Source organism: Lissotriton helveticus, chromosome 2_1, assembly GCF_964261635.1.
Source record: "Lissotriton helveticus chromosome 2_1, aLisHel1.1, whole genome shotgun sequence".
NCBI classification, from domain to species: domain Eukaryota; kingdom Metazoa; phylum Chordata; class Amphibia; order Caudata; family Salamandridae; genus Lissotriton; species Lissotriton helveticus.
The window spans coordinates 369,346,448-369,490,626 of record NC_136059.1 but is presented as its reverse complement, the minus strand read 5'-3'; the positions used below and the strand labels follow the sequence as shown (position 1 = coordinate 369,490,626).

General features: G+C 46.5%; 1 long non-coding RNA gene and 1 pseudogene across 1 annotated transcript; one reads left to right on the top strand and one right to left on the bottom strand.

The window, feature by feature from the left end:
• Nucleotides 1–50,552: 50,552 nt before the first annotated feature.
• Nucleotides 50,553–92,994, bottom strand: LOC144819356 (uncharacterized). Its single transcript, XR_013607310.1, has 4 exons — nucleotides 92,889–92,994; nucleotides 76,994–77,043; nucleotides 72,924–72,973; nucleotides 50,553–50,715 (listed from the first exon to the last, which is right to left on the bottom strand). It is a non-coding gene; the product is annotated as an uncharacterized LOC144819356 (long non-coding RNA).
• A 32,927-nt stretch (nucleotides 92,995–125,921) lies between these two features.
• On the top strand, nucleotides 125,922–126,588 carry LOC144820117 (endogenous retrovirus group PABLB member 1 Env polyprotein-like; annotated as a pseudogene).
• Nucleotides 126,589–144,179: the final 17,591 nt, after the last annotated feature.

Sequence of the window (144,179 nt, the reverse complement as noted above, 5' to 3'; positions counted from 1 at the left end):
TAAAACTTCCCAGTAGTCTGTGGTTATTTGATGAAGTAAGAGAAATAAAGTCGGTATTTGTATTTTGCCTGCTTTTCTTTTACAGCTAGCTCCCTGATCCATTGTGGATCATAGGTACCCGTAACGGTGGATTGGTAAGTCGGGTACAATAGAAATAAATAGGAAGGAACCAGGGTTGCTGGTAGAAGAATTGTTAGGTCACCCAATTAATGTATATGATAAATTGGAAAAATATGGGCCTGGTATGTGTATGGTGAAAATGATTGGCCGGGTGACCTGCGATCTCTATCAAACATACAAAAAAAGGCTTTCAAACAGCCCTCTTCACCCATAGGCTTGTTTGCCTCCACCACCTTCAGGGAATGGTTTGGTAGGTTGTATTTCAAGTTTGGGACGATTCCACAGTAGCTTGCGGATGTTTACATTTTTGGTGTCGATTTTTAATTATAACTGGCCACGTTAAGTAGTATATGGACGGTCACTGTGAGGCTACTCACAAACTGCATTTTGTAGTAGGTTTAGTGGTAATACAATAGTACTACTAAGGTACTACAAAATGCTATTCATATACATGCAGAGTTCTTCACCTCTGCCATTCCTCTCTTTTCTGTGCAGAGATCTTCTCCCTGACTGTGGAGAACTCCACACAGGTAAATATTACTTTTAATAGTAAATGTGGGATAGACCTAGGGGAGGGGCAGGATGTGAACTACTATCGACTAAAGGAGGAGTAAAGGGAGGAGTAGGTGGGGTTTAAGGAGTAAGTGGTTTAGAGAGGAGCAAACACCTACCTACAAAAGAGTAAGCCCATTCCTATACACAGACTGCCCTTCTATAGCTACTACAGCTAAAACAAACCCAAATCAACCATAAATGTACTCCAGCTCAGATTTGTTGTAAATCCAGAACAACACATGGCAAACCACTGGTACTGTAACACCCTCCTTCAGAAAACAATGAAGCTAGTGAGTAAAAAGAAAACTCCATAAGAACTATTGTTAAAATAAATGTAATTAATTACATGATTTAATAAATTAATGCATTTTATTTAATGTTTAAAAAATTACATATACATGAAACACAATCATTATTTTATTTTCATAAATACAAAATAATAATGTAACATTAATTCCTATTAATTAATTATTTACATATAGTTTATTACATAGTACTAAATATAGGTATTTTATTTTAGGTGGGAATTTTTTTAAATGTGTATTTCTTAAATTATTTAAATTTAATATAGACAACATATTTAAATGTTTAATTTAAAATGAAGGTATTAATGCAGTAACATTTTTTGTAAAAGTGTTCTGTATTCAAAAAATATATATAAAATGAATTACCATTAATATTTACAATTAAAATAGTTGTTTTATTTTTTGTATCATTTAATAACCTTTTCAAGTTTCCCTATAGGTTAACAGATGCACTAGGAATGATTAAATATTGTTAGGTTTCAGGGTATGACTTTCAAGGAAGTACAGGTTGTGATGTTTGAATTTAGTTTTGGGCAAGTTGCAAATTACATTAATAAAGATTAAACCAAACATGCATGTGACTCAGAGAAGATTATGCTTGGAGAGATGCATGGGAAGGATGGAAGGAAAGAAGAGGGCCATTTGAAAGATAAACAAGGAAAGGCAGCTATCACAAGTTTTTAGAAACAGTCAGTTTCATGCTGAATTTTAGAAATATAGAGTATGCATTTTGAGATGGCATTCCTTTTGAAGGTGCCAGATTGTAGAAAAACTCACCATTAATTGCATGTTAAGATAGTGATATACTATGTATGTTTTATAGTCACTTGAGTCCTAGTGTGCACTTAAATGTCTTGCTATACAACATCCCTTGAAACCTAACTTAATGCTGTCTTTATTCATATATATTTTAGTAGCATAACGCTTCAGAAAGTAGTTTTCAACAATGTATTGTATCTCACGGATTACAGCCTGCCCCTTGCATGGCGGCAGGGGTGGGAAGTATAAGGTAAATTCTTGATGGATATATCGGGAACTCTTGGGAGCTTCAGGTTGTGCTCAACTAAATAATATAAATAATAATAAATAAAGAAGGCACATTAATGTCACGATCACAGCAATGTGACAAAAAGGAATTTGTGACATGCTAAAATCAAGAAGTAGGCATTGCAAGTACTTGAGTGCAAGTCTTCTAGGGCCCGATGTAGGTCGGTCGGTAACGGCCGAAAATCGGTATTTTCGGCCGTTTCCGACCAGTATTCAGTAATCGGTATGTAGGGACACATTATTTTACAGATTCGGTAAATTTACCGATCGGTAACTTTACCGAATCTGTAAAATACCGATTCGGTATTTATACCTATTCGGTATTATTGATATGTAGGTGGGACTCTTCTGAGTCCCACAAGCCTTACAGAATCGGTATTTTACCATGAAATCCAACTTCATGGTAAAAAACCGATTCCGGTGTGCATGCACATGTGTGCATGCACACCTGTGCCATATGACAGGCAGACCTGCCCTTAGGGCAGGTATGCCTGCCACATGGCCCCCGAATCTTTTTTGGGGGTGCTAGAGGGTGTCAAAGTGACACCCCCTGCACCCTTGTCAAAATCTGTATTTACCGATTCGGTAAATACCGACCGGTATGCCCCATTCATTCCTATGGGCTTCAAAGCCCATAGGAATGAATGGGCCATTACCGGTCGGTATTTACCGAATCGGTAAATACAGATTTTTACCGATTCGGTAGCAGGAACATCTGGATGTTCCTACATCTCAACCCCTTAGATTTACCGATTTTTAATTACCGAATCGGTATGATTCGGTAATTTAAAATCGGTAAATCTATTTTACCTACATCTGGGCCCTAATGTTCATCAATGAGTTTGATTCACAGTATTAATCACAAGGTAAATGTGGATTCATTTTGTATGCGTCTGGTTTGACACTGCACAAGACAACGGGCAAAGAGAGCCTCCCCATAAGGCAGAAGTGTGTGGTGGAGGGTAGATATCCAGATGCTGAGGTGAGAAAAATAGTAATTGGGTTCCCTTTAGAAATTCACTGAAGACTTTGTTAGTAAGGGGCTGCTGATAAGAATTCCTAAAGCATGGGCCTTTCTGGATGGCAGGGGTGAAGTGTGGGCTTGATGTGTCTGTTGTGCAAAATGCAGGGAACCCTTTAGGAGAGGTTTAACCTTTTGTCATCAATGATCGCTCTTTCAATAGGCCTGATCACAGACCAGGTGCAGAACGTTCAAGCCTCTTTGTAACTCTGTTGTGGGTGCTTCAGGTCCGAGATGCTCATGATGTCAGTAGTTCTCTACAGAAAAGCTGTGTTTGGAGAGCAGCCTGGAATTATTTATTCCACAAGCATCCCTACTGGGAAGAAACACCAGCACATGTAGACAGGAAACCCCACTGGAATGAAAAGCACAATAAAATACTACAGAGCAAACCGCTAGACCGCTGAGATCATGGATGAAGAACCAGGCAAGAATCCAGGGCACTGTGGTTCTACAGGAAGGACTGAAGGGAAACGCAGTGCATGAAAAGAGAGTGAATTTTTGATGCATATTTTAAGGGAACATACAGTAAAAAAGAGAACTTCAAATATTTACAACTAAAATAAACCAGAAGGTTCGCTTTGAGATGGAAAGATGTTGCTTGCATGCCCCTGAATAAGGTATTATCATTCTTACAGATCCCTATAAGCCATGTACACATGAATAGAAAACATGAATCGAAAACTGTGAGCTAAACTTTAAGTGTACATCCATTACAGTATTTGCAGAATCTCCTTTACGATGTTTGCAGTATTTACCCCATTTAGCCTCCCTCATAGCTATGTTCATGAAGTTGCTGCTGCCTCTGAGTGCAACCTTAACTCCTCAATATTTCCCTATATATCATTCCAGTTATTACGTTACACTTTCAGTGGTCTAGTAGTAGCCTTTCAAGGTATAGACTGTTGGCCTGATTGTAGTTCTTACCAAAAGTACCTTACAGAACGCACATCTCACATGTAAATAATGTTGTTTTGCAACATTAAAGTCCATGCAATCTCAAAGCAGCCTCCTCTGCATTCCCATGAAAATTGACCTTACTCAAAACTTCCAAGTGTTGCCTCTTCTTTTTTTCCAAATGAACCGCCTCTTAGATTCCAACCTGTGCATGATACCTCTATGAGCACAGCTTACTCTGAGTCACATTCATGTTTGCCGTAATCACTATTATTGTATTTCTGTAAATTGCCCACAATTTATTTGAAAGAGCACAACTACTCTGTTAAAAAGCATACCCTAGAACCTAACAATGTGTACTCTCCTGTAGCTTATCTATTAATACAGCCAACAATTTGCATGAATTCAAGTACCCACTCACTAAAGATCACATCTAACGCTGATTAATTTAATCTACCACATAGAATCTGAAGTAAATGCCAGGAATGGTTTCCTTAGGAGCACAAGACGAATCCCAATAACCAACAATAACCACCAAGAAAACATTAACATTGGATTCTGGAGCAGCGTTCTACCCAGTGTAACCCTCTTTAATGCTTCATCATGGATAGTAAGTACTATATGTGAGAAATTGTGTTGTTGGTTGACTGGGGTGTGAGCCCTGGTCAAGCAACAGCCACAATCCCTTGCAGGATGAACCACAAAAGTCACTAAATTAACCGGTGCTTAACCCTGGGATGGTTGGCGCAAAAAACAGTCAGGCTTCACTCAAAGACAACGTGTAAAGAATGTATGCAGCACACAAACAGCACCAGACTGACACATAAAACAGAAAAACTCCCACACAATTTAGAAACATAGACACATTTTAATAATTTATTTGACACCAAAATGAGAAAAATACAATCAGGAGAACGGGAGTCTTGAATTTTTTAAGTTTTTAGTGAAAACTAGCACCTAAAAGATCAAAGTGTCAACTGCTGACATCTAGTCGCGCAAGATCGGGTCAAAGTTGGAAAATATGGGCGACTGTGATGGAGCGCGGTTCAGATACAAGAAGTGGATTGGGCCCGGTCAGCACTTACCTTTAGACTTAGAAGATTTTCTGTAAAAACACATTTGGAGAAGGTGAAGCTCAGTGAGGCAAGGCTGCAGGCGATGTCTGAGGAGGAAGGTTCATCGTCATAGAGTCTTGGGTTGAAGCCTCTGTAAAGATGTTCAGGCTTAGTCTCTTTCATGGAAGTTGAAAATCTCCAGCTGGACAAGGCAGGTGGCTGTAGTTGAAGACAGTCCCACAAGACCGGATACCCCTTTGGCAAGGGACAGCTGAACAGGATTTGCTGCAGTGGAGAAGAACATAGCAGGAGAAGTCGCTAAAGTCAATCTGACTGGCGATGCACCTCAGCCGGTTAGGCGAGCAGTTTGGCCTGAGTATCCTCCTGGTTCTCAGGGCAGTTATTGGGCAAAACACTTTTAAAGTCCTCAGTTTTGAGGTTTGTCCCTCTGGGTACCTTTAGCACCACAACCAAGGTTCCACGACTGGTGGGGCACCACTTGGAGGTTCAGGGCTCACTCAGGCTGGGTCTTGGTGCAGGTTTAAGCTGGTGGGAGGCTTTTGTGTACCTGTGGCTCTGAACAGGAGGCCAGTAAACTAACATTTGGAGTCAATCTGGTGGTCCTCGGTTCAGGTGAAGATGGGGGGCTCAACATCAGAGCTGGCCTCTGAGGCTTCAGGGGAGGCTCCAGGCAGCAAAGCAGTCCTTCAAGGTAAAGCAGAACAGTCTTGAGCAGAATGCACAGTAGGTCACAGCAGCAGGCAGTCCTCTGAGAGTTGTTACGCTGGTCCAGGATTGAACAGAAGAGTTGGTGTCTAAGGTCCTATTGCTATACCCTGGTACTCTCCTTCTGGAAAGTGCGAGAAGCTTCAAGACAGTGGCTTTGAAGTGCATGGAATTTCCTAAATCCCCTACCCCGGCTTCCAGCTGGTTGCATTGACAACGTAGTAGTGACAGGTCCTTTGAGTGAAGGCAGAGTTCTCCCTATTCAGTTGTAAGTGAGGCTGTGCTCAGCTCTGCCCCCCATCCTGCTAGCACATGGCTCCTTCAGGCATACATAATCCCTTTATTGTGTGACTGTCTGGGAGGAATTCACAAAGTCTAACTGCCAGTTATACCTAGTCATGTGACACAAGCCAGGCTGCAGGCACAATGGGGCTAAGGGCAGAAGAATGCCTACTTTCCGAAAGTCCGAAAATGTGCGGTTGCACTCCTTCCCTTAAATATGTATTGACTTCAGAATATGAAACTCAAATAATTGCGTGCGAACAGATACTGTGCACTGTCCCCAGAAACACAGTTCAATTTGAAATAAACAAAAAAGGCAAGGAGCTTGCGCGCCCAGCTATCGCACTGCGAAGTGCAGGAAATGCTTCCTCACAATAGGCCACTATTTGCTGAATAATCCATTATTTTACCAGTGAAACCATGATTAAATAAATCCTCATTTCGCTTGTAATTCGTTCATTTTTCTGAAAATCACTGCGGAGATAGCGTGATATTGCCAGGATTCTTTTATTAAACACTTTCAAATGCCTCCTGCTTGCCCATCCAGGTTTTTAACAGCGACACGCAAGAAGAATCATTCATACGAGTGGGCTCAGGTTGTTTAATTTCACCCAATGCACTTCGAGCCAAGTGGCTCTTTGTCAGGGGTTGCTGAACAAATAAAAGAAATAGCTTCACCAACTGCTCTGTTCAAAAGCATGGTTTCAGCAAACAGTGGCCTATTGTGAGGAAAAGTTTCCTGCACTTCGCAGTGCGGCAGAGGGGCTCGCAAGCTCCATGCCTTTTTCGTTTACTTTCGAAAAGTGGCATTTCCATAATTGTAAACCCAACTTTACCATTAAATAAGGTTTTTCATTACAATCCTAAAGACACCAAACATTGGATAACTCCCTACTCTCAATTGGAAATGGCAGCTTATTAAATGTAATAAGGAATCTCCCATGTTATCCTATGGGTTGTAGGCCTCGCAGTAGTGAAAAATTATCTTAGGACATATAAAACTAAGAGGTTCATGTCCAATTGTCCAATTACAAGGCACCCTGCCCTAGGGGCTATCTAGGACTTACCTTAGGGGGTGACTTATATGTAATAAAAGGGGAGTTTTGGGTTTGGCTAGTGGATTTTATTGCGAAGTTGACATGGCAGTTTAAAAGTGCTTTCAGGCTGCAGTGGCAGGCCTGGGACATGTAGTAGGGTGCCATTTAAGTGGGTGGAACAATACATGCTGCAGGCATTTAATTTACAGATCATGAGTATATGGTATATCACTCTACAAGGAACTTATAAGGAAATTAAATAAGCCAGTTGGATATAGGCTAGGTTTTAGGGGAGTGAGCACAGGCACCTTAGCACTGGTTGGCAGTGTTCAAGTGCATAGAGTCCTAAGGCCAACAGAAATAAGTTTAGCAAAATGGAGGCGGAGAGACAAAAAGTTTAGGGGAGTACCACCCTAAGGCTGACAGATCTAATATTATATAAATGCAATTACATACAATATAATATATAACCTTCCTAGCAAGTGCTAATACAACACATAACACTCAGCATTAAAATAATTGTTCATAGTTCACACAAGCTGCATAATAGTTTCCTAATACTGCTTGAGACCCTTACCTCTACATAAACAAAATAAAAATACCTGGTAATTTTTTTTTTTTTTTTTTAATTTATAAAGTTTTATATAGCTCGAACTTGATCCCGAAGGATATCTGAGCGCTTTACAATTTGAGGCAAAGGTAACAAATCAGAACATTAGTCTAACATGGGGTATTTAATGGGCATTGAATCAACTAGTACAAACATAACAATTCAATATAACCTGAGTGCACGAGTAGGAATGGGCTATGCGATGGAGCATAGAGATATAAGGGGAGTACATACAATAATCATTTACAAGAATAATAACCAGCACCCAAAACAATAATCGAAACAAGAGTCAAATGGGGAGTCCAAAAGGCATTGAATCAAATGTTGAACATCCAACAGATTATGTATACACCTGGGTGAACGAAGAATGTGCTAGACGATGGAGCATGATGACTTAAGGGGAGCAAAATTCAATATGAATGTGAGGAGCATGGGAAGAGAGCTGTCACACCCTTGTGGTCTGTATTTTTTTTATTTTTTATTTATTTATAAAGTTTTATATAGCGCAGACTTGATCCCGAAGGATATCAGAGCGCTTTACAATTTGAGGCAAAGGTAACAAATCAGAACATTAGTCTAACATGGAGAATGTAATTGGCATTGAATCAACTAGTACAAACATAACAGCTCAATATAGTGCACGTATAGGAATGGGCCATGCTATGGAGCATAGAGAGATAAGGGGAGTACATACAATAATCATATACAGGAATAATAACCAGTACCCAAAACAATAATCGAAACAAGAGTCAAATATGAATGTGAGCAGCATGGGAAGAGAGTTGTCACAGCCTTGTGGTCTGTATCATCGGTATAATACCATGTATTTGATATGATCACTTTAGCCTTAAATTGCAATGCAATAATAACAAACACCAAATACATTACCAAACATCAACATAAAGAAACAGTGCTCTCTTAGAATCATAACAAATTACCAACACATCCATGCCTGTGTCATACATCGCTAAAAAGACAAATTGCTTGTGAGCACATTTTCTCTTTCTCACACACACACACACACACACACACACACTTACTTCATGTAGGCAGACTGATTTGCATCTGGCCATGTCACAATGATAATTTTGGGATGGTATTAACAAAGTCAACCCAGCAGATCTCTCCACCCATTTCTCCCTCCAACCTATGCCTACTCTAACTATAAACTGGTTCCTCAGACCATAAACTTTAAACAAAATATGTTAGAATGGACAACCCAGTGCATTGACAGGCTAAGTGGACGATGGTCATAAGAAATACCATAAAGGGACCTGCTGAGCTGCTCTGAGCTGCAGGCTTACTAAAAACCATAAACTGCACAGCTGCACAGCTGTGGCTCACACTTCTTCATACCTCAGAAAGTTAAGCACTTCACTCCTTATTTCTATTTTTCTATTTAAAATTATTTATACAGCGCACGTACACCAGCGGTTTCATGGCGCTAAACTGACAAGGAGCTAAACATGAGGGGAAAGCTCAGATTATTAGTTAAAAAGATTTAGCAAAGAGATGGGCCTTAAGCTGTTTCCGGAACAGTAGGTACGAAGTAGAAGCTCTGAGCTGCAAAGGCAGTGAGTTCCAAAAAATCGGAGCAAGAGTCGCAAATTTAGAGCCTCCCCATTTCTTTCTCCGGAACCGTGGGACCGTAAGGAGGGATTGGGTAGAAGACCGCAGTTCCCTGGCGGGGACATAGGGAACAATCTCAGATGAGATGAAAGCCGGAGCCGTGCCCAGTCGCGCTTGGAAGGTGATAGAGGCAAGCTTGAACTGGACACGGGCACAGACAGGAAGCCAGTGTAGGGACTTTAGGAGGGGAGTGACATGGTGGGATTTAGGGAGTTTAAACACCAGGCGCGCCGCCTGGTTTTGGATCTGCTGCAACCGCCGAAGACTATATGCAGGAATACCTGCATATAGGGCGTTGCCGTAATCCAGGCGGGACACGACCATGGCAAGAGTAATCAGTTTAAGTGCATCAAATGAGAAAAAACGGGACACCTTGCGTATGGTACGCAGTGCCAGAAAGGAAGAAGAGACCACGGAGCTGACCTGGGAGTGAAGGGTGAGTTGGGGATTAAGCTTGATGCCGAGAGTTTTAACTGAGGTTGCGGGGGCAGGAGGGGGGCCAAGGGAAGGGGGCCAGAAGATAGGGGACCAGGGGCTGGATGAACCACCCGTCAACACCAGCTCTGTTTTGTCTGGGTTGAGTTTAAGATGATTGTGGTTCATCCAGTCACGGATGTGAATCATGATGGTTTGAAAATTAAGAGCAGAGTCGGGGGAGGAAGAAAGGTTAAAGACAAGCTGGAGGTCGTCCGCATAATTAAACACGGCGACCTCCATTTGTTGCAGTGAAAAAATAAGAGGGGAGATGTATAGGTTAAATAAAAGGGGGGAGAGGGAGGAGCCTTGGGGGACCCCGCACTGAACATTACAGAAGTCCGCAGTGAAGTCACCCAGGCGGACAGCCTGGGTGCGGTCCCTCAGGAAGGAGGATAACCAGACCAGCGCCGTACCCTCGATCCCCGCCGCCTTGACACGGGAAAGCAAGATGGAATGATCCACCGTGTCAAAAGCGGCTGAGAGATCGAGGAGGACCAGGGCCTGAGGTTGATTGGTATCCATACCCTCCCTGAGGTTGTCAAGGACCGACAGCACTACGGACTCCGTAGAGTGTGCGGGGCGAAACCCGGCCTGGCGGGGGGCGAGGACCCCATTCTTCTCCACGAAAGAACTCAAGGCAGAAGTAACATGGTGCTCGAGAACTTTCGCCAGAAACGGCAGGAGGGAAATGGGGCGAAAGTTGGCTGGAACTGAGGGATCAGCACCCGGTTTTTTCAATATGGGGACAATGACGGCGGATTTAAGTGAGTTAGGTACCACGCCCTGAGAGAGAGAACTGTTAAGAGCGTGGAGAGGAAGGTCAGGACAGCTGAGGAAGATGTGACGGAGAATATGGGCCGGGCAGGGATCTAGTGGAGAACCAGATTTGACGAGTGGGATTATAGCAGTCAAAGATTCTTGAGTTAGAGGTGGGAGGGCAGTGAGGTATTCCTTAGGGGAAGGGCACTGAGGGTCCACAAAAGAGGGGGAAGGAGGGGGGATGTTGGTTTTAATAATGGCAATTTTTTGAATAAAGAAATGATTGAGAGAGTGACAAAGATCCTGGGAGGGAGTGGGTTTGAGGGAGGTTCTGTCCGAAAACGCCAGATTATGGATAATCGAAAAGATTTCCTTCGATTTGTTTTCGGCTGCGAGTATTTTGGAGGAAAAATAGATGGTTTTTGCCTCCAAGATGTTTTTTTTGTAGAGAGTCAAGATGTTAATAAACTCTAGTCGCAAAAAGGGGCAATAGTTTTTCCTCCAAGCTCGCTCCGCCCGGCGAACCGCTAGTTTAGTGGCTTTTAGATCTTGATTGAACCACTGATTGGCATCCTTCTCTCGTTTGGTTGAGACTCGCTTCAAGGGGGCAACCGAGTCACAGCCTGCAGAGAGCCATAGATCAATGGCCTTGACCTGGGAATGAATAGGCAGATTTTTCAGGGAGGGAAGGGAAGTGGTGAGTAGGGAAGCTAGACTGTCCGGGTCCACTCGGCCCCATGCACGCACCCAGATGTTTTTCGGGAGTGAGGGCTTGACCTGAGGGTGGATAAGGAGCGAAAAAGAGATAAGATGATGGTCAGACCAAGTGCAGGGCGAGACAGAGGGGGACTCTACTGGGCAATTTAGGGACCAAATCTGGTCAAGAGTATGACCCTTGATGTGGGTGGGAGAGTGAATATGAGAAATGAAATTAAGAGAGTGGAGAGTGTCTGAGAATTCTTTAGAAGATGAACATTCCGCTGGATCAGAGGGCCAAAAATTAAAATCACCCAAAAGCAAAATGGAAGAATTATTGACTGTAGTAGTAGCCAAGACTTCCAGGAAGTCCGGGAGAAATGATAACGCGGATTGAGGGGGACGATAGATAAGTATACAAGTAAGAGGGGGCATGACGGAGGTAGTGCGGATGGCAAGATACTCCGTAGTAGCAATATCTGGTAAGGATAAGGTTGTAAAGGGAAGGTCGGTTCGAGCAATGACCGCCACCCCGCCCCCGGCTCTGCCATTTAAGCGATCAGCGCGGATAGCGTAATATGGCGTTGGAAGAGTAGCCAAGAGGACGGGGAGGGAGTCATCGCAGAACCAAGTTTCCGTTAAGAAAAGCAAGTCAGGGACATGAAGATCCAGTAGAACCGAAAGCTCATGGGCGTGAGCTACTGCAGACCTAGTGTTTAAATAAAGAGCCGTAAGGGCTCTAGGGGTAGCAGGAGTAGCGCTACCTCTGGGAGGAGGAGAGGGGGCAGGTTGGGGGAGAGGAATGGCAGGAGGGGCGGGTGGAGATAGGCCGAGAGCCATAATGCGTGACCGAGTGGGGGCAGGTAGTGACCAAGGGCCCTGGAGACAACGTAGTTGGGAAGAGGAATAGCTGGTAGGGCGAGCAGAGTGACATGCCCCTTGCCCCGGACGGTCGCGGACGAGCGCAGACGAGCTTGCCTTAAGCGCGCCTTCGGCGCGCAATCGTCGCGCCCGCTGCGCTCGTCCGCTACGCTTCCTGAGGAGGCACATACTTATGGAATGGTAGGTAGGGGGCGGTGGGCGTGGCCTCCGAGGGGGGCGTGGCCTGTCGATCTATCGAGGCGCTGGCGTTTTACACGCCGGTTTCACCGAGGGGTCCGCTTGTCAAGGTCAGCGGCTTGGGGTGAGTGCAATTAGTTAAAAAAACACACAATCTTTCACAAGATACAATTTTAAAACATGGAGCTCTCTCCTGGCTTTTCGCCTCAGGAGCAGCGTGTTGTCAGGTAGGAGCGCTTGTGATCAGCGTCCCTTAAGTACTGCAGGCGGTGGGCGTGGCCTCCGAGGGGGGCGTGGCCTGTCGATCTATCGAGGCGCTGGCGTTTTACACGCCGGTTTCACCGAGGGGTCCGCTTGTCAAGGTCAGCGGCTTGGGGTGAGTGCAATTAGTTAAAAAAACACACAATCTTTCACAAGATACAATTTTAAAACATGGAGCTCTCTCCCGGCTTTTCGCCTCAGGAGCAGCGTGTTGTCAGGTAGGAGCGCTTGTGATCAGCGTCCCTTAAGTACTGCAGGCGGTGGGCGTGGCCTCCGAGGGGGGCGTGGCCTGTCGATCTATCGAGGCGCTGGCGTTTTACACGCCGGTTTCACCGAGGGGTCCGCTTGTCAAGGTCAGCGGCTTGGGGTGAGTGCAATTAGTTAAAAAAGCACACAATCTTTCACAAGATACAATTTTAAAACATGGAGCTCTCTCCCGGCTTTTCGCCTCAGGAGCAGCGTGTTGTCAGGTAGGAGCGCTTGTGATCAGCGTCCCTTAAGTACTGCAGGCGGTGGGCGTGGCCTCCGAGGGGGGCATGGCCTGTCGATCTATCGAGGCGCTGGCGTTTTACACGCCGGTTTCACCGAGGGGTCCGCTTGTCAAGGTCAGCGGCTTGGGGTGAGTGCAATTAGTTAAAAAAACACACAATCCTTAACATGGTAACTGCTCTTTAGTATTCCTAACGCATGCCGCTTCCCACATAGAGTTAAAACAAAAACATCTTCCCAACCATACACCCTACATGGTGTAGCATGCTGCCCATGATGTAGATTTGAACAGGGGTGGTCCCGGGGGAGGAGTCCATGCCTGAAGGAAATGGCCGTGTGAGCTCTCGGCTCTGCTGAGACCGCCCACCGGCCCGACTATCCTGATCTCTATCCGGGATTCTGCTCGCCCCGGAGCCGGAGATAGGTCCGCTCCTATTCTGGGCCTACACTGGGGCTGAAGCCGGGAGCTTGAGTGCGCAGGCCACCCGCTCCCGGAGCGAATAACAGTGGGCACCCTGGCCGGAAGTTGCCAGGTGGGTCCCCGCGAGTGGGGGTTTGTGAGCGGCGCTGGCCGCAGATTGCACCGGCAGCATTGCGGGACTCCTGCCCCCCCCCCCGGACATTGCGTTGGGGCTCTGAGGGGGCCCGGGAGACATCGAGGCTCCTGATTTCGGCGGTAGAGACTGTGGAGTGCAGAGCGTCTTGACCTGAATGAGGGGAGAGTGTGGGCTGGGGTCACGCTGCGGGCCCCCCCTCCCCTTGCGGATAACGCCAGTGGAGCTGCTGGACCCTTGTTCCCCCCCTCCGGGCTACAGATTGTGGTGCCTGGAGTGCCCTGAAGATCGGTGAGGCACCGGATGTCGGCGAGGCGTGGTCAGGAGCATCCTGACATTGGTGGGGGTAGATGTGCATGGGGGTCGTGCTTTGGGGACCCCCCCTCTTGGACTCTTCCTTTATGAGCGGTCATCGGCCAATTTTGAAATGAAACCCGACGAAACTGCGAGTCTGCCTCGGTGAGGTTTGAGACACCTGCTTACCTGTTCGAAAGTGGAGACAGAGTTGACAACGGTCACGAAATGGAGGAGAAGCAACTCCCCCCGGGGAGATGAAAAAGGACTACGTTGCACCCAGAGTTGAATGTTGTGGTGCACCCAGGGAGGAGTGGTGGCAGGTGGAGTGTCACGGAGCCAGTGACTGCCAACTGAACTGAACAGTGATTGTCGCTGTATTCTCCTGCTGGTGCAAGGCGCGCTTGGAGACTCTGGAGGTGAGGTGGAGCGCTTGTGGCACTGGAGTCTCTGGCATTGAGTGGTCAAGCTGGTGGCCAAACGGTGTAGCGGGCGCTGTGGAGGATGGCGTCCAAACAAGATGGAGAGAAGCACTCTTCCAGGGGTCCACGGGCCTCAAAGACAGTTCAATCCAATAAGTTGGACCGTTACACCTTACTGAAGGGCTCACCTTCCGGCTTGGGGTCCTCTGCTGTCTCTGCCGGGGGGCCCCTGAATCATGAGGCAGACATTACGCTGCACGATGTTGTGGCAGCCATAGGCAGCACCAAGTCCTCCCTGGGACAACAAATGGTGTCATTGAACTCTAAACTGGATGCAGTGTCTATTGAAGTAAATCTAATAGGAGCGGACCTTACCAGGGTTAACGAGAAGGTCAAGTCACTTGACATTAAGACAGCCAGCTTGGTGGACGACATATCTCAGCTGCAACAAGACGTGCGTGCTCTTAAGTCCTCACACAAACTGGTGGAGCGCAAGCTGGACGAATATGAAGGAAGGGCCACGAGAAATAACGTCCTGAGAGATCGGAGGGGCCCGCCGCAGATTTATTTGTTGAGAGTCTCGTCCTCAAGTATCTCCAACCTAAAGGCCTGAGTAACTTTTTCACTATTGAGCGGGCCCACAGGGTTCTGGGGGGGAGGAGACCGAGGCCTGGGGCCCCGCCGCGCCCTATGATCGCCAGAGTCCTGAATTCTAGAGAAAGAGACACATTCTGCAGGCAGCGAGCCCCATCCAGTATGAGAACGCTGCCCTCTCCTTTCCCCCCGATTTTACACAGGTGGTCCAGAAGCAACGTCGCAATTTTTTAGCCGTCAAGAAGAAACTGAGAGACAGGGGACTGAAATATGCCAAGATGTACCCAGCACGTTTGTGGGTGGAGGCCAACGGGCGAGCCTGTTTTTTTGACACCCCAGACACAGTTGCCGAATAGATGGACACTCTTCCTAGAGATGGCCCAGATACTCTGGACAGATTGGAGGAGCAGGCGACAGCGGAACAAGAATAGGAGGTTTTCTGCCTCCCAGTTTGACCGGTATTTGTGATAAGTCAGTGACTGCAACGCCTCCGGGCTGCTACATGACTCTCCGTGATATTGTCTGTGTGGCGGGTCAGGGGGCTCAAAGGGGATCTAGTTGTATTTGGTAGGGGTCGGGGCGGGTAGGTGAGGCTGAACCTTCTCCATGTTTTCTTTCTTGATTTTTTGGGGACGACAGGCACTCTGCATTTTTCAGTGGCAGTTTGGAGCCCAGTGGGCAGGGCAGCGGGGTGGGGGACGTTGGGGGGAATGTTTGGTTTATTGTTTGGTTGGTTTGATGGTAACATCAGCACAATAATTTGGCTCAATAGACGTAGTGCAGGGGTTTGCCGATTGTGCAGGGTAGGCGATGGGGGGTAGAGAAGTAAAAGTACGGAGTTGGAACTTTAACGGGCTGGGGGACAAAATCAAACGAAGTTTGGTACTGCAGTTTCTCAAAAGACAGACGCCAGACGTGGTTCTGCTTCAGGAGACACATCTTGTGGGGAACTCATGTAAAGCACTACACAGAATGGGATACAACTTGATTGCAGACTCAGGGTTCACGTCGGGATCCAGGGGTGTAGGCATTCTGAGTCATAAGACATTCCCACTGGCAATCACTACCACATGGGAACATGGGAGTGGTAGATATATCGGCATCACAGGTACGTGGGAGGGTCAGTGCATAACCTTTCTGTCCGTCTATGTTCCCCCAGGGCAGCAGGGCACAATGTTGGCAGATTTGTGGACGCTTCTGCTCTCTCTCCCTGATGGGCTTTTACTCTTGGGGTGCGACTTTAATTCAGTCGTCTCGGGTATGCTGGACAGGTATCCCCCACGGGAGAGGGGGCGGGCAATGCAATGGGTACCAGACTTTATGGACGCAATTGGCCTAGTTGGCGCTTGGAGGTTACTCCACCCAGATCAAAAGCAGTACACTTTCCACTCTGGGGCACATAATAGTCTCTTGCGATTAGACTATTGCCTAGTCCCTGCTGCGCAAGCATCCTACATCACAGCAGCTTTGCACTTAGCTAGAGGCATTTCAGACCACTCTCCACTATCGATCCACATGGTTGTAACGCGTGGTTCAGCGGGTACAGTGGCCCCAATAAATCCATGGCATCTGCGCAATCCCAAAATTTGCAAAGATCTCATTGTAACATTAGAGAACTACTTCGCTAACAATGTGAGATCTGTGTCCTCTTCTGGATCCTTATGGGAGGCCTTTAAATCTGTAATCAGGGCTCAAGATCTGTCCCGATAGCTGGTTCTAAAAAAGAGAGACAGAAAGAGGCAGTGGAGTTAGAGACTGAAATTTGTAGATTAGAAGGGAAATTGGAACTGGGGGTAACTCAAACCAAACTCCATCATCTCAGCCTGAAACAACACGACTACAATGCATTGGTTACTGAGACGGCTAAGGCTCTCGGCAGGGAGTAGCATGGCAGGCTGTACGATTTGGGAAACAAGGCAGGGAAGCTTATCGCTTGGCTTGATAAGTAGGACTGGACCTCGCGCCTGGTCCCAGAGCTTCTAACGGAGGAGGGTGTGCAACTCACTGATCCACAAGGTATAGTGGATAATTTCGCAGACCAATTCCGGGCAGTTTATACATCGGTCTCATCTCGCTCGGAAGCTGACTCCCATCAGCTACTCCGGGACATACAGCTCCCATGTCTTTCTCCTAAAGATCGAACGTTCGTAGATAGTGCACTAACGACTGACTAAATAAAATTGCCCATGCTATCCGTTCGTTAAATTCTGGAAAGGCGCTGGGTCCTAACGGGCTCCCTATCAAGCTTTATGTACTCAAACCAGACAAGCTAGTGCCCTATCTGAGGGACATGTTTGTGGAATCCACAGACAGGGGTGTTCTTCCCAGAGATCAGAGAGTCGCTACAATAGTGGAGATTCACAAGGAGGGCAAGATAAAAACGAGCTGTTCTTTATACAGGCCTATTTCTCTTTTAAATGCCGAACCTAAGATTCTGGCCAAAATTCTGGCGAACAGACTGGTGAATGTCATTAGTGACTTAATCCACCCTGACCAATCGGGCTTTATGCCCTATAGGAATACAGCCTTAAACTTGTGTAGACTGCATGGGGTACTGGACAGAGCTCATACTTTGCAGGAACCAGCCATAATTGCATCACTTGACGCAACAATGGTCTTTGACACAATCAAATGGTCTTATTTGTGGGCAGTTCTGGCCAAGTTTGGGTTTGGCCCCAAATTTACCGGATGGATACGCCTGCTGTACTCAGAACCGCTCGCTCGGGTAATTGTAAACAATAGGGCTTCAGCTCCCTTTTTGCTGGGGCGAGGCACCCGCCAGGGTTGCCCACTGTCCCCCCTCCTTTTTGCATTGGCTCTGGAACCTCTTGCTGCTTGGATACGCTGGGAACCCTCGATTAAGGGTCTACACTGCTCCCCAGAGTGGAAGGACCTGATATCCTTATATGCAGATGACATCCTGCTCTATTTGACCTCTCCCCGTTAATCCCTTATTGTTGTCTTCGATGTCCTGGCCTCCTTCGGGAGAAATTCAGGGCTTTCGATTAACTGGGAGAAATCCTTATTGTTTGTTTTGAAGGGGGACCCGCCAGTTCCTCTGCTGCACTGCCCTATACAGTTCGCCCTATACAGTTCAACACAGAAGGGTTCAAATACCTGGGAATCTTTGTCTCTTTGGATTCCTTGGTTAGGTATTCCCAAAATCTCCTCCCCCTCTTGCAGAGGCTCAAGAGTGATATTTCCAACTGGAGGAAGCTTCCCCTGTCATTGTTGGGTAGAGCGATACAAAAGGGGATGATGGACGGAGCGTTTGAGCAAATCAAACACTCACCCCCAGTCAACTGATCTGGGTTTTATCCATCACCATTCTTTAGCTCACTCAGCCACCCCAGTTCAGACATGGCCATATGCAAATCAGTCTGACCCTGTGCCTTATGGGAACAGTCCAGCCCGAACTGCCAAGCCATGTCTTCCCTGGACCGGAAACAAGCATCCTGGGACCGGTTTCGGATTCATAATCCTCATCAGCCAGGCTATCTTGAATCCAGTGGCCAAGTGAGCAAGGGACTCACGTCTGAGCATACCCTGCCACACTTAGGGCAAACAAAGCGATACAAAAGGGGATGATGGACGGAGCGTTTGAGCAAATCAAACACTCACCCCCAGTCAACTGATCTGTGTTTAATCCATCACCATTCTTTAGCTCACTCAGCCACCCCAGTTCAGACATGGCCATATGCAAATCAGTCTGACCCTGTGCCTTATGGGAACAGTCCAGCCCGAACTGCCAAGCCATGTCTTCCCTGGACCGGAAACAAGCATCCTGGGACCGGTTTCGGATTCGTAATCCTCTTCAGCCAGGCTATCTTGAATCCAGTGGCCAAGTGAGCAAGGGACTCACGTCTGAGCCTACCCTGCCACACTTAGGGCAAACAAAGCGATACAAAAGGGGATGATGGACGGAGCGTTTGAGCAAAGCAAACACTCATCCCCAGTCAACTGATCTGGGTTTAATCCATCACCATTCTTTAGCTCACTCAGCCACCCCAGTTCAGACATGGCCATATGCAAATCAGTCTGACCCTGTGCCTTATGGGAACAGTCCAGCCCGAACTGCCAAGCCATGTCTTCCCTGGACCCGAAACAAGCATCCTGGGACCGATTTCGGATTCATAATCCTCATCAGCCAGGCTATCTTGAATCCAGTGGCCAAGTGAGCAAGGGACTCACGTCTGAGCATACCCTGCCACACTTAGGGCAAACAAAGCGATACAAAAGGGGATGATGGACGGAGCGTTTGAGCGGGAGAAATTCAGGGCTTTCGATTAACTGGGAGAAATCCTTATTGTTTGTTTTGAAGGGAGACCCGCCAGTTCCTCTGCGGCACTGCCCTATACAGTTCGCCCTATACAGTTCAACACAGAAGGGTTCAAATACCTGGGAATCTTTGTCTCTTTGGATTCCTTGGTTAGGTATTCCCAAAATCTCCTCCCCCTCTTGCAGAGGCTCAAGAGTGATATTTCCAACTGGAGGAAGCTTCCCCTGTCATTGTTGGGTAGAGCGATACAAAAGGGGATGATGGACGGAGCGTTTGAGCAAATCAAACACTCACCCCCAGTCAACTGATCTGGGTTTAATCCATCACCATTCTTTAGCTCACTCAGCCACCCCAGTTCAGACATGGCCATATGCAAATCAGTCTGACCCTGTGCCTTATGGGAACAGTCCAGCCCGAACTGCCAAGCCATGTCTTCCCTGGACCGGAAACAAGCATCCTGGGACCGGTTTCGGATTCATAATCCTCATCAGCCAGGCTATCTTGAATCCAGTGGCCAAGTGAGCAAGGGACTCACGTCTGAGCATACCCTGCCACACTTAGGGCAAACAAAGCGATACAAAAGGGGATGATGGACGGAGCGTTTGAGCAAATCAAACACTCACCCCCAGTCAACTGATCTGTGTTTAATCCATCACCATTCTTTAGCTCACTCAGCCACCCCAGTTCAGACATGGCCATATGCAAATCAGTCTGACCCTGTGCCTTATGGGAACAGTCCAGCCCGAACTGCCAAGCCATGTCTTCCCTGGACCGGAAACAAGCATCCTGGGACCGGTTTCGGATTCGTAATCCTCATCAGCCAGGCTATCTTGAATCCAGTGGCCAAGTGAGCAAGGGACTCACGTCTGAGCCTACCCTGCCACACTTAGGGCAAACAAAGCGATACAAAAGGGGATGATGGACGGAGCGTTTGAGCAAAGCAAACACTCACCCCCAGTCAACTGATCTGGGTTTAATCCATCACCATTCTTTAGCTCACTCAGCCACCCCAGTTCAGACATGGCCATATGCAAATCAGTCTGACCCTGTGCCTTATGGGAACAGTCCAGCCCGAACTGCCAAGCCATGTCTTCCCTGGACCCGAAACAAGCATCCTGGGACCGATTTCGGATTCATAATCCTCATCAGCCAGGCTATCTTGAATCCAGTGGCCAAGTGAGCAAGGGACTCACGTCTGAGCATACCCTGCCACACTTAGGGCAAACAAAGCGATACAAAAGGGGATGATGGACGGAGCGTTTGAGCGGGAGAAATTCAGGGCTTTCGATTAACTGGGAGAAATCCTTATTGTTTGTTTTGAAGGGAGACCCGCCAGTTCCTCTGCGGCACTGCCCTATACAGTTCGCCCTATACAGTTCAACACAGAAGGGTTCAAATACCTGGGAATCTTTGTCTCTTTGGATTCCTTGGTTAGGTATTCCCAAAATCTCCTCCCCCTCTTGCAGAGGCTCAAGAGTGATATTTCCAACTGGAGGAAGCTTCCCCTGTCATTGTTGGGTAGAGCAGCCCTTTTTAAAATGATGGCTCTTCCTGGTTTTCTTTATGCTCTGCAGAATACCTTGGATGTGGTGCCATTGAGATACTTCTGTGAGATCGAAGGCATGCAGCGGAGCCTATTGTGGGAGGGCAAGCCCCAAATTACTTTATACAAATTAACATTTTCCTGGTGTGACGGGGGCATTGCTCTCCCAGATATCAAAAGATACTACTGGGCCTCCCAATTAGTGGCGACTAACCACGACACAAATGGCCGGGTTGATGACCCTGGATACGCTATGGATAAGTGGCTTCTTCCCGGGGGTAACTATAGTAGAGCCTTGTACTCTCGGCCTAATACATTGGCATTAACTGGACCAACGAAGCATTCGGTTCAGATCTGGCACGACGCCATGAGTTCATTGGGCTGGAAAAACAAACTGACCATGGCCACCGCTCTGTGGAAATCCGAAAAACTTGGCAAGCTGTGGAAGACAAAAGGGTTCGATAAGTGGAACTTAATAGGGATTTCTACGGTCACAGATATATGGGGAAAGGGGAAAATTAAATCATTTCAGAAAATGCAAGTAGAGTATAAGCTAGCAAATTCCGAATACTTTCGTTATGGACAAGTTAGTCACTCCCTTCTTACAGCACTGCTCGTGGAAAAAGAGCCATTAGAGGCCTCACCGCTTGAAGATAGGATATTAGACGGGCATCTTCCTGACAAAATGATCTCTCTGATATACAAAAAACTGATTAATCACAGTTCTGATCCCCTTGAGGCACTAAGGGACAAATGGAGGCAGGATGGGATTGAACTAGATGAAGAGGATTGGCAGATAGCAAGGTCCTCCCCTAAAGAAGTTGCAATTCCAGCTCGATTGAGGTTAGTCCAACTTAAAATTCTACACAAAATCTACCTCACAGGACCCCGAGTAGTACATATGGGACTCTCAGACACGGGATTGTGCAAACAACAGTGTGGCCTCGTGGGGACTTTTATTCATATTTTCTGGGAGTGTGAGTACATCGCAACTTATTGGTGCAACATACATGACATAACGCACAGAGTGCTGGGGATCTCCTTACTTACAGAGGCGAGGAGGTGCTTACTGAACATATGGGAACCCACTCTCTTAAACACCTCACAAACACAATGGGCTATCCTGGGTTTTATGATTGCCAAACGAAATATATCCCAAATGTGGGGAGCTATGCAGACTCCCACTCTGGAAGTGTGGGAAAATAATTTAGATTGGTGTATGTTTAGGGAAAAGACTACATACCTCGTAAATGGTCACTGGTGTGGGGGTTTTGGAACAGTTACAGAGGTGATATTTGTACACCACCCTCAAATGCTGCTATTGATGATCCCCCCTCCCCGTGAAGTTCCTCTGAAGTCGTAAGCATTGTTAATCCTGTCACCCCCTGATGCATGCTCGGCGGATATGACGTACCCTCTGAAATGTGTTTTTTTTGCTGATGCTTCTTCAATAAAAAGAATTGTTACAAAAAAGAAAAGGGGTGGTCTCAATGGAATTTTTTGCAAATATTTGGCATGCAAGGGTAAATATTATTGCAAAGATCGTAACAATTTCCAATTGAAGGTGAGCTTTAGAAATGTGGATTTGTTTTTATTTAGAACAAATAATAATGAAAATAATTAGAAAACACATCACATAGGTCAACATCTGGAAACAAACAGGAGCATGCCTTTGATATGCAAACATTGAATGTTCTAAAGTGTGGGATGATCTGAGCTCCCATGTTAACCAGTTCTATGTGACATTGCCTTATTTCACCATTGTTTAGCCTTTTCACATTTTTGGAGTTTAATCTATGTCTGCAGGTTACAGTAATTCAAAATCAATAGCGCCTTATCTTTATGAGAATCGAAATTATATATTCCTGTGATATACATTAAAAGGATTTCTATTTCTGTTCTATATTTTCCTGCCTCATAGGAAGCACCCAAGCTGTTCTATTAAAATGACATGCAATTTTTTAAATGTAAAATTATTTCAAGTATATGGCTGCCACTTTTAAGAGACTTGGGGCCCGATGTAGGTAAATTTTTTTTACCGGTTCGTAAATACCGAATCATACCGAATCGGTATTTATGAACCGGAAAACCATATGTAGGTAAATATCCGGTAAAAAATACCGATTCGGTAACAATCGGTATACACACTCGGTAAATACCGAATCGGTGTTTACCGAATCGGTTATATCCGAATCGGCAACACCCATTCAACCCTATGGGCCTCCAGTCCCAAAGGAATGAATGGGAGACACCGAATCGGTATTTACCGAATCGGTAAATACCGAATCGGTAAATTCCGATCTCGAAAATTCGAATACATGACATGTGAGCCTGTGAACCAATCAGGGACACCCACCACACCCCACAACAAAGCATCTGAGAGATCAACCAATCTGATTCAAGTACCACACCCCAGTAACCGGAGGTGGCCACAGCCATGCAGGCGCAGAGCAACAGAACTGCAGAGAGAGCTGGGGGGGAGACAGAGGAGCAGGCTGCACTGAGACCAGCATAGCAACACCATGGAGTCCCAGGAGGCACAAAAGGATGGAGGTGACAGAAAGAGGAAGGTGAAATTCAGCCCAACTGAGCTCCAGGTGCTGGTGGAGGAGGTTGTGCAGCATTACAGCCAGCTGTTTGGGAGATAGTCTCTGCAAGTAGCTGAGTCTGTAAAGAGGAACACCTGGCTGGCAATCCAGAGCAAAGTCAATGCCCTAGGAGTGACTCATCGCAAAATCGATGACATGAAGAAAAGGTGGTATGATCTGAGGATCACCACCAAAAAGAAGCTTGCCACCCAGAGGAAGGAATCAGCAGCCACAGGTGGGGGGAAGAGCCGTGCTCCAAGCCTCACTGAACTGGAGCAGCTTGTGGAATCCACCATGGAGCCTGAGAGCATACACGGGATCGGGGATGCTGATAGCTCAGCCAGAGCTGCAAGAAAGAAAGGTAAGATGCAGGGACATGTACCCCACCCATTTCCCTGGCCCCTTCCCCAATCTGGGTGATTCACTCACAATCCAGCACACATGACAGTAGTCACCAGCAATGCATCATGGTAGTCGTAGTCACAGGTACATACATCAAAGCTGCCAACACCGAACCCTGCATGCCATGCCACACTCCCCATACACAAACAGTTGAGGCATATGAAAATGTGTGTTAGGAATCTGTGTTATGAAAACACACAGCTGATCATTGTCCATGTCTGTCCACAGGAGAGTCATCGCGCAGAGCAGCGCAGGGAGGGGAGTCTAGTGCAACAACAACGGCTGCGAGGGAGAAGGCCACAGACACAGCAGGACCTAGCACTGTCCCTGAGGATACAACCACCACCCACGTACCCACAACAATGGAGCAAGACACCACTGCACAGCCACTGTCGCCCCTGCTGTTCGAGACACAGACTCCGCCAGCACCTGCAGATGCCACAACACCCAGCTCAGGGTCCCCTGTGCATGTGAGGCCAAGGAGGCAGGACATACCACCATTAAGGATCCTGGAGAGTTCCGATGAGGAAGTGGTCGAGGCTCCCAGACCTAGTACACCACCACTGGCTGGCGACGCAGGCCAACATGGGTCAATGGGATCTGGCTGTGCAAGTGACCGTGGCCGTAGGGCACGTGAGCAGGATGAGGGGCAGAATGCGCAGGTGGTCTTTGCTGGGCTGGAAGACACAATGGTTAAGGTCCAGCGCATGCAGGCCAAAGGTATCATGGCAGTGCACAGACAGGTGCGCATCCTGAACAGCAGGATGTCAGACATCGATCGGGGGATAAGTGCCATGGCAAAGGGAATGGAAGCCATGGGCAAAGGAATGGAGTCAATGGGCAAAGGAATGGAGTCCATGGCAGAGGGGGTGAGGGTCATGGGTGTGCGCATGTGCTCCCTCTGTGACAGGCTTGAAAGTGACCACCAAGAGAGGCGCAGGTAAAGGTGCAAGGTCAGGCTGCTGAATCAGTCTATTAACCGGTTGGCAACTTCTACCACACTGCTGTGCCGCCGCTCTGTAAACATGCAGACTGACATTGTACACTGCTGCAGTGACTTGTCCAGGGGGATGGGGAGGGTGACCTCTGCAATGGAGGTACTGCTGACACAGCAGACAGCCACAGGTGGTAACACGTGTGTTGGGGACACTGAGGAGTCAACAAGCAGGAGTGGGTCCAGCACGCCTGTACAGGACATTCGTCGGAGCAGCAGACTCCATGCTGATGACACCGGCACGGCTGCGCAGGTAGACCCCCAGCCCCGTGGCTTGCAAAACATCATGCGTAAGCGCAAACATTGAGAAACATAATGAACACAGGACAGGTCACAGTGAAGTGAACTTTGGCCAACCAGTGTGCAAAGTGCATTTAATTTGATATATGTGGTTTTGGATAGTGCAGTAGTGCATATTAAAGTGAGTGTTCCAAGAAATGAACATGCCTGTGTGTCATCACTCTATTAAAAGTATCTGTTGGTGATTTCGGCGCGTCGCAGTCGACCATCTGTTGCTGGTGCTGCTCCTGCTGCATTGTGATCTGCTTGTACAGTCCCATCATCTATGTCCTCATGATATGTTAGTTCAATCTCTGTGCCCTCCTTGGTGGCAAGATTGTGCAGCATGGCGCGGCAATAATCTTGCAACAGATAATTGGCGTGTATTGCCGTGCACCTCCACTCTTATGGAGGCACCTAAATCTACTTTTCAGCAGTCCAAAAGTGCGTTCCACCACGCAACGTGTTGTTCTGTGTGCCACGTTATAACGCCTTTCGCTCCTGGTGGATGGGTTCAGGTAGGGGGTGAGCACAAATGACCGCAGGGCATATGCACTGTCACCTGGGTGGAAAATGATATTTTGTTTAGTCACGTACTCATGATTGCTCATTCTGCATGGTCTATCAGGGTGTCTCACACATACTCACCTAGCAGGTATCCGGTACACAGACATAATATCGACTCCAAAATATCGTTTGGACAGAATATCGAGTTTTAAATATCGTTTAGAGAAAATATCGACAGGACAGAATATCGACAGCCAAAATATCGTTTTTAAGGTAAGTGAAGTAATATCGACTGTAAATAATATCGAAAGTAAAAAATATCGTTTTTTATATAATATGTAATTATTTATAGTGTTTTTATGTTATAATATGTGTGAAAAGTGTCATTTTATGTTATAATTATTTTTAATTAATGATTTTTTTTTAATTATTGTGTAATTTTATTCTGTAGCGGGTTGTGGGTTTATAGGGGAATAGGGTGGGAAGTAATTTAATTATAATTAATTAAATATGTAAATGTATTAATTGGTAGTGTTAATTAATTAATTGGTAATTAAATAATATATGTTAATTATTTAACATGTAATTGGTAATTAATTTAATTTAATTTATTAATTGCTAATTATGTAAATTAAAATAATGTATTTCCTGTAGCGGGTTGTGGGTTTATAGGGGAATAGGGTGGGAAGTAATTTAATTATTATTTATTAAATATGTAAATGTATTAATTGGTAGTAATATTTAATTAATTGGTAATTAAATAATATGTGTTAATTAATTAAAATGTAATTGGTAATTATTTTAATTTAATTGATTAATTGCTAATTATGTTAAATTAAAGGGGTATTTTTAGGGTTCGGGGTCAGTTTTTAGTTTTTGGGTAAAGGGGTATTTTTAGGGTTCAGGGTCAGTTTTTAGTTTTTGGGTAAAGGGGTATTTTTAGGGTTCAGGGTCAGTTTTTAGTTTTTGGGTAAAGGGGTATTTTTAGGGTTCAGGGTCAGTTTTTAGTTTTTGGGTAAAGGGGTATTTTTAGGGTTCAGGTTCAGTTTTTAGTTTTTGGGTAAAGGGGTATTTTTAGTGTTCAGGGTCAGTTTTTAGTTTTTGGGTAAAGGGGTATTTTTAGGGTTCAGGGTCAGTTTTTAGTTTTTGGGTAAAGGGGTATTTTTAGGGTTCAGGGTCAGTTTTTAATTTTTGGGTAAAGGGGTATTTTTAGGGTTCAGGGTCAGTTTTGGGTTTTTGGGTAAAGGGTTTTTTTAGGGTTCAGGGTCAGTTTTGGGGTACAGTGGTACAGGGGTACAGTGTAAAAATAAAGTTAAATTAAATTTACATTAATTTAATTTAATGAAATTAAATTAAATTAAATTATATTTAAATAATTTTAAATAATTGAAATTAAAAAAAAATATTATATACTTACCAATACTTACGTTGTAATGGTAGTGCGTTGTAAAAGTTGCGTTGTAACGTCATATATCCACTGTTGCACTCTTTGCAGTGGGAATAGTAATTTTTACTCTTTTGTATTTGTACGTTAATAATATTGGCTATTATTTAATTAAATTTTGTTACTATATATATATATGTTTTAAGAAATATGATTAAAAAAATATTATTTTTTTACTTTCATTAATTATTTAATTATTAAAAGTTAATTTAAGTATTGTTAATTATATTTTAGTAATTAATTTTTTATATTAATGTAATTAAACATTGTTTTTATTAAAGTCGATATTTTTTACAATGATATTTTTTTAAACGATATTTTGTACTCGATATTTTTGTACTTACCTGTTTGTACATACAAACTCGATATTTTGGTTGTAGATATTTTTTCCTCGATATTTTGGGTAGTCGATATTTTGGTAGTCGATATTATTTCAATGATCCCAGGTATCCATCACCAAAATCACCAGCCACAAGGCGTCTGTATATCCCACTGTTGGTGAATATGTAGGAGTCGTGGGTACTCCCAGGATATATGGCTACAATGTCCGTAATCATGTTGCCAGCGTTGCAGATCACCTGCACATTGATGGAATGTGTGGACTTCCGGTTTCTGTATATGTGTTCAGTTGCTGCAGGTGGGCATAGTGGGATGTGCGTCCCATCGATACAGCCGATGATGTGCGGTAACTTTGCAAGTTGATAGAAATCGTTTTTTGTCCTTGCTAGTTCTGCAGGTGTCTCAGGGAACTCAATGTAGTGTTCCATCCTCTGCATCATGGCGTCAAGGAATTTTCTGAAAAACCGTGACAGGCAGCTCTGGGACACCCCACCTACTGGGGCTATCACGTGCTGGTAGCTCCCAGAGGCAAGAAGGTGTAAGCAGCACAGCACCTGCACATGGGGTGGGATGGCGTGTGCTCTTGGGGTTGGTTGTTCTAGATATGGCTGGAGGTCCCTGATCAAGTCCAGGATGGTTCTGGGGTGGAGTCGGTACCTTTGCAGGATCTCTGCTTCAGTCAGTTGGAAGAGGGTGATCCTCTGCCTATACACCTGCTCCTCCCTTAGCCAGACCCTCTCTCCTGCTGCCTGTATCCATAGCCGCCTTGCAATAACGTAGAAAGCCGCCATTGTGGTTGCACTGTTGCATTTTGGGACCTTCTTATATATCCTGTTCCTGGTTTCCACCTGCTTCCAATCCATGGTAAATACCGACTCTTAAATACCGATTTTCATGAAATTCGGTATTTTCTGAATTTGCTACATCTCAACTGGCCATTTTTACCATTTCTTATTTACCGACTCGGTAAATATGAATTCGGTATTTTTCGATTCGTAAAATTACCATTTCTTATTTACCGACTCGGTAAATATGAATTCGGTAAATTCCGATTCGTGTTATACCGAATCGGTGTTTTACCAACTGGTATTTACCGATTCGGTACGTTTTTGGTGACATACATCTCGATGCACTTATACCGGTCGGTAAAGGCCGAACTTACCGAATTTCGGCCGTTACCGACTGGTATTTGGCTACCTACATCGGGCCCTGCATGTTTTCCTTTATTTACTGCTTTTCAATTTTTTTTATGTATGCTTGTAGTAAAAAAATAACAAGCTTTGGCAAGTCCGATGAGCATTTAGAGTACTGTTTAAATTATTTTAAAAAGCCTGCTGCAGTAAAAAAAAAAAGATATTTGATTTCTGTATACAGTGTATCTATAAGATAATGAATTTAATATGTGATGATTAAGTGTACTTTTCGAATGTAAAGAAGTACCTCATGCATTGCAATGAGACCACTCTATAAGCGGTAGAGTGATACACTAAACTACCAAAAGATTAGATGAAAGAGAAATACTCCTCGGGTTGAACCAAAGCCTGCACTGTCAAGCCAGATCTAAAAATATCCATTGGTCTAGCTTACCAAGCCCAGAACTATTGGCTTTGCCAATTCTTGTTATACCAGTATTGTAGCTGGTTACCTCAAACTGCAGGTGATATGGACAGAACAGGGTCGTTCTGGGAGCATGGATTTCCTCTTGAGATTTAGGGCGTAACTGATGCCTTACAATTGTCCTTATGTCACTGGCTTTAGTAGCAACTTTAGTCTAACATACAATATCATGAAGACAGCTTCTATGGCTCAAGGCTTTATATTGCCCAGATTACTATACCCCTCTCCCACTACCTCTTAATCTATAGAATAGCTGCACCTCTTTCTTCTTTATAATTCAGTACCTGTGGAGACCCAAGAATCAAATAAAATCGATACTCATCTTGTGGCCATGCAGTTCGGAGGCCCAGGTAAATAATAACTTTAGACCGCCTGCTTTGCTACCATGTTCCAGAGTGAGAGAAGGAGAATAAAAATATCACCTGTGAGAAGGCTCATGTAATTGCGTCTGTATATGTTCTTTTTGAGTCAGCTGTAGTGTGGCAAAACTCTGAAAGATACTCTACATGCAGGCTTTTTACGTCTGAAAATGGCTGAACTTTACACCATACCTGGAAAATGCTCTATTAATTACCGGTAATTTTCATTACTCCGGTCCCGTTCTCCTTGTCCCATTCATTACAAAGTTTAGATAACCATCTCCCAACAGGAAAAAAGACCAGAGGAATGCTGGGACCCTAATCCCGCCCCTCCCACTGGGAGTACATAATCAGCACTTACCCAGCATTCCACCTGAATAACCAATTCCCTACAGGAAGGCAGGCTGTCCGGGAGGAAGGGCGGGGCGAATGAATGGGACGAGGACAATGGGACCCAGAGTAATGAAGATTACCGGTACGTAATAGAGCATTACCACCAGGTCCCTTATGTCCCCGTTCCATTCATTACAAAGTGGAGAATACCAAAGCAGAAAACCCGGCCTTCCAAACCCTCAAGCGCACCCAGGAAACCACACCAAAGGCAGCAACCCAAGGGAAGCAAAAGCGAGAACCTCAGGAAACAACAGGCAGAGCACCCAGACAGGAAAGCATCCCACCAAAGCGGGAAACAACCTTTACAACGCAACTTTTACAACGCACTACCATTACAACAAATTTTTTACAACGCAAAAACCATTACAACGCATGTATTTACAACGCATGTTTTTACAACGCAGGTACCTTTACAACGCATACCATTACAACGTAAGTATTGGTAAGTATATAATTATATTTAAAATGTTATATGTTTGGGGTTTTTTTAGGGGTATTTTTAGGGTTCAGGGTCAGTTTTCAGTTTTTGGGTAAAAGGGTATTTTTAGGGTTCAGTGTCAGTTTTCAGTTTTTGGGTAAAAGGGTATTTTTAGGGTTCAGGTTCAGTTTTCAGTTTTTGGGTAAAGGGGTATTTTTAGGGTTCAGGGTCAGTTTTGGGTTTTTGGGTAAAGGGGTATTTTTAAGGGTTCAGGGTCAGTTTTCAGTTTTTAGGTAAAGGGGTATTTTTAGGGTTCAGGGTCAGTTTTCAGTTTTTGGGTAAAGGGGTATTTTTAGGGTTCAGGGTCAGTTTTGGGTTTTTGGGTAAAGGGGTATTTTTAAGGGTTTAGGGTCAGTTTTCAGTTTTTGGGTAAAGGGGTATTTTTAGGGTTCAGGGACAGTTTTGGGTTTTTGGGTAAAGGGGTATTTTTAGGGTTCAGGGTCAGTTTTGGGTTTTGGGTTAAGGGGTATTTTTAGGGTTCAGGGTCAGTTTTCAGTTTTTGGGTAAAGGGGTATTTTTAGGGTTCAGGGTCAGTTTTGGGTTTTTGGGTAAAGGGGTATTTTTAGAGTTCAGGGTAAGTTTTGGGTTTTTGGGGTACAGGGGTATTTTTAGGGTTCAGGGTCAATTTTGGGTTTTTGGGGTACAGGGATACAGGGTAAAAATAAAATAAAATTAAATTATATTTAAATTAAATAATTAAATAAATTAAATTTAAATTAAATCAATTAAATGAAATTAAATGAAATTAAATTAAATGAAATTAAATTAAATTAAATGAAATAATATTAAATTTAATTAATTTAAATTAAAAAAGTTAATATATATTAAATTAAATTAAATAATATATTTAATTAATATAATTTAATATAATTAATTTAAATTAAATGAAATTAAATTAAATTACATTAAATTACATTAAATTAAAATAAATAGTATTAATTTTAATTAATTTAAATTAAAAAAATGAATATATACTAAATTAAATTAAATAATATATTTAATTAATATAATTTAATATAAGTAATTTAAATTAAATGAAATGAAATGAAATTAAATTAAATTACATTAAATTAAATTAAATAATATTAAATTTAATTAATGTAAATTAAAAAATTAATATATACTTAGCAATACTTACGTTGTAATGGTATGCGATGTAAAGGTACCTGCGTTGTAAAAACATGCGTTGTAAATACATGCGTTGTAATGGTTTTCGCGTTGTAAAAAATTCGTTGTAATGGTATGCGTTGTAAAAGTATGCGTTGTAACGTCATACATCCCACCAAAGCAGGGACTCACCCACCAAAACAAATGGGAGACAACCAAGCTAATGAAGAGGACAACCCCCAGAGGGCAGCCAGCACACACCAGGACCCCCCAAACTCACAAGGAAGAGGGAAAAAATGCCAAACAAAAAACCAACAGAGGCCACCCACACCAAAGGACAGCGAGAAAGCCACAAAAAGAAGAAGACCTCCTGCGGCCCAACCAGCCAGCAAGCCAGACCAGGCCCACAGGGACACAACCAAGCACCGGAGACCGGGACCAACGAAAACAGAAGGCGCCAGCGAGGAGGTAGCCAACCAGAGAAACCCAGGCCAATCAAAGGGAAACTCCAACCCACCAAACAGAGGAGAGCACGCCAAAAAGGTGGCCAGGCCAAAAAGGAAGCGGAAAGGAGGCATCCTAAAGAGACCCCAAAGGCAAAGCTTTAGAAGGAAAACAGGAGGCAAAGAAATCAACACCGTGCACTGCCGCGGACCAGAGAAGACGAAGCCCCAAAAGGACACGTCCAAGAGAGCCCCCCGGACAAAAAGGCTGACAAGCCCTGCACCACCAGGTAGGCACACAGGACCCGGCAGCAGCACAGATACAGAGGGAGCCCCAACAAGAACAGAAGGGAAGCCCCAACAGACAAAAGGACACAAAAAGACGTGGGAAGAAAGGAAAGCCCCACAGCCCCCGACGCAACCAGGCATGAAGGGCGAAATGGGCCCACCAGAGGACTAACCCCAACACCACCGGACAGCCACGCCGGAGAATGCAAAAAGGAAAGCGGCCAGAGCCAGCCAACAGGGCACAGGCACAAACCCAAATGGACCACCAAAGGGCAGGACCACCCAGACCAAACCAGGAAGGAAGGAAGCACCAGCCAGGCACCAGTCCCCCCAACCAGAACAACCCAGCACCCATAGAGCCCAGAGGACAAAGCCCCCGAAACCCCACAGAGGAGGGCCAGGTCCCAGGAATAACGGCCAGCACCAACCACCAGAGCTGCATATGACAACCACCAAGCTCTCAGCCTGGGAGGTGGAGCCACAGCAAGAGCCCAGGAACAGGCCGAGAGCCAGCAAAGGCCAAGGCACACACAAGAAAGCTGGAGAAACAGGAACACAACACAAGGAACGCCGCCCCATAAGGCCCACAGAGCCAAAAGGGAGCCGGCCTGAGAAGCCAACAGAAACCAGCCTCCGAAAGAACGAAAGACCAACTAGAGGACCAGGCAGTCAGACCCCAACCAAACTGAAGGGGACAGGGAAGAGACCAGAACCCCAGGAGGCCAAACGCCCCACAAGGAACATTGCAGCAAACTGAACCAGGGCCTAACATGAAACTCCAGATCAGCAGGGGCAGGCAAGGCCAACAACCAAGGCCACAAAGACAAGGGCAAACTGAAAAGGCAGCAGAGCAAGCCACAAGAGACACCCCTAAAGATACCAGGCAGATAGCCGACCAAACAACAGACAGTGCACAACAATAATGGGGAAATCCTGTGTCACTTAGAACCTGGGTATTAAGCAACAAAACTACAATGGTTCCGTTGGGTGCAAAAATGATTTCTTCACATGAACACAAACAATTGAAACAGTATCATTCAATTGGGATGACAAAGGGAAAAAACCTAACAACAATACAAAAGACAATTAACTCATCCATGTCAAAATTAGACAAAGTATTTATTTTTGAACTCTTAAGCTTTCCAAGTAAATAGTGACTTATAATACAGTGCAATAGGTGCTGAGTGACTGTAATGATGTGGATACATTATATACAAGTGTGTGTGAGATATTTACAGACAAACAGTTTTAATTCACAGTTAAGGGAATGGTAGTTGAAAGAAGAAAGGTCAGAAAAATTAAATCAATGTCTCAGGTAGACAGCCAAATTGCTCATCATTCACAACCATGAGACTTGATGTGGCTGAGCCAACATGTAACGCCGACATTTTGACCCTATCAACAGCCTAATTCATAGATGTCAACAACAGACAGGCCAGCAAAGACTGGGGACCAACAACCCGGTACTGGCACAAGCTCGGAAGGGGTGGGATAGGACCAACAGCCACAACCCCGAAACCCCCTCACCAGGGGAGGGACAATGAACCCCGAAAGCCAGTCAGGCCATAGAGGCAAGAGAAGCCAGGGCAGAAGCCAAACAGACCACACAGGCACACAAACCCCATAGTCCAGGACGCACCAAGGGCGGGCAGGAGCAGGGGGAAAACCCCAGGGCAGAGGACAAGAAACCAGCCACAACCAGTGCAACAGAGCGCAAAAAGGATCCAAGAAGTCAGGGCCTAAGCCAAGCAACCCGCCCAGGCAGGAGGACCTGGCGGCCCAACCCGCACCTGGGAGAAGCCCATGCAGTGCACAGGCCAAAGCAAAGGGCAGGGAGGCCAACAGAGACCCTGGGCACAGAACTGCTGGACCACGCAGCCGAAAGACAAAAACAAAAGAGAGGCAACAGGCAAAGAAAAACAGAACCGCTGGCAGAGAGACAAAAGACCAGGAACCGGAGGGAGAAGAGCAGCTAGAGGCACAAGACCCTGCCCGAACCCCAGCACCTGACCCTGGACAACCAGCAGACAGGCTGGCAGGCCCCCAAAGCGATAAGACAAACACCATGGGACCACACCCTGACAGGAGAGGGGGGGGGCACACCGGCCGACAGACATCACATCGGGAGCAGGACCCCGGGGGCATGCAGGGAAGGCAGGAGCGGGCGGACAGGCAAAGACAGGCCCAGACTGAACCACAAGGCTACAACGGCAGTAACATCCCAAACCCGCAAGAACCGGGAACCGACATCAGAGGGACCAGCCACCCAACTGGCGATGAGCACACAAACCAGGACATCACCACCAGGAAAAGGGACTGGGGACGCCTGGCGAAAGACACCCCAGAGCCGGCACAAAATCCACAGCACAGCCTGAGAAACCAAAGAGGCTCAGCCAGAGACCAAGCTGAACCAGCCGCAAAGCTTGCAGACCAGGAGCAACTGGAAACAACCCTTGGACCACCAACCACACAAGGGGAAAACAAAGCAAAACACCCACAGCGGGGGGAACCAAAACCAGGCAACAGAGAGTCCGTGGACTCCAACGACCGCAGGACCATGCCACAGAGCAACAGACCCAGGCAGACAAAGCACAAAAATGGGAAATGTCCAAGAAGCACACAACATCAGGGTCCCCACAGAGGCATGAGCAAGGCCAGATGCAGCTCAGCACCCAGGGGCAAACAGGGCAGAAAGGCCGCTGGCCAAAAGAAGGGCCAATGAAGCAGGAGTGCCGGGGCATTTGAGGAAGACAACAAAAACCCGGAGCCCAACACCTGCCAAAAAAAACCCAGCAGAACCAGGCAGGAAAATGCGGGCACCCAACCAGGGGCGAATCAAGCCCACAGTCAAGAGCAGTCCCAGGAGCACACACACGGTAGCACGCGAGGGAGGATGCGACCACCCCATGAGTGTGAATATGCGAGCAGCACAAAGTGGAGCATGCCCAGCACAGAAAGGAACCAGCGGCCACCTGTCATGGGCAAGAAATGCGGGGGTCGGAACCCACCAAGATACCATGTCAGGACTCCCAGAGGGCGCATAGGCAAGGCCGAGGATGGCGACCGTCCCCACACCACAGAGCGCGCTGAGTGACAGCAGAGGAGGAAATGTGGAGCCGGCCATGCACACATCTAAATCAGCTCCAACACCGATGCAGGGGCCGAACCCTCCTGAGTGACCACGTCTGGCGAACAACGGTTAGAGCATACAGCACCTTGTAAATCCAACCAGGCCCGACCCTGCTTAACTACTGAGAGCAGACGAGAGCAGGTGCTTACTGAGAAGTAAGTCCATAGGCTCAAAAACAGGCGCAGGGTAAGGCACCAGGCGGACCCCTAAACAGGGAGAACCGCAGAGAAGAGAGGAGACCAGGCACCAACGGCCAGGACACAGCAGCAGAGAAAGACAACCTGGCCAACACAGCGGGGGCATGAGCCCGGACTCCCAGGGACCGGCAACACCAAATGGGTCCTCGAGCAACAATGCCAACATTGCAAAGAGGAAGCAAAACAAGCCAACCGCTACACGGCACTCACCCGGGGGGTCGGAAGACACGAACCGGGCCCCAAACCCCCCCACCTCCCTAGCCAGCCCAAGGCACACTAGCAGCAACTACGCCCGACAGAAGTAGCAACCAGCCCGGGCACCAGGCACACCGGGGGCAGCAAAGACCAACCCACAGCCAACCAACGGGCCCCAAGGCCCTAAAGCATGGCGATCCAGGTCACTCCTGAGGCAAAAAACTTGTGTGCAACAATGCGCCGAGTGCAATGAGAAAGAGGCAGGTAGAATACATATAGAGTAGGATTTGTATGCACAACGGACATCCCGAGGCAGACCCCCAGCTCCGTATTGCACAATAAAGAGCAGAGAAGAGCAGTAACACAGGCAGAGCAACAGCCAGCTGGAGCAAACCCGCAAAATGAGGGGAAAAAACAGACACCGATATGCGGTACTCAATGCAGGGGCCAGAAGGCAGGAACAAGGGACACCCTTCCCCCATCCAGCCCAAGGCGCACCACCAGAATCCACGCCAGGGACGGGAAAGCGGACATCCAGGGAGTAAACAGCGACTGTGGCACGTCCTCCACCCAGCCAGGCCACAGGAAGATGCGACCAGTAACCCGGAAGGGACCTGGAGGCCAGTGCACCAGCCATTAAGGGCCGGCGGCATACATGAGCCAGCCAGGAATATCTCAGCCTCCCAGTAAGCCTTGTAGGCCGGATGGCAGGCCAGGAGACAGCCCGAATGAACAGCCAGGCAGCCGGACGGGGATTCCAATGAAAAAAGCCACTCAAGCCCAGCAGGAGCAGCACCAGCTCCTCGTCCTACTTCTATCTACAGACAGCTGGGTAAGTGTTGATTATGTACTCCCAGTGGGAGGGGCGGGGTTAGGGTCCCAGCATTCCTCTGGTCTTTTTTTGTGTTGGGAGATGGTTATCTGCACTTTGTAATGAATGAGACGAGGACATAAGGTACATAGGGGTAATACCTGTGTTCTCCTGGGGAACTTCCTTTTCAACGCGGATGTTACCCCGCAGTGCTTTTACGACGCGTCCTTTACAACGCAAGTCATAACCACGACTTGCGCTGGAGGGCGCTAAAGGATAAAGAATAGTATATTTACTATTCCAACACCTTCCCTACTATCCACGGGGACTGGTGTTAGAATAGTAAATTATACTATTCACTATCCGCGCCCAACAGCGCAAGTCGTTGTAACGACTTGCGTTGTAAAGGCACGCGTTGAAACGGTATGCGTTGTACCGTCATACATCCGTTCTCCTGAGCCGGCATTGATGACTGTTATAAATATTATATCCAAGAAACTCATGTTGTAGTATCCACGTATATGTATGAAGTATATTGTGGCACGTATATTATAGTACTGGTATTTATATAGTGCTTAATAGCTCAAGCAGGGCACTGGAGCACATTGAAGAAGGGTAGCACACTACGTCATGGGATAATTTCCAGTGCATATTGGGTTACAATTGTCATGCTGTTTATCTCACAGCTGTAACGTATTTTATGTTACAACTGAGACGCTTATACCATGCTATTGCCATGCTGTTTATGACACATTTTCCATGCTGTTTATGAAGCAGTTGTCCCGCATATTTAGTTGCTGTTGTTAAGCTCTTCATCACGAATTTACCAAGTATTTTTTCACACATTTGTAATGCTGTTTATCATGCATTCTCATGCATTTCTAGTGACGAATATATCACACACTTGTCATGCATACTGAATTAAAGATGGCACGCTGTTTATCACGTATACTTTGTTACACTTATGCTGTTTATCACACTGTTGTCATGTATACCTGGTTACAGATCTCTTGCTGTTTATCATGCACTTTCCATGCATACTAACCTGTGCTTGTCCTGATGTTTATCATGCACTTGTTATACATACTAACCTGTGATTGTCCTGATGTTTATCATGCACTTGCTATGCATACTGACCTGTGATTGTCCTGATGTTTATCATGCACTTGCTATGCATACTGACCTATGATTGCCTTGCTGTTTACCATGCAGTGTTCAACCCGTCTGCTAACAATTTGTTAAGCAATCTGTTGCATAAAGCAGTCACTCATGACCAGGCCAGATGTTCCGGAAACTGGCATGCAGGTGGCCATTGCCCACGCATTCGAGAGGAGGGCATGCAAGTGGGCATTTTAACATTCATCCTACAGTCCAGCGTTGAGTGAGACAGTGAGGGACAGGGGTTGGTGGAACAGGACAAGGAAGGGCATGGAAAGAAAGAATGGAGAAAGAGCTGGGAAGAACATGGCATGAAAGAGAGAATCAGACACATGAAGTTGAGAGGCCCCCAATTTAATTTTAGAGGCTTTTAGAATTAGCGTTGCGACGTGAATTCTCCTACGGTATGAAATCTGAATGGCATTTTAATGAAATTCTAAAGGGAAATATTAGGAAGCATTACCAAGTAGAGACGGGAAGGAGAAAATAATCCATCATTTAGCCATAATAATGCTTAACAGATGTTATGATGGCAGATTTTAGACTTCTAGTGAAACACGAAAAATCCCGCCCAATCTCAGGGGGGCTGTAGGGAGGCGTATTGTTTGCATCTGTGAATTCTATGACTATCCTGCAGAGACAAATAATTCTGTGAGCACCATAGGCAAATTAATTCTGAAGAAGTATTGACATCCAAGCTGCTTTCTGACAAAATAAATCAAACTGGTTTTTAGCTGATTCAACCGGATCTGTAGTGAATTAGTCATCTGTGTTAGCTAATGTCTCCCGAGTCTCACACAAAAAATACCCCATCAGCATAAAGGGTCTGGAATTTTAAATTAAGCACTGTTTTCAGATCAGTCCAGGAAAGGATACAATGAAGTCTACAGTGATATCTATGTACTTCCTTCAGCTGTCCAAGAAGTTCAAATTCACTATCTAATTTCTCGAAAAGTCCTTTGGGAGGAACATTTTGGGTTCAGATCAGCTAACTGGAGCTCACATAGCAAGTGTACCCAAACTCTCGTTTCATATAAGAACCAAGAGTTTCAGAATGGCTTCCAGACATTTGATAGCAGGAGTTTTCTGACATACTGGTAAAGAGTCCCTGACAGATGTAAAGTCAATTTAACACAGTTTTAGTGTGATTTTATAATAACAGAATTTTATACATTTGAAATGTATGGCAGACAGAGCACAGATGTAATACGATCGCTCGCATAATGACAATCCTAGCTGCCTGTGAAGATGCTTTTTATTTACTTTATGTTGGGGGGAGGTTTGTGATGATTTTAATTAATCAAGCAATAAACATTAAACTTGTAACTTGAAACTTGTAAAGTCAATTCAAGAAAATCATGCTAATAATCAGCATTAGTGCAATGTATGCGGAACAGGCCATGGTATGCTAGTAAGGTTTTGGGAGTCAAGTTAAGTTCATGCATTTGATGAGCTATTTGTATTTGGCATAGATGTTTTTAAAGAATCATCGTCCTTATGAAACTCGGTCGAACAGTTGTACTTTGCCGAGACTGTACATTGGTATGTGATCGAAACAGAAAACCACTGGCTTGGCAAGACATTTGTTGTTTTGTCCAGTTAAAGATCATGCTGACGATAACTGCTTGTTACGTTGCCAAGACGTCGCATAGAGTCTGCTAATACGATTGAGTTCTCAGATATCATTTAAACAGAGAAGCAAGCATTCTGCAGCCCATATGGAAAGAGGATCATGCCTCAGACAATTGCTTTTGGCAGGAAGGTGCCCCTTCCTGTGCAAAAACAATCCTGCTCACAATGCTGGCACACTTGCATCATGGTGCAAGGGTGCCTGTGTTAGCGCTAGGCAGCCAAAAGGGAACCAGCACGAGGAGGGGACAGGAATGCAGCATATTATGCTAAATACAGTGCATTCCTGCCATTTCATACAGCACAGCACAGTGGATGCTGTGTGAAAGCTACATAAATATGCCTCTTAATTTTAACAGTCTGTGTCATTTCAATAAAGAGTGATTCATAACAGAGACAGAGAGCTAATTAATCAATTACTTTAAAGGGCTCATTAGTCAGATCTGGGTCAAAATATGGGGTCCCCACCAAATCCAGGATGGCTTCAGATGGAAGTAAGGGAACATTGTCTGTGGTGGTATTAGATCCCCTGCATTATCATCATCGTTATCATTTGGATTGGCAGAGTAAGAATCTGAGTGATCATCTGTGGTGTGTATGGGGTCAGTGAAAGACACCTTTCACATTTTAGAGGGAGGACAATCATAGGAAGACAAGGAAAAAGATATAGAAGACCCCTGGGACTGAGGCGCCTCAGCCATTTGCCTTTTAGAGGAGGTGTTTAGCTGTTTTGCAGATTGGGATCCACGTCCCTGAGGTACTTGAGAGTCTTGTCTTGGATAAGGGGGTCAATATACTTATTAGCGTTTGAAAGGAAGAGACATTGAGTGACCTAATACTTACTGCATTGATCCTGAAACAGTGGACTGAATTACATCCAGCACCGTAAGTGGTTGATCACAGGAAGAATCCTACCTATAATGCCCTTCTGGCAATCCTCTTCCACAGAGGAGTCAGAGTCGTTAGGAAAGCCTTTCGAGACCATTCTTAACTGTATCCTCCATACTTGAGCAGAAAACAAGAACAAAATAAATAAATAAATAAATAAAAATAAAACTGATAATTAGCTAAGTATGAACAATATTTCAAATGATATGTTTTGAAAGGCTGAAATACATAGGCAAGAAATAAGGAATTCTTGTGTCCTAAGGTGAAATAATACGAAGAGAAAACCCGCTCTGAGGCATACTCACTGCAACCTTGGAAAGAGAGGGTTAAATTCCTCCAGAAATGTCCCTGTTCAGAGATGCAGATATCCTCAGAAGGCGAGAGTTCAAATGCTGGTCAGCACTGTCTACCCGGCTAATGATGCAGGCCTTGGAGTGCATTTCACCAGAGCTGTCAGAAGTATCTTATTTGTTTCAGGAGAGCTGATAACACAACTAAAAATAGGCAAGTGAAAGGCTGACTAAAGCACAATAACACTGCTGGTTGAAGCTGGTGTGCAGTGCTCACCGTCCTGAGTTTGAAGACAGCTGAGAGAACCAGGTGAGTCACACAGCAGCTGCTGAGAGAAAAAGGCAAGTGCCTGAGGATTCACACACTTGTGCACGAAGGATATTTATTCAAGAAGGAAAAAGTACATTTCACTCAATGACGGTTACATTCAAGGTACACAAAAGCACAGTGCATCTCAACAATATATGGTCACATGAAATAAAATAAACATATACTTATCTCTGGTAGAGCAGCAAAGAAGATGACAGTTGCTGCTCAGCAGGGCTAATTATGACAGAGACTGTTCACTGATTGGTTGATCGCACATGTGGTCACAACTGATCTAGAAAGCTGACCCCCTTCATACTTCTGCTTATGAATTTTCTTCCATGTTATGTTATGTTTCACTTTGCTTCAACAGCTATAAGTAAAGAAGTTTGGTCATAATCTTCATGTCCGTGTATTTAATAGACTCCAAACCTGCTTTCATGTTTGTGGGGGAGATTGACATTGTGAGATTACCTTGTCTGGAAAGCCAAACCATGCTTTGTACGGTTGATGGAGTGTATATATCCTGTTTGTTATGTAAGAAGAGTTTGGTCCATAGGTGAAAACAAGATGAGTGTTACTGTGTTGCAACTGTGTTTTTGGTGCGGCTTTAAGGACTGCCAGTGATGCAGAGGAGTGTAAGTTGAATAGAGTATCAAAACCAATAGATACATAACTCCTCCAGTGGATCGTTACACTTTTTTTTTATTAACTCTTTTTATTGATGAAAAAAGAAATCACATTACAGGAGTATTTCTGTTGGTGAAGCACGGAGATTAATCAAATATTCAATAAACATCACATTTACCACATTGTGTGTTGTCTTGCTATTCGTACCTCTTCATTCCACGCTAAACTATAGCTCTGACTCTGGGAGAAAAACTGAGCTGGGGAGCCGTGCAAATGCCTCCGCTATATGAATTCCACTTGCCCCATATTTGGTCCCATTTCCATGGACTGCCCCTTCTTTCATATATTGTCTTTTCTGTTAGAATACACCAGTCCATATATTCCATCCAAGCACTAATTGTTGGTGCATCGGGGACACCCCATGCTTTTGCTATATTACGTTTAGCTACTATCATTCCCAGCGTTGCACAGGTCTTTTCCTTACTATTTAAGTCTGGGGGTCCCCAGACATTGAGGAGGCACCATTTAGCGTCTAGTTCCATTCTTGTTTCTAGCACCTCTTCCAGGCAGCGGAACACATCTTCCCAATATTTGTTAATGTCTATACAATCCCAAATTATGTGAATAAACATACTGTTGGGATCTGCTTGGAATGTGTAAGGTTGAGCTTGTGTGGGTTTATGGGTTTCCACTCTAGAATGTGGTGTCCCACGGCAGTTCAGTTGCGGCCGGACCCGAAGGACGTTAGACCGAATAAACCTGGTTTCTACCTTCATCGTGGTGTATTCCTTTCAGTGGCGACGAGTTGGTCTGGCGCCTTCAGTTTCCCTCCTGTGGCACTTCCGTAGCTGTGCCACGCAATATTCTGTGACTTGGATCCCTCCAGTTGTCTCCTTCCGATTTGCCCGGTCTGTCTGGTTTTTCTCGCTGTGCCTTGGTGTTGGTGCTGCACTCCGGAGTGTTTCCCCTGCAACCATCAGAGGTTGTTGAGGGCGTAGCTGTTTTCCCATGGTCGGCGCGTGAAGCCCACTCCATTTGCAGTTGGTGCCTTCATGGTGCTTTGCGAGCTCACGCACCGTTGCCCGGATACAGATTCCTGTTACCGTTCTGTAGCAGCTGTATCCCTACGAGTATATCCCACGTCTACAACATCAGATGCTATGACGTGTCAGTGGTAATTTTGGATGGGACCGTTTCATCGCTGTCCTGCCCTGCATCCCTAAATTGAGTGAGATCGAGTTCCTGAGTGGTGCAAAGTGATGCATACACCACTTACTTCCAGTTCTTCATTGCGAGCCCTTGCACTGCTATGCCGCGCATTTGTTGATGCGCACACCTTTTCTTCATTTCTGGTATTTGTACCTCATCCCGATTATTATATTGCGCATCCGGTAATGCGCACACCCATTTCCCTCTGCATTTCAAAGGTCTACAGTGATGCGCACACTTTATGACATTCTTCAGTGATCTGTTTTTCTCAATCTACACCCTGAATCAGTACTCCATTTGCGCACTCTGTGATGCGCACACCATTTGATAATATATTTTCTTAACTTTCAATCTAATCATATTTTTTTTCTGTGTACTTTTGATTGTCATTTTATTGATTTGTCCTAAGGATTATTTAAGTGCAGTTAGTGTTGCTGTTGGGCAGCAACTCAGTCACGCTTGGCCATGGATCGCGTTTCTGCGCCTCCACCCTTTTTACAATCTGCAGGTACACATCCTGTTCAATGGGAACAGTGGAAAGATACATTTGATGCATACTTAGAAGCCATTGACGGTGAAACCTTCACTTCTAAGAAGAAGAAAGCACTTTTGATTTATAATTTATGCTCAGAGGATAGGAACATTTGGAAAACCTTACCTTTAGAGGTGGTAAGTACTCATGTAAGTAGTGGGGAAAATGGAGATTCTCTCCTCGTTGATGACTATGCTTCTGTTGTGAAAACTTTAGATAAAAGATTCAGCCCCAAAAGAAACGTTGTTCTTGAGCGTCACAAAATCCGACAATGTGTTGAAACTCCTGGTAAATCTATTGATGATTTTGTTGTTGACCATAGAATAATAGCAGCTACCTGCAACTACAGGGAGTTTGGAGACAAAATTATTTGTGATCAATTAGTCGAAAGGACATCTGACAAAAAGATCCAAGAGAATTTATTGTCCTCTGAAGATCCTGATTTAGAGACTGCACTCACGTTGGTTAGGAGTATTGAGCACTCTCAATTTTGCATGAAAGAAATGAGTAATACTCTTTTTTATCTGGCATAGTCAAACTGTTAAATGCCAAATCTGTCCCTAAATCATTGAAGGGATCCACCACCAGCTCTACACGTCCTACCACACTCTACCCCAAAACGAAACCGGAGCAAGGCAAGGTCATGCACTTTCATTTAGGGAATGCCGAATTCAGTTTTGCTTTGAATCAAACTTGTTACAATTGTGGGAAAAAGGTAATTGTTCCCGTATGTGCAAAGCCGTAATAGGTGAAAAGAATCCTACTCAGGTGTTGAAGGCCATTGTAGAAGACTTGATGGATTCTGATGGTGAGAATTACGAATTGTGGATGTTGTCCCCTTCATCATCTCACTCTGAAGGTGTTGTTCAACTATCTTCTTTGGGGGGGTCTCACAAAAGGAAATCTCCTTCATGCAAAATTGATCTCAATGGGATTTGCCTTAGTTTTCTTGCAGACTCTGGGTCGCCTTTTACCCTCATCAACATCAAGGATTTCTGCAAGATAAATAGTGTTCAATTGTAATAGTGCAATATCAAAATCTTTGCATATGGGGGTAAAAGAGTGGACGTCTTCGGAAAGTTTTTGGCAAATCTGGCCTTTTGCGATCAAGCTATGGGGACAGTGTTCGTAGTTAAGGATGGGGCAAACCTGTTGGGGTGGGATGAGCAAGGTGCTCTTAACATCATCCTAATGTTAACATCATCCTAATCATCCTGATATAGTGGTGTTCCATAACATACTCAGTCAATTTTACAATCTCACTTCTCCTGGCTCATACCCTGCTCACACTGCTACTCAGTTATCCTATGACAAGTGGGCACAAATGTTTCCTGAGGTATTTAAGGGTGAACTTGGATGGTGTAAAGGCTGTAGCACATAAAGTTTGCAAGGTACCTTTGAGTCTACGCAATGATCTCAAGTGCGAATTGGAAGGACTGTGTACAGCGGGGGTTATTGAACCTATTGAAGGTTCTGACTGGTTGGACCCCTTTGTTTTAGTATGTAAATCTGACAAACTCTCAGGATGTGTGTTGACTTGAGAGACCTCAAAGCTATCATTTGGGTTGATCGTCAACCACTACCTAACATCACAAAGATGTTGGCTACTTTGGAGGGTGCCAGGTTTTTACTTCCCTAGATATTTCTTTAGCATATCACCAAATTGAACTGTGCAGGGAATCTAGGCGCCTTACATCTTTTTTCACTCCAGAGGATGCTTAATGTTACATACGCATGCCTTTTGGGCTTGCCTCAGCTTCAGCAGTGTTCTAACGATTGATGAACAATGTGTTCAAGAACATTGCTGGGGTCGCATATCAGGACGATATTCTCATTTATGGGAAGACAGAGTCAGAACACGATGAGAGAGTCAAGCATGTATTAAGCATTATCAGATCTAGTGGCTTAATGTTGAGAGTTGACAAGTGCAAGTTCCTCCAAGAGGGTGTTGATTACCTTGGTCATCACATTTCATAAAAGGGAATTGAACCCAAACTAAAGATCATTGAAGCTATTCAAAATGCACCCACACCTGTGAACAAGGACCAACTTCATTCTTATTTGGGGTTAGTGGAATAATATGCCAAATTCATTAGCAACTTTTCCACCAAAACTGCTTCCATGCGGAACTTGTTAAAGAAAAGTGTTATAGATGTATGGAATGTTGACTGCAACAATAATTTTGAGTCGATCAGACAAGAAATTGTACACGCTCGCCCCCTCTAACCTTTCAACATTAATGATCTGTGAATCATATTTACTGATGCAAGTAATGTTGGTTTAGGAGCAGTCCTTCTACAGAGAAGGGGTGATGGTCGTGAAAAAACCATAGCCTTTCCTTAAAGAACCCTAAGGGGTGCTGAAAGCACCTATTTAACCATTAAAAGGGAAGCTTTAGGTTTGTGGTAGGGTGTTCAGCACTTCAGGAATTTTTTGTGGGGTAACAAGTTCATCTTAAGGATGGATCATAAATCTTTGGTTGATTTGTTTACCACTAAAGGTGGTGGCAGGGCAACGCCATGTATTTCTAAATTACAGTACAGATTTCATGAGTTCCGTTATCGGCTTGAGTATGTGGCTGGAGCCAAAAACCATGTAGCTAATTATTTATCCAGGTTACCCCTCTCATGTGAGGATAATACATTGGCTGTGATGACTTGGACATAGTTTGAGAAATGTGCTCTTTAGAAGACACAGTTGGTGGAGCACTTTCGGAACAAGAGTGGTTTGAGGGTACGTCTGATGATGCTGAAGTTATGAACGTTATTGACCTGTTAGCCGTTGTGTGGCCCAGTGACAAAGATTGCCCCTCTGAATTGGTTCCCTACAAAAGGTTTAGTGAAGAGTTATCTGTGGTGGATGGGGTGTTGAGGAGAGGCGGTTTGTCTGTAGTTCCCTTGTCCATACGCAAAAGAATTTTGGATTTAGCTCATGAAGGTCACCCGGGAATTTGAGCCATGAAACGCAGGGTGAGACAAGATTTTTGGTGGCTTGGGTTAGATAAAGATGTTGAGCAGTTTGTTCATGACTGCTGTGTTTGTGTTACGAGTGACAAATCCAAGTGACCCATCCTTCCCCTATAAACCTGTGGTGGTGAAGAACACTCCATGGTCCAAATTGGCCTTCGATATTGTGGGTCCTTTTGGGCTCATTGGGAGTTCTCCCAAATACACTCTAGTTCTAATTGACTACATGTCAAAATGGCCTGAGATCAGATTTGTGAACAATGTGAACTCTTCATCCATTATCATTTTTTGCAGGTTGTATTTCTCAGAGAGGGTTTTCCTGAAGAGTTGGTGTCGGACAATGGTACCCAGTTGGTTTCTAGTGAAATGCAAACATTTCTCAAGGATATTGGTGTAAAACACATTCTCACGTCCCTTTAGCACCACTGCAGTAACCGTTTGATTGAGCGCTTCAACCGCGTCATCAAAGAACACTTGCAGCTGGCATTAGTCAATGGTTTTACATTGGCGGCAAGCTGTTAGCGACATGCTGTGGGCAGTGAGGACCACTCCACATGTTAGCACTGGCATAGCTCCGTTTACCTTGCTTATAGAGAGAGTTGCGTGCTCCAAATTAAACAAAGAATGGATGTCTAGGAGGGAGGTGGACATGAAGTTGTCAGACGTAGTAGATGTCAGGGCTGCCGTTCAGGCTAAGTACGACACCTGGTCTGGTGTTCACAGTTCCTTGCCTGTCAAAGAAGGTGATTGGGTGAGCGTCAAGAGGCTCAGTTTCCTTCGCAAGGGGGAGTCTCGCTTCTCAGCTCCTAAAAGAGTATCTGCTGTGAAGGATCATGTGGTGGTGATGGAGAACGGTAAAGTTTCACAGGAGGGAATGTGTTCATTCCGACCGTGTTCCTGTTAGGAGTGCATCCACCCGATTGAAATGTGTTTCTTCAAAGTTTTTTAATTACAAAATGCTGTAATGTCATCACCTTATTATGCTATGTCACCTGTTCCTTGCCTGTATTTCTTTTTTTTTCTTGTTATTCTCTGTACCTTATGTTTTCTTTTGCTGTGAAGGAAGGGGCGTGTGTTGGGATCTGCTTGGAATGTGTAATGTTGAGCTTGTGTGAGCTTGTGTGGGTTTATGGGGTTCCACTCTAGAATGTGGTGTCCCACAGCAGTTCAGTTGCTGCCGGGACTTGAAGGACCTTAAACTGATTAAACCTGGTTCCTACCTTCATCGTGGTGTCTTCCTTTCACATACCCTCCTGGTTATATTTTTGCTCCTACACTTAGGATCTGTCCTGTACCCCACCTTGACTAATGTGTGGCATGAGAGATACATTCTGTGTAGGATCTTAAGTTCTATTAGTTTAAACCGAGAAGAAATTGCTACCTCCTTCTGGGAGGTCAGTGCCCCTTGCCACTCTTCATCATCCAGTTCCTTGATATCATTTGTCCAACTCCCTCAGAGTTGAGAAAGGGAGTCAGGTGCATTGTTACTTAGTTTTTGATAGGTCAAAGAGATCTCTTTTCTAGGCATATACTCAATAAGAATTCTACCCTCCAGTGGCGAGGATTCAGGGAGCACCTCCCCCTTGGGAAGGATCTTTCCACTTTTGACAGATTGCCACCAGCTAGGAACTAGTAGACATTTTGTGACAGATGTGGTGGGGTAACTCACGCATTATAGTCACATGTTTCCTGTTTGAGTTCAATATAGAATGGTGATTGACTAAATCTATTAAGCTATTCAGAATTGCAAAGATGTGGAGAGAATTGCGATGTATGTATCATTTCTCTATTCATTTTATTAATATAGCTCTGAAGTAGGTGCTGGGCAACAGGGCATTTCACTTACAGCAAATGGAAGACCTAAAAGAATAATAATAATGGCCAGTGATAAATATTTAAGAGAGAACAATATTAACCTTTTTAGGTACACTCTGAAAAGGCATGTTTTGTTTTCCTGAAGGATAAAAGATTTGGATTGAATCTAGAAGGAGATATGGCTTGCTTGTGGTGATTCTTCTACCCCATGGTGCAATATGTATTTTTCAGGTAACTGGAAAGTGCTGAAGGACAGTGTTGTTTTGCATGACATGCCTTTCATCCATTTTGAAATAGCATTGATGAATGTATGCAAAGAAGAAGGAATTCCATTTTTACTAGTATCAACTTCAGACAGAAAGCGTTCATCCAGTTGATATAATTATCCAATAATGTTTCCTGTGTAATTATCTATAAATTGACCGGTGTTTAATGCTTTTTCTTGAAGCATTTCAAAAAGTGGTTGCATGGAAAGATTGAATCTTGTGGTACTCCTCATGATAGAGGTAAACTGAGTAATTACATTTTTAAGGATTGTGATCATTTGAGAGGAAGGTTAAGAAACTGTATCAAGCCTTGTTGCTTGAAAGTATTGTAAGGATCCCTTAGTCCCTGGTATTTTTGGAAGTCAAGGATGCACTGAGTTTAGCAGCTTATAAATTTAACTTGCTCATTGGTTCCCCTTGCTCTGATCTTGCTATCTTTAGTCATAGTGGTCATGAAGGCAGCAGAAGAAACATAAAGTAAGTACAACTCTACAATGTCATACATTCACCCCAGTAGAAGAGATCTGGGCCTCAATCCATCTTTTTTTGCTCACCATGCCATTCCAGTTTGAACCCAGCCATATGCAGCCATATGTACCCCAGATCTCTGTACTGGGGTGAATGTATGACATTGTTCTACATTCTGTCCATCAATTGTTCTTTATGCATCAGTCACCATGAGTGGGAAGGGTATGCCCAGACGTGGGTCCCGTGCTCACCATGCCACTGGAGTCAAGCTATCCTGGCTGATGAGGGCTGAAAGCCTAAAAACGGTCCTTGGATGCTTGTTTCCAGTCCAGGAAAGACCTGGCCTCGCAGTTCGGGCTGGACTGTTCCTGTTGGGCGCAGGGTCAAGACTGATTTGCATATGGCTGGGTCCAAACTGGAATGGCATGATGAGCAAAAAAACAATGGATTTAGGCCCAGATCTCTGTACTGGGGTGAATGTATGACATTGTTCTGTATTCTATCCATCAATTGTTCTTTTTGTATATGTCACCCCGAGTGGGATGGGTATGCCCAGACATGGGTCCCATGCTCTCCGTGCCACTGCAGTCAAGCTATCCCGGCTGATGTGGGCCGAAAGGCCAATACCGGTCCTAGGATGCTTGTTTCCAGTCCAGGGAGGACCTGGCCTGGCGGTTCGGGCTGGACTGTTCCCATTGGGCACAGGGTCAAGACTGATTTGCACATGGCTGGGTCCAAAATGAAATGGCATGGTGAGCAAAAAACTATAGATTTACGCCCAGATCTCTGTACTGGGGTGAATGTATGACATTGTTCTGCATTTTGTCCATCAATTGTTCTTTTTGCAGTTATCAACAGGGCCTGGTCCCTGCCTGACCCCTCCAGCACCACTGAGGCCGCCATAACCCTATCCCGTGGTAGCCTACGCGAGTCCCTTGCCCCTCACACTCAACCCCCTTGGTGCAGCGCAAAATTGCCCACCTTTCCACGTCACAAATATGTCACAGATACTTAAGAGATACATAGCATGAACATGTACTTAGCACGTTTCTTGTGAGGTTTAACAAACTAATGTAAGTGTTGCACTTGACAGCATTATTAAAGAATACCTTCACTGTAGGATTAGAGAATTTACTCACACTATGTCCCTATCATAATTGATTTATTTATTAATTGAAGTCTAATTAATTAAGTCATCCTCATTTAGTAGATAGCGTACTCACTATCAGATGAAAATCGAATTTCATAATGTATGCTTTAATACATAAAACAACACCTTTAGTTTAGGTAACTGGATAGAAATCACCCTTATATATGTAGAATGTGATTTTACTTCAAACGATAAAGAAGTTTATGTAAGGTATGCATTAATACTTCATATAGTTGATTCAAATATAGTTCTTAGTCATACTGGCGTGATTATTTTAAAGACGTATTGAGTATTACATGTAATGGGACTCTAATGCACTGGAAACTTGTATTCATTTGTTTTTCACCTCCCCTAAATTTTTCCTTGCATGGTTTTGAGTCATGTATTTGAACTTGATTTTGAATTTTGTAATTAACATTCCTAACCGTAGCTACCAATTCCTGGTCCTCATTGTGTAGCCAAATGGGTTGCACTGTTAATTGTTTTTGATTGATGTCAATGTTACCTTCCATCACCTCTCAGTTCGATAGAAAGGTCAGTCGGAGGACCAATGGTAAGCAAATGGGCCCAGAAAATGCTGTATCACCCTAAACATTAGAGAATTTGGGTAACCGAATAAACCCTTGTATGCTTGGGCAGTATACAGTACAGGGTGAGGGTTGTCTACAACGGATTTTGTTTGTTAACTGGTTCTGTTTATTTGTTAGCGTAAGTCATTGAGTTTGTTATAAACAATCTAACTCAAATGTGTCCATAGGACAACAGTGATATGTATTGATATTAATCACAAAGAGAAAAATCACAAAGAGAAAAAGCACACGGGAGAACCTATTTGTATGAAAATATATTTTATTTTATATATCGGAAATAAATTCAAGGGGAAACATCAAGTAGTTAATCATAAGCAAGGTGTCATGAACAGATGTATAGAACAAATCAGCAAATCAGTACATAACAAAACATCAGCTCCTACAAATGCAAAAAAGCAACTAAAACCAATGATGAACAAAAGTTGCTCTTAAGAACATAAATTTCTTGGGAGATGATGAAGAGGTCGACGTTTCGGTCTTTGTTGCTGTTGTCTATAAGACCATCAGGACAATTGTGTATTGCAGAGGAAACCCCCTGTGTAGATACAATATAATTATTTTATCGATAAATTCTTTTATCAACTACACATGATAACAACTAAAACATCATATTACAAATATTTCACCATGGATAACTGTGTGCGTAACACTAAAGTAGTGTTACTTGACATTCTTCGAAATATGACATCAATCTTTAAAGATGTAAAAAACAATTATATATCAAACAACAAACAAGTGAGTCACCACCAAAGCCCTTTATACCATTAGAATAGGTACAAACTTACTTAGAGAATTGCAATGGAAGCGGAATTTCTAGATTCATATAGCTTATGGGTTGAGATATGTAACTGCAGCAATCTGTCAGATGAAAGGCAAGATATTATATAAACTGCGTCTTGTAAGTGTCAGCTGAATTATAATCATGTCAGGTGACATCGTACCTGCAGAATTCTTGAAGGCAGTATTAATTGATTCGAGCCAGCGATCCAGCAACAATGAAGGAAAGCTCTTCAAGTAGAAGGCTCTTCATGTAGAAGGTTGTCCGTATTAATAGGAGCAAACCATTCTTTTGTAAATTATAAAAACAGTCAATTGATTGACAAGACTTGAGCAAGACTAATAAGTCATATTAAATCCAACCAACGTGGAAACCCACGAACCTCGAGTAACACTCCAAACAGTGATCTAGTGGTCACTACTGCATAGGTTGGAGACAATATGGCGAGGGTGCGGACATCTTGGGGGTCAAGCTCTGCTCTGCCACCAATTGCCTGGCGATACTCATCGTCTATCGCCCTCCTAGAACTCCCCCAGCCTTTTTCGAGCCTTTTTTGGGACTGGTCCACGACCTTCGCACAAGGTATGAGGGTCTTGTGGTAATGGTAGATTTCAATCTCCACTGGGAGAAGTCCACTAAAGACGCAACGTCCAAACAGTTAGAAGAGGCTATGACCGCGCTAGAACTAACCCAGATAGTGACAGGCCCAACACACAAGAAAGGTCACACATTGGATCTGATTTGGACCTCAGTCCCGGTGCTGAGCCCTGTCACTATCTCGCCTTGCACATGGTCGGATCATCACCTGCTGCAGGGTAGATTAGCATTCCCGGGGCAAGGAGGAATCCCCACCGCCGAGTGGCGGGTGGTGAGAAGGTGGAATTCAATCAATTCTGATACTCTATTATCTACATTAGAGAAACCCTCCCACCTTAACAGACTACCAGAGGATGACGTGGAGAGGGCCAGCCTCAAACTATCACTAAAACTGAAAAATGCCATTGAGGCAGTGGCACCTGCACGAAGGGTAAACATCGTGGACAAAGGAAAAGGGGCCCCCTGGTTCAATGATGACCTGAGACTCCTGAAACACTCCCTGCGCCAGAGCGAGAGAGCTTGGCGAAAGGGGTATGATCCTAATTCCCAAGCTTTGTATGCAAAAAAGCTCACCACTTACAAACAAGCTATTAGGACTAGGAAAGGTGAGTTTTACGAAAGCAGAATTGCGACAGCACCCAATCCCCAGAAAGAAATTTTCAAAGTCCTTACAGAACTGAGAAAAAAGAAGGAACAGCCCCCCTCCTTCACGCAAGAAGACTGCCATAAATTCCAGTCATTTTTCACCACCAAGATATCTGCCCTCCTGACAGAAATCGAGACCACCCCCAGGCTGGACTGCCCAGGAATCACTCAAATACCTACCCCCACAGTCATCCAGCCCCTAACTTCACTACCCTTACTCACCAAAGAAACTCTGGAAAGAGTGATGAATCAAGTCAAATCAGGCTCACCGGCTGACCCATGCCCTCCGAGGATCTACAAACAAGCCTGGCCAGGACTGGAGGATGACATACTATCGCTCCTTAACAGTTCCCTCACTTCCGGACAGGTCCCTTCTAACCTGAAGGAAGCCCGATTGATTCCTCTCTTAAAAAAGGCAGGGGCTGATACCAAGATCTTGAAAAACTATAGGCCCATTTCACAACTTCCTTTTTTAGCCAAAATACTGGAGCAGCATGTGCTGCCCAGCCTCTCTCACCGCCTTGAGAACAATTCCTTGCTGGAACCCAACCAGGCCGGTTTTAGGGCCCACAATAGCATGGAATTGGTCATGCTTTCCGTGCTAGACGACCTGCGACTTAAAGCAGATAAAAAAGATACTTGTGCCCTGGTGCTGCTTGACCTCTCCGCGGCATTTGATACGGTCAATCATGACCTACTACTGTCGCGGATGTGGGACTTCGGTATCCAGGGCACGGCCCATGCCTGGCTGACCTCGTTCCTCGGTGAACGGGTTCAGAGAGTACAACTGGATGACCTGGTATCAGAGGCAGCAAGGATCACATGTGGAGTCCCACAGGGCTCGGCCCTGTCACCCTTGATGTTCAATGCATATCTGCAGCCCCTCATCTCATCATTTAATCAGATGGACTGCAGTATATACAACTACGCTGATGACACTCAGATCATCATTCAAATTGGTAACACCCCAACAGCAGATCAAAAATTGCAAAACATCTTAAAATTTACCGTCAATTGGATGACGGCAAATTCTTTAAAGATTAATCCTGATAAGACTGAGGTGCTTGCAATTACGACATCATCTAGCCCTTGGAGTGACCTCTTATGGCCCACTGAATTAGGAAACCCCCCAGTACCGGCAGAAACAGTTAAAAGCCTAGGCATAGTTGTAGATGCCAACCTCACTATGTCAGCCCAGGTCTCAGCTGTAGTGGGCACTTGTGTGGGCCTAATGAGACAACTGTGCAAACTGTCTCCCATCCTGACGGCGGACACTCTCAGGAGAGCAGTATCAGCATTAATCCTGGCACGGCTGGACTACGGCAACGTCATGTATGTCAGTACTCCGCAAAAACTAATGAACAGACTTCAGATTGTCATGAACGACGCGGCCAGACTCATTTTCAACAAACCAAGAAGGACCCATACCACCCCCCTTCTTCGCAAACTTCATTGGCTGCCAGTGAATCAACGGGCCAAGTTTAAGGGCCTATGCATTACGCATAAAGCCTTATATGGGCAAGCCCCTAAATACATTAAGGAACGTCTTGTCCCGTATGCCCCTAGCAGGAACTTACGATCAGCAGAGGCTGCACTATTGATCTGCCCACGGTTCAAACTGTCCTCTTTAGGAGGACGCACGTTCTCCTACACTATTCCCAGTGCATGGAATAAACTGCCTGAGAACCTGCGCAAAGAAACAAGTCTGTTGCCCTTCAGAAAAAAGCTAAAAACCGTGCTATTCCAGGAGGCATGGGGTACCATCTAGCTTGTTCCCCTAACAACTTTGTGTCCACTCTCCGCTAAGCGCTTAGAGACCCCTGGGTGATAAGGTGCTCTACAAATCGAAAATACAAATACAAATACAAATACAGTATCAGATCTCTGTGAAGACGTCTAATTACGGGGATCATTCCTGCTACTATGGCCAAAAGAGGAGTATTTACTCTTCTATCTAGTCTATATAGGAGCGCTTGGAAAACTCACGCTATGCAGTACCAGTCTGTCTACAACCATGTCGCTATTCAGGACATCTGACATGATTTATAGGCAAAATGCTAAACATGTCACATTTGTTACACTGTGTAACACCTGCCGGGGATAGAACCACATCGGCATGTATTGCGGTGATTGTCAGCGTACGTGAGCAAATCTTACTCGTAGCGCATGCCAGACAAGCATAGTGCCGCGGGCATAGTATAAATACATATATTATACGTGACAGATGCCGAAACTGATAGTACTACAGGCACGGCAAACAATGCATTATATTTAAAAATCGTCGAAATATTAAGCATTCTGACCATTCTCATCTATGTTATTTTTGCCAGCAAATCAAATGCATAGACTAACAACTAAAGGGCAGCGCACGTTACAGTCTGCTGGGTAATGAAATGACAAAGTCATACAGAGATGGAGGCGGGTAGGTTATTTACATTAACGGCTTCAACAGCACACCCATAGCGATCCAGCAACCGGAAGCGTTTTCGGGATATGGATGGCGATGGGTTTCGGCCCTTCCTTTTTGAATACCCTGCCCCGGAAGTATTACAGACCTAAACAAAACTGGAGACGGACTGCAAAGGCAGCCGTCTATGGTTAGTGTTCAAACGTGTTTATCAATTAGTCTTATGGACACTGTGGCGGCCATCTTGAAAGATCGATGAACATCTATAACGTTTAATGGCAATGAGTTATAAGTATATAAGACGATGGTGGTGATAACAATAATCTGGGAGAATGGTTAGAAAAATTAACCGTACCACTTGACCCACTCAATTTCACATTTAAAAAAAAAGATAATTATAAACAGAAATTACTGTGGCATAAAACATCTGAAGAAGGGTACAAGTTAATGAGATAACAGATGTATATCGACAAATGTATACAATCACAAATGCATTTGGACAATTCAAGTTACAGCTCATTTAGACAAAGAAGAGTAAGCATCGTATTGTAGTGTGCCCACAGATGCCACATTGTTATTGCAGACGATAAATGCCAACGAAGCAGTACAGTTGCATAATCATATATTAAATCATTAATTAATGCAATATCAGTGGCAAATAAAAAGCATACACTATTTTTAGCAAAACTATCAAAAGCTAATTATTGGCCAATTATATTGTTTTGATCACTGCACAAACATATTTATACTCAGTTTTCCTATTGCAAGAGAGTATTGAGAGGTTCACACATTCTGGAAAAAATTAGTATACAGCGTATCTCATTTTAAGCTGAAAATCTAAGGCTAGTGGAAAAATAACCTTAAGTGACTCAAGACATCATGTTGCGTTTATGTCAGACAGGCCAAAGTATGCCACTCTGTTGAGGAATTTAATCCATTTTTGACAGTCAGCATAGCAAATCCAACGTTGTTCCTTGATTGTTAAAATGCGATCTACATTGGGCTGTCTGATGGTGGGTTTCACAATCTCAACAACCCACCACAACATTTCCTTTTCAGTATGTTTCTTAAGCACAAAATGCTCCACTAGGGGGGCATTTTCAGTGCAATAGCGTATTCTAGATTGATGTTGGAGTATGCGTTTCTTCACTACCTGCGTTGTTCTGCCAAAGTATTTCAGGCCGCACGGGCAGCACTAAATAGAGTACACTACATTCGAAGTGTTACAGTTAGAAAAGCACGTCAAGGTGATCATCTTACCATTCAACTGAAAGCATTTCAGATTACTAGTAGTTTGACATGCTAAGCAATGATTGCATTTAAAGTGACCAGTGACTGGGCTAAGTTGTCGCATGTTATCAATCAGGTTACTCTCTTTACTTTTGTACGCATGTACAAGACGGTCTCTCAAGTTGGACCCTCTTTTGAAAGCGAACATAGGTTTTTCAACAAGTTCAGGTAAATTGGAGAGTATGGACCAATGTTTCCTAACCAACTTTTTGAAAGTATTGGTGGCAGTACCAAAGGTTGTGACACATACCAACTGTGATTAGGGTGTTTTGCATTTGACTTGAAGTAACGCCTCGCGCGGTTAAGAGAACCCTTGAGCAGTTTGTTAGGATAGCCACGAGCGTGTAGTTTATCTTTCAATTTTTTCGCTTCAGAAAAATAGTCAACCCGCCTTGAGCAGTTTCTCCGTAACCGGAGGAATTGGCCAAATGGGAGACCATCCCTCAAAGCTTGAGGATGGTGGCTGTTGTACTTCAAAAGCGTATTTCTCGCAGTTGGTTTGGTGAACAGTGGTGTATAAAGTGTATTGTCTTCACTGACTTTGATAGAAATGTCAAGAAAGTCCATGCTGTCTTTGTCATGGACAATAGTAAATTGAAGCGCTCTAGAAATGTAAAAAATAAATAAATAAATAAATAAGGTTAGGGTTTCTGGAATTGATCCATTGATGGAACTCTAAGAGGACCTCTAATGTACCTTGCCAGATGAAACAAATATCATCGATATAACGCAGCCAACATCTCAAATTGGCTGCGAATGGATTGCTGGAGTTATAGATGAACTTTCCTTCGAAATCAGACACATAAATATTCGCTGTGTCCGGGGCAAAAACTGCACCCATTGCCACTCCTTTCTGCTGCTGAAAGAATGTTTTCTCGCAGAGAAAGAAATTCTCGCATAGTGAAACCTGGATGCACTCAAGAATAAAACCTGTTAGAACAGCATGTGGTCTTGGTCTGTTCTCAAGAAGATTTTCTAAAATCAAGAGGACATCCGTTTGGGGAATGTTAGTGTATAAACTATCGATGTCCATTAACACCAAGAGTTCACAAGTTCCATCGAAGGGAAGATTTTCCACCACATTAATCACAGCTGTGGTGTCCCTGATGTAATTCTCCGCCTCAGTAGCAAAAGGTCGAATGAAAAAATCTGCATACTGGGCTACAGGCTTGAGGATGGAGTTGCATCCAGAGACTATTGGTCTACCGGGTGGGCACGAAAGATTTTTGTGCACTTTCGGCAATATGTATATGTTGGACCCGTCTGCTTCTGAGAGTCCCCTCACCAATATGATTTCTTTTGTTCCCCTGAACCTCCCAAAATTTGCCGCTTTTTATTTGTCTACCAGGACGTTTTTGTGTGTTGTTTCATGGGGCTAGGTGTTCCTTGACACCCAGTTGCTCACAAGGTTTCTGGCACCTATGTACAAGGTGCCTGGCGAAACCTGTGGACATGAAAACTGAGGTTGGCAACCTGTGTGTGTTTAACCTTAAAATGGTGGACACATATTTCCCTCATGTGAGTGACTCCCATTGGAGCCTCCTTGAACCCTGACCTTTTGAGGTTTTGGCGCCCTTTCTGGTTGGCGCGCTTTCCTGACAGGAATTTCATAACTTTCCTCAGGTACACAAAATGGCTGCTCCAGAGCCCCAGTACGGTGGCTCTGAGTGACCAAAAGACACCTCAAAAGTGCCATGCCATTGACACAGCCAGGGAAGGTTCTAGAACCTTCTGGCTCGTGCCAGTACCTCAGGGCACTGGCTATATAAAGCCCAGTCCCTGGCGGCCATTTTAGATGTAATTCAGATTCCAGACTTGACACCAGAGTGACACCTGCCCTGCTGACCCCTGAGGTGGCTGAGAGCACAGGCAGTAGAGTGGCAAGGGTTAATAGCCTGATTCCTGACTGGCGTTCCAGTCAGGCGTGTTCCAGTAACCTTGCGCCGACAGCGCCTGCCCAGCTAGTGCCTCATTACCCCAAAAACTGTGGCCAAGTTTATGTGCCTTCCCCCCCCCCCCGGTGGCGAAATCGTGAAGAAAAGTCGAGTCGCGACCTTCCACAGTGCCCCCTTCGTGAATAGCGCCTATCGCGGGGGACTCGGACGTCTCCGAGCCCCACCGGCCTTGCGCGCTTCCTGGTTGTGCAGTGATCGAAGGTGAGGTGGTGCGCCGGGGCGGGGAGAGGCCGGCCTTCATTGGGCGGGATTAGTGTCCCTGCCCTTTCCCAGAGACCCGGGAAACTGTTGCCGTGGGCGGGACCAGCCCCCGTATGAGGAAGTCGGAGGGAGGTCCGTGAAGCCCCTGAGAACCCTGATGCTGCCGTAGGAAGTGCTGTGCCCCGACTGAATCGCTATTCGTTTGCAGCCGTAGTGAGGTGGGTCGTTTCCCCTGGAGGGGTGCCGCGTTATCAAGGAACTGTGCACCGGCGTTGATTTGAGCGAGCGCTTAGACTGAGTGACCCCGTTGGCAGCCGTTCGTTCGTCTACTGACTTCGAATTGTGCTACCCTGGTGCCTGCGATATTGCCGTAGGCTCAAGTAAACCACACCGGCAAGCGGACATCCTTCCCCGGTGGCAGCGGAGGGCCAAATGTCATATTTACCGTGTTTCCTTGTCTTTAGGTACACGCGCATGGGCCCCGCGTGAACATAAAAGAGTCCCCAGTGCACCGTGAATCCAGAGAAGCCCGCATGCATTCCCCATGATTCCACAAGTACTGTTATCCTTTTCAAAGTGGGTTTATCTTGCAAATGTAAACTTCCTGATTTATTTAATTGGTGGCAGCGATACCAGAATGAAAATGTGGTTATGCATTTAAATGAACCAGGCTTTATTATTCCATGTATTGGTGATATATAAACCTGATATTCATTTTATTTATTGATAGAGCTATTCCTAATATTTATGCACCACCAGTGTTCCTGAAGTCCTATTTACTGTATTTATTCTCAACCTGAATCCCAGAGTGCTGTAACAAATGAAATGTGAATGTGCTTCCCCAATTGATCCCTATTTACAGCAGAGAACTTTTATATAAAGGAATCGTATTTTTCTACAGCAGTGGTGTGGTGTCCTTCTTTTTGGTGTGACTGTGCAGGGGGTTATTATTGGGTCAGAGCCGGCTTAGCCCTACAGCCTTCACTGCCTTGACACTTGAGCCAAGCTACCCCCTTTGTGCTGGGCTTGTCCATCGCAGGTCCAACAGTATATCACCGGTACCGTTGGTGATTTATTAATGAGAAATGCAGCTTCCTTCTCGCTTAACCACCCACCATCAAAACCTGCTTTGCTTAGCTCAGAGATCTTTTTCTCCAGTCTAGATGTTGGATTGCCTGGAAGATTATGATAGTGTGTTTCAACTGCAAGTTGTATCTGTAGTTCAGTATTATAGGCTGCCTCATCCCAGAGGACGATTCCACCGCCTTTAGCGGCCGGTTTGATTATAGTTTCAGGTAGTGATTGTAAATGGATTAAGGCCAGTTGTTGTTCCTTAGAAAGATTACGGTTGACATGCATAGGTTTTCTAAAAAGGTTCTCAATTTCTGCAATCACAGCGTTTTAAAAAGTTATTATTTCTTTCGCTACCATACCGTTCAATGGGAAAAAGGTTTTCATACAAATAGGATCTCCCGTGTGCTTTTTCTCTTTGTGATTTTTCTCTTTGTGATTAATATCAATACATATCACTGTTGTCCCTATGGACACATTTGAGTTAGATTGTTTATAACAAACTCAATTACTTACGCTAACAAATAAACTGAACCAATTAACCGACAAAATCCCAAACAAAATCCCTTGTAGACAACCCTCACCCTGTACTGTATCACCCTAAAGCCCTTCCACTAACATTTTATACCTCCTCTATGTAGGCAGGTGTCAGATGATTTGTCTTGAGAACGGAGGTAAACCAACAGAAAAACACCTGGTACTCCCATATCTTTGAGGTCAATCCAATCAAATCAAATCAAAAATTCCTTTTTTCGGTTTTCATAATTAGAAAACCCATAAAAGTTCATGATAAAAATCACATCCTCTGATAATAAATTGTTATAAAAAATTACATATCCTAAATAGATAACAAATATACCAGCAAAAAAATATACCAAAATTCAGACATATTGTTTAAAAACATTCAAATCAATCGTGGGAGTACAAGTCAAGAAGGCAATTATAGCCTAAAACAATGTATACAGCACCAATCCTATTCTAAATTTGATCTCGGTTCTTCATAAAATTTGCAGAAGAAGACCACATGAATTGATGATTGTGGAGATTCTTCATAGCAGGGGCAGGTTATTAACGTATTCGACCAATCATTGATTTTAGGAAAGGTTACCAGGCGATGAAATATATTCATCCTGAATCGGGTCAACAAAAACCTTTCATAACCACTCAAATTAAAAGTTAAATAGGGCTGTATGGCCGTGATGGTTTGAATTATTAAGGAATGTTGAACTGAGCTTTTTTTTGCCTCAGTAGCCAAGCGCAGTTCTTCCAAGTGAGTCAAGCATACTTTTTTTAGCCCTTTTCTAGATATCTCTGATATAAGTGGGGGGTAGTGGTAAATATCTTTCCAAGCCCAAATCATATAATAAGTTTTTAACATATAAAAGCCAACCAGTTTTATGTGAATTTTCAAGTGAGAGACAATCGTTTAGTAGGCCTTGGTTAAAAACTGTTTTTGTAGAGGACCAGAGGCGATGCCACAAAAGAATCGGTTGCAGTTTCACAATATCAGTAACATATGGCAGACCTAATTCTAAGTGACAACTAAAGGTCGAAGTACCTTGCGGAACCACGAGGAGGAACCTCAAAAAACTGTTCTCTACTTTTTGAAGGGCTTCCACCTTTACATAACCCCACACCCCAGCTCCGTAAATTGCTGTACTAACGCATTTGGCTTGATAAATTCGAATCATCTCCGCCGGTGGCCTTTTACCAAGCCTCTGCGCAAAACTAACTAATGCAGATGTGGCCCTCATACATAGCAACTTTCTGACCTCTATTGCTTGCCTCCATGTACATTTGTCGTCAATTAAAATTCCTAAATAGGAATATGTGTTCTCCACTTTGGTATTTTCAATGACGATAACTCTCCTTTTCTTACGTCTAGGACCTGAGTTCATTATAAAAGTTTTTTATGTTTATTCTTAAATCTAGATTAGCCATATAGCTGTGATGCCTATTGAGTGCACGTTGTAATTCCAGGGGGGTTTGTGCTGTAATCAAGGCACCATCGGCGTAGAGTAAAGTGGGTATTGGGCGTTTTTGCGAGAAGGGTAGGTCCTGGCACCCATCCAACATGGCTTGTTCCAGACCATCAGTATAGAGTGTAAAGAGGAAGGGCGCCATGACCCAACCCTGCCTTACACACCTCTCCACTCTAATCGGGGCCGTAAGTTCTCCTACTAATCCAAACCTCACCCAGGCCATGGCATTTGAATACAGTTCACGCAGAAAATTAACCAAGGAAAGCTCTACTCTAATCTCTATTAAAATAGTTCATAGTTTCGAATGGCTTACGCAGTCAAAGGCTGCAGTTAAATCTACGTAAGCCATATACAAGTTCCCCCCTTTACGTTTACATATTTACCCATTAAGAGGGTCAAATTAAGGGCTTCTTCAGTGGTGCCCAGACCTTCCCTGAACACAAATTGGAGATCTGACAGTACCTTATTGTCAACAGCCCATTGTTGTAGACGATCAAGAATAATATGTCCCGCTACTTTGCCCAAAGAGTCTAATAATGATATGGGACGATAAAAAGATGGGCTCTGGCGATCTCCTTTTTTAAATACCGGGACCAGGTTTGATTCTGACCACGATTCAACAAGCCCCACTGTACATGAGGCTTCCAGTACCCAAACCAATATTGGAGTTCACAGATCCATATTGTATTTAAAAAGGTCTACTGGGACCCCATCAGGGCCTGGCGCCTTTCCCCATTTACTAGCCATTAAAGCAAGTTCCACTTCCAACTGGGTAAAGTCAAGTGCAATCGGGAAGATTGTGGATTTATGATGGGGATTTATCTTCTCTTTTTCTTTTAGGACACTATCTTCCTTGGCAGTTGATCCAAATATCTGCGAGAAATGCTCTACCCATACTGTTTCATCTATGGCTATTTCTATTTTGTGATTATCCCGGGGTACCAACAGAAATGGAGATTTAATTATTTTCCAAAAAGCGGTACTATCCTTCACCATACAACTCATATGTAGTTCTACCCATAATTTATGTTTCAATTCAGCTTTTCTTGTTTTTATTGCCCGATTATAAACCTTTCTAAGGACAGTAATTTCTTGTTTGTCCCTTTCTGCTTTGTGTAGGGCCAATTTTAGGTTGGAGTATGCTTTAGTACAAGCGTTGTTAAACCAACCTTTAGTTTTTCTCCTTCTTTCTTTCGGTTGAATACACAGGGCTTCTTTTACTGCATTTATTATGACCACAAAACTACTTAAGATCACTTGATGAGTGGCGGTAATGTCTAAAAATTTCTCTATAGACTTGAGAGAGTTTTTCACCACCTCTGTTGTGATCTCAAGTGGGTCAACTCTATCCCACTTGAGCAAATACCCATTTAACCTGTCCAGAATAAGATTTTTCTGACCATATGTTCTCACTAAATAAATCCTATCTGGGTTAGACAGGAGAGACAATATAACACTATTAGGAAAGTGATCACTGGTAGCATTGTCATGTGGTTTAAAACTCAAGATGCGGGACGCAGCATTACTTGATACAAATATAAAATCTATGGAAGTGGAACCTCCTCTACCATTAAAAGTCTGAGTAAGTGGAACTGGGAGTACCACTAATTCGTTCACCAAACCAAGTTCCAAAATAAATAATGTCTCGTTCAGACAGTCCCCACTCATGGTGTGAGGTAAATGTGTTAAATTATTCATATTCTCATCTTGTAAACCACAAGTTAAATTGTCATTATGCCCACATGGTGTCAGATTAAAATCACCCCCCCATAATACAGAAACATTTCTTTTAGTATTCTTATTGTTGAACTCCATTAAGGTACGCCGAATATCTTTTAAGGTTGCTATCAACTGGACCTTGTGCATGTTGTTATAAAAATTAACTAGCACAAAGTTGTTGTATTTATTTATATCAAGAATTATTATTTGAAAATTGGGTTCCAGTTTCAGAGGAACTATTACCCCAATCTCTAAAAGATTAGAGATAAATGTAGTCAGGCCTCCTTTAGCTCTCCCTGATGGAGAGGGAGTAGCAGGTGAAAAGTAGGTTTTGTATCCATCAATGTGAATGGCTGATACAGTCCATGTCTCTTGAAGACAGAGTACATTGAATTTCCAAGTGAATCTGTGCCACACATCGTTAACAATTTTGGAACGCAGACCAGCTACGTTCCAATAAACGATATTGAGTTTAGGTATACTTGGAGTTCCTACCTGAGCAATACCTAGTTCAATGTGTCCCCTTTGGAGGTCAGGATTTATCATATTCTCTGTTCTTCCCTGTTTCAATACAGTATTACTATGTGAGGCTAAACCCAAAGCTCTCTAATACAGAATGATGGTGAGGGATGGGAAGATCAGGAATACTACTATTAGCCACAGTATAATGTTGAGGATTATGAGACAAGGCAGGTTCCAATGGGAGCGAACCTGATTGCATGAGGTCTTCCTGCATCTCTAGATTTTTGGGCCTTGACTTGGCCAGTCAGTCTATCTCCTCCATGCCAGATAACATGTGGTACCTATTAAAGGTTGAGACAGTATAATAGTAACCTTAGGTTTGTTCAGCATTTCAGGAATTGAATTAGCTCGTATTTCTAATATGAAGTGGATAAAAAAACAAGCGGTAAGACCTTTATTCCGTCCACTGATAACAAATTATTTCCTCCTGTCCAAAGGGTTTTCCTAACAAGCAGCGGTGTTTTAAGTGTTAAAACTATACAGTCACCATGGAACATTTTCCCGTGATTGCAAACCCACTGAAGCCTTCTCGCCATTTTAAATTCTGCAAAAAGTTGTTCTGTTAGACCAGTCCTCCTGCCTAACCAATGAAGTAATTTGTTTCTTAATGATTCCCAGGTTTCAATTTCTGATGGAGCCTTTTTTGACACATTTGCCAAAATAAATATACAGGGAGTTGCATCAGGTGGTAGGTCAAGATGTTGGTCTAATCCAGGACTATCCCGGGTTTGGCCTAGGGGATTGAGCCCTGAATATTGATAAGTCTGTGGCACACTTGAAGGGGGATTGGACCATGTAGTTCCTATTGACCTCGTAATACCCCTATTCCTATCCCCAGACTCTGAACTGTTAGACTGATTGCTTGTCCTAGTCTGTAGGGGACGGACATTTACCATGTCTTTAGGGTTTATCATTCCCGTCGTCAGAGACTCATTTTCTTTAGTTTTTATAGGGTTTATTTCTAACATACTTAACTGCCCACCTTGCATAATTGTATCTCTCTTCACCGTTCCTTGATCTACAGGTATCGATTTCGTAGCATTGCCTTATTTCCTATTACTAACAATGAAGTCTTCAATAAGGTTCAATCTGACACCCATTTGATCTAAAGAGACTCTTACTAAAAGATCTAATCTTTCAACCAGGGTCATTAAGCTCTTTAATTCATTACTGTGCACATCAGGCCTTCTATTAGCGTCTTCTTTGATTTTGCTAGGGCCTTTTCTTAATTCCGCCCTTTTTTTCCCTTGGTGACCCTGTTTAATCATGGGAGGCGCATTGGCTTTCGATGATCTTATATCCTCGTCAACTATGTTTTGTTCAACATCTACTTTGTCTTCGCAAGCAGGATTCTTTTGTTTTTCTGGGGAGGTTGAGGTGAGGAATCAGAATCACTCAGTAGAATCTCTTCAGAAATCTGTTGGATGCAGCCATTTGGAGCAGTGCTGTGCCTTAGGCTATGCCCCGAAGTATCCAAAACTTTAGATTGTTCAGATTCGGAGTTTGGATGCGATGTTCCTGCCTCCAATGACTCTTCTACTGAAGATATCTGCTTATCCAGGGCCCCCATTGCCCCTGTAAGATAACTCAGTAGAGTTTGTTGGGTGTCACTAGGGACTCTTTTTGCAACACTGGGCTTAGAGCTTGGCATTTTCCTTTTACCCATGTCTTAACTATATTATCTGTGCTTAGTGCTTAGTGCGACTAAGGGTGATCAGTATACTTTTGCTTTCTCCCTGTGACCCAATAATTAAATCCACAAACAATTAAGGTAGTGTATTCGCAATGTATATATTAAAACTCCACTTTACACTGCCAAACTCACTCTTGGAAATTTTTCAAGTTTAGAATGAAACTGATCAATTAAAAATTGATTCGAACTCCTAATATCAAACTTTTATCCCGTGAGTCCATGCAAAATCCAAGAGGGGGGGGGGGCCATCCCAGCCTTATCCAGGCACAGACTGGCAAGGACGGGCCCGCCCTCGCGCCTGGTCAATCAACATTCCAGTGATATATCTTGTAATTGCCGGATTTTGTTTCTGGGCTACCTGCTAGAATCTTAGATTCTATCAGCCAGTATACTTACACTAAAATCAGTCAAAGTTGTAATGAGGGCCACATAGGTCTTTTGATATTCATGAACACCTACTTTGATTCGATGTCAAGTAGTCAGTACTAAATAACGACTGACCCATTTAATAAACTTGTCAAGTCATAACTGAATTTTTGAAATTTATATCCATCATATTCACAGTTTTACTTCAAATTGAATGGTAAACCACCTAAATTATTATCTTAAGTACTTTAGGTTTAGTACTGAATTTACTTAGTTGAATGTTTTGGGTTCGCTACAGCCCATATTTGGAGTGTCAAAACTGCCACCTTTCAAAATGTATTTACTATACAATAGAGTAAAGTTCTCTCAATTCAGTATGCTTCAAAACTGTTTTTCAATGGTCAATGATGCTGAGAACGATGAATTTCTGGAATTAAGAATTTTGAAAGGTAGTAGTTTTCTACTTCTGATGATGAATTGTAGCTGAGCTGCAATGCTATCTACAAACAAGAACATAGCAATATATCTTTTTCATTAAATTCTATTATGACCCTTTTATGAGCTTCTGTATGACGCACACACCTGTTATATTGTTGACGTAGAATTCCAGAGGGAGAGAGTGTTTATGTGTGTGTGTGTGTATGCTCGCACATGTGAAGCACACACATGCCTGCATGCATTCCTGTGAGGAGGAAATCCCAGAGCCCCCCTACTTACCAGGAGTGAGTCCCCATTTTCACATGAATGGCCGCTGCCGAGTCAGCTAAACCCAGCCGCGGCCGTTAGTGGGAGTACCGGCCGGGCGGTGACGTGGGGAGGGGGAGGGTAGTAATGTATGGATTAGGAGTTTAACAGGTAAGTAAACATTTAAATAAATAAAACTCATTTTGTTGCGCGCACTGTATCGCATTTGGTGATGCGGTGCACGCAACGAAATTAGTTTTATTTATTTATATGTTTATTTACCTGTTAAACTCTGTAATCCATACATTAGTACCCCCCACCCTGTCCCTCCCCCTCCCCACGTCACCGCCCGGCCGGTACTCCCACTACCGGCCGTGGCTGGCTAAACCTACGAAAAATTAAAGGAACAGTTTAAACAAACTAAACATCAGCCAACAACACTAACAAGGGAACACTATGGGGTCCATTAGGATGGCGGGCAGAAAGAAGTCCACCGGCCACCCTAGCGGTGCTGAGACCGCCCTCTAGGGGTGCGGTGGTCCCGCACTGGCAATTAGGATGCAACCACCACCCTGGCAGTCGCATCCTGCATATTCAACATTGTGGCGGGCGGTGCTGTGAGCAGCATCCATCACAATGTAGAAAATGCATGGCGTGCATTGGCATTCACAACTTCACAGGCACTGCAAGGTGCCTGCCAGCTTGTGTAAGCCAATGTAGGGGGGTACCCACCCCCCATGTGCAGCCCTTCCACCCCACAGCCCCCTGGGGGCCTACAGTGGGCCACCAAAGCGATTCTTACATTCCTTTCCATGTCGGAGTCTCCGTTATGGAAAGGCACAACACCGGCCACATCATAATATGGATGGCGGTGCCTGCAAGGCACCTCCACCATATAATAGCCCTAATCTCCTGAGGCGGAAAGCCGGGAGCGACGCTTGCTGCTAAAAATTGTATTTTATTTTAAAAAGCGGTGTGAATTTGTGTATTTTAACGCACTCTGCCCCCCTCCCCCTGCACTTACCTGTGTCACTGGAAACAGCGGATCTGAACGCTGTCTGGCACAGGACTCACTCGCTCGCCGCCATCGCCGGCCACGAGGAGACTAGGACACGCCCCCTCCGGGTGGCCACGCCCACTTTGACCTAAAATCCTTCAAAAGCGCGCTCTGACCACTAGAGCTGCACTTTGCCATAATCTCCTGAGGCGGAAAGCCGGGAGCGACGCTTGCTGCTAAAAATTTTATTTTATTTTAAAAAACTGTGTGAATTTGTGTATTTTAACGCACTCTGCCCCCCTCCCCCTGCACTTACCTGTGTCACTGGAAACAGCGGATCTGAACGCTGTCTGGCACAGGACTCACTCGCTCGCCGCCATCGCCGGCCACGAGGAGACTAGGACACGCCCCCTCCGGGTGGCCACGCCCACTTTGACCTAAAATCCTTCAAAAGCGCGCTCTGACCACTAGAGCTGCACTTTGCCCTAATCTCCTGAGGCGGAAAGCCGGGAGCGACGCTTGCTGCTAAAAATTGTATTTTATTTTAAAAAACTGTGTGAATTTGTGTATTTTAACGCACTCTGCCCCCCTCCCCCTGCACTTACCTGTGTCACTGGAAACAGCGTATCTGAACGCTGTCTGGCACAGGACTCACTCGCTCGCCGCCATCGCCGGCCACGAGGAGACTAGGACACGCCCCCTCTGGGTGGCCACGCCCACTTTGACCTAAAATCCTTCAAAAGCGCGCTCTGACCACTAGAGCTGCACTTTGCCCTAATCTCCTGAGGCGGAAAGCCGGGAGCGACGCTTGCTGCTAAAAATTTTATTTTATTTTAAAAAACTGTGTGAATATGTGTATTTTAACGCACTCTGCCCCCCTCCCCCTGCACTTACCTGTGTCACTGGAAACAGCGGATCTGAACGCTGTCTGGCACAGGACTCACTCGCTCGCCGCCATCGCCGGCCACGAGGAGACTAGGACACGCCCCCTCCGGGTGGCCACGCCCACTTTGACCTAAAATCCTTCAAAAGCGCGCTCTGACCACTAGAGCTGCACTTTGCCCTAATCTCCTGAGGCGGAAAGCCGGGAGCGACGCTTGCTGCTAAAAATTGTATTTTATTTTAAAAAACTGTGTGAATTTGTGTATTTTAACGCACTCTGCCCCCCTCCCCCTGCACTTACCTGTGTCACTAGAAACAGCGGATCTGAACGCTGTCTGGCACAGGACTCACTCGCTCGCCGCCATCGCCGGCCACGAGGAGACTAGGACACGCCCCCTCCGGGTGGCCACGCCCACTTTGACCTACAATCCTTCAAAAGCGCGCTCTGACCACTAGAGCTGCACTTTGCCCTAATCTCCTGAGGCGGAAAGCCGGGAGCGACGCTTGCTGCTAAAAATTGTATTTTATTTTAAAAAACTGTGTGAATTTGTGTATTTTAACGCACTCTGCCCCCCTCCCCCTGCACTTACCTGTGTCACTGGAAACAGCGGATCTGAACGCTGTCTGGCACAGGACTCACTCGCTCGCCGCCATCGCCGGCCACGAGGAGACTAGGACACGCCCCCTCCGGGTGGCCACGCCCACCTCAACCACCCTCCCTTTTGTGCGCATAAATAATCTGTTAGTTCAGGGAGCGCAGCGGGCGCGCCGTCAGCGCGCCGAAGGCGCGCCAAAGGCAAGCCCGTCTGGGCCCGTCCGGGCCCAGACGGACCTAGGCCTAGGGACTCTGCCAAACTGTACTCATGACCGTGTGGTGTACTCTGGAGAGGCGCTCCGCGCACTCCAACCTCAGAAAGACCTTGCTTGCTACCACACGCACATTGAGGGCACACCCTTCTCCAACTGTGCGCACTGCAATCCGACCCCCCGGAGCTCAACTAAATCCGAACTAAAACTTGTACTCCTTAATTGCCGCTCCCTTCCCAAACATGCCCTTGAAACCAACCTGCTAATACAAGATCTGGATCTTGACCTACTTTTTTTAACTGAGACATGGCTATCAGATAGCTCCGATTCAGACATCGTATCGGCCCTCCCCACTGGGTACCTCTGCCAAGCCTTACATAGACCAAAAGGGAGGGGAGAGGGGGTTGCCATAATCTTCAGGGACAAATATACCTGTAGAACTTCCAATGCCTACATTGAGGACTGCGAGAGTTGTCAGTTCTCCCTCCAAACCTCCCCAGCTCACTCTATGTCAGGGCTCTTAATTTATCGCCCCCCAGGTCCCCCCGGCAATTTCATCAACGCCGTCGTTGAGTCAGTGTCACAACTAGCATCTGCAACCTCCAACTTTCTCATGTTAGGTGACCTAAACCTCCATTTCATGGACCCTTCGGACCGGACAGCCTCCGACCTTCGGCTAGACCTGATGTCACTCGATATCCGATTGGTTAACAACGAGCCTACCCATGAGAAGGGACACCTACTGGATACCCTCTTTACAAACGTAGCAACTATCACCACTAAACCACCCATGCCCCTTCCATGGACGGACCATTTTCTGGTCCCTATCGCCTGGGAAATTTCCACCATGAACCTCCCAACCACTAAAATTCAGGTAACCGACAGACGGTGGCATAAACTTACACCGGGGGAATGGGCCACCGTCCTTGCAGAATCCACCCCCGAGCTCTCGACCGACCCTATTACAGCCGATAAGCAGCTGGAGGAGTGGATTATCGGCTCCCTAGACACACTTCTCCCTAAAACAGTGACCTTTAAACATCCCAAACGAATACCAGCGGCTCCATGGTACACCCCAGAACTTAAAGCTCTGCGCCAAGAGTGCAAGAGAACAGAACGCTCTTGGAGGAGAAATAAATCGAAGAGCGACAAAGATAGCTACTCGACCTCCCTTCTAACCTACAAAACCGCTATACGAAAAACCAAAAGCGTGTTTTTTAAGGAAAGAATAGAGAAAGCGGGATGCTCTAGTAAGGAATCTTATGTCATCCTTAAAGAGCTTTTAAAAACCCCAGAACAGGGACCAAGACAACCCACAGATCCCAAAGTTGATCAGGAAAAATGCCAACAATTGGCTAACTTCTTTCATAAAAAAATCCAAACAATTCTTGACTCAATCCCCCTTACGAAGTCATGTGATGAAAACGATCCCCCATACCTCTCAACACCTACTTGTCTCTCCTCTTGGGGGCAAGTCACAACGGAGGAGGTAGGAAACACGTTGAATTCCATAAAGAGTGGATCTCCCAGGGACCCCGCCCCTTTCCGGATTCTTAAGGAAGTAGCTCCCACGATCACCCCCCCCATGACACACCTGATCAATGCCTCACTCCAACAGGGAGTTGTACCCCCGAGCTGGAAGAAGGCCGTCGTAAAAGCCTTACTCAAGAAACCCTCCCTCGACCCCGAAAACTTGGCCAACTACAGGCCTATTTCCCTACTCCCGGGAGTAAGTAAGATCGCTGAAAAGTTGGTCAACAGGAAACTCTCCCAGTTTTTGGAGAGTAACAACAAATTAAAGAGCTCACAGACGGGCTTTCGTCCAGGGCAGGGCACTGACATCGCCCTCCTGGCCGCGGTTGAGGAAGCCAGAACATTGCTTGACGACGGAGGATCAGTGGCAGTGATCCTCCTCGACCTCAGCGCGGCATTCGATACCGTCAACCACCAACTTCTCATCAAAAGACTCAAGAGAGTAGGGGTGGAAGGCTCTGCCCTTTCTTGGATCTCATCCTTCCTAGATCAACGGACCTATCAGATCTGGGAAAAGAACGCCCGCTCCTCCGAAATTCCCCTCCAATGTGGCGTGCCTCAGGGCTCCTCCCTGAGCCCCACTCTATTTAATATCTATATGTCCACATTGGAGGAGGTTATCACCCCTTTCGGAGTGAGCGTCGTCAGCTACGCCGACGACACTCAACTAGTGGTGTCTCTATCCCACCCCAGACAACAATCAGCAGACTTATTTAACTGCCTTTCACAGGTCCATCTCTGGATGAACAACTCAGCCCTAAAATTAAATGGGACAAAAACCGAAGTTTTACTCCTCGGTCCAAAAGGGCTCACACTCTCCCCGAACATCTGGCCAGCCTGTATGGCCCCCCCCCTGACCCGAAAGTAGAGGTAAAAAGCCTAGGGGTATGGCTCAACTCAGACCTCTCATTCACTGTGCAGGCAAACAAAGTAGCCGGGACCTGTTTCGGGCTCCTGAAATCACTGAGGAAAGTCCTGCCCCTTTTGCCCTTTAACTCCCAAAAATTGCTTATTCAAGGCCTGATAATCTCAAGGCTTGACTATAGTAACGTGATCTACCTAGGTGCCCCTGAGGCGACCCTCACCAAGCTTCAAAGAATCCAGAATACTGCGGCCCGGATTATCACAAATACCCCTGCCAGAACCTCCGCCAAACCTGCCCTCAAACTCCTCCACTGGCTTCCCATAAGGGAGCGGGTCAAATTCAAGGCCTTGTGTCTAGCCCACAAACTACTCCAAAAGCAAGGCCCCCCCGCTCTCAGTAAACTTATCACACCCTATAGACCCACGAGATCTCTCCGGTCGGACACAGAAAACCTCATCACTACCCCCAGATTTAAGAAAACCCGCTCAGGCGGAAGACGCTTCTCAGTCCAAACCGCACGTCTTTGGAACTCGCTCCCCCGCGACCTGAGACTAGAAACACGGTACCTTCACTTCAGGAAGCGGCTTAAAACTCATCTTTTTCCCCAATGACTCACGCCCACTCTAAACATTGACCCCCTGCCCCCCCCTTTCCTTCTTTAACCGTCCTGAACCGGCCCAAACCAAAGAGATAGGGTGCCTAGCGCTGGGATACCTCATGGTGACTATGCGCTCTACAAAAATAAATAATAATAATAATAATAATAGGACTTTTCTGCCCGGTAGGCAATCGTGACAATTGCTTACCGGTGGAAAAGTGGTGGACGGTCTTTCCATCTGCTGCAGTACCACCCGCCGCAACCAATTTGGCTGGGGTAAAAGGCCATCCAGTGGGTGTTTTAGCGGGCTGATCGCCACCGCCGGTCGGGCGATGGTGATCCTACCGCCATGCTAATGGGTCCCTATGTTTCTGGACTGGTAGGTGGGGCACCAACAGACAAGAACCAATTTGACAGGCTGAGAGGTGTAGAAAAGGACGCTGCAGAACGTTCAGAACAGATTGCGAGGGATAGCGGAAAGCTAAAACAAGAAGGAAACCAGTCAACTCGCAGGAGAGTCATCCGATGTAGCAGAAATCAGCAGAGGACACCAATGGCCTTGACTGGATCCCAGAGACCTGGAGTGAGGAGTGGTGGACACCGCCTAAGGACGCTGATGAGCGGCCTCACCTCAGGAGAGTTGTGGCGTAGCAGGTGAGTAACAAGGGGGAAGGTTTGGGATTAATGGTCCCAGTGAAGGGTTTTTTCCTTATGCTTCAATTTGGGTTTTTCTTAAAACCATCTGTAAGGCATAATGTAACAGGGCTTGAAAGCTTGCATTTGTTTAACCTTCACAGTACCTCAGCTACAAGGCACTAAGACAAGAGTCCATTTTAGAAAGGACCAGTTACCTAAACCAGTTGACATTAACCTGGTAAGAATACACCTGACCCCTGTGGTGCAAACTAGAGCGGGGAAAATTCCTAGGAAATGAGGGGAACCCTAACTAAAAATAGGATTTCCTAGAAACAAAGGAACATATCCCTGGGTTGCTAGGGAGCACTGCACTAAGGGCGTATCCCCTCAAGCACAAACTAGGTGCATGCTGAATTTATAACCTAGAGGATTACTGTTCCCCTCATTTGTTCACTAAAGTGGGTGTCGTTATGGTTTAATACAGAATAACCCAAAAATACCACCTGTATACTTACCGCTGTTTCCTTCTCAAGACTTTGTGTGTCGCCATCCTGAGGGAGGAGACCTAAATGAAAAGAAAGACAACCAAATATCAGTTACACCATAATGATAGACAACACTCTCAACCATCTCCCAGAATTCTTGGCAACCTTAAGTGCTTGTTTTGTATCACAAATAAATATCATTCGGAAGCATACCCAGCCTGTGCATCCTTATATCCACCCAGCCCTCCTACACATGGTGTCAGAATTGGGATCTGGAGATATAGGGGTTGTGGTCAACCCAATGGCAGAGGGCCAGGAAAAGTTGGAGAAATGAATGGAAAGGTTTCTGAACACAGCAGCGGGTGACAGAGAGACTCTCCGCAAAGCCCTTACTAGTCAAACCCAATCACAGGACACAGCTATTGGGAAACTGGAGGACGTACTAGGTCAACAAAGGAGCTATACTGCCTTGCCCTCAGTGGTGTTTCAAAAACATATTGGAGGGGAGGATCCCGGCATATTTTTTTAAATAATTTTGATAGCAGGGCACAGGCTGCTGCTTGGCCAGCAGGTAGATGGGGACAGTACTTGGGTCCACTGTTGTCAGGAATCTTTCAATCTGTTTTCCAGGCCGCTAACCCCCCCAAGGAACTACTCCCTTTGGAGACATCAAGAGGAGCATTCTGGAGCGTCTAGGAGTGCACAAGGAGACCTATCGGGTTAGGCTACGACAGATCAAAGAGTAACCCCAGGAGACCACTTGGACCTTGTACTACTGAGTCAAACCCCTCCCAGTCTCAAAAGAGAAAATCCTAGAAAAAGTCTATTTGGAGCAGAATCTGGCCGCAGGGTCAGCTTTAGCGCTGGTGGTGCCCTGTGTGACAATGTCTGTTGGCACCCCCCAATGACCACCTCTGCCGCGGATTGCCTCGCTAGCAACCTTTAACAGTGTCTCTCAAGTCTCCATAACCACTGTCTCTCAGAATTATTTAGGTTTATAGCACCACTCATACCAGTGGTAGGTGTCAGAGCACTTCAATTCACACATGCATTGCACAGAGACAATCATATGTGTGTAAATGAGTGTATAGGAAATGTTACATCAGACAGGACTACAAGGTGTGGTGTAGGAGTGGCAGGTCATCGATACTGGCAGGCAATATAGTTTAAGAATCCTTAACCTGGAAAAGAACACATTCAGAATTTAACACTTAACATCATTTTTAGGGGTTCTCTTTCATAATAAGAATTGTTTTTTACCCAAATGACTCCTTTTCACAAGATTAGGATGATGAGAGACAGGGCAAAAAACATATAGCTCTAACATATACCTTGCAGTTTGCATGCAGCTCTAGATTACAGTTAATAGATCAATGTTCTATATTAGGATTGTGACTTATAAACGCCAAGTAACAAAAGGAGCCCTCGTAGAGAAGCAGTAACTCACTGACCTATTTACATTATATGCATTTAGTTATCCACATGGTACACGTTCTTTGCAGCATGCATTTTAACCCTCTGCACTGCCTTGGGATGAGTCAAAACTTCCACTAGACAAACCTCCGGTCTCTTTCCAGGAAGACGATTATTCACAGGAGTTATCTTGACATTTTATTTGATGTCTGAAAATTGCTGGAGGCCAGGAACACAGCAGCAGGATTTTTAAAAATGAGAATATACATTTTCAAAATTGACGCCTCCACCCCAGGTCAATGCCCGGTGCGGTTGCATCGATCGCATTGCCCCAGAGCCGGCCCTATCTGGCCTCCTTTCACCCCCCTGTTCAGAAATGTGTACGACAACATGCTTAGTTGAACTTGGAAACAGAAGTAGAGATAGCAGGTGCCTGTAGCCGTTGCCCTGAAACTTTAGAAGGGGCATGAGGAAACCAACTGGAGGAACCCTAGAGCTGGTTCTATGAAACAACAAAGACCCAAATTTGTCAAGAAACAGAGACATTACTATCTGGTCTCTTACCCAGACCACACCATTCTGGACGGCAGTGTTCCATTGTGGCAGTTTTTGGGCACATTTCCCGTCATTGTCTGCAGGAGGAAGAGGCTATGGCGGTAGGTTTGGTCAGATCACTTTACTGCACTTCACCCAAGTCTAGGCCTGACTATCACTGTCATATGACTGTAAATGGTGAACCTGTCACCGCCTTGGTAGATATGGGGTTCCTTCAGAGCATTATGCATCCACAGATTCTCCCAGGAGGTGTGAACCACAAAACAGGAACGTGAACATCTAATGTGTCCACAGGGATAAAAAGCTGTATACCATGACAGAGGTCCAACTTGAACACCAGCCCGACCCTGGGGTTCCTTTACAAGAAGGACTCATATTAAAACTCCCAGACCCATTGATTGTGGAAACGATTACCCCCATGTAGAAACCTTGGTTCAGGAGTCCTGGAAGGATGGGCATACATGTTGGGGAACCGCACCTTTTGCACAGGCTGAGGATACAGAGGGGCCCTCCCCGAAGTTTCGAAAGAGTAGAAAAATGAGAAGGGAAGAAAAAGAAAGTAACCAAGAAAATACTGCCAAAAGGGACATATTACTTTATTTAGGATACTAATCGGAACTTCCAGGCAACCCAACAAGTAGATCTAACATTCAGAGAAGTCTGGAAAGCTGCTCCTGAGCAAGAAAACCCTGAACGAATAGGTCTCCAGTTCTTACTGAGGGAGGGATTGTTGTGTAGAAAGGGAGGGAGAACCCAAACCCAGCAGCTGTCAACCGCCTCCAACCACTACAGGAAATGTTCTCACTTCTCTCAGGCAAGACAGCCTTATTAAAACACCCTATCAATACGCCTCCAGGGAAAAAGGTATTGTTGAGGCCGTATTGAATACCAGAAGCACGGAGAGAGATTATTGAAAAAGAGGTGAAGCAAATACTCCACATGGGGGTCATTGAACCTTCCATTACCAAATGGAATTCTCCAAAAGTATTTGTGCCAAAACCAGATGGGCCACACTTTTGCATTTGCTTCAGAAAAGTAAACAAAATATCACAATTTGACACCTATCCTCTCCCTAGAGAGGATGAAACGGTTGAAAGATTGAGGGAGGCAAAATAGATCAGTACCCCAGATCTCTGTTTTGAGGCTGGCAAATACCCCTTAGGGAACAGGACAAGGAGAAGACGGCTTTTCCACACCACGGGGATTGTATCATTTTACAGTGTTGCCATTCTGCTGCATATATAGACAACATTGTCTTCTATAGTTCTTCCTGGGATCAACACTTGAACACTTACAGGCGGTTATACAAGCATTAGATCTCAGTGGGTTAAAAAAAAAACCCTGCTAAAAGTCACTAGCCTTGGGATTTCTTCTGGGGTAAGGTTATATTCGAACCAAAGCAGAGAAAATCGCAGTCATATCAAAAGTCCCATTGCCTAGAAACAAAAGGGAATTACGTGCTTTTTTGGACTCATTGGTTACTATCGATGATTCAATCCTTGTTTCACCCAAATAGCTGTTCCTTTGACAGATGTATTGAAAAGATCCGCCAAAACTGAGCTAGAATTACAACAGCCTTCACCTGACGTCCTGAAAGCTTTTTACTCTCTGAAGCAATCCCTCCCTTCTGAACCTGTTCTGAGAAGTCCTGATTATACTAGGCCTGTCATTCTTCAAACTGACGCATCAGAAGTGGGTCTAGAAGCTGTGTTGTTTCAGACAGATAAGGGAGTAGAAGAACGCCCTATTGTGTACACAAGTAGAAATCTGTTCCCCATAGAAAAACTATGTTGAAGTGGAAAAAGAAGCATTAGCAATCAAATGGCCCCCCCATGAGTGGATGGCCCAAAACATAGGAAACACCTAACCCCTATGGGGCAAACTAGGGTGAGGAAAAACCAGTGCATGATAGGCGGAAACCTTAATTAAAAATAGCATTTCAATGGAAAGGAAGGGAAGGTATTCCAAGGTTGCGGGGGAGCAGTGCACGAAGGGTGGAGTCCCTCAGGAACAAACTAGGTGCATGCTGAATTTATACCCAAGAGGATTAATATTCCCGTCAATTTTTCACTAAAATGAGTGTTGTGATGGTACAGTACAGATTAACCTCAAAATACCCCCTATATACTTACCGCTGTTTCTTTCTCGAGACTACTGATGGTGCCATCCTAAGGGAGGAGATCTAAAGGAAAAGAAAGACAACCAAACATCAGTTATACCATAACGACAGACAACAGTATCAATCCTCTGCCAAGATTCTTATTAACTTTAAGTGTTTGTTTTGTATTATGAATAAATATTAACATTCAGAAGCAAAATCAGCCTCCACGTCCTTATATCTTTCCAGCCCACTTCAAATTCCTTCCTATCTGACTGTTTTCCACAACATAACAGTTATAAACAACTTCCAGATAAACTAATTTGGCTCTGGAATCTTTCACTGCTTAGAATTTCAATCTCTTCTTACAGCTCATTACTCATGAAATGTAACATTTTGTTCTTGTTCCTTGAAGCTTCCTGTTGTGTTGATGGCGAGACTCTGATAGCATTCTTTCAGCCACGGCATATTTTGCTCTTCTTGGTTCCATGAGCTCAACATAAACATAACAGTTCAAGAAACTTTATGAGGAATGGAAATGTCAGATACAGTTTGAGGAAATAAACATAAGGCTTCTTTCAAGACCAGCTCCAAAATGGTTGGATTAACAGTCACACAAATATTCTGCAAGAGAGGTTGGAGAACTGTAAGTGTGCGAAGTCACTACCGCCTCATATACGGTTAGATGGGGACTGTGCCTCTGGGATTGGCAGCACCACATTCCCCTCACTATAAATGAGCTAGAGAAATGCACAGGGACATCTGCTTGGATGTTAGAGACTTTCCCATAATACCCTCTCTTGATGAAACACCGGGGTCCGGATTTATTATGATTTTATGTCAGAGTTGTGTTACCTTTGTGGCACAGCCCGATGCAAAATCTTTTTTTGCACTTACGAAGCCATGCTAAGCACTTTGTTTGGCTTTGTATGCTGTATTAAATATAAAGTAACATAACGCTTTGCATCAGGGAGGTGTTGCATGGGTGGAGCATCATATTCCCAAGCATCCACCCCCTATCTTTTGATGCACACCCAGGGTTGCAAAGACTTGTAAACCTGGGTTTGCACCAAAGTGGTGTACCTACCTGACAGTGGTAGAACAAGGAGAACTATCTTTATTTCTCCTTTTTAGTTCCTCTTTTCATGTGTGTTGCAGAATACCTATTACAGCACACATGGAAAGAGAAATAAGGGCCAGATGTACATAGCTTTGGGTTTGCGATTACCTAATAGTGATATTTTGGTGATATACTATATGGTAATCGCAAACATCAATGCACAAATGTGTATTTGGCACACTTAGCAATTCCCGGTAGGACACAAATAGACCTACCTCATTATCATTCATGCGGTAAGTCTCGGTTTGTGACCCATTTGGAATCACAAAAATCACCCACATAGTTGCCTGCTGGGGTCAGCAGAACACCATGTCGGCGATTGCTTTTAAATAAAGGAAAACGAGATGCGTTCCAAAATGAAAAAGGCAAACGTTTTCTTTTCATTTTTTTAAGAGTAGGCAGTGGTCCGTGGTTCCACTGCCTGTTCTTTTAAAAAAAAATGTATTAACTTTATTAGTTTTCAAAAAGATTATACAGTCTTTGTCTGTCAATAATAACAACTGCATTATCGTATAACGGAGTACATAAGCACCTTTGGTGGGATGCCAAAACCATTTCAGTAACTATTGATTTATGATAATATTAACATTTTATACCGTAATACTAAAATTAGACTACGAAACAGTCTACAATGCCTATTCGGAGTTTTCGAAGTTTATCTGACACGTGTCCGAAACTCTAGTATCCAAACGTGTGTGGTCAATTATGCTAATGTTTGATGTTTGATGTTTTTTGGTTTTTGTATAGCGCACATACACTCCATGGAGCATCTTAGCGCTTCTGATTTCACTGCAAAGATGAAATGTCTGGGGGTAGTAGCTGAGCTTTGGATGTCCTTAGACTAGAGTCTTACATTTTGCATCAGATAATCCGTAAATCCATGTTTTTAGGAGTTTTTTATAGATTTTTTCAGACGGTGATGCTCTAAGTTTAGCTGGCAGAGCGTTCCAGGCCTTGGCGCCTAGGACTGCTAGGGATTTGCCACCCTTGGTGGTCAGTCGAAACTTGGGTATGGTCATTAGGTTAGCAGTAGCTGATCTAAGGGCCAGATGTAGGTAGGGTTTTACCGGTCGGTAACGGCCGAATTCGGCCGTTACCGACCGGTAAAAGGATTTTGAGATGTAGGGGGCAAAATCGGTAAATTTACCGTTCGGTAAATTTACCGATCGGTAATTTTACCGAATCTGTAAATATACCGGTCGGTAAATTTACCGACCGGTATTTTTACAGATTCGGTAAAATTGATATGTAGGTGGGACTCTTATGAGTCCCACAAGGCCTAAGAAATCGGTATTTTACCATCAAATTCAATTTGATGGTGAAATACCGATTCAGGTGTGCATGCACATGTGTGCATGCACACCTGTGCCATATGACAGGCAGACCTGCCCTTAGGGCAGGTATGCCTGCCATATGGCCCGACCCTTTTTTGGGGGTGCCAGAGGGTGTCAAAGTGACACCCCCTGCACCCTTGTCAAAATCGGTATTTACCGATTCGGTAAATACCGACCGGTAATGCCCCATTCATTCCTATGGGCTTCAAAGCCCATAGGAATGAATGGAGCATTACCGGTCGGTATTTACCGATTCGGTAAATACCGATTTTTACCGATTCGGTAAAATACACATCTGGATGGACCTACATGTCCACCCTTCATATTTACCGATCCTTAATTACCGAATCGGTAAAATTCGGTAATTAAGAATCGGTAAATATTTTTTACCTACATCTGGGCCTAAGTTCCCTATTTGGGAGATATCTGTGAAATTTGGTTGACAGATATTTGGGTCCGCACTTATGAAAGCCTCTATATGTGATCAGAAGGACTTTGAATAGTATCCGTTTCTGGATGGGAAGCCAGTGCAACGCATTCAGAGCAGCTGATGCGGAAGATCTCCTAGGCCATCTTAAAACAAGCCGGGCCGCCGCATTTTGAATCATTTGCAGTTTGTGCAGGGTAGATTTAGCAGCTCCTGCGTACAAACTGTTGCAGTAATCGATTCTCGATGTTATGAGAGCGATTGCAACTGTACGGCGGGCGGCCAGTGGGAGGTAATCAAAGAATTTTCTGAGGCCCTTGATTAAGTTGAAGCAGACACCGGCCACTTCTTTGGATTGCTGTTTGAAAGACAGCATATCGTCAAATTTTATACCCAGGTTGCGTGTAGCCCTGATGGTATTGGGGGGGGCTTCTGCGTCTGATGGCCAGCATGTGCGAGGGGAAAAGATGTTATTTTTCCCAAAGGGCAGTATCTCTGTTTTCGCAGAGTTGCACTTAAGATGGTTATTGTGCATCCATCCAAAAGTCGCAGTTAGGCAGTCTTTCAGTATCTGTTCGGCCTTTCCTGTATCTTCATCCAAGACCAGGACCAATTGGGTATCGTCTGCATATGCAACCGTGGTTACATTATGCGTGGCAATTAGGTTGATCAGGGGTGCCATATATAAATTGAACAAGGTAGGGCTCAAGCTAGAGCCCTGTGGCACCCCTGACCTAACCTCCTTCTCCTCTGAGTAGAAGTGTCCCAGTTTGGTTATTTGTTTTCTGTGGAGCAGAAAATTTGTGAACCATTTCAACACGGTGCCCCCAATGCCTGCCTCAGCTAGGCGATGTAATAATATGGTGTGGGACACTGTGTCGAATGCTGCAGATAAATCCAAGAGAATCAGGACTGCCTTCTTCCCTTGATCAAGAGCCGCTCTAATGGTTTCTGTCGTTGACAGGAGTGCTGTTTCTGTCGAGTGATTGGCTCTGAAACCAGCCTGGTTTGGGTGAAGTATATTGTTTGTTTCCAGAAATGATGAAAGTTGTTTATTTACCAGTGTTTCGGCACATTTACATAGGGCGGGAAGTTGTGAAATGGGTCTCAGATTAGTTAAAACGGATGGATCGTGTAGTGGTTTTTTTTGTAAGGGTTTTACTATCGCCGTCTTCCATGTGCTGGGGATTTCCCCCGACTGGAGTGAGGCGTTTACGATGGTGTTGATCATGGGGTTGACCTCATTTTTGATTTCATGGACTAAAGCAGGAGGGCAGGGATCAAGTGGTGATCCTGATTTGATTTTTGACATAGTATGGGATATCTCATGCAGATCAATTGTAGTAAAAGAATTCCATCTAATTTTATCTGGGCTGGCTTCTACGGCTAGATTGTCGGTGTTGTCAATCACTTCAGGAAAGTGTTTTATGATGTTAACTATTTTTTGTTCAAAATAGTCTGCGATTTCGTTGCAGAAGCTCTGTGATGGAGGTATTTCCTGTGACAAAAACCCTGGATCTCGAAAGCTCTTTACCACATAAAAGATCTCTCTTTGGTTATTCTGAGATGTATCTATTTTGTTGGTAAAATAGTTTATTTTAGTTTGTTTAATTTGAGCATGATATTTTCGTCTGGCTGTTTTATACTTATCCAGGTCCTCTTTATTGTAATATTTACGCCATGAGCGTTCAAGCTTGCGTACTGTGCGTAGTGTCTCTTTGAGGTCTTTGGTATACCAAGGGGCAGAGATTTTCCGTTGTCTAGTTTTTGATTTGGTAGCTCCTCCCGAGGTTATTTTTTCCCCTATTATTCTCATCCATTTTTCATAGTTGAGATTATCAGAGAACACATTCTCAGTGATCAAAGGTTTGTTTTCTTTAACCCACATGGGTAGATTCGGATGTTCGATTATTTTTGTCCAACAGGGAGCTGGCTTCTGAGGTCTAGATCCATTTGGTTGGGTTCTGTTGGCTTCACTTGTTGTAAGGTAAAATGGTATAAAACTATGGTCAGTCCACGTCTGAGGCAAAGGGGTAGATACCTTGATAGTCTCAAGGTTAGAGCAGACGCAGTCTAAGGTATGGCCCGCTATGTGTGTGGGGTCTTTCGTGAGAATCTTTAGTCCAAGCACTTGCATGATATCTTTGAAGCATTGTGCATTTGGGTCTGTCATATTATCAAGGTGAATGTTTATATCTCCCAGTAGTGTAAAGTTAGCTGCTTTGAGCGTCAAAGCAGTAATTACCTCCCTAATGCGTGTTTGCGTAGGCATATTGATCTGAGTTGGTGGTGGGAGCACCATAATACGAGCAGTTGTATTCATGGTGTCCATGCCCGTGATCCAGGGTTTGCTTGTGCAATCAATAGAGGTGCATGATATATTCAACACTGTTATGTCCTGTTGTACTGAGTGCGCAGGGTGGTGGCCTGTTCTATGTCTCAGGTGTGTGCGTTGCGGTCAATTTTGAATCAACCTTAGCTAAATTCCCTCGCCATTGTGCAGGATTAGACAGCTGGGGCAATTGATGTGCATTGGATTGTTGGGTCTTATATTCTGCTACAAGTGACCGGTGTAGGTCCAGAAGCCATGTTTGCATATTTGGGCCCACCAGTGATTTCCAGGATGTGGCTATTTAGCATTTTGCCAATCCCAGCGCCAGGTCCAAGAGTTTGTTTAGATTCTTGCGTTGGACATTGCGCTTCGTTACACCCAGTAAGAAATGCAAAGCTTGGGCAACTATCAGAGTGTCCGCAAAGTCTGTCAATGACCCGCTACCTCATTCCAGAAACTCCTGAGTCGAGGGCACGCCCTGACCATATGAAAGAATGTTGCGTCCGAGTCAAGACATCTAGGGCATATATCACCGAGTTAGGGTACTGCGTGCCAAACTCTGCGGTGTTAAGTATGTATGGTTGAGATAGTTAAACTGTGTGTATTTCAACCTGGCATTTGTGGATATTATCTTGGGGTAGCTTATGCACTGTGCCCAATGTTTATCAGTGATATTTATCCCTAATGCCGTTTCCCAATGTTTGTGCAATTCCGCCACCAGCTGTGTTGAGTTGCGCCTAAGAGAGTTGTGTAGCACTGTGATTGCCTTTTTGGCCCGTCCGTGTGTTAGCAAAGTGTGTAAGACCTGAGAGGTAGTGGGCTCCAAGCATGTATTACCCTATGAATGTAAAAATTGCTGTGACAGAGTTGCGTATAACAGAAATGTCCCTGGGGGTATCCCAAAATCATCCAACAGGGTCTCGAAGTCACATAGTCTCAAGTCCACCACTAGGTCTCCCCATATGTACAGTCTCACCTCTCTCCATGCTTCAAGCTCCGGGCGTTGGTGACAAGGGTAGAGGCCCGGAAGCACCTCAAGAGGCAAGTTGGGGGCATTTGGCGCAGGCTGATCTCTAGGCATAACATACTTCGACCAACCGAGCGTTGCCGCCATCTTGAGAAGGTTGCCCTGTGTTTTTTGTAATGTTGTTTTTGTGCCTGAGAGCCATTTGATTATGGCTGGTTGTCCCAGTTTTAAACCCCAGGGGTCCAACTCTGTTAGATTGCCTCTCGCAAGCCACCTCATATGCCATTGGGGCCAAACTGGGGAGGGGTGGGGGAGGAAAACAGCACCGACCAGAGACTCAAAATTAGGTGTGATAAAGGCCGCTTTATTGGAAGCAGGTGCATCTAGAACAATGAAAACCCTTGGCCTGCGCCGTACAAAACTATACCTCACTAAATATGCAATTTCCTGACAAACCCCCCACCCCCTCCCCTAACTGGTTCCCCCAATCCAAATACAGTAAACAATTAGCAGAAACGTCAATTTGCCTCTCCACCTGGCTAAATCCTTTATTATGCTTGACCTACCCCCCCGATAATCCAACAACAGATCTCCTACACTTCCCCCATATATTAGGAGGAACCGCCACTCGAAAGGCGTGCTAACGGCTTTCGACCCCCCCCCTAGGAATCCTGCACTTCCGTGTTTCTGCGCACCAATGCCCTGCCCCAGAGCCTCCCTCAAACGTAGCACCTAACTCCATCCTGTACTACAGGAGAAAACCCCATCCTCCCTAAAATTCCACTGCCCCGTACCTAAGCTCCGGGTGCTCCATCCTGTCAACCGCCTAGCACCTCGAACCCTCATTTTCTGGTAAATTTCCTCCGGGTCCTATCAAGGGCCGCTGGCCCCTCAGCTCCCCCCTCCACCCACCTGGGACCGAAACTCCGACCAAATGACCTGACACCCTGCCTACCTGCGCCGTATCCCTAACCGACCCCTCTTCACTTGTTTAACCCACGATACCCTTTGCCCGGTACCAAGGCCACGCCAAGCACACTCTCCCCTGTCCCACTGCACACAAAGCTGCAACATCGCATGTTAGCTCCTGCCCTTTTTCTTGCCGCTGCCAATGAACAACCTGTTGTCCGCTTCCAACCACTGATTCCAGTGCTTGACCCCGTCCCCCTTTTTGCCTGCTTTATCAATGCGTTCACCAACATAATTCTCCAGTGCCGCTGCAGTAGGCCCCGCCCCTGCACCTGAAAAGACACACATGTGAGAGGCGAGAAATGTCCTTTATATCATACATTCACTTCCCACCCCCCGCAGCCTGACAGGTGCCCCTAACAGTCCGACCTCCAGGGGGGGCGGAGCTAGCCGGCGTTCATGGTGGACGCTTAAGTGCGGAGCTCTGCGCTAGCGCCATCTAATATCCGACCAATATCCTTCCACAGCGGCGAAAACTGTGAAATTCCGGCCGGGGCTGCCTCCCCTACCCCCTGCGGACCCCTGGTGTGACTTTTGAAGGGCTGAGTGCACCGGTTCCCCCGGCGCCGTCACCGACCGAGGAGCCGCGGACCAGGCCGGGATCCCCGCTCTGCCCTGAACGGCGAGGCCGCGCTGCGTCACCCGACGTGCGGCCCCGGCTAGAGGAAGCCCTGCTGTGGTGCGGGCGGCGTGGCCGGCGGGAGCTGGTGCCCATCCTGAGTTCCGCGCTTTACACGGCGGACTATTGCTGCGACCCCGGCACCCCTGGAGAAGAGCGGAGGCGCCTAGTGAGAGCCGGAGGCGAAACGACCCGGCTGGGACCACACACGAGGCGCTCCCACGGGCGCCATTGCATGCTGCGGAGGGGCCCCGCCTGACGGCCTAACATCTGGTAGGAGCCTCGCGGAGCCTAGCGCTCTTGGGCACTGCACCCCCGGGCTGACTGGGGGTGTCCTTACATTGAGGCGCCCGGAGGGGGACAGTAAGAGGCGAGTGCCTACCCTGACCTGAGGCGTTCCTGGGCACGCAGGCCTACCCGCGATAGTGAACTGACCGCGTGGCCTCCGGTGCCGGTCTGTGCACGTGGTCGGCTCCCGCACTGTCCCGCATTGTCCCATTGAGACCCAATTGCAACTGTAAGGTCTGGCCTCCCTACCTGCAGGAACGATGGGCAAGGGCGATAGGACGCAAACGAAACTCACGTTTGACCAGAGGAGACAGAAGGCCCTGGACCCGCCGGCGGCCCAGTCCCCGGGTGCAACTGCGGACACGAACACCGCACTGTGCACAGAAATAAGAGGCATGCTCAACACGATGGAGAAAGGCCTACAGGATGGCATGACGGCCATTGGCACCAAGATTGACGCCCTGGCGTATCGAATGGATCGCATGACGGAGAGGGTGGATAAGCATGCGGAGAGGCTGGACATGGCGGAGCGCAGGCTGACGGAGGCGGAGGAGGCGCAGACAACGTGGGACGCTGACCGCAAACAGTTTGGGAGGCTACTTCAGGTGATACAAGAAAAGTCGGAGGACTTAGAAGCTCGCTCCAGGCGATCCAACATACGCGTCACGGGCGTGGCGGAGTCGACCCAGACAGGGAAAATGGAGCTATTTATCGAGAAACTACTTAAAACTCTATTGGGGGACGACACCTTCTCTCCCATGTTCATAGTGGAGCGGGCCCACCGTACCCTGGGCCCGAGGCCCCCTCCGGGGGCGAACCCTCGGCCGATAATAGCGAAACTCCTCAACTACAGGGACAGGGATGCTGCCCTCCGCGCTGCTCGAGAGAAGGGGGAGTTGCAGTACGAGGGAATGAACATTTCGCTATACCCTGACTTCACCGCCAAGGTACAGGAGGAGAGACGGAGGTTCGTCCCCTACAAGCAGCAGCTCAGAGACCTGGGCCTGGACTACGCCATGTTGTATCCGGCGCGGCTGCGCATCAACAGGCAGGGCCACTCTCATTTCTTCACCGACCCGAAGGAGCTGCAAAAATCCCTGAAGCAGTGGATCAAGGAGCATAAGGAGAGCCGGATGGCGCCTCCGGAGGAGGGCGCTGACAACGAGGATATGGATGAGCAGGACTAGTGTGTCGGAGGGGCGCAGAGGCCTCTCCTGCGGACCTGGCCACTTGAGGCCTTGCCACGGCCACAGACTCTTGGCCCGGGGGATGCCCAACCTGGGCTCTCCTCTGAAATGAGCGGACATCTGGACATGGCACCACGGGTGAGATCTGTACGGGCCACACGGGTTTGGGTGATGGGCGGCACTCTCTAGGGTTCAACTAGCCTGCCCGGGGGTGGTGTTGATAACGGCCCACGACAGGGAGGGTCCGATGGGGTTTGGGGGGGGGGGGCGGTAAGGCGGGTACGATATTGCTCTTGTTACTTAATAGCTGCACTGGCAGAAGGGGGCGCTGGCGTAGGGGCGGCCAAAGGACATTGCGCAGAAGCGACGACCGGGCGTTGGTCGATTGAGACATTGAGCGTGCTACCTCTGCCCTGGCGCTCATAGTGCTTGCGGCTCTACTTGAGACTGCTTGGGGAAGTTTGAAGATGGGTGGGGGGGGTGGATGTAGGGATTTCGGTCATACCAGGTTGGGGTTGGTTGGCTGTGGGCGGTGGGGGGTGATGGGGGTCCTGAGTTCGGGGAAGTTTGGGATGTTTGGGGAAAGGTCTGACATGTGCTCTACGATGTTGTGTATTACAGGATGGGTGGGCCTCTGCTGTCACTGGTGCGGGGGGGTCCTTGTCGCAGCACTACAGTTGTTGTTCTCCTCCATTGTTAATGGCTGACACACCACTGGCAGACACATTGAGCGATACCGAGTCCCTCAGGGCTCTTACATGGAATGTGAGGGGTTTGAATGATTATCGGAAACTCCGTAAGGTGCTACACTATCTCCAGAGACACCACATAGACCTAGCGCTGCTGCAGGAAACGCACCTGCCCAACACCAGTAAGATGCTAATGCACAGGGGGATCCAGGGTCACTCCACTTATGCGGGCTTCACCACCCATGCCAGAGGGGTCCTCACCTGGGTCAATCCGAAGTCCAAGCTATCCCTCGCCCTGGTAAAGGCGGACCCGGAGGGGAGGTTTTTGCTGAGCAAGTGCACGGGCAGGGGGCTTAACCTGCTGGTCATGAACGTCTATGGCCCGAACTATGACTCCCCTGAATTTTATACAACGGTTGCGGCCCATTGTACTGAATGGGCCGCTGGTACTATGATCTGGGGTGGGGACTTTAATTTCACCTTTAGCCCTGAGCTGGATAGGTCTGCGGGCCCTGCTAGGCGCCCGGCGGCGGCTGCGCAGTGCATGAAGGCAGAAATGCTGAGACTGGGTCTGGTAGATGTGTGGAGGGACAGGAATAGCGCTAAGGGGGGGTACACGCATTACTCAGCTTACCACAATATCCATACCAGGATTGACTACTGGCTGGCTTCCCACTCTCTGCTCGCTATGGTCAGGGGCTGCAGTGTGCTTCCCCGCACTCTGTCGGACCACTCACCGGTGCTGTTGGCGTTGCGTACTCCCCAGCAGAGAATCCCGCCATTTACGTGGCGCTTTCCACCCTACTCGCTGCTGGATGAGGCTTTCAGGGCTGACCTGGGGGAGGACATGGACACCTTCTTCGACACCAATCTGGGATCAGTGGACAGCTTTGGGACGGTCTGGGAGTCATTTAAGGTGTATGTGCGGGGGGTGGTCATGGCGAAACACTCAGGGGTGCTAAAGGCAATTAGAAACAGGCTGAAATTCCTAGAGGGGCAGATAGCGGACTACGAACGCCGCCAGCTGCTTGACCCGACCCTGCCTGGTGATGAGACCCTGCAAGACCTTTTGAGTGAGTTCCACGAGGAAGCTGACAGAGAAGTGCGACATTTAGGGAAATACGCGACTGCGCGCGCGTATGGCGAAGGGGACCGCCCGGGGGCACTGCTTGCCAGGATTATGAAAGGCACTAGGCGCAAACAGGTCATCGCGGAACTGCGTACCCCGGGGGGGGAGACGCTCACGGAGGAGGCACGCATTTTGGAGGAATTCAGGAGATTTTATGAGGAGCTCTACACCACTAAAATCTCCGGGGTCGAGGACCACATTGACAACTACCTCGACTATATCAGGATGCCATTCCTTGAGGATTGGCAGAGGGAATTTCTGATGGCCCCCGTACAACGTGAGGAGATATCAGATGCACTGGCTACCATGAGAGCGGATAGCGCCCCCGGGATAGATGGTCTGACGGTGGCCTTTTACAAGGCGTATAAGGATAAGTTGCTGCCCCACCTCTCCACCCTCTTTGCTGAAATCTGCGAGAACGGCGCTATGCCGCACTCCATGCGCGAGGCGCTGATTGTCACCATACTCAAACCTGGTAAGCCCAGCGACCAGCCAGGTTCGTACCGCCCACTGTCCCTTCTTAATGTTGACGCTAAGCTCTATGCAAAGGTGCTGGCTACCAGGCTGGCGCTAGTGGCGCCGAGGTTGGTGGCCCCGGAGCAGGCTGGATTCATCCCGGCCAGGAACCTCACTTACAATATCCGTACGGTCATGGGAGCCATGCAGCATACTCGGCAAGACGCTAAGGCCATTGCAGTCTTTCTTGACATGGAGAAGGCCTTCGACTCCGTGGAGTGGCCCTTCATGCGCAAGGTGCTGCAAAAGTTGGGGCTAGGAGGACCTTTCCTCCAACTGCTGGGCGCCCTTTATCACGAGCCCACGGCCAGAGTTAGATTGGGTGATGCTGTCTCGGAACCGATCTCCATCACCAGGGGCACAAGACAGGGATGCCCCCTTTCCCCGCTACTCTACGCCCTTGTGGCAGAGCCACTGGCGTGTGCGATTCGGGAATACCACTCGTATGAAGCCATCAACTACCCCACCTACAAACTGGGCATTTCTACTTATGCGGATGACACCCTGCTTTATGTCAGGAACCCGGCCAACAACCTCGCGTCGGTGCTGAGGGAAGTGGTGCGATTCGGCGCGCTCTCCGGACTGAAGGTTAACTGGGCGAAATCAGTCGCTTTCCCACTAACCCCAGTCACGGTCCCCTTTGAGATGGACTATCCGCTCCAATGGTCCACTGACCCGATAAGGTATCTAGGTATTATGCTCCACACGGACCCTGAAGTTATGCTGAGGGAAAACTACGGGGTTGCTTACAGCAAACTAGCGGATGATGTGGAGCTCTGGATTAAACTCCCGTTATCCCTGATGGGGAGGATCGCCTTAATGAAAATGGTCATTCTCCCAAGGTTTCTGTTCCTGTTCAATAATCTCCCGATTGTGCTCTCGAAAGCCTTCTTTGCAACCCTGAACAAACTCTTGGTGCGACTGGCGTGGGCCGGGAAACAGCCTAGGGTGCAGTGGAGGGTACTGCAATTACCGTATGAGCAGGGGGGCTTAGCTGCCCCGGACCTGGAACGCTACTACAGGATAGCGCAGGCCTCCCACCTCCACACCTGGATACATGGTGGCCGTGATGTTCCGCACGTGATACTGGAGCGGCTGTTTGCGGACCCTACTCCGCTTCCTGCTACCATTTGTGGCCCGCAAGACCGCAGAGTTGGCGTACTAGACTCCCTCCTGTCTACCAACCATGCATGGCATTCTATTCTGCAGAGGCAAAACAAAGTGCTAATGTATGCTCCTAACATGCCTCTACAATGGGCACTCTGGCTACCAACCTTGGCGGAACCAGGGGTCCATAGGGCCCTTCATGCATTGGGTGCTCTTACTTTGGGGGACCTATTTGAGCATGGTCGGGTGAAGACGTGGGCACAGATCTCACATCGGAGGGAGAACCCCACGCTGCTCCAACGCTTTCAGTATCATCGGGTCCGCAGCGCCCTGCTGGAGCTGCTAGGCCCCGATATGGAGGAACCCCCTGCGGTCCCGGAGCTGGTGTATATCATTGACGCCGTCTCGCCAAAGAAGCTCATTACTAGATTATACAGGATAGGGCACGAGCACACGGCCCTGCACTACACGAGGGCGAGACTGGCCTGGCAGGTGGATTTGGGTACACACGTCGATGACAGCATGTGGGCCTACTGCTGTGCGGCCACCAGACGCCTTTCCCTGAACGGGAGGCACCGGTTGATCCACTTTAAGTTCTTACAAAGGGTATACCACACGCCGGAGAGACTCCATAGGTTCGGCCTCCGCGACACCCCACACTGCGAGAGGTGCCGGGCTCGGGTCGCGGACTTCCTGCACATGGCCTGGAGCTGCCCGGGAGTCCAGAGGTATTGGGCCAGCGTGTTCGCTGAATTGAGCGCCATAGTTGACTTGGACCTAGCTATGGACCCAGCCCTTGCTCTACTGGGTTATACAAAATCGATCCCAGTCGCGGTTCGGAAACTGGTGTGCGTGGGACTGCTCCTAGCGAAGAGGGTGGTCGCATTATGCTGGATGAGGGGGCCTTTGCCTACGCTCAAGCGCTGGGTTAGCGACATGAAATACTGCAATACGCAATCGGACACATACAGTGAGCTCCTGCCGCCCGGGGGTCGCCCCAAGAACTACTGGGGGCTGTACCAGACCTACTTGTCCTCCCGGCTGGACGGGGAAGTCTCGGGGGAGGGGGAGGGGGGAGATAGAGGGAGTGACGTGCCAGAGCCATCGGACACACATGACTAGGAGGCTCCTCCGCATGACTAATGTACTGTAATGGGGGGGATTCTCCATACTACTAGCAGTGAAAACAGGGGGGCGGCATTCCGGGCAGGGGGAGGGCAGCAGGCCGCACTAGCTACCACAGGTGATAGAGACAACCAAAGGCGACTCGGGGAGCACGAATGAGGGACCAGTTGAGGGGGGGGGGAGTTCAGAGGGTTGGGGTTGGTTGGGGGGGGAGGGGGGAAAATATAAAACTGTTTGCTTTGCCAATTTATTTGAATTGCACACTACTTTGCGGATGGTCCGAGCCCACGGAGGAGGCCCGTCCCCGGCAGACCTCCAACGAACTTTTACACTGGACTCTATGGTGTTAATGTGTCATGGCATTTGTACTTATTGTTGCATGGAGACCTGTTGCCGGCCCGGGATGGGTTGTAGGCAAGTGATTGCGTATACATTGTGCTGTGCTTTTTCATAATAAATATAATAAAAAAAAAAAAAAAAAAAAAAAAAAAAAAAAAAACAGTCCGACCTCCAGGGCCCGAGGCCCTCCCCAACCCTGCCGCGCAGCCCCCATCGCCGCCCCCCACTCAGGTGGAATGCCTCCGTAATGCCTTCGGGTCCTCACCCATACACCAAAGTGCGTGCCGCAGGACCCCCAACACCTGTGCCGCATGCACCGTGCCACCTCCTTTTTGACCGAACCCCCCACCCCACCTTCCCACAGCTGAGTCCCCCATTCCCCCGCCGATGGTAAATTGTCAGCCCCGAAAGCCCCAGTCCTTCAAACTCAGCCTGAACCGCAACACCGACCCCGCGGAAACCACCTATCCCCCTGCCCCACTGTTACCTACCGCCGCAAAACTCCCATGCCCGCTCATATGCCATCATGGAAATGCCTCACGAACGCCTGTCCCACACAAGTCCCCTTCACTCCCCCCGACAACCGAACTCCAGGCTGCGGTCCCGTCACAACGGACAGCGTCAGACCCAAACCCCAACGTTGCCGACCCCCTTTGTCCACCGGCAGGCGTGCTTCCATGGCCACGGAGTCGAGCTCTCTACCAACAAATGACAGCACCGAACTGGGACCGTGCGTCCTCTCTGGCGCCCGGGGCACCCCAAGGTAAGCCTCAAGGCCCGGAAAACCGTCCAGCTCCGCTGGCAGTCCATCGAAACCCGGCCGTCCCACCAGCAAGAAGTCAACCAGATAGTGCGTCACCGCCTAGAGCCTGTCCGCCAGGAAAAGACCCGCTGCAAGAGCACCTAATGGCGCACCCAGTGCACCCCACTTTGACATCCCATGGGCAGTGCTGTTGCCCCCCATGCCAACCTCGCCGTCTCTCGTCCTCTGGCAGGCGTGCTTCCATGGCCCGGAGTCGAGCTCTATACCAAACAAAGACAGCACCGTGCTGGGACCGTACCTCATCTCTTGCGCCAGGGGCGCCCTCAGGCAAACCATGAGGCCCATAACTGACCAGCAACCTCCGGCAGTCCGCTGGACCCGGCCGTCCCACCAGCCAGAAGTCCTCCAGATCGTGCGTCTGTCTCAGAGCCTGTCCGCCAGGAAAAAGCCCACTGCAACAAGGAAGTGAAACGCCCAAACGAGCCCGTGAAATCGAAAACCCCCCTGCTATGGTCCCCCACAAGTGCCCCCCGTTCAAACCGGGCCCCCACCGACTGGTGAACCCCCGGATGCCCCGAAAAAACCAGGACGCCAACCTAACCTCACCCTTAGCCCAGAAACCGTCACCCACCGCCTCCGGGCTCCTCTGCGCCGCGTCCCTGATATTGTACGACACCGCCCAAGACACCGACCGACTCACCCTCCCCCCACACCACCCCCGCACGCTGCTGGGACAACCGAGACTGACCGGTGTCTTTCCTGAGCCCAAACCCCGAAAGGGGGGACACTCAGCCGACCGCGCGGCTCCACACCAAAAGAGGGGGGGGGACCCCATCCCTGCCCCGCTCTTCTCCTTACACACCTGCCCCGCGCCGGCCCTGTTTTCGCATTGCCGGATCAACTCCCCCACCCTCCCCGGTGCGAGCCTATGCCCAGAACCTTGCCCCCCTCCCCGCACCCCCCCCTGGCACAGCCGAGGATTACTCAAACCACTCCCCTACTCTGCCACCATCCTTACCTGGCGTCAAGGTCGGCGTCGCAACTGGATCCCGCCGCCTAACCAGCAGAGGCGGGGGGGGGCCGTCACCTCGGCGCTCCTTGCTGTGGGCATACCTGAAACACACTACCAACACCGTTACATTGCTCCTTCCCCCTTTCACATACCCCCCACAAGTTCCAACGGCCCATGGCCTCCTGCCCAGCACTGGGCCCATCTTTCCACCTTTCTCTTGTAACACACTGTTTGCCACCCCTCACATTTGTTTGCTTCCGATACTTGCACAAGTGCCACCATTCGCCTACGTAACGCTCGTTCTTGCCGGAGTGTCAGCCATGGATTGCAGTATTTAACCTCCCTGGTACCTGCACGTTTTTGTAACCTGCACACAAATCAATTTTTTCTCCTATAATGCACCGGGTGTCACCTCATGTATTTTGGTTGCCCTATTGTCACCTTTGACCCATGGAACCCCACGTTTGCTTTTGTAATTTGTTCACTTGTAATTGTCGTCCTCCTGTATCGTCACTGGTCCCCTTGTGAAGCGCTCTGACACCTTCGCTAAAGTCTGCCTATATAAATTTGCATAAATAAAGAATTAAAAACGTCCCCCAAGCCCCGTTTCATGGCTCTGTCCTACCCCACCCTGCCACCTGCCGACACAAACCCCCCCCAATCCCCCGATCCAAGTCCTCCTCCCCTCCTCCTTACTATCTCCTCCACTGGTGCACTCATGGAAGGACCAGCTGAATCTATGAACGACACACCCATCATCGTTGCTGCGCCCCTTCCCGCAGCATGACCTCAACGACCCCCGCCCCCATAGCCGCTCTTCACCAAAACTGGACTACTGCAATTCCCAACCACTCCTCCCCGGCTTTCCAAACTGACCTCAAAATTCCCCTCCCGCAAAGCCCTTCCAAAGTTAACTCCTCCCCCCTATCGCCTGAGGGCAGGCCCCGTTTTATAACATTCCTTGACCCTCCATTATGGACTTGCCGTTCCAGTGGGAACGCGTGTTCCTTGAGACCGCCAGTATAGCAGCACTACTCAGCACCCGTGACTGGGACTCTTGTTCACATGCACAGGACACGGGTCCCGTGTAACACTCCGTTTTTTCCTCCTACCGTTGACGTTTCCAGGCCCCATCCCGGGGGCCACCATGCCCGCGTAACTCCCTCTCTTGTGGTCTAGCGTCCTCCATTCACTCCAGTATCACCCCTACTAGCCCATCCCTTTTGCAACCCGCGCAAATACCACGCACCCTCCTGTGACGCCCGATTGCAACCTCCTGTATTCTGTTTACACACGCTTGTCACTTATGCCTCATATCCTGCAACCTTGCGTACGCAATTCACTCACTGGTAATGCCCCTGTATCCAGTCTATTCTTATTAGAACATGCATAAATAATTAATTAATAAAAGAAAGCAGATCAACAGTCTCTTGCCTTCCTCCCCAACTCCCAGCGGCCATCCTGACCCTTCGGGGTGGTAGCGGCGGGGGGCGCACAGCCCCGTTTCCACTGGCGCTTTCCAAGAATGGTCCCACGTGGGAGCACGACCGCCCGTACCAGGCAGAGCCGGCCCATCCCCTCGGTCGAGTGGAGCCGCATGCTGCTCTCCCGAGCGCCTATGTCCACGTCCCTGTCCAGAACAAGAGGTGTGGTCCAGCATGCCGGGAAAGGAACCTCCCCCTTTCCTCCCGCCCCCGAAAAAACTCCCCCCCCCGCCGAAACCCCCCCTCCGCGCACATCGTGCCTCCAAACCCCCCCGCACCTGCCCAAAAACCCCCCGTTCCCCACAGGACACCCCCCCAACTCGAAGGCCTCCCCCCTGAACAGGACCTCCCCCCCCCACTCGCCCCGCACCCCTCCCCGCACTCCCCCCGTCGCACACTCGTCGCAGAACAGCTCCCCCCATCCCACCGACCCCCCCACCCGCGGAACAGAGACCTGCGAGGCCCCCACCAAGCCCACCCCACCCCCACCCCCACGCCACTCCCCCCCCCCATTGGAAACTGGACCTTAAAGTGACATGCTTAGAATTGCTCGTCATCAATGCACAACGTTCTGGTTTAACAAATGTATTACGTTTCGTAAGTAACATTTTTATTTATAAATGATAAAGAGCTGCATATTTGCACATGTTTCTCACGTGGCAAGGGAAAATAGAAGTCGTTTGGGAGTATGTGAAAAAGGCTTATGAGATTGGTCAACAAATACAAACCACCACTGACTAAAAGTGTAACTCTGTCTATGCAATACTTTTTGAACTTACCCAATAGCTACCAGAGTTGCAATAAAGGGAATACACCGCTGTTGTCATTGCCACCTATGGGGGGGTTGCTACACATACAAAATGGCCGTGGGGTAGGACATGCGGTGAGGCCGCGCCGCGGAAGCAAGCACCAGAGCCCAGACACTCCTGGCAGAGGGAACCGAGGCCGAGCCCCCCAAGCAAGCTCCGGAGCCCAGACACTCCCGGGAGAGGTAACCGAGGCAGAGCCCCCAGCCGAACCAGTCCGCAGCCGCCGACCTGCGCCACGACATCTGAAACCCAGCCTCCCTCGTAGGCCCCAATGGCCGCACACCCCGGCCACAAACCTCTACCTCGCATCTCCCCGCCCGAACACCGTCGAAAGATCCAAACCTCTCGCGCGCCCCCGTACACATGAAAACCGCATCACACGGCACCACCATGGAAGTACCCGCGCGACAATCTCGATTATTGTACACCCGAAGGACAATAAGAAATTAAACCGCGAAGCGGCATAAATACCCCCACGCAGCCATCCTCAAGAGATGCCCCTATTAATGCGGTACCGTCATACCCGCGCATCGCTTCTACCCAATACACAATTCTCACAGAATGCTCCTCAACTAAAATAAATACCTCCGTCAGCCCCCGCCCGGCTGCTGTGTCACCAGACACCAAATGGTGACCTGTAACTTAAAATGTCCGGTTTTAAAGGGGGCTAGCCCAAAAGTCGCCCAAAACTAGCCCAACCCCAGCCCAATGCTACTAAATAGCCCAAAACCAGCCCACGTACGGTGCTGGCTCTATCCCCCCCCCTTCCCCCGGCCCCAAAATCCCCCGGGGGTGGCAGGCCTCCCGCTGGTCGGCCGCCCCCCCCAAAGCCCCATTGTAACTGTGCAGCTGCATAATAGTGTTCGTAGTTTAGCACTCCCAGGCTTCCTTCCGATATGGGGAGGTATAGCTTTGGGAGCACAACTCTAGATCTGGAGCCCCCCATATCACGGAGTTGAGAAGTGGTTCTAGTTCTTTAAAAAACCTATGCATTATTCAATATGGAAGAGCTGAGAAAAAATACAGAAGTCGAGGAAGTAAGAGCATCTTGGGGATACTCGTCCAAAAGGGCAGTGCAGCGCGCGCTCCTGACACTGCACTTCCGAGATTGCCATCCATTAGATCTGTTTGAAAGTGATAGATTTTTACCCCTAAATATCTGAATGTATCAAAGTTGCAAGGATAGTGCAAAGATGCCTGTGTTGCCTGGTTGCACACAGTGCACCAGCGCAAGCAGAGAGCAGAAATACTCCATATCTTTGCAAATATGGAGCCTTTGTCCTATCTTCCTTTCACACAATGCAGCACAGTTCAGCCAGTTCCCTTGGCGTGCCGCTTTGCATGAAACAGTAGTAAATATGCCCCCAAGTTCTCCATTTCTGCCGGATGAAAGTGACTGTTGGTGAAGTGGTAGCAACAAGTGACCTGACCTCTTCCTAACAGTCATACAGGCAAAGGTGACAACCGACAACACCTCCACATCAGTTACCAGCCAATGTGTGGCTGTTGGTTCCATCTGGCTTTGTCTCTTAGACTCCTCTCCTTTGCCGGGTTTCCTCCCAAAACCTTCTGACTGGACTTTACTTCCTAAGCCCTGCTCAGCAATGGCCCTGTAGAGCTATCTGCAGACAAAAGGGGAACTTTGGAGTATGAAGGTCCATAAAAACAAATTATTATTATTATTATTAGTGAATATTATTTATTTATAATAATAGTAATGGAACGTTGGAAAGCAGCACTCCGTCTTGATAGTTTGTTGAGGTAAAGGTTTGATTCGTAAAGCTTTTTCTGTGAGTATGTTCCAGTAACACACAATACAATAAGGAAAAAAAAGCTAATCTCCCTTGATATATGAACAACATGCAATTTATTAGCGCATGGAATTCAAATTAGTTTTTTCTGATATTGGCTTTTGTATGCTGGCCTTGTCATACCTTTCTCAAGTTCAGATCTCTTTAAGGAGAAAATGAAATATGAAGAAATCTTCCTAACGCAGAAATCTGTAGAGAGCATTGCAGAGCATACGTAATAATTGAACAGTTCAGGCCCAAGCTTCACGAGGAAACATAATAGGTTAGAGTTCACTAGAAATGAAAATGCATGATCAGCAAGTTTCATTTAAATGGAAACACGTGTTTAAACAAACCTTGAAGTGTTTATGATCACAGAACACAAGCATATATCTCATTGTTCTACTTAATAGAAACGTGACCTTGAGAATATGAGTGAAAGGTAACTTCAGTTAACAGTACATATAGTGAAATAAGTAGTCTTGGGAGCAGAACAATAAACATGCATAGGCACTCAAGGGGAAATTAATATTTCATCAAAGCTTGTTAGACTTACGATAAGAGAATGTAGAGGGAAGGCTGTGAGTTTAAAAGACACAGAAGATGTGGTATTTATGTAAAAGTTTATAATTTACTAATGTATTCATTGACCTGTTATTGGCTTTTTTAGGTCAGTACTTTTTTAAATTATATTAGCACCTACCTGTCTGCGAGCAGGAAATCAAGTTCAGCTGTTTACCTGTGCTAGGGCAGTTGTTCTCCTGGCCGAGATGAGTAAATGTACTTTTGCCTTGCCGAGAGAAGTCTTGTCTTTCTTTATTTCAGTGTTCCAGCAACAGTTAGCGAGCCGAGCAAGGAGCCCCATTTGTCCTCACCCAACTGCTGCCATCGGAATACCACCTACCCCCGCTGCATAGACCATTGTGCATTTTTGACAAGGTAAGCAGACACCTAGGGCTAGATGTAGGTAATTTGGATTTACCGATTCATAAATACCAAATTTTACCGATTCGGTATTTATGAATCGGTAAATCCAATGTAGGTAAAAATTCGGTAAAAAATACCGAATCGGTAGGATTCGGGATTTTAGTATTTGCCATTGATTCCTATGGGCCTGTAGGCCCATAGGAATGAATGTCAATTACCGAATCGGTACCGATTCGGTAAATACCGAAAAATTCAAGGGTGTCAGGGTGTCACTTTGACACCCTGTTGCACCCCTGATTAGGGCTTGTGTGCCATGTGGCACACATACATGCCCTAAGAGCATGTATGTGTGCCACATGGCACAGGTGTAAATGCACATATTTGCATTTGCATAGGAATTTATTATTTACCACCAATTAATAATTTGTGGTAAATAACGAATCCTGAAAGCACTGTAGCACTGTTTTCAGTGCTACCTACATATCAAAATGCAGATTCGGTAATTTTACCGATTCGGTAAAATTACCGAATCTGCATTTTCTTATGCCCCTACATCTCAGTATCCAAATACCGGTCGGTAACGGCCGAAAATCTGTATTTTCGGCCGTTACCGATCGGTATTTGGATACCTACATCGGGCCAGATGTAGGTAATTCTATTTTACCACTTCTTAAATACCGAATTTTACCGATTCGGTATTTAAGAAGAGGTAAAATAGAGGGGGGGGGTATGTAGGTGTTTCAGAATCGGTAAATACTGAATCGTTAAGTAAATACCGATTCGGTAATGCCCATTGATCCTATGGACCTTGAAGCCCATAGGAATCAATGGGCAATACCGAATCGGTATTTACCGATTCGGTAAATACCGATTTCAGCAAGGGTGCAGGGGGTGTCACTTTGACACCCTCTAACACCCCAAAGACGGGCATGTGTGCCATATGGCACACAGACATGCCCGTCTGTCACATGGCTAGGTGTGCATGCACACATGTGCATGCTCACCTGGATTCGGTATTTTACCACCCAATTGGATTGGGTGGTAAAATACCGAATCTGCAAGGCTTTAGGGACTCTGAAGAGTCCCACCTACATCTGGCCGTTACCGAATCGGTAAAAATACCGATTCGGTATTTTACAGAATCGGTAAATTTACCGATTCGGTAAATTTACTGAATCTGTAAAATGATGCCCCTACATCCCAAATACCCATTTACCGGTCGGTAACGGACGAAATCGGCCGTTACCGGTCGGTAAATGGCCTCCTACATCTGGCCCTTAGTGTATAGTTTAAAGTCAGAAACTGTGATTGAGTTTAGAAATAGTTAAAGTGTTTATATTTTAAATATGTTGATGATGAATGTGTGTATGTACATGTATTTAGAAATGCGGCCACAGAGTAATGTTGTTGTTTAATGTTTCAAAGCATAACATATGCCTAAAGAACAAATTGATAGATTCTTCATTTTGTGAGAAAAAGTGTACGAATCTAAGAAAATACATTTTTGAGTAGACAGAAAAAAGTTCGACTATAAAAAAGTTGTTAGAATTACAGGGGGCTATGGAGACTCCTTTACAACATATGAAAAAGATCTTTCCAGGTGAGTATAAAAGGTTGCAGAAACATTGTAAAGAATGGTTTAAAGCTACCCAGAGACACAAGTCACCCTGACCAAAGAAAGGGACATTTGATGATAAGTATTAGAACATACTGTCACACACCTTAAAAGTAAGTATACAGGAGTCAAGTTGAAGAAGCGAGAAGTCACTTTAGCCTTATGGCGAGTATTTTGCAAAAAGCTTAAAGACTCTTCAAATACCGACATATCTAGTACGGATGTATGACATTACAACGCATGCTTTTACCACGCATGCTTATACATCGCAGTTTTTAGAACGCATACCATTACAACGCATAGCGCTTTGGGGTGCTGGATAGTGAATAGTTTAATTTACTATTCCAACTCCAGTCCCCGTGGATAGTAGGGAAGGTGTTGGATAGTAAATTAAATCTATTCCCTATCCTAGAGCGCCCCCCAGCTCAATGCGTTGTAATGGTTTGCGTTGTAAAAATTGCGATGTAAAAGCACTGCGTGGTAAAAGTTGCGTTGTAAAGGATGTTTCCCATCTAATACCCATCTGCTCTCCCACCTCCATATGACCCTACAAATATCTCTCCCAAGGTACCCAGCATCTATCTACTAGCGCAGTTACAGGAATCCGCAGTGGGATTCAGGAATCTCGAGGTTGAGACCCATCCACTATCTCCGTAGGGACCCCCTAGTATTGCCCTATGGACACCAAAGCCAAAATACACGAGTACTCCCAGACAACAAACAAGGGTGGGGGACAGGGCCGGACAGGCCATAGCGGGCACCGGGCGTTTCCCCAGTAGGCCGCTAGGGTGGGGGCCGATTTTGGGCCCCTGGGAGGCCGCTTTTATTACCGGGGGTCAGCATTATCGGCCCTCGGTAACAAAAGTGGCCGAAACCGACCCACCCAAACTGCTCGGCTGCACTGCCCCTCACCCCAGGGTGGGGCAGGCTGAGCAGTTTGCCAGGGCCGGTTTCAGTTCCCAGTCCGGCCCTGGTTTTGGGACAATTGAAAGCACAGTTTACACTACATTTACACCATGCCTCTCTCCAGGAGGGTAAAGACAAAGGACAGTGTCCAAGGGAAAGTGACGTTCAGTCGCTCATTTCATCAGCAAAATTACACCTGTTACAAAAAAGAGATCTAACAGCAAAGTTCGTCAAAGAGACGGTGTCTACCCCACAACGGAGAGATGCAGACAATGCACGGTGGACTGATTATGTTGATAGGGCTGTTGGTATAGCCCGATGGCCGGTACCTGAAGAAAAGGATGAGGACTTTAAAAGGATTGAGGATGATTTGCCATCTTGGCAAAAGGAGAAAGGAAGTGTAATAGTTACACCAGAGAACATTCAGAAATTGGTGTCATGAAGTGAAGATAGAAAAGAGAAGAGAGACACAGGGAGAGAAGAACATCACAGTAATATGTCAGGACAAATTCAGAGAAGTTTTGGGAGGATGGTGGACTGAATAGAATCGATACACAGGCACAGAGATAACATGGGTCAAACACTTCAGTCTCTGGAAGTTAGATGTCCTACTTCTAACAACAGCACTTGAGAAAGGCCCCTTATCAAACTCTCCCATACGGACGGATCCATGGTGTCACCCAGTTGCACTGATATGTTTATGAAAATCACTACAGAAGGAGAGCAGGGCATTTTCGCTAATACTAGGAAACCCCAAGTGACAGGGCTCGAGCAGTTACGGTTTCAGGGGACACACGGTCAGCCATATCTCAGGATGGGATCTTATGAGGCTACTTGGGTGTTGATGCTATGGGACAGTCAGACACAACTGATTTGTGTTCAATTGGTTCTACGTGGCACTGACCTTACTCCTAATATTATAGTCACCCAAGCAGAATCAGTTGGTAATATGCTGTACACTATGTGGACAATTTAGCAGGTTGGACCGAAGGTGTAGCCCTGCAGATGAGCCCATCGCAACGAGAAGGGTTCTCCAATGCATGTGATAAGGCAGATGCTGAGAATTGCATGCTCCATGGTGAGGGGGATCCAGATAGGGATTACCCATATATGTGGAAGAGTCCGTGTGTATGGCAAAAGTATTTCAGACAGGATAATTCCCAACATTCCTTTACCCCTGTACACCAGATGCCCCATATACATAAGGGACCTGGGGCACCTCATTATATTTCCTGGCCACAAATGGATGTTACTACCACAAGGGCCGGGATCTCCCTGACAATAGGGCACATAAAGAGTCTACGTAGCTCTGTTATAGGGGATGAGAAAGATACCATCTTCCATAAGACTGGAGTGAGAAAAGTCACCCTTACTGAAACCAGGTATGATGGGTCCCCATTTCATTTAGTCTGGACAGTAGTCTGGGATCAGCTGAGGAAAATGTATCCCAACATCGAGTCTGTCATGGTTCAATCAATACAGTTGAATGAGGACCCTGGTCTATTTCTCAGCAGGATGAAAGAGAAATGGACTCAAGAAGTAGGCCAGGGTTCGGAAGTGACACGGGAGAAAGCTATTGTGTTCAATAATGCAGTGAAGAAGGGTTTACCCTCCAATGTGCTGGATAATCTTACAATATAGTTGCATTAGAGGCCAAACCCAGGCTGGAGATGCAGGCACACATAATACAATTTTGTAAAAAGAAACAAGAGAAAGGGAGGAATAAGCAGGAGGTAAAGGAGAACGCAGCAGCCAAGTTGATGCAGCAACAGTTAGCAAAGAAGGGAGCTATGGAAGGGGCGGTGGTGGCAGCCACTACTCAGATGACTGCGATGTCTGTGGGTTCAGACCCAGGGATGGCCCAACAACAGTACCTGCAAAAGCATAATAGTACAAGCATACAAGGAAGTAGGAGAGGGAGACGAGGAGCTATAGAAAGAGGCAGCATAGGCCCCAGAGGATGGATAAGACATTTAATTATTGTCTCAGATATGGAGATTTTATTAAATATTGCAAGACCAAGACATAGATGAACAAGTGGATGGACAAACCCGCAAAAATATATGTACCTCAGACACCACAGCAAAATACACAGCATCCAGTAATGCCTTAGGTGCAACAAATCCCACCACAACAAGGTACCAAGTAACATCAATGGTGACTCCGCCCCAAGGTGGACAGGGAATGTGAATGTGAGAGGAGGAAACCCCTTCTGAACAAATTACCTGGGATGGTATACGCAATGAAGGTGCCTACAGACTAGTCCCATGTGTCCAGTATTGTCACTGACAAGCAGGCCAGATGAGGAACCCAATGTGATGGTAGCTATCAATAGTAAGAGGTATGCATTCATCATAGATATGGGAGCAACTCGATCTTGCATCCGAGAGGGAGATCTTCCAATTTCTAACAGATCGATGGACATACAAGAATTCTCTGGTGCGGTAATGAGGATTCCGTTTACTAAACAAGTGGAGATGGAGATAGAAGGGAGGTATATTGATGGTTGTTAATTATTCTCACTGACTGCCGCAGCTAATGTCTTGGGGAGAGATATTATGGCTAAACTAAACATGACTATTCATTTTGAGCCGGATTGTAGGAGGCAGGCTTAGTATATGCTGCCCACGTATTCAAGTGAAGCACCTGGCACTAATCCATACAACCCTTATGATGATTTAAGTGGTCTTAGACAACCTTAGAAAACTCCCTTAGCGGTAGCTGTGGAGAGCAGCCTGAAGGCTTATCTTGAAGAAGTGTTAAACAGCATGGTATACCAGATCTAATCATGTAGTGTAGGTTAAATGAAAAAGAACCCCACAGTGTATATATAAAAATAGTTCTATTTATCACACAGCACTCACTAACTCATTGGTTTATCTCTAACCCGAAGATATAAACAGAAATATACAAGAATACCTCAATTGTAACAGGTAAGTAAGCATAAAATACAGTGGTCTTCAGGGGGAGACCAAACAATATTAAGAAAGTGGAAAGCGAACTGTGACCGAAGTTGGTACTTGGACCAGGAGAAACAAGGAATCACCCAAGGTAAGTACCCAAGAACCTCACGGAGGCTGTGTGCAGAGTGGAACCACAGCCGTGTGTCCAATAGTAGTCAACGAGGGAAGTTTCGGTTGCAATTTTAAAGAAGAAGGACCCCTCCCAGTGGACTCTGAAGAAACCCAGTGGAAGACAGAAGGTTGGATAGGTACCCCACCCCTGGATACCCCAGGAATCAGGATACCCACACCAGGGAAGCCGAATGCATAGGTGCGAAGTGACGTCAGAAACTTCAGTTGACCACAAAGGAGGACTTCAGGAAAGAGGAAGCTGGAGAAGACTGTGCCAGAGTCCGGTGGAATCCAAGGGTGGATTCTTGAAGAAGAGAACCTGTAAGCAGAGAGGACCATGTCTAAGCCACTCGGAGGTGACCAGGAGGCACAGAAGAGCAATGCCCACCGATTATGGACTGTTCAAACGAGTTGATAATGGCCTTGACACTGCAGCTGTGAAGACCAGGTGCCGTGCACAAGGTGTCCCACATTGGAAGTCAAGAGCTAGGTGGTGGCTTCCAGCGTGAGCTCCAATAAGCCTTGGCAGCTGTAACAGGCGTGGAAAGCGAAGAAGGAGCAATGTCGGGACCAGCAAGGTCCAAGAGACTCACACAAGCAAGGGAGTCAGAGCAGGCCCCAGCAAGCAGGGAAGCCCACTGAAGCAGGAGAAGACCTTAAAGATGACCCACAGGCCTAAGGAACAGGAGTCACAAGAGGACCTCAAGCAGCTCACCAAGGAGGAATGCCCATGGTGAATAGGATGCTGTGAAGATGCTGTACTTGGCAGGAAGAGAGGCTGTAGATTCTCTTAGCCCAAAGATCACTGGAGTGCAGAGCCAACAAGCCTTGGCTATGGCAAGTTGACGTAGTGCACAGGGGTTTGGTCCCAGCGTTTCTGACATGGGATACTGGCCTGAAAATTACAGAGAGGACAGGTTAGGCCTCGAGGGAGTTGCAGAACTTCCACCTCTATTGCTGAACCTGTGGGATGTCATGAGCAGCAGACCGGTCAGCTATATTGGGCTTCCAGCAGATGCAGGGGAGTGACTCCCTCACTCCAAGTGAGATTACTTCAGGTGCCCTTGATGCCCACAGGTCTGTTGTAGACCCTGGAAGAAGCACAGACACAGACAATGAAGAAAACTTGCAGAGCAGTGAGACAAGGAGCAGCAGGAGTCTTCCTTGATGCAGTCTCTGTTCCAGGTGAAGCCCAGAGAAGTCAAAGTGTCCAGACGGTTGAAGAGTGGCATGGTTTCAGGCTTGAGTCTTGTTCCATGATGAATCTGAGAACCCACCCATAGGTAAGCCCTTAGATACTCTAGGAAAGGTGTTAGGATGACTCAGTGGGCCCTCCCAGAGGAGGGGCTGGACAGAGGGGAGGATAATCCTGTGTCCATTGTCCATTTTCGTGCCAGAGTGGGAGCCAAGGGCTCCAAGAACTGGTTCAAACTGGAGTATGCAAGGAGGGCACCAAATGAGCCCTTCAAAGCAGTCTGGCTGTGCTGGCAAGCGCCGCCAGCCCCAGCCCAATATGCAAAGTCCTGTCTAGGGAGGTGGTCACACCTCCCTGTGATGGGAAACCTATTGTTCTAACTTCCCCTGCTTGAGCTTGGCTTGGCAGCAAGAGGGCAGACTTGTGTCTGTGGACGACAGCAGCACTAGCTTGCTGTCAGACCTTAAAAGGCTGTAACCGGGAGCACAGGGGGGTACCCCAACAGAGCCCCCAGTACATGGGATCATAATTCCAACACTGGAATGAGTGTTGGGGCATGATTCCAAGATATTTGATACCAAACATGGCCAGGTTCGGTGCAGCCACTACATAGTTAGACATCTCGTAATGACTATATGTATTGAAATGGCTGACCACACTTACAAAGCCTGGAAAATTGACTCCATGGTTTGTAGAGGCATCCTGCTCATGCTGGGGCACCCTGCCTTCAGGACTGAATGGCCTGCCAGAGGTGTGACATATCGGTTTTAAGTGTAGTGACCTTAGATATAAGGAAACCTATATGTGTTGTGATAGGTGCAAACACCAACCCACACATCCTGCAATGGCAGACCTGTAGTCACAGTTTGAGTGGTCTCTCATGGGTGGAACAATACATGCTGCAGCCCATGGGAGACCCCTGGTGTAACTATGCTCTGGGTACCTTGTTTCGATATATCAGGGACTTGCAAGGGTACACCAGTAGCCAATTGTGGAGGCACAGAAGTACTTACCAAAGTCAATTTCAGGAGGAAGCACAGTGGCTGGGGTCCTGATTAGCAGTATCCCAGCCAGACTAGTCAAAAAAACATACTGATACCAGCAAAAGGTGGGTGTAACCATGAAAGCAGACCCTACTTTCCTACACTGATGATTCGATGGTGTTCTACCGATGGAGTCCCTCCTTCCAAAATCATGGCTATAACAGTAGATCCTTCTACTGGAAACCACAATGGAGATCCACCCACTGACATAGAGGCATTTACCACAGCGATATACATATAATAGTAGCAGAAATTCCAGAACTATTGGGAAGGGATGTCCAGCTACCAAAGGAGTTCTTTTCCCAATGGCAGGGGCAATATTCTTGGATGCCTGATAGCGAGTTGATATTACAAATAGAGGCCGTAGAAATAACACCGACCTATGGCACTCTGACAGCCTGTAATCATAACCATGTCCTATGGGCATGTGTTATATTCATTGAGCCAGGTAAAACCATTAAAGAAATACTGATTAATCAGTTGTTTAATAATGATCCTAAGAAAAGGGTTATCGTTTTTCAAGACGACATACCGCTAAGGATGTATTGGAAGTAAGGACGCCTACACCAGGTAGAACCTTTGATTCTGTTAGGGGTGCAGATTTTTCCCAAGTACCGGATACTCTGTGGACCAAGGGTCCCCATGATGTAGGTCTTATTTGCACCGCCACCACTTTCAGAATAACATTAAAGGAGGGTGCTATCCTACCTAGGGTGAGATAGTATCCACTTTCCAAATAAGCAGATGGGGAAATTGACCCCACCATACTGGCGTTACTAGAGCAAGGAGTAATTTACCCCGGAGTGTCTCCTTGTAACACCCCGATTTACCCAGTTAAGAAATCAAAAGCAATACTGGGCGTATGGTTCAAGACCTGCGCCCCCTGAACAATATAGTGTTTCAGAATTCTAAATCATTTCCAACCCTTCCATCATTTTGACAAAGATTCCTCAGGATGTTAAATTTTAATTTATCATAGCTCTTAATAAGGCTTTTTTAGCATCCCTCTTCATCCAGACAGCCATTATTTGACAGAATTCTCCTATCACAGGACTCAGTATTTGAATTCTCGTTTGCACCGATGATATTGTGAATCCCCTAGTATTTTCAACAGAATGGGAAAAATGATGTGTCAAACTTTCAGTGCGACAGTACATTGTTGCAAAATGTCGGTGACATATTAGTCTTCAGTCCCACAGAACAAGGGTGCAGGAAACATACTGTGTCTTTTCTGGTTACTCTCTCACAGAGAGGATATAATGTTGAGAAAGACAAAGTTCGGTTATGTCAGGAGAAGGTCCATTATCTAGGGCAATTACTGTCAGCTTCTGGGCGGTGAGTACCTTCTGAAAGCCTCTATTTGTCAAATAACTAAGCCAGAGACTGTTGAGGGAACGCAGAAGTTTCTTGGCCTATGTAATAAAGTTAGGCAAAGGGTCTTTGATTACAGCACTTTGATAGAAACGTTGTTGACCTCTATTAAACAGCAAAATACAGATATGATAAGATGACATGGACACCTGAAATGAGGGAAAACTTCCAAATGTTGAAAACTGAGATAACAAACACCCCAGTTTTGGGGGCTCCTGATTACACTAAAGAGTTGTTATCTCTTTTATCATATGCTCAAGTGATAACGGCTATCCTAGTACCCACATACCCTTTAGGAAAAAAATCATGGCATACCTCAGTGGCCTGTTGGACTTAGTAATGAAAGGACATTATCCCTGTGAGCAAGCTCTCATCACTGCAGCCTTTGTGGTACAGAAAAGTACCACCATTGTCATGGGGGCACCCCTGACGCTCTATGCAGAACATGTAGTGTTTGCTATCATTCAGAAGGCTAAGGCTACCTTAACTACACAGTGAGTGTCAGGATACGAGGTAATGCTGTCACTCCCATCTTTGAATTTTATAAAGTGTCATATCGTGAACCCCTTGATATTTTCTGCTCATTCGATATTGGACTCTGAGGATGATGCACATGATTGTCCAATCTATATATCTGTAATGAATCTAGCCAAGCAACAGAGGATCCTATTCCCAACAGTATTGTATATTTTGTTGACGGTTTCTCTACCATTGACGAGGACACAAGAGTAAGACACACAGGCACGGCAGTAGTCAGAGGACAGCAGCACGATTTTTCAGACACACTTCATATAGTTGAGCGGCTAAAACTGCCAGCACATTATTCTGTGCAAGCAGCAGAATTGATAGCCTAATAGCAAATCTCAAGTAAGGAATACAGAAAGTTATTACAATCTATTCAAACTCAGCTTATTTAACTACCACAGAAAATTCAAGCATCATGAGATGGAGCAGAAGAAGCTTCCTCAAATCAGAAGGGAGTCCTGTCATGCATCGGAATCACTTAGAGGCTTTAACAGAGGCCCTTGCCTTACCACAAGCAGTGGCAATTGTGAAGTGTGTGGCACATACAAATGAACACGATTTTGTTCCACAGGGAAATGCATTGGCAAATTGGTCAGCTAAAGATGCAGTTAGGCGGAGCTCCGTCTGTGCCATCAGGTTCACAACATATCCCTGTATTAGTGGCCAAGGCTGCCTCGCCACAGGAACCTGACTACCAGAGATACTATTACACCTCCTCATGCTGAGACATTATGTTTACATCTTCCAGAACTACAGGAAGCTGCCCCATTGCATGAGAAACAATTATGGGAGATTAGAGGGTGCTCCCAGTCAGGGGATGATTTGATATATCCACAAATATCCACAAGTAAACCAGTGATGCCTCAGGCTTTAGTCATGATAGCTCTTGATCAATTGCATATACCAGATCATTTGTCAATACAAATACAAGATTAGTTCATTCCTATCTTGCATGATATGCTTCCTATGTACCGTCATAACTGTACTATTTGCCAACAATTCTCTCCAAACCTCACATTGAAGTTAATAAATTCTACCATACCACAACCACAAGATCCTTTTAGGGCTCTTCACATTCATTTTATCGACACGATCAATAGGTGCTTAAACTATGGGTACCTCATAGTTGCGGTTTGTCCTTTTTTCCAATCGGTAGAAGCAGGACCTTATGTCCACTGTGATGCTAAGTCAACTGCTACTTTTCTGATTTGTGAGGTGATTCCCCATTGAGGAACTCAAGAAGGGATAAGATCTGATAATGCAATACACTTAATGCTATTTTCAGACATCTCACAACAATGCTAGGGATAAAACATAAATTATCTTCCTTTTACCACCCCCAAAGTAATGGCACAGTTGAGCGCTTTAATGCCTTGCTGAAAATAAGATAAGCAAGCTATGCTCCATGCTGCAGAAAGAATTGTTATATTGTTTACCAATAGCATTCTAATTCCAATCACCACCTAACGCCCCATCAGATAATGACAGGGAAATCATGAATACGCAAAAGACTGCCACTAGATGTAAGGTGCAGAGAGAAAGGACAGCTGAAATTCTGAATGATAAAATGCATGTCAATCTCTCTGAATTAACAAAAGCTGCAAAGTTCCTTTCCAAACAAGTAACAAGAGGAATGGAGAAGTGCGCCACCACAGAGGTCACCCTCCCAGCTGTGCAACTAGGTGATCAAGTGTTTGCCAGGAACTTTTTTCAGAAATGAAAAGATCCCAAGTTCAATGGTACTTTTTCTGTAATAATGAGCACCCCTATGGCCATCAAAACTCTACAGCAGCCAAGCACCATCAGCGATATAAATGGGAAAAGAGAGGAAAAAAATATTGTGAATGTAAAGATTCTCCTTTCAACCTCGGTTTTGGGATGGCAGGGCATGGCTTCTTATCCGCCACCATCCTGCAGGCATTCATACTTTACCTGCACCAAAACGGGATTTCCGGACTTTGGGGTGCACTGTGAGTCTGGTGCCCTAACTCCTGCGCTTCTACCTGCTTCCCAAGTGGAGCTACATACCTCGTGGCCGGTGCTGTGCACACGCATCGGGAGGCCGCTCCTTTCCTCCAGAGCTGTGTGTGCCTGGGGAGCCCTGCTGGGACGGCGGAATCTCCTGGGACCTGGTGCTGCTGTCTGCGGTGAGTGGCGCTACCGCTGGGGGGTCGCTGGAGAGGTCGGGGGCCGTCTGCTGTGCGGTCCGGTCTGGGGTACCTTGCGTGAGTGCCGCGGCACCTGGGCCGGACTGAGGGAGCAGCGGACCCCCCGTGCTCCCCGTTGGTCTTCTCCCCCTCTGGTGTGCTCTTGCCGCTGGTCTCCGCTCCTCTCCTGCTGCGCGGCGCTGGGGGAGACGCCAGCTCTTGCGGCCTTGCTGACTTGAAGCCTCCTGCACCCGCTCCACACCAAGGCTTGCCAGGGAGTCTCTGCCTCCAGCTCCGCGGCCTGCTCCTGGGGGTGCGGTGGGAAGGACTCCTGCCGATCCCCAGCCTGCAACCTTCACGGGCCGCAACTGACACTGCCTCGGCCGCCCCTGGACATGCCTGGCTAGGCTCCCCGAGCCTTTGCACTTGACTCTGAGACTACAGAGTCCCCCCCCCACTGGGCCCATTACTTCTGCCGCGGTTTCCTGTTCTGGTGTAGACCTGGGGGCTTCTGGGCCTGGTGTGTAAACGTTTGCGCACACTTCCTCCACTTTTGCCCACGCTTCCCCAGGTGCCTTGCTAACTGATACGGTATAAAGCAGGAATATCGACGGGATAATATCGACTAGCATAAATATCGAGGTAAGAATATCGACTTTAAAAAATATCGTTGAAGGAAATATCGTTGTTGTAAATATCGATTTTGTATAATGACAAAAATATCGTCAAAATAAAATATCGTTGTATAGAATATCGTTTAGAGAAATATCGTTCAATATAATATCGAGAAAATGATAAAAAAGTAGTGTAAATAATATGTATAGAATGGTAAAAATGTAATATGTTTGGTTTTTTTAAGGGGTATTTTTAGGGTTCAGGGTCAGTTTTGGGTTTTTGGGTAAAGGGGTATTTTTAGGGTTCAGGGTCAGTTTTGTGCTTTTGGGAAAAGGGGTATTTTTAGGGTTCAGGGTCAGTTTTCAGTTTTTGGGTAAAGGGGTATTTTTAGGGTTCAGGGTCAGTTTTCAGTTTTTGGGTAAAGGGGTATTTTTAGGGTTCGGGGTCAGTTTTCAGTTTTTGGGTAAAGGGGTATTTTTAGGGCTCAGGGTCAGTTTTCAGTTTTTGGCTAAAGGGGTATTTTTAGGGTTCAGGGTCAGTTTTCAGTTTTTGGGTAAAGGGGTTATTTTTAGGGTTCAGGGTCAGTTTTCAGTTTTCAGGTTATAAAGGAAATGACGATATTTTTTGTATATTAATATAAGTAGAAAGGTAGTCGATAGTAGTGTTGTCGATATTAGTGTAGAAGGTGATGTTATTTTAAAGATTGTCGATAATGTAGTAGTCGATATTTATGTAGTCGATAAAAAAATATCGATATTTGTGTAAATCCTTGTTTAAGTATATGGTGACGATATTTTTGTAGACGATGAATTTGTGGCGATATTTTTGTAGGTCGATGTTTTAGTAATCGATATTTCATCATGGAACCAACTGATACACTGTTCCCCGAAATATCCTCAGGCCCTGTGCTGCAGCTGCTCGGCGCCAGCCTGGTGCCTCACGCCAGCTTCAAACTTGGGCACATCAACCACTGGAGTGTGCCCCTGTATTCTTCTCTGCTCCCCGTAATTGTTGCGCCACTCATCCATACACCGCAGAGTTCCTTGGGTACCTCATTCGCAGTAACCCCGGCACCACCTGCATGCCGTTTGCGCCTGGGGCTGTCTACACCGATTTGTGCTCCGGTCCCTCCTCCTACATCCCCTGCTTGTGGCGGTTGGGCTAAAGACGTTATAGCCGGCACCCATCCTCCACCTCTGGTTGCATGCTGCTCCCTGTGCTGTTTTGTGGGGGACGCGCCTCCTGGCTTGCTGGGACTGTCTTGCTTCTGGTTCCCAGATTGGTTTCCCCATTTGGATCTGTGCTACTGGCCGCTGATTGGTAGCTCCTCTGCCCTCTTTCTCCTCTCCCACCCTGCGTGGTCTGGTGCCCACCGGGAGTGCTCATTGCTTTGGGGAAATCCGATCCTAAGCAGCCCAAGATTGTCTTCGAACTTAAAAGATCCTCACGCCAGGACGGTGCGGGCTCAGACAGAGCCGACTCCGCAGTCACGATGGAACCCCCCCTGAGCCAAGATGACGACCTAAAGGCGATTATACTTGAGGTAAAGTCGACCGTCACCGGAATCGCGTCCCAGCTTGAGCAACTATCGGCTCGCCTTGACTCAGTGAAGGCTCGTGTTGACTCCCATGACAACAGACTGCTCCATGTTGAATCCAGGGTGTCGGACGCCAAGGACGCGGCCACCCAGGACAGGCAGAAATTACTCCAGATGGACAAGATCCTGGCCGTAATTCGGGAGAAAAACGAGGATTTAGAAGCCCGTTCCCGTCGGAGTAATCTTCGCATCACATGCCTTCCGCAGTCCACCAACATCTCCAAAATGGAAGACTTCATTGAGCAACTAATAAAGGAACTCTTCGGGGACGTTCTATTTCAGTTTTTTGTCGCAGAACGTGCCCACCACTCCCTTGGCCCACATCCTGTTCTTGGTCTGCCACCCTGCCCCATAGTGGCGAAAATCCTAAATTTCCAGGACCGTGATGCTATCCTCCGGGCGGCGAGCGAGAGGGGCACCATGAAGCACCAGGGAAACACTCTCTCTTTCTACCCAGATTACACCCTTACTGTTCAAGCTGCCAGGAGAGAGTTTCTGCCGGCCAAACATATCCTCCAGAAGCATGACGTCTCATACTCCCTAGCCTACCCGGTGAAGTTGAGGGTCCCGCAGGGTTCCAAGACACTTATCTTTCCTGACCCGAGGGAGGCCCTGGCTTTTGCTAAGAGACTGGAATAAGAAACTCGATCCTCCCCTCCCAAGTCTCCACTTGAATGCGCTGACCGCCTGAGTGACAATGACTGACTGCTGACAATGGTTCTTTGATTAAACTGTTATCTGTCTTAGATGCTGCTTCCTAACCCAAGCTTGGCCACCCTGCTTCTTTGCAGGGGTGTCCGATGAGTCCTGCCATGCCCCCACCGGGATGGTTCCCACTATTATTGCTGTGTTATCCCCTCCCAGTTGTGGGTACCCGGGGTGGAGTGGGTGGTCTTCTCAGCCTGATTGGGGGGTTGGAGTGGGTGCGGGTGGGTGGGTTTCTTACTGTTTGGGTTGGTGGGGATGTTCCGGGGTGGTGGGTGGTATGGTTTGTGGGTTCCTTCTCTGCTAGTGGGACTCTGTTTGCTGTTTTTCACTGTATTGGGTTTCTTATGGGGGATACTTGCTCCTCTACTAGGGATGTGGCTTTATTTCGCCACTGTATGTTTGTTCGATATTGCTTCCACATGTATGGTTCTTGACCCTGCACTGCTCTCCCTGCATCGTCTTGCTTCAAGTCGATTGCTATCCGCAGTAAGTCTTGTCTGCTACACTGCACTGTGCTCCCTGATTTGTTCTGTTTGCACTCATTGGTCATATATTGTTGGCCAACAAGTTGCTCCGCTGGTCCCTCCTTCCCCTTATAAGTTGCGCCTCCTGTGATTTGGTCCTTGTGGCGCTATCACTGCTCACCGGTGCTTTCTGCTCTCTGAGCCATACCCGGCAGTTAGATGTTAGCTCTCCTCTCCCGCACTGCCCTGTTTGTGGAAATCCTTCGCGAGACGATTCTATTTGCTCGCGCTGGCTTTTACCTGCGCTGCTTCGTGCCGCATTCTGCCTTTCCTGCTGCTTATGTGCACTGCACTTGTCTGCGTAACTTGCTGTCTGCACTGCACCGTACTGCACTTTGACCCGCCCCCTTATGGCTGACATTGTCTGCTGGACGTGGAATGCCCAGGGCCTGAATGACCACCGCAAATCGCCCGACTGATTCACTCACACTTACAGCGACATAAAGTTGATATATATCTCTTACAAGAGGCGCACCTGTTGCCCGGATCTGTATCCAGACTCCAATCCCGTTATTGGGGGGAATCCCACTCCTCCACCTACTTGTCGTATGCCAGAGGAGTCTCAATTCTGATACGCTGGGGCCTCACTTGGCAGACCACTCGGGTACTCCTCGATCCGGAGGGCAGGTATGTGGTCCTCCATGGTTTACTACTAGCTTAACCCGTTACGATTGCCACGATCTACGGCCCTAACTCCGATGACTCCGAATTTTTTAATCACATCTGGCACCTTATCTGCTCCTGCGGACCCACGGCATCTATTTTAACTGATAACGCTCTTTATGATGCTTGGCGCCACTTTCGCCCTGATGCTCGGGAGGGCACCTGCTTCACTGGTTGCAAATTGATTTTTGGCTGACCTCGCCGGACGTTCTGTCTTGGCTCACCGATGCAGGTCACATGGCTCACACCTTCTCCGATCATGCGCCGGTCCAGATTCGTCTCAGGCTTCCTCATTTCCTGCAATGGACCTTCACTTGGCGTCTCCCCCTAACGCCCTCCGGGACTCTGCTTTTTCTACGGACATCCAAACCGTGATAACCAATTATTTTGATTGACTCCGCCTCCACCTTATGGGAAGGGTGTAAGGCCGTCATTCGGGGTGAATGTATTTCTAAACAAGCCAGCATCCTCCGCCCTATTCGTACCACTCTAACTAAGCTCGAGGAGGAAATTAAGGACCTGGACTCTGCCCAGGCAGCACACCCCAGTCCTGAGACGCTGGTGCTATTACGCCAAAAACACACTGAATTCTCGGATGAAGCTGGCCGTGAACTGTCTTGTTTGGGCAGAGAGGGTCGGGCGCGTCACTTTGATGAGGGGGACCGCCCGGGGTGTACTCTAGCCAACCTTCTTCGTCAGCCGCAAGCTGCCTCCCATATAACGGCCCTCAGCGATGGTGGCCCGGACAGGACTACCTCCCCGGAGGACATAAAATTCCGCTTTCTCGATTTTTATTCACAACTCTATTCTGCTGGTATTCCTCTGCCGCGGGATGATTTTGAATTAATTGCACTGGTCTGGCTGGAAGACTACCACCGTATTTTCCAGGGAGGAAATACTGGCTGCCATCAGGAGTCTACCTGGAGACAAGGCGTCTGTCCTGGATGGCCTTCCAGCCTCGTTCTACAAAACATTCGCCGATCTCTTGGAGCCACATCTGGCGGCTATGTATAATGAATCTTTTGACACCAGTATCTTCCCACCATCCCTGAGTGAGGCGTTGATAACCTTGCTTCTCAAACCCGACAAGCCTGCTGACCATCGTGACTCCTTCTGCCCCCTTTTCCTTATAAACATCGATAATAACACTTTTGCTAAATTGATCGCCTCCCGCCTTCTTTTACTCATGCCCACCATTGCTCTCCTCGATCAATTAGGTTTCATTCCCGGTAGAGCAACCTCGCACAACCTCCGTACTATCTTCTCAGTTTTGCATCAAATTAATCCTAACCTACCGGCGATGGCTGCCCTGTTGGACACCACTAAGGCGTTCGATACGCTGGAGTGGCCCTTTTTATTTTACATCTTGCTGCGCATGTTTTTCAGTGAAATCTTTCTACGTAAGGTTAAACTCCTTTACACCAATCCCTCGGCACGTCTTCGCATTAACGGTCAGGTCTCCTACCCTATTAGTATTGCTCGTGGGACACGCCAGGGGTGTCCGTGATCGCCCATGCGCTTTGCCATCGCAATGGAGCCCCGGGCCACCAGGCTTTGGCAGCACCACACCCACAGGGGTATTGGCTTCTCGTCTCGCTCCCTGCTTGTCTCAATGTATGCGGACGATGTTACCCTATATGTCCGCCATCCCCAGGAGAACCTCAGCCCCTTGGTCCAAAAAATCATACGCTTTGGCGGGCTTTCGGGCATCCAGGTGAACTGGAGAAAGTCTGTTCTGTTCCCCTTGACGGATGCCACAGTGCCATTCCCACCTGACTTTCCGTTTGTGTGGGCTTCTGGCCCCACGCGCTATTTGGGTATCTGACTGAGTAAGGACCTGGATGAACTGTGGAGGTCTAACTTCGGGTGTGCGGTGGACTGGCTGGAATCCAGGATTCCATCGTGGAGCCAACTTCCGCTATCCTTGGCAGGCCGAATCGCATTCGCCAAAAGGGTGGTCCTTCCTAAATTTCTCTATCTGTTTCTAAACATCCCTATCCCACTCACCTCTCACTTCTTTTGCAAATCACGCTCCCTAATCATTTTTCTCGTTTGGGCGGGTAAACCGCCAAGAGTAGCTTATGATATCCTTACTCTCCTCATGTCTGCCAATGGGATGGGAATTCCTGACTTCAAGATCTATGCCTTGTGTGCCCAGGCCAGTTTCCTGCATTTTTGGATTCACCCTACCCCTTACCAGCCTCACGTCGCAGTTCAGACGGATGTAGCTTCTCCCTGGCCTTTGTCCACGGCTTTGTTCGCGCCCGCGGTTCGCCCTCGGGCGGAAGTCGACACTGTCGAGACGCTGCGATGGGCCTGGTCTGGCTTGCGTCGGCTTTCTAGCATCCCTTGCCTTTCTGCCAACTCCATGCCAATAGTGAACCACCCAGATTTCCCCTCTCTTCAGTCTTCCAGCATGTCTCGACATGGGACAACTGTGCCGTCATACTCAAGAACACCTTCTATTCTCTTCCTGACTCCTCAGGGCCGTTGGAAACACTCTTATTCTACCATCTGCGTGCCACTTGCGGGTAACCACACCCCACATTCCCTCAGCCCCCGCCCACCATTCCGGCTCTGGATTTCATATATACCTTCCCGTCGCCGCACAAATTAGTCACCAAACTATACGCTATCACCCTGGTGTCCGCCCCCGTTTCCTCGGATTGTGTGCGGGAGGCATGGGGTGAGGATCTCGGTATCGACATTTTGCGGGCTGACTGGCTATATTGCTGCAATCAGACGAAAAAGCTGTCACCTAATTACCGGCTCCGTCTGATCCATTTAAAATATTTGCACAGGCTGTACCGCACCCCAGTGCAGCTCCACAGACTCGGGCTAATTCCTGGGGACAATTGTGTGCGTTGCGCTGCTCCCGCTGCGGACTTTGCCGATTTAGCATGGCTATACCCTGAGGTCTCTGAGTTCTGGAGGGCGGTGTGTTCTACCATCTCTGACATCACCGGCGCTGCAGTGCACCCCGATCCACCCCTGTGCCTTCTCGACTTTGTTAAATTCTGTCCTGATGTTTCTCGACGTCTGATCTTGATGCTGCTGGTCCTTGCTAGGCGCAGGGTAGCCATGTGTTGGGGCCGTCGGCCTTCCCCCAAAGCCGAGAGTTGGTTGGAGGATGCCCTCGGTGCCAGACTCTCCTATCGGAGTTCTGGGAGTTAATGCCTCCCAGATCTCATCCTGTTGACATTTGGGGCCCTCTAGTTACCTATCTCCTTTCCCGTTCCCATCCCAGTGGCGCTGCCTCTCCCGCGCTCCCCGCCGGCCCTATGTCCACGGCGGCCGCCGGGGCTGATCAGTGACTGCTCTCTCCCTTTTCATAAACCCCCGCTCCTTTCTTGGTACCCTCACTGATGTTGCTATTTTGTGGGTGTTCCCCCTGGGGGGGAGGGACCCTGGTGCAGTGGAGCTGTGCTTTCAATTTTCAAGTTTTTTAAAATTTGCTGCAAGATGTAATATACTTGTTACTAAACGCTTGACCTGATCTATATTTTGTCGATTTGAGCTGCAGTATTGCACGCTGTATTGTGTCTGCCAAGATTTTTCCCAATAAAGGTTTTTGAAAAATTAAAAAAATAATGATAAAAATAAAACTCTGTTTTGGGACCCTGTTTCAATTTCATGATTGGAATGTTATGGATTTATTGTTTTCTTTTTTGTCTTTTGATACAGTTAATTCTGTTGTTGCCTCTCTATAGTGATGCATGTTAAAGTTCTATTTACTATATCACCTGCAAAGAGAATTGTCTACTCATACCAATGTGCCTCATAATATTCATGTCAGTCTGCTAGACAGTGGCAGCACCTTGGCAATGGCGGGGGAGCGTCGCCCCACTGTCTGGCTTAGAGCCAGCAAATGTAAAATAAAACAATGCTATTCCATCGTTTTATTTTACATTTGCCGGCTCTTAGCCAGCGGTGTTGCGAGGGGCGGGGCTGAGGCATGGGAGAGGGGAGGAGGAGTGCGACATACATTCTACTCCTTAAGTGTGCATATGTGTTTTGGCCGGCGGTCTCAGGCTGACTAAAACACACATGCGCACGGGGGTTTTCTCCAGCCCAGCTGCTCAATGCAGACACCCTGGTCTGAGCAGAACGTCTTTCCTGCCTGCTCAGACCAATACCTGTGTTGCTGCGCAACACAGGGATTGGATGGTAGACCGTCCCAGGGGTTGCTGGGACCTCACCCAGCAAGAGGAGGAGAAGCAGCGCGACGCAGGAGGCGGCCGGTTGCTGAAGGTACGTTTTATTTTAATTTTATATTGTATTCCCAATCCTTTCCCTTTGGGAGAGACTTGGAGAATGTATCTCCTTAATTGCCGGTCGCTACCCAAACATTTCATAGAGCTGCATCTGTTGATCGATGAGCTTAATCCTGACGCCCTATTTTTAACGGAAACTTGGCTTCAGATTGACGACGACCCGTCCTTAATATGGGCCACACCTCCAGGCTATACACTTAAGCGCCTCGACCGCCAATCGGGGAGAGGCGGAGGCCTAGCAATTATATACAGGGACAGCTTTAAGTGTCGGGTCACTCCTAATTCCTTGCTGACTTGCGAGAGCTTACACTTTGCACTTGATCTCTCCCCTACCACCACTTTTTCTGGTATTTTACTCTACCGCCCACCGGGTTCCCCGAATAATTTTATCACTCAAATTACTGATCTCACTGCCAACGCAGTCTTGACCTCATCTAACCTCACCCTGCTTAGGGATTTTAACATCCATTCAGATGACCCCCAGGATATGGCAGCTAATAACTTGCGGGCCAACATGCAAGCGTTAGACCTCTGCCAGAGAGGCCATCAGGCGACCCACCAGAAGGGACATCTCCTTGATCACATATACAGTAATACCAACCTTAATGTAGAGTCCCCTGTTCCACTGCCTTGGACTGATCATTTTTTGATACCGTTCACCTGGCTTTCTAACTCCTGTTCCCCCCGTGAGGCCTCTACCAAGTACATGGGCAGGAAATGGTCCTCACTTCCCCTCACCGACTGGACAATGGCTCTCACTCAAGACCCCCCGAGAAGGGCCTTGACCCCTGCCTCTGCTTCTAGCAACTTTGATCACTGGATCTCCAGCACCCTAGACCGAGTTCTTCCCAAACACCCCTGTAAACTCATCAGAAGACCTAAAGTTGCACCCTGGTACACTCCTGCTCTGAGGTTATTAAAGCTTGATTGCCATAAACTAGAGAGAGCGTGGAGGAAGGACCATTCTCTGTCTAGGAAAGATGATTATAGGTCCGCAATAAGGCTCTATAAATCAGAGATTAAATTGGCGCAAACCTCCTTCTACGAAGGGAAAATTAGTGCTGCAGCCAACGCGCCTAGGGAAATCTTTAGGATAGCTAAGTCCCTTATTTCACCCCCGGCTGAGCGTCCTACTGCTGAAGGGGCACAAGACCGCTGTAATGAGCTAGCTGCCTTCTTTTCCAAGAAAATTTCGACCATATACTCTTCTTTTAGTAATCCTACGGTCAACGCCCCCTCCGTCACATCTAAGCCAGCTGATTTTCCGGCTCTCTGCAAACTGGATATAATTCCGCTTCTTGATGCCGGCAGCCTGGATAGATTAATTTCTAAAGTTTCTTCCGGGTCTCCCAATGACCCGGCACCCCCCCGGATCCTTGTCAAGGCACTGGACGTTATTCGTCCTGTCATCCTGGAAGCCTTAAACACCTCCATCGTGGCTAGGTCGGTCCCACTCCCCTGGAAGTGCGCCATGGTGAGGGCGCTTCTCAAGAAGCCCTCCCTGGACCAGAGCAACTTGTCCAACTATCGCCCCATTTCGTTGCTCCCCTGGCTGAGTAAACTGCTGGAGAGGCACGCCAACAATATCTTAACAGACTATTTGGAGTCCAACTGTCTGTTGCGTGCCTCCCAGACAGGTTTTCGCCCTCAACATGGCACAGAAACCGCTATGTTAGCGGTTACAGAGGAAGCAAGAACGACTTTGGATCGGGGAGGAAAGGTGGCCATTATCCTGTTAGACCCTAGCGCCACGTTCGACACGGTGAACCATGCCACGCTATTACACCGACTGGCGGGCATGGGCGTGTCGGGTGCGGCTCTAGACTGGCTTACCTCCTTTCTGAGTGAGCGCTTTTTCCAGGTCTTCGAGGGTGAGATAGTCTCTCCCAAACACCCTCTCAGGTGTGGGTCCCTCAGGGCTCCTCCCTGAGCCCGACCCTCTTTAACGCCTACATGGAACCTCTGGACAGGATAGTCCATCCCTTTGGTGTGCGTATAGTCACCTATGCGGATGGCACGCAGCTGGTGGTCTCGTTAGACCACGCAGATGGATCATCCGACACCTTAGGCCCCTGTCTAGAGGCTGTTGCCAGATGGATGCAAGCCTCCTGTTTGAAGCTTAACGGGGAGAAGACAGACATCATTCTCCTCGGAAATCCCTCCCCGTCTGCTCTTGCACCCGTCTGGCCACCATGTCTTGGCGCTCCTCCGGCCCCCAAGTCCCAGATAAAGAGCCTCGGGATCTGGCTTGACACCGCCCTTGATTTCTCGGTCCAGGCTACTAAGACTGCCGCCACTTGCTTTGGACTAATGAGGATGCTCCGGTGGGTGCTCCCTTTGCTCCCTTTCCAGGCGAGGAGGATCATGGTCCAGGCCCTGATTCTCTCTCGCCTGGATTATGGGAATGCTCTCTACCTAGGAGCACCGGCTTCGGTACTGCAGAGGCTTCAGGTCACACAAAACAGTGCGGCCCGCCTACTGTTCAATCTCTCCCGTCGGCAGTCGGCGAGGAAGGCTCTGAAAGACCTCCACTGGCTCCCAATGGCTGCCAGAGTGCAGTTTAAAGCTTTGTGCATTATGCACAAATCCTTTCACCGTGTAGGCCCAGCGATTCTGCACCCTTTGGTCACGCCTTATGTCCCAGCACGCCCCCTTCGGTCTGGTACCTTGCAGCTGGCCACCTCCTCTAAAATTAACAAAGCCCGTTGGGGTGGCCGCTCTTTTTCCCATTCGGCGACCAGACTTTGGAATGCCCTCCCCTTTGCCATCCGAGGAAATAGCAACCTCCTCTCGTTCAGAAAGGCCTTGAAAACGCATTTGTTTGCTAAATCCTGCTGATCTGCCCCGAGCCTGCGCTAAACCATTTTATCTTCAAGCGCTGCGAGGCCCAAGGGCAGTTATGCGCTATACAAATGCAATTTTTCATTTCATTTCATTTCTTTCCGCGCTACGCCTCCCACGCAACCCCACCTGCCCCACCACACTTTGTTTATGGCAGCTGCTGCTGTGTAACTCTTAGTATCAATGGATAAATAGGATTAGAAAGCACCAATGAATAATGTCTTGATGCTCATTGATACTTCATTCCACAGGATCAGATAGATTACACTCAACTAAAGAAGTACCCCCAAGAACAGTTTTTGTCTATTACACCTTCTTTTCAGTAGTATTAATGCCTGAATGCAGCTTGCACATGTTAGGGTAGCCCATTTTTTGTTAATGCCGCAATATACGACTCCTTAGTAAAAGTATTATATACCCTTCCAGATAGGCAGGACATTAAGGATGAGATAGCACGAATGCAGAAAACAGATAGTCCTAAAAGTACAGAATGGGTAGAAAGGGTTCTAGGTTGAGGCTTTTTAGGAGTGACACTTCCGCCCACCAAGTGTGATAGTTACAGAGTAAACCCAGTACCACTGGATTGTGTTCATAGGCCATAACTCAGAATTACTGTATCACTTTATGCCCATGATCAATGGCATTCTAATGTTGAGTTTTCCTGTAGCGCCATACTTGGATGGGTAGTACAGAGAGTCCTCCCACAGTCATGAAATTAATGTTTGTTTCTTTATGTTTCAGAGGAAACAGCACTGTCAATGTAGGGAAAAATATAAATCGCAATACCACAATAGATAAGGCCGATATGCAGGGGTGCACCTTCAGCCTCATGGATTATTATTGGCAGTGTGGAGAACTGCTCTGAGTGAGGCGTTGATAATCTTGCTTCTCAAACCCGACAAGCCTGCTGAGCATCGTGACTCCTACTGCCCCCTTTCCCTTATAAACATCTATAATAAAATGTTTGCTAAATGGATCGCCTCCCGCCTTCTTTTACTCATGCCCACCATTGCTCTCCCCGATCAATTAGGTTTCATTCCCGGTAGAGCAACCTCGCACAACCTCCGTACTATCTTCTCAGTTTTGCATCAAATTAACCCTAACCTACCGGCGGTGGCTGCCCTGTTGGACACCACTAAGGCGTTCGATACGCTGGAGTGGCCCTTTTTTTTTTACATCTTGCTGCGCATGTTTTTCAGTGAAATCTTTCTACGTAAGGTTAAACTCCTTTACACCAATCCCTCGGCACGTCTTCGCATTAATGGTCAGGTCTCCTACCCTATTAGTATTGCTCGTGGCACACGCCAGGGGTGTCCGTGATCGCCCATGCTCTTTGCCATCGCAATGGAGCCCCTGGCCACCAGGTTTGGCAGCACCACACCCACAGGGGTATTGGCTTCTCGTCTCGCTCCCTGCTTGTCTCAATGTATGCGGACGATGTTACCCTATATGTCCGCCATCCCCAGGAGAACCTCAGCCCTTGGTCCAAAAAATCATACGCTTTGGCGGGCTTTCGGGCATCCAGGTGAACTGGAGCAAGTCTGTTCTGTTCCCCTTGACGGATACCACAGTGCCATTCCCACCTGACTTTCCGTTTGTGTGGGCTTCTGGCCCCACGCGCTATTTGGGTATCTGACTGAGTAAGGACCTGGATGAACTGTGGAGGTCTAACTTCGGGTGTGCGGTGGACAGGCTGGAATCCAGGATTCCATCATGGAGCCAACTTCCGCTATCCTTGGTAGGCCGAATCGCATTCGCCAAAATGGTGGTCCTTCCTAAATTTCTCTATCTGTTTCTAAACATGCCTATCCCTCTCACCTCCCACTTCTTTTGCAAATTACGCTCCCTAATCATTTTTCTCGTTTGGGCGGGTAAACCGCCAAGAGTAGCTTATGATATCCTTACTCTCCTCATGTCTGCCAATGGGATGGGAATGCCTGACTTCAAGATCTATGCCTTGTGTGCCCAGGCCAGTTTCCTGCATTTTTGGATTCACCCTACCCCTTACCAGCCTCGCGTCGCAGTTCAGACGGATGTAGCTTCTCCCTGGCCTTTGTCCTCGGCTTTGTTCGCGCCCGCGGTTCGCCCTTGGGCGGAAGTCGACACTGTCGAGACGCTGCGATGGGCCTGGTCTGGCCTGCGTCGGCTTTCTAGCATCCGTTGCCTTTCTGCCAACTCCATGCCAATAGTGAACCACCCAGATTTCCCCTTGCTTCAGTCTTCCAGCATGTCTAGACATGGGACGGTTGTGGATTCATACTCAAGAACACCTTCTATTCTCTTCCTGACTCCTCAAGGCCGTTGGAAACGCTCTTATTCTACCATCTGCATGCCACTTGCGGGAAACTGCACCCCGCATTCCCTCAGCCCCCGCCCACCATGCCGGCTCTGGATTTCATATATACCTCCCCGTTGCCGCACAAATTAGTCACCAAACTATACGCTCTCACCCTGGTGCCTGCCCCCGTTTCCTCGGATTGTGTGCGGGAGGCATGGGGTGAGGATCCCGGTATCGACATTTTGCGGGCTGACTGGCTATATTGCTGTAATCAGACGTAAAAGCTGTCACCTAATTACCGGCTCCGTCTGATCCATTTAAAATATTTGCACAGGCTGTACCGCACCCCAGTGCAGCTCCAGAGACTCGGGCTAATTCCTGGGGACAATTGTGTGCGTTGCGCTGCTCCGGCTGCGGACTTTGCCTAGTTAGCGTGGCTACATCCTCCTAAGGTCTCTGAGTTCTGGAGGGCGGTGTGTGTTCCACCATCTCTGACATAACCAGCGCTGCAGTGCACCCGATCCACTCCTGTGCCTTCTCGACTTTGTTAAATTCTGTCCTGATGTTTCTCGACGTCTGATCTCGATGCTGCTGGTCCTTGCTAGGCGCAGGGTGGCCATGTGTTGGGGCCGTCGGCCTGCCCCCAAAGCCGAGAGTTGGTTGGAGCATGCCCTCGGTGCCAGACTCTCCTATCGGAGATCTGGGAGTTAATGCCTGCCAGATCTCGTCCTGTTGACATTTGGGGTCCTCTAGTTACCTATCTCCTTTCCCGTTCCCATCCCAGTGGCGCTGCCTCTCCCGCGCTCCCCGCCGTCCCTATGTCCGCGGCGACCGCCGGGGCTGATCAGTGACAGCTCTCTCCCTTTTCATAAACCCCCGCTCCTTTCTTGGTACCCTCACTGATGTTGCTATTTTGTGGGTGTTTCCCCTGGGGGGAGGGACCCTGGTGCAGTGGAGCTGTGCTTTAAATTTTCACGTTTTTTAAAATTTGCTGCTTGTTACTAAACGCTTGACCTGATCTATATTTTGTCGATTTGAGCTGCAGTATTGCACGCTGTATTGTGTCTGCCATGATTTTTCCCCAAAAAGGTTTTTGAAAAATTAAAACATTAATAATGAAAATAAAACTCTGTTTTGGGACCCTGTTTCAATTTCATGATTGGAAAGTTATGGATTTATTGTTTTCTTTCTTGTCTTTTGATACAGTTAATTCTGTTGTTGCCTCTCTATAGTGATGCATGTTAAAGCTCTATTTACTATATCACCTGCAAAGAGAATTGTCTACTCATACCAAGGTGCCTCATAATATTCATGTCAGTCTGCTAGACAGTGGCAGCACCTCGGCAATGGCGGGGGGCGTCGCCCCACTGTCTGGCTTAGAGCCAGCAAATGTAAAATAAAACAATGCTATTCCAACGTTTTATTTTACATTTGCCAGCTCTTAGCCAGCGGTGTTGCGAGGGGTGGGGCTGAGGCATGGGAGAGGGGAGGAGGAGTGCGACATACATTCTACTCCTTAAGTGTGCATATGTGTTTTGGCCGGCGGTCTCAGGCTGACTAAAACACACATGCGCACGGGGGTTTTCTCCAGCCCAGCTGCTCAATGCAGACACCCTGGTCTGAGCAGAACGTCTTTCCTGCCTGCTCAGACCAATACCTGTGTTGCTGCGCAACACAGGGATTGGATGGTAGACCGTCCCAGGGGTTGCTGGGACCTCACCCAGAAGAGGAGAAGCAGCGCGACGCAGGAGGCGGCCGTTTGCTGAAGGTACGTTTTATTTTAATTTTATATGGTATTCCTAATCCTTTCCGCGCTACGCCTCCCACGCAACCCCACCTGCCCCACCACACTTTGTTTATGGCAGCTGCTGCTGTGTAACTCTTAGTATCAATGGATAAATAGGATTAGAAAGCACCAATGAATAATGTCTTGATGCTCATTGATACTTCATTCCACAGGATCAGATAGATTACACTCAACTAAAGAAGTATCCCCAAGAACAGTTTTTGTCTATTACACCTTCTTTTCAGTAGTATTAACGCCTGAATGCAGCTTGCACATGTTAGGGTAGCCCATTTTTTGTTAATGCCACAATATACGACTCCTTAGTAAAAGTATTATATACCCTTCCAGATAGGCAGGACATTAAGGATGAGATAGCAGGAATGCAGAAAAGAGATAGTCCTAAAACTACAGAGTGGGTAGAAATGGTTCTAGGTTGAGGCTTTTTAGGAGTGACACTTCCGCCCACCAAGTGTGATAGTTACAGAGTAAACCCAGTACCACTGGATTGTGTTCATAGGCCACAACTCAGAATTACTGTATCACTTTATGCCCATGATCAATGACATTCTAATGTTGAGTTTTCCTGTAGCGCCATACTTGGATGGATAGTACAGAGAGTCCTCCCACAGTCATGAGATTAATGTTTGTTTCTTTATGTTTCAGAGGAAACAGCACTGTCAATGTAGGGAAAAATATAAATCGCAATACCACAATAGATAAGGCCTCATGGATTATTATTGGCAGTGTGGAGAACTGCTTTACACCCAGTTGCATTCTCACTGGAATGGCCTCTGTTCCTTGGTAACGTTGCACACACCAGTTTAGGTCATTCTGGGAATATATATTTCGAGACTCCATGATCACCCCATGAGCCCTCCAATGACTTTGTTACATCAACTCCGGAGCAGAAGAGTTGCAGAATATTATGGTACTACCACTAGGGACGATGTTGCCCACGAACATAGGTTGTTCAGTGATGCTCAATTGTTCTTTGGAAGTGTTTTACCATTTGTTCAGGCAAAAGCAACTGCTCGATAGCTACAAATAACTTGCTGGGAACTGCTGGAGGTGCATAAATGCCACTAAAAATTGATTTAATGCCATAAAAGAAGAGCTGCGTTCCATGAGAATGATGATCATGCAGCACCGTTATGCACTTGATCTTATGAAGGCCATGAAGGGAGGAGTGTGCGCCAAGATAGGTATTGCTTGTTGTACTTACATCCCAGCAAACGATGCAGACAGTGGAACATTGTCGGAAACTGTACAAACTTTGCACTATCTACAAAAGAAAATGGTGGTTGAAGGAGGTGCCCCAGATGAATGGTTCAAAGGATGGTTTAATTGGCTACCATCCTGGATGTTGGGACTGTTTAAGGCTCTATTGCAATTTCTCTTGCTATTGTTTTTGATATGTTGTGGATTTCAATTAGTTATAGCTTGTTGTAAGAAGATGAGTTCAAAGGTGGGAGGGATGTTTACAATTAGGCCACTTACACAAGTAGTAGATGCTCAGGGCCGACATATCATTTGATACAGGTCCGTGATTAGAACAAGTAGTTGAGATATCAACTAGAGAGGGTAATGTTAAGGAAAAATTAAATACAAAGAAATCACGCTACCGCAGACATCAGTAGAGAGTGTTGCAGAACTATAAGTGGTTAAAGAATAGGCCTAAGTTTCACGGTGATATAAAATTGGTGAGAGTTTACCAGAAATTAGAATGCACTATCAGCAAGTTTCATTTAAATGTAAATACATGTTTAAACAAGCCTTGAAGTTTGTATGGTCATAGCACAGAAGCACGTACATCATCTACTGGTTAATGGAAAGGTGACCTGGAGAATATTGCTGAAAGGTAACTTCAGTTACGAGTACTCCGAGTTAGATAAGAAGCCTTGGGAACAGTACAATAACAAGCATACAAGCTCTCGGGGAAATTCATATTTCATCAAAGCTTGTTAGACTTACGATAAGCAAATGTAGAGGAAAAGTTATGAGTTTAAAATAAACAGTTGATGTGATGTTTATGTAAAAGTTTATGATTGACTAAAGTATTCTTTGACCTTTTATTGGCCTTTTTAGATAATTGCTTGGGTCATTACTTTTTGAACTATAGAAGCACCTGCCTGAGAGCAGCAAATCGAGTTCAGCTGGTTACCTCTGCAAGGGCAGCTGTTCTCCCGGCTGGGATGAGTTAATGTACTTTTGCCTTGCCAAGGGAAGCCTTTTCTTTTTTTTCCAATTTTCCTGCAACAATCTCTATTTCTCATCTACCTCCTACCTTTGTGACATTTTCATTAATGTTCTCTTTGTTCCTTCTTCACTCTCACGTCATTTACCTCTCTCTATGAGTCCCTTCACTTCATGTTTGCTTTCTGCACATTCCTGAATGAATCCGGTCCAGTCACCTTTTCCTATCCATTTCCTTTTCCTGTATCTCCCTACTCATTCTTTCTAACTCCCCTTCCAGTTTTGCTTTCCTTTATAGTTGCTTATATATATCAAGTCAGGGTAAGTAAGTTACACCCTCAGTCAGTCAGTCAAATTTGCTTTATTCGAGGTAAAAACTCATAAAAGCATGATACATTTAAAAACCATTTTGGTCCATAAAATTCATTTTACAAAAAAAAAGAAGTAATTACACAAACGTTTTAAAAGAATAAAGCGTCATTGCTTCACAATTAATAAAATCAGTAATAAAAAAAATACAAAGTTATAATGTATAAGACCAGTATATACACAAAGTAGGTGGTCACAACCTTCCTCTTGGCTAGGGGGGAAGATACCTAACTTAATCTAAACAGGCCTACAACTACAATAGGAATTTCTTTCTGATAGACCATGCCCAGCCCAAGAATTTTGCAACCGCCACAGAAATAACTGGCAAAGTGCTGGTGCAGATTATTCTTAAAGCCACCTTGCTCTCTCTCGTGCCAAGCTGTTTACACATCGCCCTTAGCCAAACACGTCGGGGAATTGAATAGGCCCCACAAACAAAAAGAAGATGTGCAATAGACTCAATATCAGTATTACAAGCTGGGCAGACATTGGAATTAGCTTCTGCCCATCTTCCTGTCAACGATCTAATTGGGAGCGACCCAGCTCTGAGCTGGAAATAAAGTTTCCTGTCCTCAGGCTTAGTTATTATGTCCCAGTAGGGCTCCAGGGAAGGAGAAACTTTTATTTCATGGAGGAGGGGTCTGCATCATTCCAATTCCGGCGGGCTACCATTTCCCAGTACTTTACTTTTAGGATATCTTTGGACGGGAACTGGGCTTGCACTGGGTTCTCCCACAGCCCATTCATATCCATTTTCTCCAGTGTTCTGCACAATTCCTTTAGCCAGCCTATCGTATGAAATTTATCAGTTTTAAATACATCCAGGAAACCCCGAGCATAATGAACTAGTTCAGGATTGGCCCAAACACGACGCCAATATAAAATGGGTCGTAATCTAGCCATATCTGATATAGCTTTCCTGCCCAGTTCATAACGCAATGGCTTCATGGGTGTGCTTTTAGGGAGGCAAGTCAGATTGCGGAGAAATGTATTTTCAGCAAGTGTTAGCGAGGCTAAAATATCATAGCCCCAAACGCTCAGCGCCATAGAGAGCCGAGCTGAGTGCTTTGGCCTCATACACTTGAAGTGCTGGCAGGATCGGTTTAGTCAAGGATTTTTTGTGCTCAGCACTTATAGCACCTGCATTTTGATGGAGTTTGAGGGCCGCCATTTCTGTGTGTTTACCCCACTTTACGCCCTTTGCTATGTGGATACACAGGTATACAAAGTCAGAGACCATTTCCACCTTTTGGCCATCCATATAAAAATTCCCTTTGAAGCTGGGATGTGGGTTAAATACCATAAGCTTGGTTTTGGTTACATTGATTTCTAGCCCTCGAGCAACACAAAAACCTTCAAAAATCCTTAGGGCGCGCTGTAGTCCACTTGGGGTTTTGGACATAATGAGCGTGTCGTCTGCGAATAATAGAATTGGCGTTTTTGCTCCATCCAGAGAGGGAGCATCTACAGCTTCAGACAACATACGCTCCACTACACCATTTATATACAATGAAAAGAGCGTGGGGGCCATGGCACAGCCTTGGCGTACCCCCCGCTCAACCGGAAACTCGGCAGTGACTTGCCCATGCCTCCCCCACTGAATTTTTTCATAGTTTGACTCATGCAGTCTAATTGCTAATGACAGGATTTCCAGCGGCATACCCATCTCGGCCAACACTTTCCACAGCCTAGACCGAGGAACTAAGTCGAAGGCCGCTCGGAGGTCGATAAAAGCAGCATAGAGGCTACCCTTCCCTAGCTGCACTGTCTTCCAGTGGAGTAGCGTGAACCTGAATATTTGAACTATGGTGCTGGTAAGCTTACGAAAGCCTGCTTGGTAAGAAGACAAAACATTGTTTTCTTCTACCCAGACCATTATTTTAGCTAGGGTCATTTTGCCTATCACTTTTTGTACCCTATCGATTAGGCTGATGGGCCTGTAATTCCCAGGGAGTGTTTTGTCTCCCTTCTCATACACAGGGATTATTACAGCCCCCTGCCAAGATTTTGGTACTGGTGCCCCTAGCGCCACCGCATTAGCCAGCTCCAATATATACCTGCCCCATCGCCTTTTCTCGTAGAGAAAAACATCAGCTGGGTCCCCATCAGGTCCGAGGGCCTTCCCCCTTGAAACTGAGTCCAGAGCTACTGTTCCATCTGTGTTATTAAAAGGAGGGACTAAGAATATAGCAGTGTCTACAATTTCCCTAATCTTATCCTCAGGGCGGCATAAGTATTGGGGCCCAAAGTATTCTATCCAACTGTTTTGCGAAACATGGTTGGTCGTGGTTCAGGGAGACCTCCTTTCCCCCATTTAATAATACTCCAAAATAATCTGGAGTCCTTGGCAATGCTGGCAGCCTAAGATTTTGCCAGCGCTGATCGTCCTATAGCTTCTTGGCCATGTGTATACTGGCCTTATACTTCTGTCTTGCTTCCCTGATCACAATTGGATCTCTATTTTTAATTGCTGTTCCCAAAAAAGATCTTGCCGTCCTACAAGCCTCGTTGTACCATCCTGTTGTTTTTGGGCGGTTATTCTTGCCTGAGGAATAGGGGACTACCTTATAAAAATGTCCCTTTATAGATTCAAAAAAATCGCAGTGCAGATCAGTAATTTTTTCCAGGTCATTTCTTCTCTCAGTTCCCATCCTCATCATGGTTTCCATAGCAGTGGTGGTTTTATCCAGGTCTTCACTAATGCTCTCTAGCACTTCGCTCTTCGTCACAATTTGGGACCACTTAACCCGCCTCATGTCATTCGTTGGGACAAGCTCTACTAGAGCCTCTTCAACAAGTCCTTGTCCCGCCAGATCCACCCCCCATAGTAGGTGAGTAATACACAGGGGGTTATGGTCGCTCTCCTGTCTACTAACCACCTTCATGTCGCTCATCAGGTGCCAAATTGCCAGGCTGCAGATAGCATAGTGAATCCTGCTTTGCGAGCGGCCATTGTCGAAAGTGTTGCTACCCTGGCCCTCGCTTGCTGTTCTTCCATTCAGTGCTCTTAGACCCCTTTCGCTACATATAGTGTTCATCTGGATTATGCTTGATGTCCATCTGCCTACCGGTTTTAAGTCCAGTTTGGTGATCCCCCACTCGGAATCCACATCATCCCCAGAATACCAATCGCCTACTGAGAGATCCCCTGCAATTAGTATGTTGTTCTCACTTGGTTGAGTACCAATCATATGATCTAGGGCTGCCAGAACCTGGGATTTCCCACCACCTGACCCTCTTGCATATAGATTGTAGATATCTAGAGCATCCCCCTGGGCCATGTTTAGCCTAATCAACTGGATATCATCATTGCTAGTAGGGATCTCTATTACTCCTGCAAAGAGTGCCTGTCGGGCCCAGATGGTTAAACCCCCTTTCGGCCGGCACATGGGGCCCTTTAGCGCTGTCACAAAAAAACCAAAAGGAGCAAGGGCTCAGAATAACCTGTGCTCACCCCTTTGGTAGCTTGGCAAGAGCAGTCAGGTTTATCCCCAGAGGCAATAAGTAAAGCATTTGTGCACACACACAGTAACACACTGAAAACACCACAAAAATTCTCAACACCAGTTTAGAAAAATAGCCAATATTTATCTGAATAAAACAAGAACAAAATGACAAAACTCCAACATACTCAACTCAAGATACACATTTTTAAATATTATATGCAGTTATAGTGCTTGGAAACACAATAGCTTTGGCTGGGGCTATAACGACGTGCTTGACGAAGTCAAATATTAAAGTTCAGGACTGACCGCGATGAAGGGCAGGCTGGCTATGGAGTCGTATTCACCCTGGTTACAGTACCTTGGAAACAATGACAAAATGCTGTGAGGTGCCGGGGAGGTGAGGTGTTGCTGAAGCAGTGTGGCATTGGTTCCTGGTGGCGGTGCAGAGTCATTGAGCTGTTGATGCCCGGGACGTTGCAAGGCACAGTGAAAATGATGTGGGGATGGCGGTGAGGTGGCGGTTCTGCTGCCATTGCGGGGTCAATGAGGTGTTGAGAGTCGATGTCACACCACGGGCCACAGGAGCTGCGGCAGAGTTGAGTGTCACAGACTTTGGTGATGCTGTGCTTGGGACTCACGTTGTGGCAGAGCTTTGTAGGCACTGCAAACAGGCAGTGGAAAGATGTTGATGAGCGGTGCAGACTCCGAAGTCACACTCAAAGTTAATGTACTGGCTTCTTCTTGTTTATTACAGCACAACTCAGTTCCAATAGCCCATGACCTGGATTTGGCACCACTTGGCAGTGTAGGCACACAGCAGAAAAGCCCAGGTGCTGCAGTTGAAGTCTTTGATGGCTCTGAGTCTTCAAACAGGAAGCTCAAAGCAAGCCGTTGGAGAACCTTAGAAAGCAGGAGATAGAAAGCACCGTCCATTCCTATCATTCTCAAGACAAAAGCAACAAGCAGCAGGCCAGTCCAGCAAAGCAAACAGCAGGGGGGCAATCCCTCCTGACAGCAACACAGCTCTTCTTCCTGGTAGAATATCATCAATCCAGAAGTGTTCTGAGTATATGGTGTCAGAGGTTCAGTACTTATATCCAATTCAGCATTTGAAGTCGGCAAGCTTCAAAGAAAGGTCTTTATAGTGCACAAGACCCTGCCCTTCCTGGCCCTGGCCCCAGACACCCTGTGGGGGGTAGGAAGCTCTTTGTGTGGGGACAGGCACAGCCCTATTCAGATGCAATTGTCAACTCCTCCCACCACTCTAGCTCAGGAAGACCCATCAGCCTGGTAATGGGTCATTAAGATATGAAGGGCACACCTCAGCTCCCTTTGTGTGTGACTGTCTAGAGTGAATGCACAAGCGGCCATCAGTCACCCTGACCCAAACGTGTATTCAGAGGCAGGCAGAGGCACAGAATGGTTAAGCAAGAAAAATGCCAACTTTCTAAAAGTGGCATTTTCAATCAATCAATCAGTATTTGTTAAGTGCGACTACTCACCAGCGAGGGTCTCAAGACACAGTGTGGGTGCGGGGGGGGCAGCAGGTCCTATTGGGCACTGAGGTTCAGTCGAAGAGCCAGTTCATGAGATCCTTCCTTAATTGGGTCAGCGATGGAGATAGCCTGAGGTGGAGAAGCAGGATGTTCCAGGGTTTGGTGGTGAGGTAGGAAAAGGATCTTCCTCCGGTTTTGGTCTTGCGGATCCGAGGGACGGTGGCAAGGGCCAGTTTGGCAGTGCAGAGGTGACTGGTGGGTACGTGGAATGAGAGGCGGTGGTTCAGATATGCTGGTCCGGCTTGAACGTGACTCTTCTGTTAACTGGGAGACAGTGGAGTTTTTCCACGTGTTAGGAGATATGGATACGGCGCAAGATGTTGAGGACCAGTCTGGTTGCAACGTTTTGAACTTACTGTAGTTTCCTGAGGAGTTTCTGGGTGAAAAATCCATAGAATATGTTGCCATAGTTGAATCTGCTGCTGATGCCTTTCTGGCCTCAGTGGGGATCCATCTGAAGGTCTTTCGAAGCAAGCGAAGAGTGTGGAAGCATGATGAGGAGACATTGTTGATCTGGCAGTTTATTGTGAGGAAGGAGTCCAGTATGATGCCAATGTTTCATTCATGGTCCGTGGGTGTGGGGTGGTCATAACATGGCAGGTCACCAAGAGTTTTCACAAGCTGAGGTGTTCGGTCCCAGGATGAGGACTTCGGTCTTGTCTGAGGAGGAAGTGATGTGCTGTGATGGCATCTTTGAAGGCTGCATGGTCTAATGGGGTGTTGTTATTTCTCCATCTCCTCTCAAGCCATCTACAGGTGCGTCTGGACTCATGGAGGGTGGCAGTGAACCAACTGGCTTTTTTGGAGTGTTCTTGCCGGGTGCTTTCTTGAGGGGTGCCAGCATATCGGAAAAGTTGGAGATTAATCGGTGGAGGTTCATGCAATGGTATTGGTGTCAGTGGTGAAGTTATGCTGAGGAAGGTGGTGAGAAGTTCTTTGGTGACCTTGTTCCATTTACATCAGTGGGGGCAGTGGTGTACGGTGGGTTTGATGAAGGTGAAGTGAATGCAGTGGTGGTCGGGTCAGAGGAGTTCGGAGGTGTGGCTGTAGGGGATGTTTTCGCTGATGGAGTAGATGCGGTCGGGCGTGTGTCCTGCTGTGTGGGTCGGAGCGGTAACTAGCTGTTTGAGTCCGATGTTGGCGATGTTCTCCAGAAGTGATGCAGTGTTCTGGTCATTGGGGTTGTCCACATGGAAGTTGAGGTCACCGAGTAGGATTTAATTGGTAGATGGGAGGGCCTGGGGTGCAATGAAGTCGATGGCATCAGTGAAGGACGGACAGCGGTCAGGAGGTCTATAGACAAGGGTGCCACGGAGTGTGGTATTGGGGTTGGTCTGAATCTGGAAGTGGAGATGTTCCATGGTTGTCATTGAGTCATCCGAGTGGTTGGTCAGGCGGAGACAGTGGCGATGCATCCTCCTGGTTGGTCGGTACGGTCCTTGCGGGTGATCTTGTAACCATTGGGTATTGTAGTGGCGATGTCTCGGCCCGAGCTGGGGTTCGTCCAGGTTTCCGTGAGGAAGGTGATGTCAGGGGGAAACAGAGTCAAGATGGTCCCAGATTTCAGGGGTGTCTTTATGGAAGGAGCATGTGTTGAGGAGGATGCAGCTGAGCTGGCCGGGTGCGCTGTGAGGTGACCTGGATGCCAGGCGGCAGGAGGAGCTGGAATGCAGAGGTGGTGAAGGGTGCCGCTGCAATTTCAGCAGGAGAAAGGTCCTTAGGTGTCCTGCAACGATACGAGGTGGCAGGCAGCATGGTATCTGGTTTTGAGTGTGAGGAGGGGGCTGGTGTCGTATTGGTGAAACGTCCGAGAACAAGGCACCTTGGCGCTAGGTGCAGACTAGGCACGGATGGGTGCAGATGGGCTTACCTTCCGTGCACCTTCCGCATGCTGCCGGTGCTCCCACTGAACGACCGTACAGCGGCTGCCATGAAGTAGTGTGAGGGGAGGGCTGGACAGCTGGGAGGCGGGAAGTGTGAAATTTGGCTCTGGAAGGGGGAAGGGCACTGAGGATGGGCAGCAGCAGGAGCACTGCACAAAAGAGAGTGAAAAAAGTGAAGAAAAGTAAGCAAATAGGTGAAAGAGAAAAAAGTGAGAAAGAGTGCAATGAAGGCAGAGGCAAAAAAGAGGCAGAAAGCACGAGGACAAAAGGCAGACCAGCAGCAGAGCTAAAGATGCTCCCCACCAGCCCACCTGGGATGAGGTGCAGGCGGGAGCCTGTGGGTGGAGGAGGGACTCGAACGCCAACCAATAAGGGTGAATGAACCTGCAAGGGGAAGCAGCTACCAGGCAGAGCCGCGCAGGGAGGAAAGCAGTTCACTGGCAGTTGCATTTTCAGACCAGCAATATAAAACACAACTTCACTAAAAGATGTGTGTGTTAATTTGTGAGTCCAGAGGCACCAAATTCAAATTTTTTATCTGTTCCCAATTGGAAGATACATAGGACATGTAAAACTCGCCAGTACATGTCCTACATTTTAATACACTGCAACCTGCCTATGGGGCTACCTAGGGCCCACCTTAGGCATGCCTTACATACAATAAAATGTAAGGTTTGAGCCTGGAAAGTGGATGCTGGCCTAAGACATGCTTGCAGGCATACAGGCCCCGGGCAAACCTGGTGCACTGTCCTAGTGACTTACAAGTAATTCAAATAGACCACTCATGGAGAAACCAAATACCATTACATTTTAGAGAGTGGGCACTTGAACTTTACCACTGGCTAGTAGTGATAAAATGGGCAGAGACCTGAAGCTAGCAAAAACAAAATAAAGCACACAGTCAAAATAGGAGGCCAAAGGCAAACAAAAAGACTGGGGAATCCATGTAAAAAGGTGACAGGATACACACACACACACACACACACACACACAGACACACACACACACATATATATATAATATTTGTGTGTGTATGTGTGTATATATATATATATATATAATATTTGTGTGTGTATGTGTGTGTCTATATATATATATATATATATATGTATATTTACTAATAGTATTGGATAGAACTAGTTTATACACATGCATAGAACATCATCATGGTTTGAGGGCAATACAGTTCTTTTTGAAGAAAAGGCAGTTGCGATTTATGGAACATTCAAAGATGCTGTTGGAATTTGTGGAGTTTTGTTTGGTTAACAACGTGTTCCTATTTGACGATCAATTGTACAGGCAAAGGTCTGGCACGGCGATGGGCACCTTTTTCACCCCCAGTTATGCGAACTTGTTCGTTGGTTGGTGGGAGGAGCAGGTGCCCAGAACCGTAGAGAGGGGTCTTGGAGGCAGAGTAGTGCAATGGCACCGCTATATTGATGACTTATTCATCCTATGGCAAGGGACGTCTGAACAAGCGCAGGTTTACATTGGGACCCTAAATGAGAACAACCTCAGCTTGCACTTCTCGGGTACAGTGAGTCCATTGGCAGTGGACTACCTAGACCTGAGGGTGTTCGTTGAGGAAGGGGTCCTGCATACAGCCTTGTTTAGAAAAGCCACAGCTGGCAAATCAACACTGCAAGCCGACAGCAACCACCCTCTAAGCTTGTCCAGAGCATACCCTATGGGGAGCTTTTAAGCTTAAAGAGGAAAAGCTCCAAGAGTGAGGATTTTGAGGCAGCTGCCTCGGAATGCATCACAAGATTCAAAGCTAGGGGTAATGAATCCAGTACTTTGGCCAAGGCTTTGACCAAGGTACGGGGCATACATAGAAATACCTTACTAGCACCCAAAGATAGCATCAAGAAAGTCCCAGATAAAAGTCAATTTCGTATGATCACCCCATATTCATCCGGAGCAAACTATCTAAGAAAAATGCTCAAAAAGATCTGGCATATATTAAAAACTGATCCAGTCATTAAAGATGATATACCGAGGCATCCATTAGTGACCTTTAGAAAAGGGAGATCACTGAAAGATACACTAGTCCGAAGTCACCTAGAAGCCACACCAAGGAAAACCAACACTCTGAGAGAAATGAAAGGATTTTTTCCTTGCGGAAGGTGCAAGGCTTGCACCAATAGCAAGAGAGTGTTGGGATACCGACTACCAGGGATGAACAAATTAAAAGCAATAACTAAGTTTATCACCTGTAGCACTTCCTATGTAGTGTACTGTTTGGTATGTCCATGTGGGCTACAATACATAGGGAGTACCGTCCACCAACTCAAAATTAGAATACTTGAACATCTAAGGGCCATAGACAAGGTTGATGCAGCATACCCTGTGGCATGCCATTTTTCGGAATTGCACCAAAAAGATGGAACCAAGTTGCAATGCTATGGTCTAGATTCTGTACCAATCAATATCAGAAGGTGGAGATCGGCTAAAAAAGTTACATAGACTAGAGTCTCGGTATATAATAGATCTTATGACTAAGCAACCACAAGGATTAAATAGTGGGGAAGAACTAGCTGTACATTTAGGCTCATGAATTTTATCTCTGGGGGATCCCGGGATTGAGAAATATGGATCATTTACACATATTACAAACAGTACAACCTTGGTCAGAATGTGAGCAATTTGAAAATGAGGATAAGTTGAGGTTATATACTGTGTTTGTTAATATTTTCACCATGTCTTTAGTTTGAACAATGCACATTTGGGAAATATTGTTGATTGTGAAAACACTGTATTAGATGAAGAGCAACATTAGGGAGAGGACAATAGCCGATATACGGCTATATTGAAACTGTTTAAGCATATGAGTTATTAAGAGGAACCAGGAATATAATCATGTTTATGAATTGTTTCTCGAGAAATTTATCTGAGCTTGGACATAATCAGTTTTGCCCCAATAGTAATGCAATTTGGGTAACAAAATAGCGCCTATGGCAATAACAGGCGCATTTTCCCTTTCCTTTCTCAAATTTTGAAACATAGGAGGTCAGTGGTTTCTAATGAATTTCTAATGAATTTTGAACACCTGCCAATAACAAAACTGCTTTAGAGGTGAAACGATAGTATAATGAAAGGACCTGGGCCGATACATGGCAAAACAAACTTGAGAATGCGTATGTAAAACAATGAACTAAAAACTGTAAATACAAATGTAATGTATATTGTTAAACACAATTGATAACCGATATGATGTATTTCGCAAGAGGTTTGAAATGACGATAGTATTGTAAATAACGGCACTTTTTGTCATTCTAAAATGGCGTCCGTTTTAGCAATAGATGGTTGGTCCTTTCTTTATCGTGACACCCAAGAGAAGTGTTTTTAAACGTGCCTCTCTCGGTGTGTAATGAACACCGAAGAAGGCGTTACACCGAAACGCGTTTGTTTTTTGTCTGCAATTAAAGAACTTTGAAAGAGCATTTCTGTGTGTGCAGCAACTTTGGAGGAGTGAAAGGAGTTGTGAGCATTATATGAAGCAGTCTGACCATGACCGCATACTGCACCCGCCTATGAGAGTGCCCCGTTTCCTTTTGGTCGTTGAGAGCGCAAAAAAAAAAAAATATATATATATATATATATATATATATTACCTACTTGCGGTCGCCAGTAGGTAGTTATAGTTAGGACCTATTTTCCATAGGAAATCAGCAGCATTCTATTACCAATAACTTTGGTGCTGGTTGACGAATCTTTGCGAAATTTTCAAAACTTTTGTCCAGCTCCGGTCCGCTCCTATCCTGGAAGTCTCCGGGTGATTTGTCAAGCGGGGGCTGAGAAAAAAGGGGGGCCCAAAACATGTTTTCCCATGCAATTTTCCATAGGAACCTTTAGTCGCAGCTACAGCCCGAACTGCTGAACGGAATTACACCAAATTTGGCAAAGAGGTAGCCCTTGTTTCAGAGTCATGCCTTTTAGTCAAATGGTGTAAATCCGTTCAGTAGTTGCTGAGAAAATCAAAATTAAAATCACATATATATCTATGGCGGCAGAGGATCCACGCACCCTAAGCGCACCCTGCCGGGCGCGAGCTGTATGCTAATTGGCTGTCAAACTCCAAACCAGGAAGAGTTGGCAGCCACAAGTAAGCAGAAAAAAAACTCGCAAAATGCAAAAAGGGGGCAGGAAGGAAACACCCTCACCCCCTAGGCCTGAAGGCCAAGATCCACGCAGGGTGCGCGGATCCTGCCGATAAAAAAAAAATGAAGCGTCGGCTCCCGCGCTTCGTTGGTAATTATCCCCCAGGGGGCCAATTCCCGGGGGCAAGATCAAAAACAAATGTGGGGGACTCAATCCCCCCACACTGCCCCGGGGACCGCCACCCCTGGGGCAAAGCATTAATAGTTGCGGGGCCCCCAGGACCGTCACCCCCGGGGTTTGTGTATGTAATGATGAGGGGGCCTCTAAGGCGCCCCCAAGCCCTGGGGTACGCCACCCCTCCAGGGCTCGACATATTTTGGATTGCGGGGAGGCACACTGCCCCCTCGCAGCCCCAGGGACCGCCCCCCCGGGGCTTTTTTTTAATTTAAATACTCTGTGTGTGGGGGCTCAAGCCCCCCCACACACCACAGGGACCGCCACCTCCCCGGGCCTCTAAATATTTAAATTGATGGATCCGTGATGGACCCCACAGCCCCGGGGACCACCACCCCCCAAGGCTTTGGAAATGGTAGAGGGGGCCGCGCGCCCCCCCTCATGGAGCCTTGTCATGGCCCTGGGGACCGCCACCCCCCAGGGCTGGCTTCTGCAGTGTCCTGGGGTGCCCACCCCCGGGACACTGTAGCTTGCCATGGCAGGGCGGGAAACCTGCTCTCTCTTTCAAAATTCAAACCAAATTGTTTTTCCAGATGGGGAGCTGCATCTTAGCAGCTCCCATGTGGAAAAGCAATGCCAGCTCCCAAGGGATGCGGGGAGCTGGCGGGACCGTGGGGGATTGGAGTCCCCCCCACGGTCCCCGACAGGAGGGCCTACCCCGGGGATGGGACCCCCGGGGCTACAAGTGGCCCGGGAGGGGGCCACGCAGCCCCCTCCCCAGTATTAAAAAAATAATTATTAAAAAAGAAAAGGACCAAGGCCGGCCCCGGGGGTTGGGGACCCCGGGGCCATATAATGGCCTAAGGAGGGGGTCAAGGCAGCCCACCTCCCCAAAAAATAAATATCAATAAGGCCATGCCCCGGCGGATAGATTTTGGCATTGGCACTGTGCGCGCACCCCGTGATTTAATTATTTTTTTTTTTTTGCCTTGGGGGTTCCTGTGGGTCCCCCTGAGCAGGCCTAGGGGGTCAGGGTGCTTCTACCCTGCCCCCTTTTTGAGTTCTAAAACTTTCCGAGCACGAGCTGCATGCTCATTGGTTTTCAACACTTCAAACCAGGAAGTGTTGGCAGCCATCTTGTGCTCGGTAGACCGAGGCACAAGAAAGCAGAAAAACAAACGTGTAGAACACAAACAGGGGGCAGGGTAGAAACACCCTGACCCCCTATGCCTGCCCAGGTGGTCCCAAAAAGACCCCCAAGGCCCAATTTTTTTTTTTTTAAACCCGTTTTATTTTTTTCAAATTACCCCCCGGGGGGGACAAAATCGCAGAGGGAATAATGACAAAGAAGTGTGGGGGCCCCAATCCCCCCCTACACTGCCCCGGGGACCGCCACCCCCAGGGAAAAGCAACGCAGCCCCCTGGCGCATAATGGAAGCTCATGGTGGGCTAGTTGGCCCCCAGGGACCCCCAGTATGCAAGGGAACTTAATCCCCCAATTTAGAACACTCTACATGGCGTGTTTGCACAGCTTAAGTTGGGGAATTAATTCCTATTCAATTCAGAGGTTCCCTAGAGGAAACTAGTCCAACAGGTATCTCCAGTAAGCGCCATGGAGCTGCGCTGCAGAGTGTTGTAAAAAGGGGGCGTGCCCTCTGAACACCTGCCTGCAAAAATGTAGTAAATCAGTATTAAAAAAAATAACAATTAATACATTTAAAACATGTTATTTAAAAAACCTTCGAAATTCAATGAAAAAACCATAGGTTTCAGGCCTGATATAGTTAGGAATTAGCATTTAAAAAACCATTGAAATTCACTGAAAAAACCTTAGGTTTCAGGCCTAATATAGTTAGGAATTAGCATTAAAAAAACTTGCAAATTCACTGAAAAAACCATAGGTTTAAGGCCTTATATAGTTAGGAATTAGCATTTAAAAAACCATGCAAATTCAATGAAAAAAACATAGGTTTCAGGCCTTATATAGTTAGGAATTAGCATTTAAAAAACCTTTGAAATACACTGAAAAAACCATAGGTTTCAGGCCTTATATAGTTAGGAATTAGCATTTAAAAAACCTTTGTAATTCACTCAAAAAACTATAAGTTTTAGGGGTGTTATAGTTAGCTGGACATTTCACTCATACAAAACCATTGAAATTGCTCCTATATAGTCAGTTGTACTAACTATATTTCGCGCACCCGCAATCCACTGCTGATGATGTCACATACTACATCCTTCATGACATGGTCAGTGACATCACTGATGACATCTCAAATTACATCACTGATGACATCACTGATGACATCATCCACGTGACAATCACATACACCTTTTCATATGGTTTTTTCATTGAATATATATATATATATATATATATTCACTGAAAAAACCATAGGTTATAGACCATATATAGTTAGGAATTAGCATTTACAAAACCTTATTTTACTCACACAAAACCATTGAAATTCCATATATAGTTAGTTGCACTAACTATATATCGCGCACCCGCAATCCACTGCTGATGATGTCACATATTACATCATTCATGACATGGTCAGTGACATCACTGATGACATCACTGATGACATCTCAAATGACATCACTGATGACATCGCTGATGACAACATCCAGTGACTGTATGTTTCTGTAAAGTTAAAATATGTCTTACATATTGAAGAATGAGTGGATGTATAAGTGTCTGGATGAAGGATTTAGTAGGTGCGTGACTGACTGTATGAGTGAGTGATTAAATGTGTCTCACTGAGTGCATGGGTTAGTGACTAAACTGTCTTAATTTGTGCATCATTATGTCTGTTGTTCTGTAAACTGCTGCATGTGTTGATCAGTAGCTATATGAGTAACTATATGGGTTATTGATTGATTGCTCAAGTATTTGTATGGGAGACTGAGTGTGTGTGTGGCTGGCTGGGAGGTGTGTGACTCTGTGCAGATCAATGTGTACTTGTATCAATGATTGTATAAGAGAGTAAGTATGTGTTAGTATATGTTTGAAAATGTAAGGTGCTCTATGTTTAACTGTATAGATTAGAAAATGGAAGTGTGATTGATTCTTTACAGGACTGACTAGGTGTGTGAGTAACTCCATGGATGAGTGGCAGAGTGTGAGTATCTGTATAGGTGTATGAGTGCATATGATAGTGTTGTAAAGATGAGTGATTGTATGTATGAATGATTGTATGGGTGAATAAGTGAATGTGTGTGTAGACGTAGGAATCAGTGAGTGCGTATGTAGTAACTAGTATTGGTGTGTGAATGGTTTCAAAAATTATACTCTGTATTTAACACTGGGTGTAACAAAGGTTATATTAAAATGTGAGAAGATGTATTGTATTGTCACATGAATGATATCATCAGTGATGTGGTCATTAATGTCAAATGAGATGTCATCAGTGATGTCATCAGTGATGTCATTTGAGATGTCATCAGTGATGTCATCAGTGATGTCACTGACCATGTCATGAATGATGTAATATGTGACATCATCAGCAGTGGATTGCGGGTGCGCGATATATAGTTAGTGCAACTAACTATATATGGAATTTCAATGGTTTTGTGTGAGTAAAATAAGGTTTTGTAAATGCTAATTCCTAACTATATATGGTCTATAACCTATGGTTTTTTCAGTGAATTTTCAAGGTTTTGTAAATGCTAATTCCTAACTATATATGGTCTATAACCTATGGTTTTTTCAGTGAATTTCAATGGTTTTTTAATAGCAAATATCAAAAGCTTTAAAATGTATTCTTCTTTTAATCGAAAAATATATTTTATATGTTTTTAATACAATTTTTTAATGTATTTTTTTTATTATTTTTTTTTGTTTCGCTCCCGATCCGCGAACCGGGTAGCTTCTCGTTAGCTCAATTTGGTGCCGCGACTCGTTCCGCGAACCGATAAACGTTCTGTTTGCGCAACTGCCACGTTAGAAAACAACATCGTGACGCGTCGCGTAACCGCAACGTATCGCGTTGTCGCGTAATGCGTCATATGACGCGCCACGTTAGCGCACCCAGAAGTGCTCCGGTGCGCGAAGCGAGGCGCGAAGCGCAGCTTCCCGGAAGCGCGGAGTGCGTAACGTAAGCATAACAGGTCATGTGACTTGTTAATAAAACTTTTCATTGGTTCATTTCACTTTTCGGTTCCTAATGATGTAAGGCTTGGTCATGTGACCTAAAAATAACACTTTTCATTGGTTTAGAACTATTTTTTTTCCCAAATGATGAAAACCCCTCCTTGTTTCCTCACTCTGACATTCATCTTTGTGAGAGGAAGACCTTTTTTCATCACTTAGCAATGGCAGGTGTTGTAGCTTCAGCTGGTGCATCCCCACCACCACCACCACCTCCTATGAAGAGAGGACCACCTCCTCAGGTGGTGGTTGAGCAAGAAGTGGAAGAAGAGGAACAAGAGGAAGAGGAAGAAGAGAGGCACTTTTTGCCAGAAGAGCCTAGGAGGTCCCGAGTGAAAGAGAATTTTATTTGGCAATTTTTTAAATATCCCCGGGGCCAAAAAAAAGTGAATGCCCGGTACGTAACTTGCCTGATATGTAAAAATGATCTGTCCAGAGGGACAGATAAAAAGTATAGTTATGGAAATTATACGATGCATCGCCATATGGACAGGTGGCACCCTATCAACTACAGTGCTGCGCAAGTACGTGACCTACACGATAACCCTCCTCCTCTGGTCAAATGTACAGGAAGTGACGGGACCAGAGGCGAAGGAGACGGTCCCAAATATACAGATGAGGTTCGGGACAATCAAACAAGTGTGCGTGCGTTGCGGTCAGTTGATTTGCTACAGAGAAAGTAGCATCAATTTAATCAACTTAGCAATTGATAATCATGATTGTCCAAATCACCCCAGAAAATAAATTATCTTTTTTTTTTGTTGCTCCTGTTGAGCCCTTTACAATGAATCATTTTCGTTTCTCCCCCCCCAAAAAACAAAAAAAATATAAAACCGTTCAAAAAATACAAAAAAAGTAAATAAATGTTCAGAAAAATAAAAAAATATATAAAACAACAAACACAATAAAAAAAAAGTTATTTTCAGAACTACCTCCCATTTATAAAAAATTGCTAGAATGTTAAGCACTCTGGCAACCTCTATTTCTTTTGGTTCGCTTCCCGGTTCGCTCGCCGGTACGCGAACCGGAAGCGAACTAAAAAATTTTTTTAAAAAAAAGAAGAGTAAGTATAACGGAAGGAAACAGAGAGTAATGTTAAAAGAAAGACAGCTATAGGGAGTAACACAGAGATACTGGTTAATAGATCTATTTTCCAAAGAAAAGATGGAAGAGGGTATAATTGTGAAAAACAAAATAGATAAGGAAGTGAAAGAAAAAAAGGAGAGTAGAACAATAATAAACAAGAGTTT